The sequence below is a fragment of the Tachysurus fulvidraco genome, chromosome 21 (genome assembly GCF_022655615.1).
Source record: "Tachysurus fulvidraco isolate hzauxx_2018 chromosome 21, HZAU_PFXX_2.0, whole genome shotgun sequence".
NCBI classification, from domain to species: domain Eukaryota; kingdom Metazoa; phylum Chordata; class Actinopteri; order Siluriformes; family Bagridae; genus Tachysurus; species Tachysurus fulvidraco.
Window position 1 is genome coordinate 9,608,336 of NC_062538.1, and position 119,912 is coordinate 9,728,247.

General features: G+C 39.6%; 11 protein-coding genes across 19 annotated transcripts; 3 read left to right on the forward strand and 8 right to left on the reverse strand.

The window, feature by feature from the left end:
* Positions 1–685: 685 nt before the first annotated feature.
* Positions 686–10,201, reverse strand: tgfb1b (transforming growth factor, beta 1b). 4 transcript variants are annotated; one of them, XM_047805521.1, is made up of 8 exons: positions 9,718–10,185; positions 8,489–8,870; positions 5,003–5,266; positions 4,818–4,889; positions 4,597–4,744; positions 4,294–4,444; positions 2,806–2,916; positions 686–2,704 (listed from the first exon to the last, which is right to left on the reverse strand). In XM_047805521.1, the coding sequence occupies exons 1-8, from the start codon at positions 9,721–9,723 to the stop codon at positions 2,657–2,659; spliced, it is 1,182 nt and encodes a 393-aa protein (XP_047661477.1). In that variant the 5' UTR covers positions 9,724–10,185; the 3' UTR covers positions 686–2,656. The 4 variants fall into 4 exon arrangements, 3 of the variants coding, with proteins under 3 accessions (XP_047661477.1, XP_047661476.1, XP_047661478.1); XM_047805520.1 differs by having other exon boundaries at positions 4,818–4,895; positions 9,718–10,180; XM_047805522.1 differs by lacking the exon at positions 9,718–10,185 and adding an exon at positions 9,194–9,704 and having other exon boundaries at positions 4,818–4,895.
* Positions 10,202–10,510: 309 nt separating this feature from the next.
* Positions 10,511–12,832, reverse strand: b9d2 (B9 domain containing 2). Of its 3 annotated transcripts, none has more exons than XM_047805524.1 (4): positions 12,666–12,832; positions 11,720–11,822; positions 11,514–11,639; positions 10,511–11,433 (listed from the first exon to the last, which is right to left on the reverse strand). In XM_047805524.1, the coding sequence occupies exons 2-4, from the start codon at positions 11,805–11,807 to the stop codon at positions 11,120–11,122; spliced, it is 528 nt and encodes a 175-aa protein (XP_047661480.1). In that variant the 5' UTR covers positions 11,808–11,822; positions 12,666–12,832; the 3' UTR covers positions 10,511–11,119. The 3 variants fall into 3 exon arrangements, with proteins under 3 accessions (XP_047661480.1, XP_047661479.1, XP_047661481.1); XM_047805523.1 differs by having other exon boundaries at positions 11,720–11,886; XM_047805525.1 differs by having other exon boundaries at positions 12,767–12,785.
* Positions 12,833–16,353: 3,521 nt separating this feature from the next.
* On the reverse strand, positions 16,354–17,316 carry LOC125139884 (odorant receptor 131-2-like). The gene has a single exon (XM_047805895.1). The coding sequence runs from the start codon at positions 17,314–17,316 to the stop codon at positions 16,354–16,356; it is 963 nt and encodes a 320-aa protein (XP_047661851.1).
* Positions 17,317–22,468: 5,152 nt separating this feature from the next.
* On the reverse strand, positions 22,469–34,284 carry ddx46 (DEAD (Asp-Glu-Ala-Asp) box polypeptide 46). 2 transcript variants are annotated; one of them, XM_047805741.1, is made up of 23 exons: positions 34,142–34,284; positions 33,405–33,578; positions 33,237–33,317; positions 33,063–33,141; positions 32,822–32,987; positions 32,537–32,739; positions 32,280–32,390; positions 31,544–31,709; positions 31,343–31,463; positions 31,060–31,235; positions 30,861–30,982; positions 30,431–30,509; positions 29,699–29,781; positions 29,037–29,201; positions 28,775–28,937; positions 28,499–28,692; positions 25,287–25,424; positions 25,013–25,162; positions 24,484–24,702; positions 24,058–24,276; positions 23,171–23,315; positions 22,963–23,036; positions 22,469–22,673 (listed from the first exon to the last, which is right to left on the reverse strand). In XM_047805741.1, the coding sequence occupies exons 1-23, from the start codon at positions 34,156–34,158 to the stop codon at positions 22,626–22,628; spliced, it is 3,093 nt and encodes a 1,030-aa protein (XP_047661697.1). In that variant the 5' UTR covers positions 34,159–34,284; the 3' UTR covers positions 22,469–22,625. The 2 variants fall into 2 exon arrangements, with proteins under 2 accessions (XP_047661697.1, XP_026995786.1); XM_027139985.2 differs by having other exon boundaries at positions 32,822–32,990.
* Positions 34,285–37,520: 3,236 nt separating this feature from the next.
* camlg (calcium modulating ligand) lies at positions 37,521–41,515 on the reverse strand. The gene is made up of 4 exons (XM_027139845.2): positions 41,210–41,515; positions 38,880–39,295; positions 38,717–38,782; positions 37,521–38,335 (listed from the first exon to the last, which is right to left on the reverse strand). The coding sequence occupies exons 1-4, from the start codon at positions 41,355–41,357 to the stop codon at positions 38,144–38,146; spliced, it is 822 nt and encodes a 273-aa protein (XP_026995646.1). The 5' UTR covers positions 41,358–41,515; the 3' UTR covers positions 37,521–38,143.
* A 7,601-nt stretch (positions 41,516–49,116) lies between these two features.
* cdc23 (CDC23 (cell division cycle 23, yeast, homolog)) lies at positions 49,117–60,717 on the forward strand. 2 transcript variants are annotated; one of them, XM_047805411.1, is made up of 16 exons: positions 49,117–49,272; positions 49,814–49,886; positions 54,185–54,322; positions 54,426–54,468; positions 54,709–54,814; positions 54,943–55,075; positions 55,383–55,560; positions 55,964–56,061; positions 56,262–56,343; positions 56,525–56,678; positions 58,469–58,588; positions 59,023–59,098; positions 59,178–59,239; positions 59,321–59,441; positions 59,936–60,055; positions 60,147–60,717. In XM_047805411.1, the coding sequence occupies exons 1-16, from the start codon at positions 49,163–49,165 to the stop codon at positions 60,330–60,332; spliced, it is 1,800 nt and encodes a 599-aa protein (XP_047661367.1). In that variant the 5' UTR covers positions 49,117–49,162; the 3' UTR covers positions 60,333–60,717. The 2 variants fall into 2 exon arrangements, with proteins under 2 accessions (XP_047661367.1, XP_026995731.1); XM_027139930.2 differs by having other exon boundaries at positions 59,363–59,441.
* A 1,463-nt stretch (positions 60,718–62,180) lies between these two features.
* kif20a (kinesin family member 20A) lies at positions 62,181–71,742 on the reverse strand. The gene is made up of 19 exons (XM_027139927.2): positions 71,585–71,742; positions 70,722–70,884; positions 70,273–70,365; positions 70,005–70,124; positions 69,649–69,787; positions 69,357–69,532; positions 69,107–69,197; positions 68,762–68,971; positions 68,296–68,407; positions 66,318–66,383; positions 65,917–66,060; positions 65,618–65,786; positions 65,391–65,531; positions 65,097–65,236; positions 64,739–64,841; positions 64,301–64,565; positions 64,011–64,090; positions 63,641–63,778; positions 62,181–63,542 (listed from the first exon to the last, which is right to left on the reverse strand). The coding sequence occupies exons 2-19, from the start codon at positions 70,869–70,871 to the stop codon at positions 63,207–63,209; spliced, it is 2,673 nt and encodes an 890-aa protein (XP_026995728.2). The 5' UTR covers positions 70,872–70,884; positions 71,585–71,742; the 3' UTR covers positions 62,181–63,206.
* A 1,120-nt stretch (positions 71,743–72,862) lies between these two features.
* LOC113638612 (arylsulfatase B) lies at positions 72,863–77,711 on the forward strand. The gene is made up of 8 exons (XM_027139932.2): positions 72,863–73,330; positions 73,745–73,931; positions 74,432–74,622; positions 74,770–74,977; positions 75,112–75,355; positions 75,493–75,563; positions 75,736–75,903; positions 76,407–77,711. Exons 1-8 carry the CDS (start codon positions 73,079–73,081, stop codon positions 76,667–76,669), a joined length of 1,584 nt encoding a protein of 527 aa, XP_026995733.2. The 5' UTR covers positions 72,863–73,078; the 3' UTR covers positions 76,670–77,711.
* Positions 77,712–80,010: 2,299 nt separating this feature from the next.
* On the forward strand, positions 80,011–82,627 carry LOC113638682 (vimentin beta). Its single transcript, XM_027140090.2, has 3 exons — positions 80,011–81,075; positions 81,379–82,050; positions 82,467–82,627. The coding sequence occupies exons 1-3, from the start codon at positions 80,601–80,603 to the stop codon at positions 82,508–82,510; spliced, it is 1,191 nt and encodes a 396-aa protein (XP_026995891.1). The 5' UTR covers positions 80,011–80,600; the 3' UTR covers positions 82,511–82,627.
* A 708-nt stretch (positions 82,628–83,335) lies between these two features.
* Positions 83,336–91,270, reverse strand: nop14 (NOP14 nucleolar protein homolog (yeast)). Its single transcript, XM_027140111.2, has 19 exons — positions 91,114–91,270; positions 90,293–90,481; positions 89,753–89,887; positions 89,169–89,310; positions 88,920–89,053; positions 88,673–88,804; positions 87,814–87,936; positions 87,554–87,679; positions 86,621–86,915; positions 86,393–86,523; positions 85,999–86,084; positions 85,771–85,906; positions 85,572–85,673; positions 85,311–85,464; positions 85,004–85,163; positions 84,259–84,406; positions 84,039–84,157; positions 83,798–83,953; positions 83,336–83,602 (listed from the first exon to the last, which is right to left on the reverse strand). Exons 2-19 carry the CDS (start codon positions 90,473–90,475, stop codon positions 83,506–83,508), a joined length of 2,559 nt encoding a protein of 852 aa, XP_026995912.2. The 5' UTR covers positions 90,476–90,481; positions 91,114–91,270; the 3' UTR covers positions 83,336–83,505.
* A 3,213-nt stretch (positions 91,271–94,483) lies between these two features.
* Positions 94,484–105,297, reverse strand: lhfpl2a (LHFPL tetraspan subfamily member 2a). Of its 2 annotated transcripts, none has more exons than XM_027139864.2 (3): positions 105,201–105,297; positions 100,845–101,531; positions 94,484–95,598 (listed from the first exon to the last, which is right to left on the reverse strand). In XM_027139864.2, exons 2-3 carry the CDS (start codon positions 101,236–101,238, stop codon positions 95,342–95,344), a joined length of 651 nt encoding a protein of 216 aa, XP_026995665.1. In that variant the 5' UTR covers positions 101,239–101,531; positions 105,201–105,297; the 3' UTR covers positions 94,484–95,341. The 2 variants fall into 2 exon arrangements, with proteins under 2 accessions (XP_026995665.1, XP_026995666.1); XM_027139865.2 differs by having other exon boundaries at positions 105,231–105,292.
* Between the last annotated feature and the right edge of the window lie 14,615 nt (positions 105,298–119,912).

Genomic DNA, 119,912 nt, shown 5'->3' on the forward strand with positions numbered 1-119,912 from the left:
CAATGTTGCTTTGAAAAACCGGCGTAAAAGTAAGACGGATTACCTGATCCTGAATAGAAAAAAATGGGATTTCCAAATCCGGATCATTTTGATCCAGATTTAATTTTTTTGAATAACTGGCCCCAGAACATTAAATAAACAACATGTAATCTGCACTAGAGGGCAGCAAGACATATACGTGAATACGTTTTTCGTTGTATTGGCAATAATAAAATTAAAAAGAGAATTTCTTCAGACATTAGTATCAAATGATCTTGCAGAGCGGCTCAACTAGTCACTCTTACTAACCCTGCTGTACAACATGCAGAACAAATGTTGTATGGAGGGAGCTTGCTCCTGTATTGCACAGAGATCACAATTCTCAGTTAAAAGCACTTTGAAAACACTAAGTCTTTTTCCATCTATGCTAGAAACAAAACCAACACAAAAACAACATCTAAGCTGTATATTATGGTCCTGCAGAGGACTGATGTGTCAACAAGATCCTGCTGTGCTGTGATGTTTGCTGAGTCTATAATCACAATAAACCTTGTTGACAGGATATCTTGCTTCCTGACACCTGGAACAGATGTAGAGATGGGCTGTGTGGAGTATAATATGTGCACTTGTGCTGCTTTATAAGAGAGACTCACAACAGTACATTTAACAGTGTACATTTAACAATAGTCAGATGATAACAATAGCCTTAAGTATGGGTTCGTTTAATGCTTTTCTAATATTCACAATGCATGTGGTATACTTTTGTCTTTTTACAGAAAACAACAAAAACAATACAATTACAGTTCAAGATATGTCAGACATGAAGTGTAACATATTCCATAAAATCTAAAACTCCTATATGTAAGCATATGTAAGTGTCTTCAGAGATCTCTGTTGGCTCACCTTTCACTTCTCCCAGCTTCCAATGCACCAAATTGTGTCTGATGGTGAGGCTGCAGGTTTACAAGCTTATCAGGTGGTTGAAGACCAAGACAAAATGCTTAGACAACTGAAATGAGGTGTGTACCTGCTTCGATAGAATAAAATTCCACAACCCCAAGCTAAACTAACCGATTGTGTGTAAAACATGAATTCTGGAAAACAGCCAAAAGCTTGAATCAAGTTGATCACATACACTATATACTGTAGTGAAACAGACCTAAGGCTGATCATTTCACTTTGTGACAAACTGTCCACAAGGCGCAAAACTATTCCTACTTAATGGATACTCGGACAAATAAGATCATTTAAGTTCAGGAAAGTCTGACATTTTCATAACTATATATAGTAAATGGCCAAATTTGACCATGAAAAGAATGTTTCTAGTCCGCTGAACAATTAAACACAGAATACAGCTGTGCTGGAGGCTGGGAGAGAATAAAAGTGAACGACTTCTCCATTGACCTAAATGGTAACCTTGCCATAGTTATAGCTAAATAGAAAGCTGTTAAAGCAATAATCTCCTACGCATGTAGGATTAGTTCTTAGTTTTGCACAAATCAAGCATGCATTTACAGCTTTTAAATACAGAAGTATAAGGGATTGCATTATCATGTATAAGTTGCAAAGAGATAGTGTCAGCTCATCCATAAGGGCACAATATACATCAACATTTCAAGAAATACAAATTTTCCTAGTTCACAGTCTATTTTAAATTAGTTTGAATTACAAATTGCCACAATTTTTAAAATGTTTCTATTTGACATATATAAGCATTGGTGTGGGGAGGGTAACAGCTGCCCCATATAGCTCCATAGTGGTATTATGGTACCTAGTGGTGAAAAATGGAAACTGTAACAGGCACTAATAGGGAACATTGTGCCAAGAATTACAATGCCTCATGATCGCTTCATTGAGCAGGACCAGCAAACAAGGAAGTTAATAACCGTGTTTCCAGAGTCATCACTTTTACACTATAAGCTATTTAAATAGGCTCTGCAGCTCATGGATTCCAAAAGATCATGTTTTATTGGTACACAGCTGGATTTAAATAACTAATAATACAGATACTAATAATTTTCACATCCAGTGGTAATGTTTTTTTTTATTATTTTGTCCTGTATTTTCTTCCTGCAAATTTTGAACAAATTATTTCAAAGCAGGTAAAAATGTGAAAAAATGTGAAGTAAGCTCTAGCTAAACTTGTGGAAATGAGAAAATGTGCACATTAATTGAAAACCTATTAAACACAATAATGAATACAATTAATACTTTTTTAATATTATGGTGTGAATGCAAATATTTAATTGTTTTAACCTAAATACGTACCGCTGTTACTTGTAATTCCATCAAGCCCAACACACACCAAAAAAAAGGTTAATGTTAATAAGCGTGGCCATTTGTTTGCTTGTTAAGGTCACATTTAACAATGAAAGTCTGTAATGTACCAAGGAATTTCACCCCTTAAAGTCCCATCTTATTATTGACTTAATGACAGTGAATTATTTTATATATTTTTTTATTATTAATAGGTACAGTATGTAGGTACAAGAATGAGAAATGTATGTCGAGTACCCACTGATTGAGCCAAGGAGTTTAAGGAGTGAAACTTTCACAAAAATAAAAAAATTGTATGAACTGACCCTCCACAGTATTATACAGGCCTTCTTCCACTCAATACATCTCAGTCTTTTTCTCTTTAATCGCTACAAGAGAGTCTGAAGGCTGCACATGTCTTTCAACTACATCTGCAGGTTTTGACGATCATATTTGACAGTTGTTCTACCTGTGGAAGATCCAGATTGTATTAGACAGATTAATTACATTTCATTACAAGTAGGTAAATATTCTCCAACATACTGCAGTGTGTAATGTTATTATACTGGCCTTATGTTGTCTCCCCACATAGTACAGGATGGGTAAAGGATCCAGGACCTGTGGCACACAGCAGGGTTGGGCCGATGCTCCAGGATTGTGATGTTTATACAGCGCCAGAACCTGTTCATATAAATGTATTTTTTTAATAATAATAAAGTGACATGACATACGGCTAAGTATGGTGACCCATACTCAGAATTTGTTCTCTGTGTTTAACCCATCCAAAGTGCACACACACCGTGAACACACACCCGGAGCAGTGGGCAGCCATTTATGCTGCGGCACCCGGTGTCCAGTTGAGGGGCACCTCATTCGTGGTCGGCCTGAGACTTGAACCCACAACCTTAGGGTTACGAGTCAGACACTCTAACCATTAGGCCATGACTTCCCCCCACTGTTTCCCCCACTGTTTTAAAACAGTTCTTACTGTTACTGTTTACTAGTAGAGCTAGAGCAGAGGTTGGTGAAAAACACTGTGTTTCTTACATGCTTGTTTCTAAAACAGTTTTACCCTGGTCTTATCAAACCCGTGAAGACATACTAGATGGAAAACCGCAAAGACCATGTTTTTGTTGCTCTCAGGGTGAGTCGACAAAAATTGCGACACAGCAAGCAGAAATATCTGCTTTGTGTGAAAAAGCTCACAAACCTCTATTAATTGGTTATAATGAGAGGAATTGACTAAGGTGAAATAACATATTCTGAGATTATGGTTTGCTCAATTAAAAAAGTAAAATGGGCAAAAATAAATAATAAAAATAGCTGGGAAATGTAAACTTAAACTTGGACAAATATGTGAAAAGACACAGGACATTGTGATTCTCCACACTGTTATTGTTCCCTGTGTCATTGTGTCCCAGATTACAATAAAACAAATATAAGATTATTAAGCCTATTACTCTGTATATTTTACTATTTTATATAGTATAATACTATTTATATATTCTGCTTTTATTTTGCTAATTTTATGCATTAATTTCTAGAAAGAATCAAAATTAACTGCCAAAAGAATAAAAACATTTAAAGCTTTAAATTATTGAAATATGTCTAGAAATAGGTTTAATAATGTAATAAAATAGATTTGGTTTATTGTCGTCTTCTAATAAGAAATGGTAGGGAAATTGATCTAGTTTCAAGATATTATTCCTTTTTATTTTTCTATTATCATTTCTCTGGGACCCGAAAACCTGAAACATGTATTTGCATTTTATTCCATTTATACTACAGAACAGCCTCCTTACAGAAGACTCAATCAGAACAACACCACTTTTATTTATCTGTTCATTATTAGGCTTAAATGAATGAGTGTTCAACATAATGTACATGTCCCTGAGAAAGCGCAGTTACTAGTAAAATCAACACCTTTTGAACACTCCAGAATTCAACAGCACTTCATTACAGTCTGTTGAACTTTCTTGAGATATGGTATGTGTCTACTTCTTAAGAAAAGGCATAAATAGAAAGTTGAAAATACTTCGCTTCATCTATGCGTGTTACCTGTGAGTACTTATTTTCCGCGTTCCAGACAAAGGAACAGGAGCCGATACAGTAGTTTGCATAATAGCCAGAAGGTTCGTGTATCCATTTCCAGCCCAGGTCTTTACGGAAGTCTATATAAAGTCTTCTCACACAGCAAACATCTGACTGCCTGGATAAAACATAAAGAAGAGACATTGAGGACAATGAAAAGAAGAGAAATGGAGACAGCATATGACAAAAAAAAAACAAGACAAGACAAAGAAAGCATCAAGTATTTAATATTTCTATGAATTTATTAATTGAATAGTATAAATGCTTAACTCAGAACAAACTGCATCTCCTGTAGCTTGCCGTTTTCTCCGCGAGCTGAGATGACGTACACGATCTTCAGGAAGTGACATTACCAGAATGTGTGGCTTTTTCATTTTGGTTTGTAGAACAGCTGTGTCTAATCTATCAGTGGATGTGCCTGTATGTGCATCAATCATTACAGGTTAATAAATAAAAACAGTAAAACTCAATTTGATATTCATATCACAAACCTGAAATATAAGGTATCTTTTCACTCTCCCCACATCCATGAGGTAACTTCAACTGTAATGCCTTTTCTGCCTCTGTAGCTAACACAGCACAATTAATCAGTAATGCATTTTATACTTTAAAAATAACATCATGCACTTTATTAAATTCTTGCTCTCACTGATCCTGTGAAAGATTACATACTCACCAGAATTTTTAAGCCAGTTTTTTACAGTCGGTGTCACGTCAAAGGATATCCATTTGCCGTTCAGGTTGTTGGTGATTAAATGTGAATTCAGGTAGTGAGCCTTATCCCCGGCCCCTTCATAAAGCTCTAACCTCTCTTCATTGCCAGGAGCAAATCGAGGATCCCTGATCAGAAGACGGAGCTCAGCCTGGGAAACCATACGTTCTAAGCCCAAAACGTCTCTCATTTCAGTGACGTTAAACAGCATCACCATATTATTCGTAACTGTAAAAAAAAAAAAAAAAAAGGTTGTGTTTACTTTCTTTTTCTAATCAAGGTTTCTTCTTATAAACACTACATACATACTCCTTCCATAACTCTGAAGTAAATATCTCTACACAGAAAACTTCCCTATCTGTTTTTTCTGTTACATAATAATACATTACATTTTATATTTATTTATTATTAGCCTTAGATTATGTAGATTGTCTGCCATATACCTGTTAGAACATTCACTAATATAAAGAGGTCTGACTCAGCGGTCCAATAATTTTGGTTTGATGGAAGGCCAGACTGACTGATCTTCTAATGCCACTGTCCATAAAAAACAAGAATGTCTTCCCAAAGGACCTGCATGAATAGAGCATATATCCCTCGCTTATTTTAAAAGTTTACTTAACTCAAGCTTATAGCTAATGTTCTCATTTCTCCTTCCCACTTAATCTTAATAACACCTTCATGATAAATCTTTGATTGATTAAACTTTGTCAGCCATACTTTTACCCAAACACTATCACCTGAATACTCTAAATAACCATTAAGAGTGAGCAGGGTGCTATAAACAATTTTAGTCAATTATTAATATATTTTGATCAATATTTGTTACTATTAGTGTGTATATTTGTTAGTATTTGAGACTCAACCACTTTTCACTTATCGTAAAGATAAGATAATCATTAATCGTTATACAGATATACAAAATACCCAGGCTGCTTCTCTGTCTTGTCTGAAAGAAGAAATATTGTATGCATAGTAAAGGCCAAACAGGAAATCAAATTATTTCAGAATTCAGCTATATTTTTTTGTTTTATTTACAAAGAAGCATACAAAGAGAGCAGTGCCGTTAAAAGCCTTTACCCTCAACACCTTTTTATAGTAAATGATAAAAGAACATGTCCCATGACAGAGCAACACAGCATCTTTCCGATTCAAGTAAGAGCTTCTGTGACTTTACAGCTTTTATCTAGAGTTTCAATACAGAGAAATATAATTACAGAAGATGCAAAATACTACATGAAGGAAGGAAGCAGAGGAAAGTGTGCAGTGGTCGATGCGCTCTGTGGTTTTCAAGTTTTGTCAAAAAAAACCCATCCATGCCAAACTTGGACTACTGGTCTAAATAACACATTCTAAAAATAGCATCCTCACTGTGCCCCAGTTCAAGACCCTAAAGGAGTTTAATTAAAAGAATTACTGCCCTATTTCATCATCACACTGTATTTTAAAGCAGTGGAATGGGGTGTGAAATACCGAAGGTGCTCATTTACTGAGAAATAACAAAATTGCTCATTTGAACTGGCTCAGATTTATTTCTGTTTGTTTGCTTGTTTTTGTTTGTTTGTTTGTAAGCAAAAAGCCTTAAGATGCCAAAAATAATAGATAGATAGATAGATAGATAGATAGATAGATAGATAGATAGATAGATAGATAGATAGATAGATAGATAGATAGATAGATAGATAGATAGATAGATAGATAGATAGATAGATAACTTTTGTATTTGACAATTATATAGCTATGTTTCAGCTTTCAATGTGTGCTATGGTTTCCTCTGAAGTGCATTTCATGTGTGTGAAATTTGTGTTCCAATTATTAATATTCCTCTATTTCAGTGTTAAGGAGACATTTGGTCAGAAGTCTTGACAGTTCTGTAAAATATTTTATGCACTTGTCACTTAAGAGTAAATTACAGCTCCTAAATTTGACCTATGTTGTATTTATACACCAGCACTGTTTAATTCTTGAATATATATGGACAGAAACTGTTGATTAGCAGCACATAAACTATATCCACATGAACAGCATATTTAAAAATGTGTATTTGTTTATATATTGAAGTTTTCTGACTTGCAAAGTTTTCAGGAAAGAGGCGTTCATGCTTTGCAGATTCTTGTTAAGACTGCATTTATATCTTATAAACTTCAAGAGAACTGGTGAGGGAATTACTATGTATAACCTAATTGAAAACAGGATCTAACTTGTTTCATGGACATTCCACAATATTAAATGTAACGTGAAAATACAACAAATATATCAGCTTGTAAAAGTCATTGTTTTCTTTAATAAATATCCAAACGTCCTGGCAAATATACGAGGATTAAAACACTTCTGGATATTCTGTTAATGGAAAATAATCAATTGTTGTGTGGTAAAAATAACTTACACAGGCTGCATAACAACGCCCAGTTGTAGTTCTACTTCCCCATTTATGTGCACGATTATAGTTTAGATTTATCTGACTGCTGATAAAGCTTGTAACCAAACATTTTCTTCCAAGCACTTTTTTTAAAAAAATGTCCAACCTTAAGTGTTCTTTGGATGTTGTTCTGGAGGAAACCTTAAATGCCCTAAGTAGAACCCTTCAGTGTTCCCCTGTGAGAAACAGCAGAGCACATGTTCGGGAAGCTAAGTACCCTTAATTATCCAGCATGTGGTACAAGGTCCAAATTATTAGAACTTGCCATACATTTAAAATAAATATAACTGTATTGGTAGTTTGGCTACTTTAAAAAAAAACAAAAAAAAAAACAGTTATTTAAAGGTTCGCTTGGATAACACTAGCTTCTCAGCCACCTAAACTATTTCTACTTGAAACCATTTGGAAATGAAAGGGATTTCTACAGAGGAATAAGTAAAGGACCCTTAAATTTTTTTTAAAAATGATCTACTGATCAAAATTATTTAGGTTATAGATTTCAACCAGAAAACATAATTGTAACTAAAAAGGAAACGAGTGTAATTAAGCATCAACTTTTGCACTCACATAAAAATACAATGTTCTGTTTATAGTAGAAATTCAGTATGGAGTTTGTTTGTTTTTTAGAATTTTCTGTCTATTTTGAGTTTAAATAATGATCCTAGCCTGGATCTAAGTGATAAGTAGTTTGATGGAGATTAAGTGATGGACATGTGTTTCAAGATAGTGAACGCAAGTTGCCCAGAGGTCTCCAAAAACAGGATCTGAGTCACTTCTTTGCGGCAACTAAGCTCCCTTCCTTCCTGTTTGTGGTTGTACTAACCAGAATGAAACCTCAAGAAGAACTGGACAAGCCTTAGGCATCGTCATTACTTTTGGCAAGTTATCATTAGCACTGTTTTATGTATATATGTATATGTTCCTATAGTGCCAGACAGATTAATTAATTAAATAAGTAATTAGTTCATTAATTACTTAATTAATTAATTTGTTCTAATCGTGATATAACCATGCAGCCTGGAAATACTCACAATTATTCATGGTAAACTTATGAACCTCCTTGGCATAGTATGCCTCCTCCTCTGCATCAGGAGAATCAGGGGTGGGTATCAGCTCCTCGTTTAACTCCACAGTGCTGTTGTAGACAGACAGGACCTCAACAGGCACCTCATCGCTCTCTCCTTTGTCATCGTCTTCTGGCTCTTTGGCCAGCCGTAGTTTGCTGAGAATCTGTCCGCGGATGGCCTCGATGCGCTTCCTTTTCACCAGCTCCAGGTTCAGGGGTTTGCAGGTTGATAAAGTACCACAGTAGCCCACACATCCCATCAGGCACAGCAGTGCCAACAGCAAATGTTGTGCCCTCATCGTCCACACTGGTGTTACGGAGGTGTTGTTTTTAAGCTCTGAAGAAATCTCAGGAAGTTCAAGAGAAAAAAATATGTTTAAAGAGCACACAAGTTTAATACTTGTTCCATTTCAGGATTCCAAAAAAAGTTTCCATTGGCTGTTCACTTGAATTCAAAACTCCACAGTCAGAATCAGACTCACTACACCACTGTGAAATTGCAGTGAATATCTGTCTTGCTGGCAGGCAGCATTGCTGAATCGGCTCCCAACATGACAAATGGCTCGCAAAATGAAGTCTCTCAGGAATGCAGCATGCTGCTTCACAATAAACTAAATACGATATACTAAATATAGCTTGAAGCAAAACTGTCTTAAAACATGCTACTTACAGCACATGAGGCCACTTCAACAGCTCTGATGACACCAAAATGCTAATGTGTGTGTGTGTAAAACAGCTTATTGCAGCCCTTGGTGCTGCTTCCTTGTTTCATATGCCTCACTTCAGTCTCAAGTTAAGGGGTGAAAGAGGAAAAGGAAGCAGCACAGCTTAACATAAAGGACACAAAACTTCCTTTACTGCAAAGCAATTTCCCCATTGAATTTAACCCCTTAATCAGTTGGCCACAAATACAACACTAAAAAAACAATTCTTTTTATTTTTAGCTCACTTCAAATCATAACAGGCTTGTTTATAGTAAACTTTCCATAACTCGAACGATTTAAGAAGATAAATTTAGTCTGATGTGTATAGTAAAAAAATCATTCTACACGAAGAACTTATCTGTAAATTTGTCTTCCACACTTATAAGAGGCAGATGCAACCTTGATGCAATGTCAAGCTGAGTAAATTCCAGGTTAAAGCAAAAACAAATAAACTGGTTTACACCTAACCTCACGTCGACTGCACACTTACCAACATCCTCCTCGGGGCTTAGACCAGCTTTGTCCTTCCCTTCCTCCCTCCTCTCCTCTGTCTTTTTTCCTCTCATCAGTCACTGGTTCAAAATAATTGAATAAACAGGACACCATGCCAATATGCCACAAGCGACAACCATTCACTATCTACAAGCAGTTTCATGAGGCTGCCCTTGAGAAAGGTGAGAACGCTGATGCAGCAAAAGCTGCTGCAGTTCTTATTTTAAGCCCACTCGTTCAACGCTTGATTATGTTGCACATCTATCGTCATTCTTACATTGTTCCATTATTCTTTCGTACTAACTGCTCTTGACTGTCAGGGCTCACTGAAGACTAAAATGATTTGTAATAGCATAACGTTCCATTCAAGACAACTTTGGTAAACCACAACTGTTTTTCCGCTTTCTTTTACCCTAAGACAGAAAAAACTTTCCACCCAGGAAATGAGCAAACTAAAACATCTGTAACAGATCAAAACTGTGACTTTTAGCTCAAGCTCTAATTATCTATAAGCAACTGAACATGTTGGGGTACAAAATATCAAAACCCTACATACATTTCTGTAGAACTATTCAGTCATAACTGGTTTCTCCTGCAGTCTTGCGAGTGCCACTACCCTCTCCATCAAGGCTACATGAAGAATGAAATACAACAGGGAGTGCTGTTAGAGGAAAATAATTTAAGAAGTATTAAAGAAGATTTGCCACCAAATAATTTACAATAATTCACTTGAGATTTTAAAACTAAAAATGAAAAAACTAGAAATGTAGCCCCTACATACACAAGAAGAATTAAGCAATAAACATTTTATTCATTGTAAATACAACAGAAAGTACAATAAAGTAAAAAATGAGTACAAAATTGATGAAAACATAGAGGTCATGTAAATTCTCACTGTATCAAAACATATCTCGTAAGCCAGAGATTAGCTGACACTTTGACATCTCTGAATAGAAAAACGTCTCAAATTCACGACTGTAAGTGTAAATAAAATGCAGAGGTGGGCTAAGAGGTAGCCCAGATGCCTAGGACAAGCACTTAGTTTTTTATTTGTAGTTGCCCAGCATACAGAAAAATACTCTTTACTTTTCACAAAACATCTGTACTAACTTGGTGTAGTAATTTATAGACTTTTACAAAAAGACAAATTTTAATTTGATATGTAGCGATATTTAAATGTAATGTGCTCCACAGTAAGCCGGTGCATCTCCATGCTATAGCATACTCTAATCCTTCAAAATCCCACCGCCTGATGCATTGCAGTTTAGTTGAGTGATCTGCTGTCAGAAGATGACCTTTCCAGAAGTACCTCTGACTTGACATAATAAATTTATGATTTGTTCACCTCCATAATATATCTCATTAGATGTTACTATCTGCAAATCTTAACCTCAAGTCTGTCATGTCTCTACGCCATATCGCTCAAAATGCCGCTGAATGACACACAATTCCAGTTCTACTGTGCCCATAGCCTCTGTATGAAGCCTGTATCTATCTGCTCCACTGTAAATGAGGTCTGGAGAGCGAAGCTGAAGGCCTCCACCTACAAACATCTGAGCCAGCTGTTCCTGCCAGGTGCCCACTGGCCTCCATGTCACACACTGCAGCCGGTGCTGCCCGGGGCTGGAGGGCACATGGCAGTAGCCATAACCGTACAGCTGACATCTGCCAAAGGAGTCCTGATGCCAGACCTGTAAATGAAGTTTTGGCCAACCTGAAAAGAAATATAAACCCAGTCAGATGACAGTATAACAACACACCAGCTAATTTTACAAAATCAAGATGTTAACAAACCTTGAAGGCCTTTAGTGGAGTAATGTAAATCAATAGGATGACTCCAGTAAGCCATTTCACCAATCTGCGGTATATCCACTTGTGTCTGTCCCTCCTTTAGGCCAGACAAAAGTCTCCATGCTCCGCCTGATATAATTGACATGAATATCAGGACTATCCACAGAGCAAAAGAGATCAAAATGTTACAAAATGATAACATAAGGTACCTGTGTGAACACCCCACTTGCAGAACAGACTGCTCTGAGGGAAACCGCTGGCCCCAATGATCTGCCCGATAATATGTAGCTCGGCCATACGATGAGCTCCACTCTACAGAATTATCAGGATTGCATCATTAGATGTATTTCAGGAGACACCAAAATAAGGACCTACACTGTTAAAAGAAACAAGCAAGAATCTTAAGGCACTGACTGAACCTGTTAAAATGAAACCGTAACATTCTACTATGAAAAAGAAATAAGGGATAATACATTTTCATGAAATTAAATATGTACTAGAGAGGAGCATTACACTCTCATGCATGTGAAACTATCAGTATTAAATGAAATTGAACAAAGTTGATTATTTCCTATTTTATTATTATTATTATTATTATTATTATTATACCACAGCAATTTGCTAATTTATTAATTTCTTCATTTTATAATTTTTTTATTAGTTATATTATGTGCAGGCTCTGCCATAAAAGTCCCCCTGAAGGAGCTTTTACCACATAAATGATATTAGAACAAAAGCACTGATAAAATGCTGTGATTCTTATTATTATTATTGTTTGTAGTTTAGAAAGTTCTGAAACGTAGCTACACCTCATATATATTGAGCACACAATATATATTTTCTTACGGTTGTTCAGACAATGTTAAGTAAAAGCGAGTAGACAAAACATTACTTCACAAGGTTTACGAGTGTATATACAGTATATATTAAAAGAAACAAGCACAATTTTAGAGGCAACTTTTTGTTTTGCGTCAGTTTTTTCTACTGAACAACTTCAGTGTGAATAAAACCATAATCTCATTCAGCTATATTCACGTATTTTAAACTGCGTTTGATAATCTGGCTAGTTACTTCTGCTAGCTAGTCAGCTAAGTATTCAACAGCTAACGTTAGCTTCTCAGCATGCTGTGAAAAAAACACAATTCACACACATACCCAAGTCCGTTTAACAACCAGTAAATCGATTCGAAATTAGTGAAAAGATATTATTTAAAGGAAATGTTTAATCTTGTGGTTTACAAACGCTCATTGTTTACTATCCTGGTAGTCAGGAGCTTCACTTCCTTAGCAACGACTCTCCCACGATGTGATAGGAGCTAGTGATGATCACGTGAATCAATGGCGCCACCTGGTGGCTAAACAATGATTTGAAGAACAGTTAATTTTGCACGTGGTGTTTAAATTAGCGGTAGTGGTTGCAGCAGTAACAGAATCAGAGTTAAGCCTTTAACCACAGAGCCACCACTGTACAGTTGCTCAAATAACCACTCTTTAAAACCATGATGAGAAAAGTGCACAACATGAGATAAGATTACATCAGGTTTAACTTCCTGTCAGCAAAGAACAGAAAAATGAATTAAAAGTTGTTTTTTTATGCTTAACCAAACAAAAATAAATATATCATATGACCATCTAAGTGTGTAAGGCACCAAACAATTAAAAAACTAAAAACATCATTCATTGATATCTCACGCTTTAAACATTCATTGATGTTAAAATTACTAACATTTAAGTGAATAGCTTGAAAGTGAAGGAAAGATTTGCTACCTAGAAATTGTATCTTGCCAACATGTTGAGCTATAAGATTCTCATGATTTCAATAGTTGGCTACTTCATCTAATTTATATAGCCGTTTAATCTGTCATTTACTGTTTCTGGTCTAAATCTAGTCCTGTACATTTATTAGAGGGCTGTTCTCAATGTCTCACTGGGTAGGCAAGGACATAAAGAGTGTGTGTGCGGTTGTGCACAAGCGTTTATGAACATGAGAATAGCTGCATGCAGTCTAGGCCGCAACAGAAAAGCTAACATTACATTTTTTTATCACTGTTAATTCTATTCAGGAAAGCAAATTAAACCCAGTCACAGCCCAGGAAACATCCTCATACTTTCAAGGCAGGTAATAGATTTGGAGCACTGTTTTTTTACATATAAAGACCATCTTCCCACAGTAATTGATGCTGTTGACTAATTGATGCTGTAATTGAGCTTCCTGCAGTTTTAAGTGATCTAATTGTTTACAAATGAGGAGACCATTGCTGCTCAAAAACCTCATAAACTATGTACAAATAGCTTTTTGAGACTTAACATGCCACATCTGTTGTGTACATACAGGTACACATTTATTGTCATACAGCTCACAGAAACATTGCTCGCGTTGTCTCATCAGTGCTTTGTAAAACCCTTTACAGAAATATATGTGCACATTTCTTCATATATAGATGACAGAAACTGTGACATTGACAAGGACAAGTGACATTGTCCTTGTCAAGTAATTTTTCCTAGTCTTTTTAAATTACTACATTCTGCTTCTTACATTAATCAGCAGCATTAAGGCAAAAAGGTTTTTCTTAGTTATTTTTATTAAAATTTTCCTCAAAGTAAGCTTGTAGTAATTATGTTCCTGTCCATTGAAATGCTTTTTCAATTGTCTTTTGCCAGTGGCACTACCATGTGCCATCGTTATTTGTTGTCCCCCTATTTGTGGCTTTCAGATGAGTTGAGCTCTTAATAAAAATTTACACTGTGCCAGAATGTTTACTAAATTTCCAGTCTGTGAGCAATAGAATAGAAGCCTTTATTATTGTCACATATACATTACAGCACAGTGAAATTCTCTGAGCGCAGGGTCAGCCATGATAGATTGACTGTGAACAGTGAGGGTTAAGGGCCTTGCTTATGGACCCAACAATGACAGCTTGACAGTGCTGAGACTTGAACCCTGATCCTTTATTAAGCCATAACCACTTGATCCACCATTGCTCGAAGACCAACAATCTTAATTTAAGACCAAATAATTGGTGTGTGTGGCATGACATGTGGTGGCATAATTTGTCTGGAAAATGTATAGTTTAATGTGGGATTAAAGACTTCTATTTTAAAACAACTGCATCTACACAACTGTCTTTAAACTTAAAAAGAGAGGCTAATGAGGGAACAGGACAATAATGTAAGTGATCTTGTTTTACAGATGTTCCACAACACTGAATTTTATTATAAATAAATACATGCTGTTCTTTCATTTATTTCAATTGTTGGCAAACTGGTGTGATAAAAGAGCAATAAAACGTTTTGGAATGTCACTGATTATCACATGTTTTATTACTCATGCTTTTACATTTTCAACATGTCCTCCTTAATCCAGTATACAGAAAGCTACATAGAAGATACTCTAAATTAATTATAATGGCATAATGTAGTGGAAATGAGAAACATTAAACACATTCTTTGAGATTTTCAAGGTACTCAGTGTACTTCATTTTGGTGTGCTAAGTGAATTAGTGACTTATTGGCTGATTTTTCTTCATCATTATTCGAATATTTATTCTCAAGTATGTTTTTGGGTAGTGTCAGAGATGCTAGTCACTAGTTGAGGTGCCTACATATTATTCTTCTAAAATTAAATGTGAGAAATTATTTCTAACTGTAAGGCTACAGTTTTAAGTTTAAAATTCTAAGATCGAATCAATTGTTCTCCAAAAAACAAAGATAGAAATGGATGCTGGTTACATGTGTGTGTTCATTTATTCACTTCATCAAAGGTTGCCTCTACCTTATAAAGTCATCCAGTTCTGCTTTTTTAGGTGTTTGTAAATATAAATATAAATGAAAATGAATACATATTCTTACACAATTACATTTTTACTCCCTTAATTTGTTAGACATACCAAGTACTTCAATGACTCAAATAAGTTATCCTTTAAATATTTTTATGCAGCTCTAATATATTATTTTTACTCAAATCTTATATATTAAATTTACTTAAAATGAAAGGGGGAAAGAACTTGTGAAAAGGTAGTATGAACCTGAATGAGCAAGAGTAGGTAGGATTTAATTTGAGTTCATACAAATGAAGTCATGAGAAATAATACGAAGTTTAACACCTTCCCAAGCCTATAAAATGAAACAAATATATCAGTGTGAAATGTTATTTCTAATTCTGGCAAACCAGACGGTTGATCCTTTAGATTTGACATGTCTGATCTTATACATAAAGGGCGGTATGGGAGCAGGTTTTCACTCCAATCATGTAGGAGCCACACCTGATTCCACCTGTTTAATGAGTTGATTATGGCTTTCGAAATACTGTGAGATGTGGCTTCTGCTTTTAATTTGATTTTAAGCAAGAAAACACAGTGTAATTTAAATGCATGTATTCCTTTCTCTTGTGTTCACATACTGCATGTATGTAAGTTGTACAGATGACATCCATTACATTCACAGTTGCTAGATTTAAATTAAATTAAAAAATAAGTTTGAGTGCAAGACAGAAGGCAAAGGAGATGCTAATTCTCTCATTGATATTAACATTTTCAGTGACAGTTCTGACACATCTTTAGCAAATCTCACATTTGAAATGTTGGATGAAGCTCAGACTTTATTAGTGCACAGAGAAAATATTTTCCTTTTATTATAAGATTCATTCTGATGTTAGAAATCAATAGAATTTGTAGTTCTTTAGAGTCACAAATACCCCATAACACATGTAATGAATGTAAATTACATGCATATTTTTGGACACTTAACATGCCACAATTTTGTCTACATATCTGAAGAAATTTGTGCACATCTCTTCATATACCATTCAGATGACAGATACAATCACATTGTCCTTATCTCATTATTATTGTTTTCTAAAAGCCTGTAAAGGCACAACTTTCTTTGTGCAGTACAGGAATTTCTGTTTGAACAGTGGTCTGAAGGTCTCATCCCTCAGGCCATAAATGAGAGAGCTGAGGCAACGGGGCAGAATCAGCACTATGAAGAAGTTAAGAAAGCGCAACTGTGTATATACGGAGAGTGGCAGACTTCCCAGCAGGTAATCAATATACTCATAGAGGAAGGACATGAGTGAGAGACCAAGCTGCAGTGCATGCAGTACCACAGTTTGCAAGGCCTTGTGGGCAGAAGCTGTGTCAGAGGAGGCGATACGGGCCTGCCGTACGATGGCCACATATGTGTAGAGCAACACAATGGCTACTATGATGAAGAGCAGAATTTTGAACGTCAGACTCCTGCCCTGTTGCCAGGGTGCCACCATCAGCTGTTTGATGGTACACACTGTAGCAGACAAGTAGAAGGATGGCTCTGCAAGGAGGAACAGAGCACACACATCAGTTAGCACATCAGTGATGCCCAAAACCCAGACCAGCGCAACAGCTGCACTCGCTCGTGTTGGCGTAGCCAGCTCACTGTGTCGCAGTGGGAAGCAGATGGCTGTGTACCTCTCCAGGGACATGACAGCCAGGTTGAGTGGTGCATTGACAAATGTTGATGTAGATACCAGCACAATGAAGGCACAAGCAGCACGAACCACCATAAAGTATAAGGAACTGAGAATATAGAGCACAAGGGCAATTACCAGGTGAATGGTGTCATTCAGGAGCATGTGGGCAAACAGGATGTAGCGTGGTGTCTCACGGAAAATGGTCTTGGTGCGCAATGTAAAAAGCATTATAATGTTAACATAAATGAATAGGGATTGTGTGAACACAACCAAGAACATTTTAAAGATCCTTTCGCCTGTAAAATCCAGTCTCATGGTTTGCATCTCAACAACAGTCAAAGGGTCAGACAAGTTGGCCATCAGTAGTCCTGCCGAATGAAAGGTAGAATAGCTTACAACACCTTGTAATAGTCCACGACTATTAGCACAAACTTTCCTTATTTATATTTTAGTTTCATAAGTACAACCTAAGTATACAAACAATAAATGTTTTATTTGTGTTTGTGTTTGTGTTTTTTATCCTGAAAATTCCATTTCTAGTGAAATAATGTATAGATACAAAACATTAAGTATAAATAGCAAGTATTATACAATCAAGTATAGATAGCACTTTCTGTTAATCATGCTACATGTAAAATAGTATAAACCCTTGAAAGCCTAAATCATATCATGTAAGCAGTTACTGCAAATGTCATAATTACCTACAGTGTAGTGAGCTTGATATCTGAAGTACTCACGCCCCTGCTCAGTCTCTGGGTGACAACGGCCACTGTTTAAATATACAACATTATCTCTTACATCAGCGAGCCTTGAGATTTTTAAGCTCCAAAAATATTTCTGTCAATAAACACTGTCCTTTAACCCATTAAAGTCAGAAAGCTCATTAAAGGACTTTTCTGAAGTAGGAAGATTTTTTTAGGGATGTTTTGTCTCATCAGATCAATCCACTGTAATATTTATCATATATTAACATAAAATCACTTGCCACTTTATTAGACACATTCATGCAATGATCCATTCTGCCAAACATACAGTATATCAACAGCACAATGCATAAATCCATGCAGAGACAGGTTAAAATATCACATTAATCATCAAAATGGAGAAAAACTGTGATCTGAGTGACACAGATTACGCGCAAGGTAGTTTTTCAATATTAAAAACAGTGATTGCTGCCTAATTGTTATGATAGAGAATAACAAAACACTTTGTCATAAATCCCTTTAAATGGTTGTAATTAAAACCAGATGCAGATGTTATGTATTTATTATTTTTACTGAAGAATCTATAAAGGATTTTATTGGTGACTTGGATTGACATTAGCTAAAATGTTATCCACGATTATTCTGGCTTACCCCAGGTAGTGCTATTAAACTAAACTAACACTAATCCTGTATTAGCCAAACATACAGTAAATACATATATAATATACAATGCAAATGTTTATAATAGAGAGAAGAGCATTATCCCTAGCTGGAAATATGAGCTGAAAGATGCAAATGTACATGAAAGAAACGTCACAAAGTGTAACCAGATAAAATGAACAACTGGATACAAGAAAACACTACCAGGAAGATGTCTGGTGCTCTAAAATGAATTAATTTAAGTATTAATTATAGACAATGTAGGTCAAATTTGTCACACATATCCCATATAAGCCCAACAATGTGGCATTTGGTATTGGATTCCAAGATGAGCCTAGCATTATTGAACCACTGTTGCACTCAAATCAAATAATCTAGCCACTGGGACTACTGATGTCCCAAGCCCAGTTAATAGAGATTGTCACGTCAGTTGGTTGAGGAAGGAGAAAAGGGAGAAAGGTTCATATACAAAAACAGAAGACGAAAGGCAGGTGTGTAGGTCTGAGAATAGGGACTCTTAATGGTAGAGAGCTGGTGGACATGATGGAGAGAAGGAAGGTCCTGCATACTGTGTGTGCAGAAGACCAGGTGGAAGTGGAGCAAAGTACGTAGTTTTGGAGAGGGATACAAACTATTTTATTATGGTGTAGATAAGAAGAGAAATGATCTAGGAGTGATCCTGAGGGATGAGTTTGTGAGGAATGTTTTAGAGGTGAAATGAGAAGTTAGAAGTTAGAAATTGAAGGGGTGATATTGAATGTTGTCGGTGGTAATGCTCCACAAGTAGGCTGTGAGTTAGAAGAGAAGAGATTCTGGAGTGAGAGTATTCCCAGATTGGAGAGAGTAGTGAATGGACAGACTTTAACGGACATGTTGAAAGGAACCTAGAAGGACAGATAGTGGTGGACTTTGCTAATCGGATGGAAATGGCTGTAGTTAACACTTATTTCCAGAAGAGAGAGTAATATAGAGTGCCATATAAGAGTGGAGGTAGGAGTACGGACTACATTCTGTGTAGACAAGGCAGTCTGAGAGAGATAAGTGACTGCAAAGCGGTGTTAGGAGAGAATGTCACCAAACAGCATCGGGTGGTGATGTATAAGATGTCTCTGGTGGACAGGAAGATAGAAAAGAAGGCCAAGTGATATGATAGAAGACCAGCTCCTTCTGACCATACAGAGATGGTCAGAAAGAGCTGCAGAGCATCTTTGTGGATTTTAGTTTGACAGGGTGCTGAGAGAGGAGCTATGACAGCAGTAACGTATGAGGATGTTAGGAGAAGTACGTCAGATAGTTAAGGATATGTATGAGAGGACTATGACAGCAGTGAGATGTGCTGTATGCGAGACAGAGGAGTTCAAGGTGGAGGTGGAGCTACATCAAGGATCAGCTTTGAGTTCCTTCTTGTTTGCTATTGTGATGGACAGGTTGACAGATGAAATCAGACAGGAATCCCTGTAGACAATGATGTTTGAGTATGACATGATCTGCAATAAGGTGCAGGAGTTTTTTTAAGTATTTGGGGTTAACCATACAGAGCGATGGGGAGTGTGGAATATGGGCGAAGAGGCGAGTGCAGGTGGGTTGGAGTGGGTGGAGAAAAGTGTCAGGAGTGTTGTGTGACAATAGTCTCAGAAAGAATCAAAGGAAAAGTGTACAAGACAGTAGTGAGGCTAGCTATGCTGTATGGGTTAGAGACTGTACCAGTGAGGAAAAGACATGAGGCAGGGCAGAGATGGAGGTAGCAGAGATGAGGATGTTGAGGTTCTCTTTAGGCATGACGATGATGGACAGGATTAGGAACGAGCACATCAGTGGGTCAGCTCAGGTTGGCTGTTTTGGGGACAAGGTCAGAGAGGCTAGATAGAGATGGTTTGGACAGAGGAGATGGTTATATTGGTAGAAGGATGTTGGATATGGAGCTGCCATGTAAGAGGTCAAGAGGAAGGCCATAGAGGAGATATATGGATGTGTTGAAAGAGAACATGGAGTGCAAGAGTAGAGGATGCAGAGGAGTAAGGTGGAAACAGATGATTTGCTGTGGCGACCCCTAACAGGAAAAGTCGAACGTAAAAGAAGAAGTTGCACTCAAACAGAATCATCAGTGGTCATAAATGACTGCCCATGTTTGACCAATGAGGAGCCTGTTTGGCTTCAACTTGGGCAACTTAATAAAGTGGGACATCACATGGTATACAAAAGAATGTCCCAAAAGTCTAAAACTAAAAAAAATAAATTGTGTTTAAAAAATAAAAATATTGGAATACTGGCAACAAAAAAAAATTGTGTGTATAAAAGCAGCCACTTCAAACAGGCTTAAATGCAAAACATGCACTGGCTGTTTAGAAAGAATTGCAAGCGTAAAAGCATCAAAACTGTGAATCATAAAATCCGTATATATAGATATAAGGTATAAAGATGTATTCTCTGAATAAATCTAAAAATCTGTGTTGTGACATTGTATGTGCAGAAATTCCAGTGGGTTTCTTTCAGGTTTTCTCCCACATGCAGATATTTAGAATAGATCATCAGGTGTAATGGATCAAAATGAAGCTATAACAAGAATAGTCAATCAATTAAAATGAACATATCAGGAGGACAGGCTGTAATGTCTCTGCAGAGCCGGTTCCATTTATCATGGCATCCTCTTTTAAGTATGTTCATAATTTACAATCTGCTGTATAATGCCTAGTGGTGCGTCACATCTTTGGCCCTTGTTTTTTTTAACATGGCATTGCAATGTACTTCTGTGTGGCAGTCTCTGCCTGAGATACTTTGCTTTAAATACAATTGTGAAACACTTAAATGCAGGTTCCTTGCGTGACGTGCTTGACATCTATGATCACCTGGGTGTAGTGCACATTTGAAAATTTGCACATTTTCACTCTTTTCCATGTGAAACCATTCTTGTTTCACCTCACTTAATTCATAATCAGCTGGCATTTTCAAGTTGCTCAACTAAAAAATGAAATTATACAATTCTTTCTGCAATTATTTACATTTATTTGTCATGTTGCGGTTTCAGATTTCACTGAGCTTTGCATGTTATGGAGTTTTGTGTATACAGATCAGCTGTGTATGCACATGCTTTGCACTTTACAAATCAGGCATATAATAGACATCAATGTGAGGAAAATTTCTAAAAGCCTTTGTATAATCGGGCTACAATTTTTAGTTTAGTTTCGGTTGGCTTTTGTAAATATTTACACAACTGTAATAAATAAGCAATATTGTCCATGGTATTGTTAGGTGTGGATGATTAAGCTTATGCATGCATGAAAATATTTGTAATCTGCCTTAGTCCTGCAGGATCATAACATAAACTTGGGATTTGCTTTATTAAGGTACTGCATGGTGATGAAACACAAAAGGGAATATTTTGTCCTACGTAATTAACAGAAGAGCTGTCTTTCATCAGCCTAAACCTCAAGAGTAAAGCTAAAAAACCTCCCCAGTACCACACAATTATCAATGCAATTAATTATTAACGCTTGCCTGTTTGTCTTTGACATTGTTTTGACAATTCTGCCATGAAAAAGAGATAATTACATCCTCATGCAGAACGGTTTGACAAACCTGAGCTGTTGTACTAAGGTTTTATTTGCTTGCCAATCTGTATCAAGATCTAAAGAGAAACCGTTAAACAGAATATAGGATTTCCCAATTTACAATGTTCTTTATCCCAATGTTATCAGTCAGCCAAGAAATATTTGATGTCTGACCCTTACACTTAATAGAAATTTTAAAAAAATATATTTTTAAAAAACCACCAGCTCCTAACAGTTTTGCTTAGACACTTGTTTATCAAGCTTTGAAGAAGCTAACGTTTAAGGCAGTTGCTTGTAAATTTAGCTGCTTTCTCTTGAAGCTCGTCTCCCTTCGACCGCAGAAAAAAAGCTAATAAAAATATCATTTTAGTGTCTAATGACTAAGATGCTGCAGATTAAGTATACCTACTGCAGGTGTACACTTGTGAGTTAGATAATACACAGTTTAACGTCTTGACACACAAAGCTGACCAGGCAGATTCAGCTTATACATACACAAATACTGCGTCAGTCCTGCAAAATCATAACATAAACCTGGGAAACTTGTTGCTATATAAAAAGGCCTGTTACTTTATAATATACATATATGCACACAGATGATTTATATGCATAAAATGCTTTATTGGTGTAAAAGGGAATCTACACATAATGAATATAAGAGCTAAATCACATCGCCCCTCTATAAACCATAGAAATAAACACGGATCACTTCTTTTACGTCACTAAAATACACCGAAAAAAACTGTAGTGTCTTTGTCTACAGCACTTTGTATCGGCCTTTGGCTGTCGGTTGGTATGAGTTTTGCTGAAAAAGAAGAAAACAAATATTAATATGCAATCAGGGGGAAAAAAACACATTTTGAAAAGTAATAATTTAGCTATTCTCCGACAAATGAAACAGAAATTTCAGATATTAAAACACGATTCACCTCAATAAAAATGTCAAACAGTCTAATATTGTGTACGGACAATAGCGCTATAATGCATATGACATGGATCCAACTATTACATCTGCTCAAACAATATCTAAATACATATTTTACAGTCTTTATTGCAGTAATGATGATGATAATAAATGAGGAGGAAGAGGTTACCAAGCGTATGAGCTCTTCTTTGATGAGCCGTGTGATCTCTGCTTTTGCTTTCTGCACCGCCAACTCATTTGCACCTGAGAAACATTACAGGCTTCATCATTATTATTTATTTTTTTTTTTGTTAGTACTTCACTAATGAGTGATATTGTCAATACCAATCAGGTTTAAACAATCAAAACAGAATAACTGTGTTTGAGTGTGTACTTACTCTCGATGGCAAGATAAATCTTGCGTTCTCCCTCTTTGGGTTCTTTGCCAGGAGGGAAGTATGTACCCCTGATGGTGATCGCAGCCTCTGAATATTCACCAATCCTTTGCAGAGCCTCTTTAGACGTCACCTTCCACCTCGCCGTCTACACATCAAAAACAGGACATTAATTCACTGTGTGTGTCTGTCTGTCACATTCCCATGATGTGCTTAAGTGGTGAGGTGTGTGTACTGGTCCCTCACACTCACACGGTATATGAGGGGTTAGGTGTGTGTGTACTGGTCCCTCACACTCACACGGTATATGAGGGGTTAGGTGTGTGTGTACTGGTCCCTCACACTCACACGGTATATGAGGGGTTAGGTGTGTGTGTACTGGTCCCTCACACTCACACGGTATATGAGGGGTTAGGTGTGTGTACTGGTCCCTCACACTCACACGGTATATGAGGGGTTAGGTGTGTGTGTATTGGTCCCTCACACTCACACGGTATATGAGGGGTTAGGTGTGTGTACTGGTCCCTCACACTCACACGGTATATGAGGGGTTAGGTGTGTGTACTGGTCCCTCACACTCACACGGTATATGAGGGGTTAGGTGTGTGTACTGGTCCCTCACACTCACACGGTATATGAGGGGTTAGGTGTGTGTACTGGTCCCTCACACTCACACGGTATATGAGGGGTTAGGTGTGTGTACTGGTCCCTCACACTCACACGGTATATGAGGGGTTAGGTGTGTGTACTGGTCCCTCACACTCACACACTGTATCAGAGGAGTCACGTACCAGTCAATCTCTAAACTAATTATCAGGTTTTAATTTTGTGTACCACGCTCTCTCTCACACACAAACACACGATGAAGAGTTAGGAGAGAGTGTATCTACCTGGGGAAAGTCGTTGATCTCCAGCTCCTCTTCATACCTCTTGACACTCTCTGACTGTTCTGCACTCTGTCTCTCCTCCTCCAGTTTCTCGATGGGAGTATAGTTCAGCTTGGCATTAATTTTCTCAGCAAGCTGCTCGGCAATGGTCTTAGCAGAGATAGAGGGGGCGATCATTGTGCCACCCCTCATGATGGCATTAGTAGCCTGCTGCATTACATCCTGGAATTTAGAAAAGAAAATTACATAACGTGAGGAGCCTAATCTCAGGTTCTCTTCCAAATATAGAAGTGTTCTCAAACTCAGCATGGTCTGCTTGCAAATGGGCATAATTAATAAGTCAAGACTGGGGTAGAGCCTTAATAAGACCAAAGTCTTAATAAAACTCAAAATAGAAGGAAATCTACTGGTTATGCTATGCTCTCTGACCTGAGCTTCTGCACCAAGGTTTTTCTGTGCATTGATCTTCAGTGCCAATTTCTTGGCAATCTCAAGTTTCTGAATGTTTCCAGCTGAAGGGACAGCAAGACCACCGAGTCCTGTCGCAGTAACGGTGAGACCTGAAGCCGACGGTGCGGCACCCCCTGGAGCCGCCAGATCCTTAACACGCTTCTTAGAGTTAAACATGCTTTCAATCTGCTCATCTATCTGTGAGGGAACAAACATCACCTTTAGCACCACACACCATGCGACACTGCTCATAAATGATTCAAAATATTGTCTGATCTTTAATCACAGCCAGTCTGTGTCACACATTTTGACCACGCCAATGCAGGTGGTGTTAATTGGCCTGCTTGCTAATTAGCTTCCATACAACTATCAGATTATACAGCCACATATACACAAAACATTTAATTCACCCGAAATTCCATGGATACTTTCATAGCTGGCAAGCAGTTAGACACAAATCCCAGCACTTAATCAGAACATGAACTCTACACTGAATTTTTACACTTACATCCAGTGCTGTGTCTTCATCATCGGAGTCGTGAAGTCCAAGCGCCGCTTTCTGTAGTTTCTTCCTCTCGTTTGCCAAAGCATGCTCAGTCTCATCAAATTTAAAGCCTTTCCCTGAAAATCCACTGCTGCTCTTAATACTCTTCCCCTCCTGTACATACACATACAGACACACACAACATGGAGGTGAGTGGGAGGTGTTTTTACAGGTATTGAGTGCGGTATAGGTCAATGAGGTGTGAAATGAGTGTTGAGTGGTGTGATCTGTGTCTTACCGCTTTCTGCTGCTCCTTAAATGTAGCCCAAAGCTGCTCAAGCTCAGAAGGAACTGGAGACCCTGACAACTCCAGAGCTTTAATGATTTCACCTGCATAACGTGCCTGATCCTCTGTGATAAATGTATATGCAAAGCCCTGAAGAAAAAAACAACAGCTAAGAACACAAAGACAAACACAGTACACCAGTACAGTCTAAAATATACAGTCTATACATTCATTAAAAAATTGGAACACCACAAAACTGAGGTTTGCCAAAAAACATGCCAAGAAAGCTTCGATAAGTTATCAGCATAAAAGGTGAACATTTTATAATACAAACAAGTGAAATCCCTCTAGAGTAGGTTTTACTAACTGTTGACATTTCTTTTAATGTAAGAACCCTTCATTAGAGTTTATCCAGTTGAACATATTTTCTTCTTCAACTTTCAGCTTTTCCCCGTAAGGGGTCCCCATAGCAAATCAACCGTCTCCACCGAACTCTATCCTCTGCATCCTCTACTCTCACACCAACGTCCTCATTTAACACATCCATATATCTCCTCTATGTCCTTCTTCTTTACCTCTTACCTGGCAGCTCCTTACCTGTCTAAACCATCTCAATCTAGCCTCTCTGACCTTGTCCCCAAAACAGCCAACCTGAGCTGTCCCTCTGATGTGCTCGTTCCTAATCCTGTCCATCCTCGTCACTCCTAAAGAGAACCTCAACATCTTCAAACTGAGACTCTTCTGTCACACAACACTCCTGACACTTTTCTCCACCCATTCCAACCCACCTGCACTCGCCTCTTCACCCATATTCCACACTCCCCATCGCTCTGGATGGTTAACCCCAAATACTTAAACTTCTGCACCTTATTGACCTCAGCCCCCTGTAACCTCACTGTACTACTTCCCTCCCTCTCGTTCAAACACATGTATTGTCTTACTACAACTGACTTTCATTCTTCTTCTTTCCAGAGCAGACCTCCACCTTTACAGGTGTTCCTCCACCTGCTCCCTTCTCTCACTACAGATCACAAAATCATCTGCAAACATTATTGTCCATGAAGATTCCTGTCTGACTTCATCTGTCAACCTGTCCGTCACCATAGCAAACAAGAAGGAACTCTGCTGTTGCCTGATGTAGTCCCACTTCCACCTTGAACTCCTCTGTCTGATCTCACTACTGTCATACTCCACTCATACATATCCTGAACTATCTGACGTACTTCTGAGACTCCTGACATCCACAAACAGTACAACAGCTCCTCTCTCCTAGCTAGCTTAGCCTATAGCTTTCCGATAGCTTCATTGTGTGGCTCATAAACTTTATACCTCTGTAGTTGCTACAACTCTGTACATCACCCTTGTTCTTAACCTTCCTATTTTCCTCGGGTCTATTTGACCCTGCTGGAAGGTTTAATGAAAGTTTAATGTGCCATAACTTGGGTTTTCTTCCACATATTTACCAGGAGTGTTCCAAATTATGAACTTTGCAAGTAAAATTAATTTTGTCTATTTTCGTTGAACTATGGTTCTAACTGGGTCAGTTAGACCCGGCCACATTTAGTGGGGCAATAGGTCACACTTTTGCCCTTTTCAAAGCAATGAACATACATACAGACAAAAAATGCCCACATAAAATGTCCATTAACACACGCACCCAAAACACACACGCACACACGCGCACACACACACACACACACACACACACACACACACACACACACACACACACACACACACACACACACACACACACACACACAAATTGGGCATTGCATTTCATTAGGCCTCCAGACAAAAAAAAGCCAAACATTTGTAAATATTTCACACTTTTGATATGCCTTTGCCTAGCAGAGGACAGAATATGATCTACCGAAATGACGCTACACACATGCACGTTCATATTTCTATAAAGAAGTTCAAAAATAAAATACGTGTGTTTTGCAAATCATATTTGTTTCCTCTCTTATTTATAAATTTAGTTGCATCAGTCAGCTTTGGCCTGGAGATATGCTGAGTTTGTTTGACAAGCCGTTATCCAAAATAATATTTAATTATTTCTGCTTGCTTTACTCAAAAACATGGCATAATTTCATAAGGTTTATCGTTCATAAATTAAGTATAATAATAATAATAAAAAAAACGTAAGGAGGTAAAAGAAGTTTTATTCACATGAAATTATGCTGTTTTTTTTTTTTGGGGGGGGGGTGGCCTGTTGTTGGTTGATCAGATGACATCAGGTGGGCAAAATAGATATTACAAGTGTAAAATAGATATTCAATGCAAAATGGTAATCATTGACTTTTACTGCTTATAAATCAAAAATTCTACAATTTGGCCTGAAAAAAAAACAGGTTTTATTATTTGCTGACATTAAAAATGGTCAAATGGTTTCAAAACAATCTCCTGCCTTTGAAATATACCAGCCTGTAATTGTGCATCAACCTTTGTGCCTCTATAGTGAAAATTATTCAAAAATTTCTGGGTTTTTTTTTTTTACTAAAAAATGAGGCATTTTTGTATATAAATAAAGTTTATTATACCAAATATAATTTTTTTTTTCAAAATATATGTTAATATGTTGGAAACAAGTTAAACTAAAAACTGAAGAAAAAAAATGGCCATCATGTATACTTCATTTTTTATAAGCAGTCAAAACAGGCAAGGTCAAGTGACTCGGCACTCCTAATTTGCATAGGAGGACAATAGGAGGGTTAAAGATGGGCACTAAAACACTTCTCCATTCCTCAGACATCTTCTTACTCGCTAAAATCCTGTTGAAGGATCTACTAGAAACTCCATTGTTGTCTCCTAGACACTTCCAAACCTCCATTGGACTGTCATCTGGACCTACAGCCTTTCCATTCTTGATTCAACTCAAAGCCTCTCTCACCTCATCCTTTCTAATCTTTGCTATTTCCTGCTCTATAATATTCACCTCTTGCTCCCGTCTTTCCCTCTCATTTTCCTCATAATACTCCTTCCATCTTCTCTGCACACTCTAGTCAACTGTCAACACCTTTCTATCATCCTTATCTGTTGCACATCCTTTAATTATATCATTTAGTGGTATTCAATTCAGGTGCACTTTTGTTAAGTATACAAAAAGAATAATAAAGAAAAAGTATACAAATTATTATACAATATTGGTGTATTATTATACAAAAAGTATAACTTTTGCTATCTGTTGTATATTATTATTATTATTATTTGCATTATCAGACCTTATTTCCAGCTCTTCCGGTCCTCCCAGCACGGTGAACATAGTCCTCATAATGATTAGGACAGTTGTAGTTCACCACCAAAATGAGGTGCTTTACATCAAGGCCTCTTGCTGCTACCGATGTGGCCACCATCAGCCGACACGCACCGCTCTTAAAATCATTTATAATGCTATCGCGATCATACTGGTCAATTCCTGTGACAGAGACACAGAGCGTTAATACAACCACACATGTACTGAAACATTAATACACCGAAGTCTCACAGTGTGTGCTTACCTCCATGCAGAGACATGCAGGGGTACGAGGCCTTCATCAGGTCTTTCAACAAGCTGTCAGCATGTTCCTGTTTATCTACAAAAATAATCACTGTGCCTTTCTCCTGATAATGGCCTAAAATCTCCAACAGCTTCAGGAACTTCTTCGCCTCCTCAATCACAATCTGACACACACACACAAACACACAGCTCAGGCTGTGAATAACCACTCTAACAGCAGTACAAACAGTAACGTGTAAATTGTGTGAGAAAATGAGCCTTACCACATGCTGCTCCACATCTGAACACACCACGCTCCTCCCCCCAACCTGAACCTCAACTGGTTTGTTGAGGATGCGGCGAGCTAAAGCCTCCATCACTCGGGGGAATGTTGCTGAAAACATCACCGTCTGACGATCCGGCCTCACGTTATCCATTATGCGCATTACCTACACAGACACACAAGCAGTTACTACATCACTTAATGAAGTGATCACTACAAAGAGGTAATCATTTAACTGAGTAGATGCATATTTTTGTATGGTAGAAAAGGGTAACTGCATCATGTGAACTGACTATGCAGAGGTTCATACACATACTGTTTAGTGTACCAGCATAACCGAGAGTAATTACTGCTCACAGGTTGTAGATAATGGAGATGGTACTGACATTTCCAAACCCACTGCATACTCGTGTGTTATCACACTTGTGATAAATACCAGATTTCTTGCATGTATGGGGGACTTAAGCAAAAATTTTGTATGTTACTACTTTATTCAGTTTTATACACATGTTGTTAAATCAGACCCCAGGTCTGTGTGAGTGTAGATAGTTAAAGTGGTGTTGAGCTGTTTAGTGCAGCAAGTTGTTTGGACAAGATAGTCAGCTGTTTGTTGAGCACAACAAGGTGTATAATGTTCAAGTGGTGTTTGATTTAGCAACTCACCTGCGGTTCGAAGCCCATGTCAAACATTCGATCGGCTTCGTCTACTACGACATATGTGACTCTGCGCAGGTTCGTGACTCGTCCTGAAATAAGCACAAATGACACATTAGTAAACACAGTGCAACAAAAATACACACACACACATACACCCTGCATTAACACTAACACACTGATGTGGCTCAATGTCAGACAGAAGGTTACTGTTGGTTTCTTGCGTACCATTGTTCGGCAAAGCCAACCTGTTAAACAAACATTAAACACCACGCGCTCACCTGGAAAACACACAGCACAGATTACACGCATGTGTGGAAGCATAACCTAAGGATTAATACACACATGTACTTATTGGGGAAACAAGCTCCTCTGTTAATTGTCATACACCTGTGAAATGTCATACATCTGTAAAATGACATGTATACAGTCAAGAAAATAAATGACTATTTACTGAAACATGTAACATAGAATATAAAGATAAGTGGATCTATAAACAACATACACAAGTTAGACAAACATCTATATAAGTGAAGCTTAATCCTAAACTTTCAGCTTCTCTGCATGATTATTTCGCCATAATTTAAAGACCTACACACAGGTGCATGTGGGTGAGAAAGGGGGAGTTGAGATGTTTAAGCAGGAGTCTTCAACACCTCGAAATCCAGTTAAGCTCAAACACACACAGGAAAGCACACACACGTGCACACACACACACACACGGAATGAAAAAACACTTACCACTGTTGGCTCCCAACATGTCAATCATTCGACCAGGAGTGCACACTATGATTTCAGCTCCACGCTTCAGCTCTGCTATCTACACACACACACACACACACACACCCAGAGTAAAATACAGGCTACCATATCTCAAACACCAGTGTGTGGGGTCATTGTGGAAGCCTTGTGTGTGTGTCTCGAAACAGTTTTGATCCACTACAAATCAGATCATTGGATCTCAAAAATCTGGATTATTATTCTGGGTTATACAAACATTGAGATTTTTTTTTTTTAACATGTATTTTTTGTATTCTCATCTTGTTGTCTCTGTGTACTGGAAGCGTGATGACACTAAAACAAATTCCTTTTATGTGCTAACATACTTGGCAATAAAGCTCCTTCTGACTCTGATTGACAATACGCAACGTAGGAACGCACAAAAACAAACCTGCTCGCTGATGCCTGTTCCCCCGTACACACACACCACTCTGAGCCCCAGTGGCTTGGAGAACTTTTTACACTCTTTAGTGATTTGCAGAGCGAGCTCACGTGTCGGTGTCATGATCACCGCTGAAACACAGAGAAACGTGTTAGAACGAACACTAAATACATAATACATATCAAGGGTTAAAAAGGGGCGTGTGTACCAATCGGCCCCTCCCCCTCCTCTAGGGGTCGCTGGTCTAAAATATGCCGAAACATGGGAAGCAGGAATGCAATGGTCTTCCCACTTCCTGTTTTGGCAATGCCAATGAGGTCTCGTCCTGACATGATGGCTGGAATGGCCTGAGCCTGGATGGGCGTAGGCTTCTCGTAGTTATGCCTAGAAAACACATACATGCACAGGAGTTAAAATGTCTGGGCCATCGGTCATTAAAAAGTGGTAGTGTAAGAACAAAACTAGCCCAGGGCAAGTGGGGAAGTGCTTACTTTTTAAGTGCATTTAAGACCTTCATGGAGGTTCCACACTGCACCCAGGTCTTAATGGGTTTGGGACAGCCTTTCCCCTTGACTATGATTCCTTCAAGCTCCAGACGATATTCAATTACCTCTGAAACACACAACAGTCAGTTCAATAATGTGTTCAAACCTTTTGTGTTCTCATAACCTCAACTGTGGGTGGTACAATACCTTCTGGTGTCATTCTGGCCAGCTCAGGAACTTCCACGTAGAAATTCTTGCGGTATGTCTCATACTGAATTTTCTGATGATCTACAGGCTCCAGAATTTTTCGCTGTTTAGTCTGGAAGCCAGTGAGAGCTGTCTGCAGGTCCACTTCCTCCTCCTCTGAGGAATACTACACACAAACAGGCTCATGGTTTAATCAGGGTTGTTTCAGATAATGGGTTTCACACAACATCTACACAGATAGATACAGGCCCAGGGTTTTTCCTACATTGAAAATTTTTTGGTGAAAGCCAAAACGATTTTTTTGTCCCCCGAAAGCCTTATTTGATGTGTAATTGGGTTTTGTGAGTGAAGCTGACGGAATGACGGAGAGAACAAGCACAGCGCCGTGATACCTTTGACATGATGTTTACATGTAAAATAAGTTGTAATCACTTTCTTTTACTATCTAGCCTGACAGTGATAGTTTTTTTCATGAATAAATAGTATAAGAAAAAAAAATCACAAACGGTTTCTTTGTATTTATTTTAAATTTAACATTTACTGTCAATATTGGGCATGCGGATCATGTGGGTACTGGAGTACTCTTTGCTGTGTTTGGATGTCCATGTCGGTCAGCCACCACCAAAGACCAATTCTGACCCAGGAAAAATCTTGAGGCCCCTCACAGATATACCCAGTTTACTGACACAGTGATGCAGCTTTACACTCATACAGCTGTGCATGTTTAGGCTTTTACCTCCATAGCATCCTGATCGTTCTCCATTAACTCTCCTTTCTTTTTGGTGGTGTGAGGTGTCTTCTTCGTCTTCACCACCGTCACCACTTTTGTCACAGTCATGCCTCCTTTCTGCACACACAATTTAAAGACTTGTGACACGAACAAAATGACAAACTGGCCTGAGTTAGTCACACACAGATTTGTGTGTCTCTCACTGTCACACACACAGTCCAGAACCAATATCAAACAGATCAGAATATCATTGTGAGTCTCACTTTGTCATTTCCGCCTTTCATGGTGCCCATGTTGAACTTTTTCACTTCCTCCTTCACTTCTTCCATGTAGGCATCCAGGGGATCAAGTTCTTCCCCTCCCTCTTCTTCATTTAGTTCCGCTTCCTCAACCTTTCCCTCCTTCTCCTTATCCTCGTCCTCATCCCCCTCTTGATCCATTGATGCTGGACCCTCTTCATCATCATCTACACACACACACAGCTGTTTTTACAATCATTATTTTGTACAATGTTGCACATACACATATTGTGTGTCCCACATACACACCATCATCATCCTCCAAGCTCCACTTCTTCCCCTGTTTCATCTCTTCCAGTTCCTTCTTGATCTCGCCAATGTTCTCCATGGCCTTCTTCCTCTGCTCTTCCCTCCATTTTTCCACCCGCTCCTTCCTCTTCCTCATCTCCTCCTCCAGTGTTGTCTGATCAAAGTCCTGCTGTGGGCCAGTTCATTAATATGGTTAAAACCTGCACACTCACTCACTCAATCCCTCCCTCCCAACACTTACATCCTCCACTCGCTCCTCCTCCTTTTCTTCTTTCTTCTTCTTATCTGCTGACTGCTCGCCGCCATCCAACTTCTCCTTGCTGTATCACACACAAACACTTCAGTCAACACACGTCATAACATACAAACTCACTGATTATGCTTTTTTCCTCATTCGTTTTGTTAGAACTTTGACCTTCGTCCCTTGCTGCGACTCCTCGATCTCCTCGAACGATCACGACTTCTGGAGCGTTTACGCTCTCGACTGCGAGATCGCCTGTTTAGCACAAATATGCACAGATTACAGTACAGTAAACAAGGGGATGAGAAAGTGTCTCTGAGAATATATGAGAGAAGGTATGACCTTGGTCTCTTGCGGTCTCTGGAGCGTGATCTCCTCCTTTCCCTGCTCCGTGATCGCTCTCTACGGCCCCGTTCACGTGTTCGCTCCTCTTTCTTCACACGCTTAGAATCAGGAGAGCGGCTTTTGGAGCGACTGCCTGAACGTCCTCGTGATGATGAGCGCTTCCGGTAATGTCTGTAATCAATACCTTAATATTGTTAACAGCAGTGGCTTAAACACTCAGAACAAACAGAGGCTTAAACACTCAGAACAAACAGAGGCTTAAACACTCAGAACAAACAGATTTATTATTACTGTGCACAATATAAATGGTAATGGTAAGCAAAAAATGTAAATTAAATGTCCCAGGATTTTAGTGGGAATACGTTGTCTGTCGCAGAGAGTGACGACACACACAAACAAACAAACAAACAAACACACACACACACACACACACACACACACACACACACACCTGGCTTGTTAGATAACTCAAAACGTACAGGGCGACGTAAAAGAGTTGTCCATTGCTCACTAAATGGACGAACGTGACTTAAATAGCTTTAACAATAACAGTGGCTGCTGTTAGCTGGATTGTTAGCATCCGGCTAATCATAATACACTGCTATGTTTATCGGCTAGCTAATATTATTAGCTTTTCGGTTAGAACTAATATCTCTTCTCTCCGCGAGTCAGACACTTTATGAGTAAGTAACCGTTTGTATAATTTAGTGAAGTAACACAACTATCTTCCTCACCGAGACTCACGTCCCATACTGCCTGTGATCTGCTCGACTGTTTCCCAACGTTTTTGTTTCTTCTCTGCCAATTTCCGGTTCCGGTCTGTATCTTCTGCGTTTATTTAGTGGATAAAACAACTGACTGAAGAGGTGCTGCCACCCTGTGGAGTAAAACAGTTTGATTTTTAAATTCAATTCAAATCACTTTAGTTCAATAAGAATTGCTAATAAAACCCTACCTAAATGTTTTGAACTAGCAGTTATCAAAGCCCTAATATTAAAAATCCTGACCCAAACCTAGTCAGCTGCCCAACTATAGGCTAATATCAAACCTCTCATTTATAGACAAGATCCTAGAGCAGCATGTAGCACAGCAGTAAGGCTCACCGTTACATAGGAATAAATCTCACCTTTACATAGGAATAAATCTCACCTTTACATAGGAATAAATCTCACCTTTACATAGGAATAAATCTCACCTTTACATAGGAATAAATCTCACCTTTACATAGGAATAAATCTCACCTTTACATAGGAATAAATCTCACCTTTACATAGGAATAAATCTCACCTTTACATAGCAATAAATCTCACCTTTACATAGGAATAAATCTCACCTTTACATAGGAATAAATCTCACCTTTACATAGGAATAAATTTCATTACATCTTTCACTCGGGATGTAAGCCTCATAAAAGCAATGCAGAGGCAAATTACAGGTTAAAGTGCTAAATTACATAGAACTGGTCTTTAACGGGGTTTCCTCTGGGTAAGCGGTAATGAATGAATGAATGAATGGTCTCTAACGGCCAGGGCCATGTCATTGTACTTGTGCTACTTTGACTAAATGCAGTTTTTGATAATATCGATCATATTATTTCTCTTAATAGATTAGAAAATGTTGTTTGAGTTAAGGGACTAGCTCATAAAAAATGTTGCTATAATGTTGCTATTCTTTAAGATTTTATAATGTTGCTATTCTTTAAGATTTTCCAACAGTTTTAGGTTGATGTTATGCTAAGTCTGTGACTAGGTGTTGATGTATTCATTGATAAAGACTTCAAAGTGCTTTTCCATGTTGCTCTGGATAAAAGCATTTGGCATCACAGAATGGCATCAGTCAGAATATGTGCCTAAAATATGCACTAATAGAGGCTTCAAATATCATCTACGATAATGTACACATGTTCTGCATTCTCTGGGGTTAACGTTATTTGGTATGCAATTAAATAATCTTTTAATGAATGAATAGTTATGTTATTAATAGTTAAAATAACTAAATTATACATTGAACATGAAGAATAAGTGACAGTAAGTGTTTGAACAAGGTATTTCTATTTTTGCAGACTTTATACTTGTTTATATCTTGCCTAGATCAACTTGTGGGTATTCATCTGTCCTGTGCACGACCATCACCATCTGGTTTGGTGCAGTGACAAAACAGGACAGGAACAGATTGCAACGCACAGTAAAAACAGCTGAAAAAATAATTGGTGCCCCCCTGCCCACTCCCTAGGACTTGTACAATACAAGAACCAGAAACCGGGCATCAAAAATCACAACTGACCCTTCACACCCTGGACACAGCCTCTTTCAGCTCCTCCCTTTTCTCAGGCGCAACAGAGCTTGTTTACCAAAACTGCCAGACACAGTTTCATCCCGCAGGCGATCACCCTGATTAACTCACCATAATTATATTCCCTGCTTCATATCTATAAGTAGTACATTATCAGAACTGTCAGTCATCACATCATCTGTATAAGTTACACAAATTACTGCTTCTGCATATTGCACAAAAGCATAATATTGCACAATATTGTTGTGTATTGTATATGCACTACCATGCACTTCTCACACTTTATGTACATAACTGATCAGTCATATATTCTGTATTCATATTTTATACTCATAATGTCTATTGTATCACATCTGCATTGTGTTGTATAGTCTGTATTATCTTGTCTTGTATAGTATAGTGTTATTTATGTCTGTACTTTTGAGAGTCACAAACAGCTTGAACCAAATTCGTTGTGCATGTCGACACATTTAGCCAATAAACCTGATTCTGATTCTAATTTATGGCCCTGTTTTAGAGTGGTTTATGTTCTACTTAACAAATAGAACTTTTTCTGTGAGTCTTGCTGGCACAGAATCCTGCAGTGCTCCATTGTCCTTTGGGATTCCACTGGGCTCCTTTCTGCTTTATCTGCGTCCCCTAGGATCCATCCTTACACATCATGGGATTTCCTTCTGTTGTTATGAAGATGACACCCAGATCTATATACCTGTAATGTGAAAATAGGGTTTCTCCATTACACATCTCCTTTCATGTATTGATGACATTAAAGCTTGGATGGTGTTACACTCCCTACAATTTAAAGATAAGACAGAAGTGATGTTGTTTGGCCCAAGTGGCTCCTGCAAGCCTCCCCCTGTTGACATGGGTCCTTTGGCATCGCATGTTAGACCCGTGATAACTAATCTTGAATTAAAAATGGTGTAGTAAAAGTGGTGAATCTTAAATTGGAAATAGCCAAATTGGTGCAGCCCAGTTTCTTTCACCTAAGGCACATGTCAAAAATAAAACCTCTGGGGTCCAAGCAACAATTTGAGACGGTAATCCATGCCTTTATGACATCCCGGCTGGATTACTGTAATGCATTCATATTGGACTTAGCCAGTCTTCTTTGTCACATCTTCAAAAATATGTCTAAAATGCTGCTGCATATCAATATGACCATATTACACAGACTTCGGATTTACTCCACTGGCTGTCTGAGTATTTTAGGGTTTTATTTAAAGTTCTTTTATTTGTTTTTAAATATTTAAATGGCCTCACCCCGTCATACCTTACTGAACTGCTCCACCCTTACACTCCTGCCTGTTTGCTCAGGTCAGCTGATCAAATCCTTCTCGACACCCAAAGAACAAATAGAAAGCTCAGAGGTTGTTATAAACACTCTCCACTGTTTATAACAACTCATAATCACACTCTCGGTGTCACCCAGATGAGGAATGGGTTCTGGTTTGAGTCTAGTTTATCTAAAGGTTTCTTCCTCTTCTATCTAAGGGAGTTTTTCCTTGCCACAGTCACCTCAGACTTGGGGATAAATACAAACACATTTAAATATATGTCTTATATTAATCTTTGTATAATATTTTTGTTCTACATTTCTAATGTTATGTAAAGCTGCTTTGAAGCAATGCCCACTGTTGATGCATAGCAAAAATAAAACTGAATTGTCTTACTAATCACACAGATATAGTCCATCACCGGTTTCTGAATGTGTACTACTTTTTTTTTTATTAAATTAGCATTTTAATTTCTAAGATGACTTGATAGTTTTAATAGTATACTGTAATTTCTAATTAAGCAGAGTCTGTAAAATACACAGCATGACTGTTTACTGAAGTTTATTGTTGACACAATCTTATAATGAACAGTAATTTTGCAGTAACAGGCAGCTTGTTTGTTATATGGAATAATTACATAAAACATAAATAATATTATGTATCACCAAGCTAAAAAATCCCAAAATTTTTACATCACAAATAAGCAACTCACTGTCAAACACCACATTATGACACTATTACCTGCCTTTCAGTTTAAATTTAACTTCTCCCCTGATGAGCCCCAAGCGCACATCAGCAGCATTACTAAGAAGAGTGCACTGTGGGGAGAAGTGTGTAGGGTGCAGTGCAGGAGCACGCACTCTGCAATGAGAACACTGGACTAAAGTCTCAAATACAGTTTCTGTACAATTCCAGTCATGCTAATTAGTTTCATTATGCAGTTTTAAATTAAGAGGATTAAAATCCAAATCACATGACTGTCATGTTTGTTAACAGCTTCTAATTGCTGATAAACGATTGATAGTGTAACTGAGCAGCGCTAAAAAATGACCTGGTGATGTATGTAAATCAAGATTGGAATACTGCTTTAAGCTGAGATAAACACGCTGCTGTATGTTACTCCTGTGAATGACGTGTGTGTGTGGTATGAAGTGTACATGTGGTTTTTTAGGTGGGCTGAGAGGAGAAAGTGGTGATGATCTCATGAAAAGTGATGAAGGTGAAAAAATAAACACAGAGATCAGAGAAAACGTCTCCCATTGTCCTGTAGGTTTCTGCCGAGCGATTGATCACTTCAGCTGGAATCCCAGAGAGGAGCAGTGCTGCAGACAACACCGTCGTCTTCATCTTCCTGTCCACCTGGACACAAAGAGGGACACAGTCAGTAGAGCAGGACATTTACAAAGCAGGATGAAGGTCTTTTACTTAGAGACATAGCCTTTAACCAAGTACTTTAATGTTATAACTGCAGTGCCCGTACTAGCACGTTTTCGACTCTACGTGCATTTCTTTACCAGGAGCTTTTATACTGTGTTAATTTTTAAATGTCCAGTGTTGAACAGTGTTTCTGGCAGTGCTGGCATTTAAGCTCACAACCTTGCAAACTATAGCTCATAACCTTCACCACTAACAGGCCTGAAGCATACAATCAGCAATACACTGTGTCACTGTCAGTGTATTTCGTGGTCTGTAGTTGTCTGTGGGTCTGTCTGTTCGTCTGCCCAACATTTTCTGTCTTACCTTTGGGAAGTATTTGTATAAGCCCATGTAGGCAAGTTCCAGGGTGAGAAAGGGTGCAAATATGGACTATGGAAGAAAAATAAATAAAAAGCACAAATTAGGTAATTGATGAGATAATCAAATTGTCTAATAAAGGGTGTAAATATGTTTGTGAAACTCTCACCAGGTACTGACAAACAAACAAGCGTACACACACGGCTAACACCATGCTGCCAAGAAGCCGGAAAAGCCTAAATGAGTCAAACTCTTCCGCATCTGAGCCGCTGTCGTCAGACGCCTTCTCACTGGCCAACTGACCCCGAAGCTTGATTGCATCATCAAAGCGAGACATATAGGTGTTTAGGCCCCTGCGAGGGGAGCGAGAGCGTTCATCACTTGACGTCTCCCCCCGTGGCCTGAGCCGAATCCCCTGTGGCTCTGTATCCTCCCCCTCCTCCTCCCTCCTCTCGTCTAAAACTGATCCCTCACTCCGAGCCTCCGTTACAAATGGAGACACTCTTTTAATGGACACAGACTGGGAGAAACTCTCATCCCTGTCCAAGTCCAGGTGGAACCGTGGCTCTGTCACGCGCTGAGATTCTGAAATAAACAAACAAATTATCAAAATGACTGTTACTATTACAAAACAGCATTAATTACAAAATAGCTAATTAAATATCAATTCCAAAATGTTTTCTTATTTTATACAATGTACACTCCACAGAGGGAATAAGTCATCTAGACCAAGCAATAAAATGTGTCAGGTTCTTACAAACAAAGTTGCAAATGAAAAAGTTCATGAATGGTCTTTTTTTGAGCTAGTTAAAGAATAATTGATTTCTATTTAGGTGAATATCAAGACCTAGTTTTAAGGCAATTTATAAGAAGAATTAAATTTTAATCCATTTATACAAAAAAATAAAAATACAGATGGCAAACAACACAGACTGTGTATATTACAGTCGATATTATAGATATCGCAAATAAAAAATGTGCACCACAGTTCACTTTTCCCACAAGCAAAATACTGAAAAAGAAAGAATTCCTTTCAGAACGCTGATTTAGTGTAAGGGGATTTAAGCGGTTGTAATGCAGTTTTACTGGACATTTTGTGAGACCCTGACAACCCTGGACATCCAGTCATACAGCAGTCATACAGTCATATTTCGAAACCACTTCTGGGGATGGGTGGTCCGGTGATTTTACACACAAAGACACACACACACACAGACAGACAGACACGCACAGAGACACACAGGCAGAGACACAGACACACACACAGAGACAGACACACACACAGAGACAGACACACACACAGAGACAGACACACACACAGAGACAGACACACACACAGAGACAGACACATACAGAAAAAAAACATACACAGAGACACAGACACACAGGCAGAGACACAGGCCGAGACACACAGGCAGAGACACACAGGCAGAGAGAGACAGACACACACAGACAGACAGACAGACAGACCGACAGAGACACAGACAGACAGACCGACAGAGACACACAAAGACAGACAGACAGAGACACACACAAAGACAGACAGACAGAGACACACACAAAGACAGACACACAGAGACACACACAAAGACAGACACACAGAGACACACACAAAGACAGACACACAGAGACACACACAAAGACAGACACACAGAGACACACACAAAGACAGACACACAAAGACAGACACACAAAGACAGACACACAAAGACAGACACACAGACACACAAAGACAGACACACAGACACACAAAGACAGACACACAGACACACAAAGACAGACACAAAGACAGACACAAAGACAGACACAAAGACAGACACACAGACAGACACACAAAGACAGACACACAGACAGACACACAAAGACAGACACACAGACAGACACACAAAGACAGACACACAGACAGACACACAAAGACAGACACACAGACAGACACACAAAGACAGACACACAGACAGACACACAAAGACAGACACACAGACAGACACACAAAGACAGACACACAGACACACAAAGACAGACACACAGACACACAAAGACAGACACACAGACACACAAAGACAGACACACAGACACACAAAGACAGACACACAGACACACAAAGACAGACACACAGACACACAAAGACAGACACACAGACACACAAAGACAGACACACAAAGACAGACACACAAAGACAGACACACAAAGACAGACACACAAAGACAGACACACAGACACACAAAGACAGACACAAAGACAGACACACAGACACACAAAGACAGACACACAGACACACAAAGACAGACACACAGACACACAAAGACAGACACACAGACACACAAAGACAGTGATCTCACCATCAGTACTATTTAATTATTTATTCCCTTGCAGCCTAACGCACAAACACAGCAGGCCTGATTCTCACCACACAATGACACAGCGTCAGTAACCGAGCAGTGTAAAACAAGTGTAAAACAGTAACACAGTAGACACGACAGTATAATGTTTATTTCTCACCGCTGTTTTCTCCGTCATTTTTATTAAAGCCCACTATCCTGTTCATCCTCTGCTCTGAGTTCATTAGGAGTTTCCTGCGGCGAATTTCTGCACGTTTCTGCGCCGCACTCACTCCTCTCTCCTCCAGCGTCGCGCTCTCAGCCTCCATTCTACTACTCACACTCTTCTCTTTACCGTTGCTTAAACCCTTATCTAACAAAACCGCGTCTTCTACCGCTTAATACAATCCACCATCGCACTAGCGTCGTGTTCCGCTTTGTTCAGGACGCGCAGTGATGATGTCATCACAGCGCGGTCATTGGTGTTAATCAACAAAGAGGGTTTTAAGTATCTTCAGAATCGGAAACAGAAAGAGCTATGCGAGGAATTTGTTATAGTGACAGAAGCTCCACAGTGTAGCAGAATGGCGTATACAATATACACAAATTGTATGTACAAATGTACAATTGTGAAATGAGCAATTGAAATATACATAGTATATGTTTTAAGTAAATTGTGAGAATAGTGTGTGTTCCGTGTAAGTGGGAAGAAACTGTTCCTATGTCTGGTCGTTCTGGTGCTCAGGGCTCTGTAGCGTCGACCAGATGGCAACAGTTCAAAGAGGGAGTGTGCTGGATGTGAGGGGTCCAGAGTATCTTGCGATACTAGCTACAGAAAATGTCTGTATTTACAGGAAATTCTCTTTCTAAAATTTCTAGCATGTTTTTTTTTTCACGAGTATCGTAAACGCATATATAAAATGTTATTGTTTAATTCAGTTTTATTGTCGAAAACAATAAAGGCAAGTGATGCATTAAATCAACGAACCACAAGAGGGCGGTAGTTGCAGTGTTTTTTCATTATTAATAGAGCAATAATAATAATAATAATAATAATAATAATAATAATAATAATGATGATGATGATGATGATGATAATAATCTAAAATCAATTCTCAACTGAGATTCAAATCTGGCTTCTCAATTAATGTATAAGCATTTAGAGACTGTAGGATTGTAACTGAGGCATGATTGATGATAGTAAAATAGCCTTGTTTCAAATTTAAAGACAGAGTTGAAGATTAATTTGAAATTTTACTTAAAATATGATAAAGTGATCTTCCCTTAATATTTAAAAAAATGATTGAATTTTAGTTTGTTTGTTTTTTGTTTGTTTGTTTTTTTACACACAAGGGTATAGCAACCAGATACATCCATGTACACTTGTCTTTACTGGTTGCTATACCCTTGTGTGTAAAAAAAAAAAAAAAAAGTTCAATCATTTTCACCAAAATTCAATCCTTTTTTAAAATCATTGGACAGGTCTGTTACAAAATGTCCCAAGTTAAGTTGTGCCCCACTTTCCCCTAACATTCACCTGCATTTCAATCTAAAATCTTCACATTAACTCGTTTAACTCCATGAATTTTACCTCCAATTTCAGTTGGATTGACATAGTAATCATCACCACAGGAACCTGCCAAATTGTTCACACATCTCTCAAATTTGTATTATGTATAGAAAATGACATGAATTTGAATGATATGTAGGTTAAAAAGGGAAGGTTAAGGAGGAAGACTGTAAAAGGTAAAACGATGTAGAATGTAGAAAGAGGTTAAGCAGGGGAGAAAGGAGGAGGAGAGCAGAAATGTTAATGAGAAACAGAGAGATAAAGAAAAAACAACAAAGAAAAAAATCCGAAATGAGATGATACTGTTATAAGAAAATGCAATACAGCAAAACCTCTAATTTTTCTTGATATCTTCATTCCACAAGAGCATGACAAAAAACATCTGGAAGTCTGTCATTTTTTTTATTCTCAATCTTGTCAAAACCCAGCACATTGTGAATTATTTGCCATCATGGAGTCCTTGGCTCTCACTGAGCCATTATCCACCAGACGAACATCATGCCCACCACAAACTGCGCATGCTCAGGCAGTGGACTGACAGGGGCTATGGGCTAAAATTCCAGTGTGTGTGACCATCCAATGAGCAGTCCTCACCATCCTTTACTATCTGCCGGGATGACCCATCACCCTCTGTACGGATCATGCCTTGCTCCAGTAGGTCCACTGCATGCACCACACCACCATGTGGATCAGTTGGTATGGTATCTGGCACTTCAGCCATTTGGGTGGTTCACAGGCCAGGTAGGGGGTGGTTATTTGAAATTGGGATCATGGTTGAGTGTTGGTTTGTGAATGGAGGGTGGGAAAAATGAGTGCAAAGTATCCCAGGTGTGTGTTTGTGTGTGTGTGTGTGTGTGTGTGTGTGTGTGTGTGTGTGTGTGTGTGTGTGTGTGAGAGAGAGAGAGAGAGAGAGAGAGAGAGAGAGAGAGAGAAACTGCTGAAATAAATTAAAAATAGTAAAAATGAAGAATCCATAAGACAAAGTTGTTCAAGCGTGCCTCCTGTCTCCTCATACCTGACCTAGCCCATGAACATATACATATATTTATATTCCTCCAAATGAACAGATGTGTTTTAAAGAGATACAAATACCTATACAGATAGGTGGTTCAGTTTAACGTTCATTCATTCGTTGACGCTAAACCTATGTATACAAAAATGATTAGAGTCTTGTTTCAATCGTGGCCTAGGTTTAAAGGGTATTAACATGTCCATGATGTTCGCAATCTTATATTTACAATTGAGCAGAAACATTCACCCGACAACATCAGCCACCTACTTGATGACCTCAACAGCAGTGACATCTGCAGTGTGTTTCAGTATGAACTCTCACTCACTCAGTCATTTTCTACCGCTTATCCGAACTACCTCGGGTCACGGGGAGCCTGTGCCTATCTCAGGCGTCATCGGGCATCAAGGCAGGATACACCCTGGACGTAGTGCCAACCCATCCCAGGGCACACACACTCTCTCATTCACTCACACAATCACACACTAGGGACAATTTTCCAGAGATGCCATTCAACCTACCATGCATGTCTTTGGACCGGGGGAGAAAACCGGAGTACTCGGAGGAAACCCCCCGAGACACGGGGAGAACATGCAAACTCCCAGTAAGAACTCATTATATATAACTTACTCTTTCATTGTTTTTTTTTCTTTCTTTTGGCAGCTCCAGTTAGGGGTTGTATTTGGGTTTTATATTAGACAGAAGTGTTTGAGGGTCAGAAAGGCCGGCTTCAGGCATCGAGCTAATGGTACACACCATACAGAACACAGAACATTTATTTGTATTTTATATGTATTTTACACTATTTCTGCAGTTAAATGCCAATTTATAGCCTACTTAAGGCTACATGTGTAGTTTCTCTATTATTTTACTGCTTTTTTACATTAATATGGTTAAGTTACAATATGTGCCTTATATGACACGCATTTATTTGTTCCATGTTGTGTTGTTTTTGATTGCTTTCAAGCGGTAACGGTCACAATTAGAGGATGTTATGCTGATGATACACAACTTATCTTCTCTTTCCCACCCTCAGATGCCACAGCTTCTGACCGGATCTCAGCATGTCTGGCAGAAATTTCATCATGGATGACTGCTCATCAGTTAAAGCTCAATCCTAGCAAAACTGAACTGCTGTTCATCCCAGGTGATTCATCCCCAGGTCACAATCTTGCTATATCCTTGCACAACGATCTGATCTCCCCTTCAGCCACAGCTCGCAACCTTGGGGTAACCATGGACAATCAACTGTCCTTTTCCTCTCATGTTGCAAATGTGACTCGCTCATGTCGGTTTCTTCTCTACAACATTAGAAGGATTCGGCCATTTTTGTCCACACAGACTGCCCAGGTGCTTGTTCAGTCTCTTGTCATTTCTAGACTGGATTACTGCAATGCACTGCTGGCAGGTCTACCTATGAACGCAATCCGTCCTCTGCAAATGATCCAAAATGCAGCTGCCCGGCTTGTTTTCAACCTGCCAAAGTTCTCGCATACCACCCCGCTACTGCGATCCCTCCACTGGCTTCCGGTAGCTGCACGCATCCGGTTCAAAACACTGATGCTGGCCTACAAAGCCAAAAATGGACCAGCTCCCTCTTACCTCAAAGCCCTCATCATTCCTCGCACTGCACCCCGTAACCTCCGATCTACCAGCACTGCTCGACTGGTTCCACCATCTCTCAGGGTAAGAGGCAAGTATACTACAAGACTCTTCTCTGTACTGGCACCAAGGTGGTGGAATGAACTTCCCATAGAGGTCCGGACAGCTGAGTCACTGGCTATTTTCAAGCGGCGGTTAAAGACCTACTTATTCAGGAAGCACTTCAACTAGCACTTCTTTCCTTATCCTTTGCATTTAAAAAAAACAACAAAACAAAACAAAAAAAAAAAACCCTTTGACACTTTTTCATTGTAACTTTGAACAAATGTTTTAAACTCATGGTATCTTAAGTATGTAACCTAGTGAACCAGCATTAATGTATTCAGTGTTAGAGATTTAAGCACTTATGTACGTCGCTCTGGATAAGGGCGTCTGCCAAATGCTGTAAATGTAAATGTAAATGTAGGATGTGGTGTGTCATATTAACCCCTCAGGTTCCCACCATGATGCTGTCCCCCCCTTGATTGTTTAAAGAGGTTTTCCCTTGTATAGGGCAATTGGCTCTCAGTATCATTAATAACAGCTTATCTTCTGGTGTGGTTCCTACTGGTTTTAAAGATGCAGTAGCACAACCATATATTAAGAAACCTGGTTTACATCACTCTGTACTAGCTAACTTTAGACCTATCTCCAGACTGCTCTTTCTTTCTAAGGTCTTAGAAAAAATGGTCTATATACAATTGAAATCATTTCTGGATGAAAATGACATCCTGGAGGTTTTCCAGTCTGGCTTTAAAACACTGCATGCCACAGTCAGCCTTATTAAGGTTTCTCCGCACATGTTGACAAGACCCGCCCCTTTCTGCTCATTGGCTACACGTTTGTTTTGTTTTTTGTTTAGTTTTTGGCCCGACTCAGATTTCTGAAGCATTTCTCAAAAATCGGAGACCCTACCATTAACAAATAGAACTTTTTCTGTTGGTCTAGGTGGTTTAGAATCCTCCACTGCTCCCAGGGTTCGGGCTCTGGGGCCATTACTTGTTGTGCTTTTTTTGCTTTCCCTGGGATACATCCTTAGACACCATGGGATTTCCTTCCATTGTTGTGCAGATGATACCCAAATCTATATACCTGTAAAGCAAAAGGAGGGTTCCTCCATTACACATCTCCTCTCATGTCTTGATGATGTTAAAACTTGGATGGCAATGAATTTTCTCCATTTTAATGATAACAAGACAGAGATGAGGTTGCAAACAAAAAATTACAAGACATTACACAAAATACAATACACAAAAGACAATAAACAGACACAGCGTGTGTGTGTGTGTGTGTGTGTGTGTGTGTGTATAAACAAGCAAATTTATTTCACACACACACTCACACAGTCATGATGTGGAAAATGTGGGTCCCCTGCCCAAACCACTGTCCTAGATGACAGTTTAACATCATGTAAGAAATTGCACCTACCATGATTAAGGCTTCATCCTTGATGGATGCACTGTTGTGGTTCTTCTTACGACCAAACACCCATTCCTCTCGCTTGTCATCAAACCTCTGAAGCCTCTTCTTGAGGCGCTGCTTCAGAGGCTGCTCCTTTTTGCAATGGCAACAGATCTTCTGTGCACAAAATAAAATACCCTGACAAAATGGACAAATCTTTTTTGTAGACCCCCCTGGCATTATATCAACAGACAGACAGACAGACAGACAGACAGACAGACAGAGAAAAATAACAGATAAGTAGACAAAGACAGAAAGATTGAGAAATAGAGAAATTGAGAGAGAACAGATAGATATTGAAGAGATGGATAGAAATATAGATGGACAGAGAGATAGAGAGAGCGATAGATAGATAGATAGATAGATAGATAGATAGATAGATAGATAGATAGATAGATAGATAGAGGTTGGCTCTTAAAAGTGCCTTTGGTTTTAGGAAATGAGGTGATTAAATAGGGTGAAGGTGAAGTGTGACGGGATCTGCAGGGAGAACAGAAAAAGTTCATTATGTAGTGAAGGCTAGATATGTTGAAAAAAATGTTTAAAATGTGACAAATTGTCCCTAAAATACTTAATAAATCAATAAAATTCACGTTTTTTCCCATTTTCTGTATGACTGCACAAAAGGCGCGTCGTTTTTTTTCCCCCTTCTTCTTCTTTTTTTACTGTTAATATGGAAACAGTTGGTCGGCCTTTAATTCGTTGCGCTAACATGTAAACCATGTGAGTCTAATGGCAAAGAAAAGCATCAATTATAACATTTAAACAAATTTGATCATCACATTCAAGTCTCGTGGCTTACCTGGGAAGTGGTTTTGAGCGCAATGAAGGAGAATTCGCGGCCTGCAGAAATCAACCAATCGCAAAGCGGGTTGGCTCCGTCTCCATAGCAGCCGTCTCCGCTGAGGCTCACGGGTAATGCGGGCGTCCACTAATTAATTTAATTGATTTTTTATTTTTATTTTAATTCAGTCAATAACCACAACTAATCCCCCTTCCTCACAATAGAAGGAGAATCAAATAAAACGGATGGTCATGACATCGTACTGTTGAATTATCAAGCACACTTTCGTGTTTATGTGTTGAAAGAAAGATGAGGATGTCATTAAAAGAGAATAGGCGGTGGGTCAACAGGTAGTTTTAGCTGACGTCATCAACATAGTAAAAGTAGAAAAGGCTCATGGGTACTGTAGTATTTAGTTTACTGTCCTAATGCTTCCGAGTGGCAGAAAGAAAACCGTGGAGCGGACTCGAAAGACGCTTCCTATTGAAATACATTAGATTGAAAGAAGGGAAATACGTGTCCACGAACACGAATCAATGGATTACAGTTCGTGACTATGTCACGAACTGCCGTGAGACTGGGATATAATAAAAGGAGAATAAAATAATACGGATGGTCATGACATCGTATTGTTGAATTATCAAGCACACTTTCGTGTTTATGTGTTGAAAGAAAGATGAGGATGTCATTAAAAGAGAATTGGCGGTGGGTCATCATGTAGTTTTAGCTGACGTCTTCAACACAGTAAAAGTAGACCATAGCACAAAGCAACAAAAACAAGGATAAAATCTCCTGGTTGAATGTTGAGTAATGTAGTGCTTAAAGTTTAAAAATGATTAACAAATGAGCAAAAACAATGCTTCCGAGTGGCAGAAAAAAACGTGGTGCAGACACGAAAGATGCTTCCTATTGAAATACATTAGATCGAAAGTCCGTGCTGAGTGACACGAAAAAAAGGAAAATTCGTCTCCACGAACACGAATCAAACAGATTACATTTCGTGACCTCTGTCACGAACTGCCGTGAGACTGGGTTGGCCGACCAGTGTAAATACTGTATGTTCACACAATATTACGTGGGCAGAAACACCGGAATGAACACAGTGTTATAGCAGCAGTTACCTGAGATATTGTAAAGGACTGTGCAAAACAGCAAACGACTGAAATGTGAGACAGCATGTGCAAAGAGCAAAACAACAACAAAAAAAAACAGTTTGTAAAACAGCATGTAAATAGATTAATATGGATATATATTGGAAGTGTGTGTATTTGGTGTAGGTCTGTGTAATCCATACTGAACACTAATTGAAACGCTATGGGGTATTTGGTCATTATTCTAGTTACTGATATTAAAGTAGCATGAATAATATCCCAATGAAAAAGGGGATGTGGTAGTCTAGTGACAACGTGTTGGACTACTGCTAGGAAGGTTGTGAGTTCAAATCCCAGGTCCACTAAAGCTGCCATGGCTGGAGCAAGGCCCTTAACTTAACTTAGCAAAACCCTTAGTGCACTTAGTGCACTTAGTGCACTTGGATTAGGACTTGTAGTGCACTTCAACGAAGATTGTAGAGGAATTCACAACTATAATTGAAACACAGCCCATTGCTATGGTCCAATCAGCTTGGAGCTCTATGGCGGCTCGGTGACGTCACACAAACACACGAAAAATGGCGGCGGCTCTGAGTAGTGAGTTTAGCGATTTAGTCCAGATAAAAAAACAGCTCATTTCTATGATATCGCAATGCAAGGAGCGTGGACTGGTACACAGTGTGAAGTGGTGAGTTAGTTTAGCTCACAGTTTACAAAAAAATACCGCATTGTAAGTGTTGTATTAATGGATTTTATCGTGCTGTTAGCAGCTTGGCTAATGTATGTGTTCATGGCTGTCCTTAAATTGATTAAGAAGACATTTCTCTGAGCTACACACACACAACTGACTTCACCGGTTTAACACTTTAACTAATGAATTGCTGTATAAACACTTACTCCCTCACATAAGTCATGTCTCATAATAACATTCACATATGATTGTATTCACTTGTTATTCACTTGTTTTACAGTCCAGTGAACAGAAATCTCACTATGATCACATCATGGATGTAGTTTATAATTGGTATATAGTAAGCTTTATTAGCTTGTGATTTAGACAGCTCTCTTATAGAAGATAATTATGAGTAATTGTTTGATAATACACTGTCCTTATTCTGACTGCCAAATGTGACAATGACTTTAAAATGTATTGTGTGTGTGTGTGTGTGTGTGTGTGTGTGTGTGTGTGTGTGTGTGTGTGGTTGCACGGTTGCACACGGGCGACTCAGGGCATCTGAGTTGGCTTTTTCTCTTGATCCTCTCCCATTAAGTGAGATTCCTGTACCACCCCAGGTCACTGAGGTCAGTGTGTTTAATTCTGAATAATCACAATGCTCTTCATTATTTAGCCATTATATGAATGGTTTTTAATGATGATGATTTAGTCTTTTGTAAAGCAACACCAAGGTTAAAGTTAAAGTCTTTCCAACATTTGTTCGGTATCTCATTATGGAAGCACCAAATACACCACGTCTGTCCATATGGCAGTCCAATCACAGCTCACCATCTGGGACCTATATATACAGCTGTGATCGCTGCAAAGGCATTCTTGTTCTATTCCCTGTGAAGAGTTTCATCAGCACCTCAGCTGCACTGTTTCAGTTCATAGACGGACCGTTAAGGTGAGCATTGCCAAATGTAATGCAGTTGCTATATTGCTATATCTAGTATCGCAGCTCCTTACTAGGTTGCTCTGCTTCTAGTTGCAGTTTATTACTAACACATCAAGGCAAGCTATACATCAGTGTACCATATCAGGGTTCAAAAGGACACAGAAGAGCAGGAAAGTCACCCCTTCCTGTCCTTGCCCCGCAGCATGTGGGTTTATGATTTCTGGTAGAGATCCCTATCTGATGTGTATATGATGTGCAAGCTGCACTTGCGGATGCAGAGAGCTACGTGCATTGCCGAGTTATGCCGGCAGGGTGGTAACTTTTGACTTTGGCAAAAATCTGTCTCTCTCTGCAGCCCCTTTGGTTAAAGAGGTTCATTCCTCTTCTCCACAGAAATTTTCCTTGTGGGAGGATATTATGGACTCAGCTCGTCGATCACATGTCACTTTTAACAAGCAACTCCTGAAGGAGGGCTAGGTGCTGGAGGTGGATGGAGAGGAAGAAAAGTAGATGCCGGCTCGTCTCCTCAGAGAGGAGCCGGATGATGATGAAGGCGCCATTTTGTCTGCGGCTCAGGCGTCCAGAACAGCAAGTGTGCAAAGTGGTGAACTGCTATCTAATCTGGTGAATGGTAACTTGGAAATGGTTTGTAAGTGCGTGGCAGCATGGCTTAATATCGCTTGGCCGGTGACTTCCGGGGGACAAACGCGATATTTATGACCGATAAAGGCTGCCTTCCTGACTAAACAGCTTCTTCCTGCCTTACCAGCACGTGTGGCAGAAATGAAGGGGTCGTGGGACAAACCCTTCTCTCACATACAGTAGTGCCTGTCAAGGGTTTCTCTTCACTAGATGTGAATGAGATGGAGGAGCTCTGGCTTTCAATCTCCTTCCCAATAGAACAGTCAGGTATAACAGGTAGACTCCTGGAGTTTGTTCGGCCCAGCCATTGAGGCAATGAGACAAAGATGCGACCTTCAAAAGAAAGAAGGTGAGGCATTTGATGTTTGCTTGAAATGAATGAGAACACCGCACACTTCTGCACCTGATGCAGAACAGGAGATTTTTGAATGTGCCTAAGGTTGCAAAACTCCAGGCTGCAGATCAGTCGGCCTGCCCCCAGCTGCTCAAGTGCTAGTAAACTGTGGGGTAAGCAGTCATTCGCGGTGGCTGCCACTAAATCTAGGTCAACTCACCCTTCTAACAAGAAGAAGAGAGATATCTAGAGTACAGTCTCCTCAGGGGTGAATTCTGTGAATTATGCACAACTTTGTTCAAGGTGTTAAATGTGTTGCACCCATGTTCAAGTAAAGAAAACTCAGCCACCAGAATAATGTGGTCTGAGAAAGTCAAGCATGTGTTCACGTGTTTTTGTCACAAAGCACTTCAAACTTTGGGTTGAAAACCAATAATAAAAAAAAATTATCAGTCGCATCCAAGCTGATCACCAAGGGCGCAGAGACACAAAAACAAAAAAATCGCTGATCCAAGAATTAAATCGGTCTCTGGGCCAAATAGATTCTGGCCACTAGATGGCACCAAAAGGCTAGCTATGGAAGTTGTTCAGCAAAAGCCCCCTAGCTCTTTGTCAGGAAGCTTGGGGAAGTATGTTCTGCACATTCCTGGGTCCTGGTGACAGTAACTACAGGTTACAGGCTGCAGTTTGCTTTAAAACCTCTCCTCTCCTTTTTTATAAAAGCAGTTTCGGTGGGGGAAACGCGTTATTTTGTCATTTCAAAGAAAGACAGGGTCTAAGCTTGATATTGCTTTAAACAAGCACTTGAGAAAATACAAATTCAGAATGCTTGTGATTGGAGCCTCAATCTCTCAATTTGGACGGGTGACTGGCTTTCCACAGTCAATCTCAAGTGTGATAACTTTCATATAAACATTTACTCTGCACATAGGAAATATCTCAGATTTTGTCTTCAGAGCAAAGTGTACGAGTTTGTTACTCTTCCATTCGGACTGAGCCTAGCTCTTAGATTCAAGGGTCTCAGGATATCTGCCTATCTAGACGATTATCTGGAATGTCCACAGTCTCAAGAGTGTGCAGAATGAGACCCAGAGATGCTCATGCCTCACTTGATGAATCTTGGATTCAGTATCAACTTTGCTAAGACCCGGTTGACTCGTATCTCATGAGACTAAGTATATGTGTCTACATATAGATTCAGTGACATACCACGCTACGCTCTCGGAGAGCAGAGTTACTCCTTTAATCAGTGTCTGGCTCAGTTTCACAAGGGAAACCTGCTGCCGTTCAAAACACGTTTCCACATGATGGCTTCCTCACTGTCCGTGGTCCTGCTGGGATTACTCGGGATAAGGGACTTCCAGCGGTTGATCATTTCATGTTCCAAGTGAGCTACGGAGGACTGCGTGGTGGTGCTTCATAAATGGAGAGAAAACTTTTGATGATGGCTGTTTTTTCAGAGCAGGTAGCTCTGCAAGCTCCACATAAACTTATTGGAGCTAATGGCAGTGTTTCTGGCACTAAACATTTTCTGCCACGTAAAATCAGACAACATGACGGTACTGGCATATATATATATAAATCTCCAAGGACGGACGCGCTCGGTGCAATTGCACAGTTTAGATCACAAGCTGATTGTCTGAAGTGCGGCACGCTTCGAGTCACTGTGTGCAACTCTTATCCCAGGAGTCCTAAATGTGGGGGCGGATCTCCTTTCAAAAGATAATCCGTTGTACAGAGAATGGTCACTACATCCGCAGGTGATGGAGCATATTTGGGAGAGGTATGCAGCCGTATATCTCTTCGCCTCACAATAAAACACAGTGTCCGCTTTATTTCTCTCTCTGAGACATAAATGCACCTTTGAGTGTGGATGCATTGACTCACATGTGGCCAAGCATACTGCTTTACGCATTCCCAGCACTGAGTGTAGTATCTCCTAGCCTGGAAAGAGTAAGAGAAAACGGGTTATCTCTCCTCCTGATAGCCCCGTGTTGGCAAGGGGTGCTGTGGCTGTCAGAAAAACTGGAACTGGGTGCTTTTTATTCCCCTCCACTTGCTTCGGAGGAGGAACGTGAATCGCACACACCGTGTCCTTTAGGAGCGTTAAGCCAGTATGTTAACAGGAACATCAATCGTTCAGAAAGAGAGATTAACTATTTGTTTCATGGGCTGCTCAATGTAAAGGTAAGCCAATCTCTTTGCAACGGCTTCCCAACTGGATGGTGGAGGTGATTGAGTCAGCCTATATACTGTAGCTATTGTTCTTGATTCCCCGATGGGCTTAAGGGCCCACTCAACACGAGCTATAGCTAAATCATGGGCTTTGTTCAAGAGAGTCTCTGTAAGAGATATTTATGCGGCAACCAGAGTTGCTTCTCACCACACATTCATCAGATTTTACCGTCTGCATGTCACTGCGCCTTCTATTTCTCATTCAGTTCTCCAAGTTGGCCCATAAGCGTAATGAGATGCTATGATTCACATGGTCTGTCCGGTGGCTTCGGAAATAACGCGCTACGGGACTGGGCTATATGATGTCATAGTGAGATACCGAATCAATGTTTGAAAGAGAATGTAAGGTTACTTTGTATTTCCCTGGTTCTCTGAAAACAGAGTGAGGTATCTCACCAAACTTTCTTTCTCTTGTTACACGAGGGTAGAGCAGGCTTAGAATTCCGTTGCATTCACAGCGGTATATCTAGGTCCCTGAGCTGTGATTGCTCTGACCTGTGGACAGACGTGGTGTAATTGCTGCTTCCATAGTCTATCATTCCTGAGGCGATTCCCATAGTGAGATACCTTTTCAGAGAACTAGGATTACACAAATAAACTTACGTTATCTTATAGGTGGTGATGATAATAACATCTTAGGGGAAGAAGAGAGGGTGTTATTGATCTGTACCGAGATAAAAGCTGAAACACAAACTGTACATAGAGACAAAGATGCCACTAAAAGCAGAATCAAGCACTATTCTAACTTCTGATTGTCCTCATGTCACTGCTTTTAGGATGAAGCCCATGACTTGGATGCTTTGTGTTTGGCAAAGTCATATTTTGATCTAAAGGAATATGATCGTGCAGCTTATTTCCTGCGTGACTGCCGCAGTCAGAAAGCATATTTTCTCTACATGTATTCACGCTATTTGGTGAGAGATGTTTACTATCACTGTTTACTTACTCTTGTTTACCTGTGCCAGGTGTTGGTGCATATGCTCTGGTGTTTTTAACATCTGTTTCTGTATGTTTCAGTCGGGAGAGAAGAAGAAGGACGATGAGACGGTGGACAGTCTGGGTGAGCGACAAATTTTTTCAGCTGGTTTGGCATATATTAAGTATTTATATATCATTAATATCTAAATGTTTCGCGTCGCTGTCTGTGTCTCTGTGTCGCGTCCCTGTCTGTGTCTCTGTGTCGCGTCCCTGTCTTTGTGTCACGTCGCTGTTTGTGTGTGTGTCTGTTTGTGTATCACGTTGCTGTTTGTGTGTGTGTGTGTGTGACGCGTCACTGTGTGTATCTGGCGTTTCCACTTAGGTCCTCTCGAGAAGGGTCAGGTACGCAATGAAGCTCTGAGGGAACTCCGAGTGGAACTCAGTAAGAAACACACTGCTGGAGAACTGGATGGATTCACGCTCTACCTGTAAATCTACACATCCACACAATTGAAGTTCAATGGAATTGAATGTGCACTTTTCCCTTGTTTACTTGGCATAATCAGATGATTGTAATCTTTGCTATTGTGGTGTGCGTGTGACTGTGTGTGTATAGCTACGGGGTTGTGTTGAGGAAGTTAGATCTGATGAAGGAAGCAGTGGATGTGTTTGTTGAGGCAACACACTCTCTCCCTCTACACTGGGGTGCCTGGCTCGAGCTCTGCAACCTCATCACCAACATTGACATGGTACACATTCAACACCACACACTGTCTCACACAAAACACTCTTTCACACTTTCTCTCACACTCACAAAACCACAAGCTCAGTCTCAATACCACCTACACTCTGTCATCGACCTGCATGTATACTCTGAGCAGCACTTCTGCACACTGTCTCTGAGCAACACCACCACATTCTCTCAGAGACATTGACGTAGTACACACTTAACCTCCAGACCTGGGTTTCTGCTGTTTAAGAGAGATGGAGATTTTTATAACTCAAGTCTCTATCTTGCTGACTGTTTGTTTGTAACTGAAGTCTCTGTGTTTGTAGCTGAAGTCTTTATCCTTGCCGGACTGTTGGGTGAGGGACTTCTTCCTGGCCCACATGTTTACAGAGCTGCAGATGATCACAGAGGCACTACAGAAATACCAGAGTCTGAAGGAGGCTGGATTCTCCAAGAGTACCTACATCATCTCCCAGATCGCTGTCGCCTACCACAACATTCGAGGTTTGTTTATCATCATCATCATCACACACACACACACACTTATCTGGCCTTCAACTTCAGATGTGTGGATTGGGATGATGCACATGGGCACAAAGAGATGTCTCCACAAAACAAGTGTGCTAATCGTGCACGTTAATGGGTTAATATGTAGGAAATAAAAACACTACTTCACATTAGTCTACCAACTCACAGTGCATAAATTCACTCACCAAATGGACACACGCTGCTCACAATGCACTATGGGAATTATCCACACTCTCACATGCTAATGCTTTTTAATTTTCAATATGAGCACAACATGCTCATATTGAAAATTATGCTCATGCTCAACATACCTATATTGATTGTCTCTGTGTGTGTGTGTGTGTGTGTGTGTGTGTGTGTGTGTGTGTGTGTGAGACAGATATTGACCAGGCATTGGATCTGTTTAATGAGCTTCGTGAACAAGATCCATTCCGCATTGAGAACATGGACACGTTCTCTAACCTGCTGTATGTGCGGGTAAGAAAAATCATATCATGTACAAAGCACACAGGGGATCAGTATCAAGTCAGTATTGGGTATTGTCTAAAACAGAGAGATAATCTATTGGCAGATAAACTATGGCTAAAATAAAACTGATGTTGAATGACTGTATTAATGAACGATATCAAATTCATTGGAAAGAATATATTTGTGTTTGTGTGGGTGTGTGTGTGTAGTCTATGAAGCCGGAGCTCAGCTATCTTGCCCACAGCCTGGTGGAAATTGACAAGTACAGAGTGGAGACCTGCTGTGTCATTGGTCAGTAATCACGTACACACATGCACATTAACATGACAGAAATATTTTAAGATACATGGGGTTTTTTCTATATGCATGCAAAAGATTTCTAATAAACACTTAAAACTGGTCACAGCTAATTAACATGTATTCCACACAAATGGAGGAGCGGTATTCTTAATTCTGAGTGTTCATTTTGTAGGTAATTACTACAGTATGCGGTGTCAACATGAGAAAGCAGCTCTGTATTTCCAGCGAGCGCTGAAACTGAGCCCTCGCTGTCTTGGGGCCTGGACTCTGATGGGCCATGAGTACATGGAGATGAAGAACACGTCTGCTGCTATCCAGGCCTACAGGTACAATTAACACACAATAACGAACTCCGTCTCTGTCTATCACTAACGCTAAAAACCTTCCAAGAATACAAGTGCCAATAAAAGTCTATAATTACGGCTGTGTATGTCTATCAGTACAGTAAACACCATCTAGGCCTTTTAACAAAAACTCAACAGCACTGTCTCATTGTGCTTGTACACTAAACACTCTGTGTATTAAATGCTACCATGCCTTCAGGTGCAATTAACATAACATAGTCTCATTCTGCCGGTACACTAATCACTGTCAAAGTCCAAAGTAGGGATGTACCGATCCCTCTTTTTCTCTTCCGATCCGATTCCGATACCAGAGTTTGCTGGTATCGGCCGACACCGATCCGATATCGGTGTTCTTTTCTACCTTTAAAACTGAAGAATTTATACAACTCGTTTAGTTAAGATTGATTTGTTTCTGCCAAAGCAATACAAAAAGGCCTATTACTGAATGAAAAATGAAAACACAAGAAACATTAAAAAAGTATTAATGCAGTAGCAAACAGTACTTTTAACAGTTAGTGGTATAACAATCTAAACCATAGATACTGCAATTATTAAATAAAATTATTTTCTGAAGAAAATATTTTAAAGTGAATCTCAAATTAGAACTGTTGAAACACAATGCAAAATGTATTAAACAGTAAACCTTGCACCCAAATGACTGACATACCCGCTGAGGTAAATGGAAAGGGCACCTGCTTAACTTGCCTGTCTGTCGCAGGCGGTTGTGCAACATATTTCCCATAATATTTATTATATTTATTTTCATTAATGCAATTTAATATATAAGTGTATTTTCTTCTAAGTTTAAGCAATAGTTTATGATGTTTGCTTTTCATTAATCAACCACCACGGGCATGGGCGTTGGAAGTAAATAAAAAGTGGGCGTGTCCTGTTCCACCCACACATAATGCTTCCTAGGAAGCAGGAGCGTGGTCAATGCTGTAGGTAAAACACGGAATGGAGTTTAATTTATTCGGGCATTCTTCAAACAGAATGGATTCGACTGGCAGCGCTAAATAATCAAAATAATAGTAAAAAAAAAGACATATGCGCTGAATAGAGATGGTAAAAGTGTGTGGGTCCAATATTATTGGTCTTAAAAAGTGGGTGGGTCCTGTCCAACCAACTTATAACGGTTCAGACGCCCATGACCACGGGTATCGGATTTGGATCGGTCACCCACCACCAATACCTGATCCACTCAAAATGCGTGGATCGGCGTCGATACCGATCCAAAATATCAGATCGGTACATCCCTATTCTAAAGGTCAAGTCAGTTCAAGAAGCTTTAATTGTCATTTCAACCATATATAGCTGACCCAGTACGTAGTAAAATGAGACAGCATCAAGTGCATTGTGTGCAGCCTAGTGCAAACAGACAATACAAAAACACAAAATGGCGCTGACCAGTGAGCATTCTGTATATTATAAAGTACACTCTGCAAAAATATAAAAATCTGTGAGTGTCTAGATTCTAGAAGTGTGTTCTAGTCATTACACATTCAACACTTTCTCAGTATATAGCTATGATTAATACACCCCAGTAAATTCTGTCTATATCAACATATACACTCTGTATAGCGTATATTATATTTTGTATGTTCAAAGGATTGGCCACTTTTACCCCATCCATCCATCAGTACTCAGAGCACATTTGACCTGTGTGATCGGTGGCACTGATAAAACGGTTATTAAGTGTATTCTGTTTTGGTGTATACTACTAAATTGTTTTATATCACATGTATTATAATGCGTCTCTTTGTGTTTATAAGACACGCAATCGAGGTGAACAAGAGGGATTACCGGGCCTGGTACGGACTCGGTCAGACTTATGAAATTCTCAAGATGCCATTCTACTCACTGTACTACTACAGAAAAGCTCACCAGCTCAGGTGTGTACTGTGAGTGTATCTGTGCATGTGTGTGTTGTACAGTATATTGATTAGCTGTTCTGGATTGCAGTGTAGATCTGGGAGTTTCTCATTCATAATAATAAAAAACAGATCAGCCAAGTTTGGCCACATGATAGCAAACAATTGCTCATGTGATCAGACAGAAAGATACTTGAATCAGATTGAGACGTGTTTGTGGCCAAATATTCTTTAGATTCAGCTAATTATGTTAGATATGTTGTTCTCAGATATTATTGAAGGTTTCACTGCAAAGAGGAGTGTTTATTAGCTAGTGTTTTACAACATAGTACATAGTACCAATTGAACTAGGAACTAGAATCAGCACAGGTATTTCTGTACAGTGTGACACACACTATGGGACACAGAAAGAGTGTGTTGTGGCAGCATTGTTACTGATTGTTTTTCTGTTTCAGGCCCAATGACTCACGAATGCTTGTAGCTCTTGGTGAATGTTATGAAAAACTCTCCCAGCAAGTTGAAGCTAAGAAGGTGAAGAGTTCTGAACATCATGCTAAGTTATGTTCATGGTGAAGTGGTGGTTATAATTGTGTGTGTTTGTGTGCTGCAGTGTTACTGGCGAGCATATTCAGTGGGAGATGTGGAGAGGATGGCACTGCTCAAACTTGCAAAGTATTATTATTATTATTACTACTACTATTACAGAGATGGAATATGTAATGGGTCTGTATTAGTGATAAACCCAGTTTTCAGTGTTTCTGGGGTGTGTGTGTCCGTGTCTGTGTCCAATTCCAGGCTTCATGAGCAGCTGAACGAGTCGGATGATGCGGCTCAGTGTTACATCATTTACATACAGGATATTTTCTCTTGTGGGGTAAGTGTTTAATGCTCTGAGTGTTTAGTCAGTACAGGGAGCATTTAGTGCAGACCACACTGAGTGTTTATTACTGTGAGGGTGAATGTTTAATGCGTTCATAATAGTATGTGACTAATGTGTCTATTTAGTGCCGTGAGCAATAAAGTGTGTGTTGTATATTGTTTTGAGCGTGAATGTTTTATCCTGTGAGTGTTTATTGTGATGGTGAGTGTTAATGTTCTAAGGGTTTAATTCCATGCTTCAAGCATCTGTTAATGACAGTGTTTAGGTTTTTAATGTTTAAACGGAGGTTTCGAAAAAGTAACGGTGCCTAAATATAAAGTCAGCATTTTATTAGTATTATTAAAGGATACAACTGAACATGTTTTAACAAGCATTTAATAAATTTCATAAGATCTGTGAGTCAGATCATCACCCAGAGAATGAACATAATGCCATTAACCATCCTGGAGAGTGAAAGACCTACAAAATTTGCATTTGTGCTTGTGCAGGAGCAGTTGGAGCATGTGGAGGTGAGCACAGCCTTGCGTTACCTTGGTCAGTATTACTTCAAGAACAAATTGTATGATGAGGCGTCACTGTGTGCACAACGCTGCTGTGACTACAACGAAGTGAGTAAAGGACACTCACTGTTAATTCTAAAACATATTCAGTGCTCCTAAAGTTTTTATACGGAGTTCTTTGGGATGTGTGTGTATGTAGGCACGTGAGGAGGGAAAAGCTTTGCTGCGTCAGATCTCAGCTGTGCGGGAACAGGGAGAATCATCGTCTGAACAGAGTGTGTTTAACCCACTGAACACAGCCACACACACACTACAGAGTGTGTACAACACCACCACACCCATTAGGAGAGTGTCGCCTCTGGACCTGTCCTCCATCACACCATGACACACACTCACACACACACATAGTTCTCACTTTATCATGTTATCCTGTACAGATTGATATTTTTATTTTGCTCAGAAATAACCTGTATGCGTAATGTGATCAAATAAAGTTTTTTCATTTTTGAAGCATGCTACAGGAACATGACCACAGACCAAGAGAAATTCAGGGGTGTTTCAGCAGTGTGACAAACAATACAGGAGCCACTGAAAGGGGAAAATACAGGAAAAGAATTTCAGTGAAAAAGACAGTAAACAGAGCACATCCTGCTGGTGTTTAGTCAGAACAGATGTCTATCAGGTGTAGGTCAGATCACATAATTAAAAATTTACTGGTGTCTGATTTTTTGAGTTTTGGTACAACTTTTAAATAAAACTGCAAACAGTGATTGATCAGCATTTTCTCTGTTCTTGGGTTCAACGGAGAACACTCGTGTATTTCCTCACTATTACCTTGTAGTAAACTTAGTAACAGCCGTAATTTTTCAGAGATGTTTCTCATCATGTGATGTTTCACACACGGTTCACAGCTCCTCGAAGTTAAAGTTTAAATTTGAATAAAAGAAACTCAAATTCACATGAGCCGATATTTTATTCACAATAGAACATAGATAACAAATGTTTAAACACTTTTATCTGCTCAATTAGCTCATTTCAAATTTGATGCCTGCTATAGGTCTCAAAAAAGTTCGCACAGCGAACACCATAAATGGCTGAAAAAGCAAGAACATTTGAAAAGATTCAACTGAGAGAACATCTAGCAACTAATTAAGTTAATTGATATCAGGTATATCACATGATTAGCTATAAAAGGGATGTCCTAGAGGAACTGCCTCACAGGTATTCGGATCACGTCACATGCACATGTCCGCTCTAAAGGCTAAAATGTGTGCACAAAGATTGGAATATTTTAAAAACTATGTTCCTCAACGTCAAATTGCAAGGGCTTTGCAAATCTCATCATCTGCAGTGTATAGCATCAAAAGATTTAGAGAAACTGCTGAGGATCTTTATTGGATGCCTGTGGTCTGCGGGCCCTCAGATGGCACTGCATTTGATTGTGTCAATGACATTACTAAATGGGCCCAGGAATACTTCCAGAAACCACTGTTGTAAACGCAATCTAAAATAAAGCTCTATCATGCAAAAAGGAAGCCTTATGTGAACATGGTCCAGAAGTGCCTTCGTGTCCTGTAGGCCAAGGCTCATTTAAAATGAACTGTTTCAAAGTGGAAGTGCGTTCTATGGTCAGGCGAGTCCAAATTTAACAATTAGAAATCGGCAGATGCCGTGTCATCTGGGCTAAAGAGGAGGGAGACCTTCCAGGGTTTTATCAGCGTTCAATGCAAAAGCCAGCATCTCTGATGGTATGGGGTGCAAAATAGCATATGGTATGGGCAGCTTGCATGTTTTGAAAGACACTATAAATGCTGAAAGGTATATAAAGTTTTTAGAGCAACACATGCTCCCCTCAAGACATCTATTTCAGGGAAGGCCTTGTGTATTTCAGCAGGACAATGCAAAACCACTTACTGAAAAAAATATGAAAAACACATCAAAGACGACCACAAACACTTCAACAGCTGGAAACCTAGATCAGGCAAGAATGGAACCAAATTCCAAAACCATAACCACGTTGCCCAGACATCCTCAAAATCCTGCTACAGTCATCAAATTTGAAATGAGCTCGTTTAGTGGATAAAAGTAAAATTTCTCAGTTAACACATCTGTTTATTTATTGTGAATAAAATATTGGCTCGTGTGATTTGAAAGTCTTGTTTTTATTTGATCCAAATTCAGGTTGTTCAAAACTGACGTGTGTGTGTGGATTAAAAACAATCCATACATGTCGTTATCTGTGAATGTGTTTTATTCAATCCACAGCAATCTTTTTATACAGAACTCAAACATGTGCATAAAAATTTGAATACAGGTTTATCGTATGACTGTGTAATTGCTATATAACCAATATATAAATCACACCATACACATGACTGGCAGCATACAAAAATGGTTCATTGCAATATTACAAAATAAAAAGGTATAAAATGCCTCGAGGATGCCCTGTGTAAAAGTGTACATACATAATGCTAGGCTAATTGTGCTAATCTCTTAAAGATATTCTACAGAACAATACAAACTGTGCTGTGTCGATAAAACTTTAAATGTTATTGAACACATTTTTACTCCAGAGACAAAATCAATTTGGCCATATATGTGGAATAAAAGTTTAGTTCAAACTTTACATTAAAAGTCACATTAGTCACTGATTAGCCACAGCTGATTTATTAATGTCTTAACTGGGTGGGTTTTTTTTGGTAGAGAATTTAAAATCCTTTAAATAATAAACCAATAATCTGTCAATGAAGCAGATGAATGATTAAATAAAAATTGTTGTTAAATTGTTAAATAAAAAGTGATGATGGATACAAAATCTTACAAAATATTGTAATATTTACCTTTAGTAGCATGGCACTAATGAGCAGTGAATGAGTAGTAAATTAAGGAAATCCTTGAACAGATTGTTACTGTAAGTAAGGCTTAACAGCAAACTGAATAATAGTTAACAGTATAATGAATTCTCGATATGTGACAGCAATGTACAGTTTAGAACACGTATGTACAGGAAAAACGTGCAGCTCTGTAATCTGCAAAGTTTGGCTAATTAAACATTCTGCTTTACAGGCACAGGTTCCCAACCCTGGTCCTGGAGAACCCTCTGTACACCTACTTCAACCCAGACAGAGTGAGGTGTTAATTAGCCCTATAATTGTTGTGCAAGATTAAAACAGTAGAATGGGATTAGGGTTGTGAAGTAACAACTGACATGCAACTCTTTAATAAAATGTCAGAACAATCAGGAGTGGGGTCGGTGTCTTTAGAACCTGCCCCTGCGTGTGAGGGTGGGGGTAGGTGGGGGAGAGGGTTGGCGTGAGCGCAGTATGCGGGCGTACGGTGTTGAGGTATCTGCTTTTTGTTGAGGCATTTTTCTGTTACGTGATGGTGTGAAGAGACGCAGGAATGCTCGCTTGCCCGGTGGTTGGTTCTCCACCATTGCCACAGCAACACCACAGCCCCGCCTACTGCAGGAGCTAGGGGTTACAGGGCTAGAAGGGGTGAAAGGTCGTTTAAGATCTGCTCGAGTCTCATCTTTAGGATGTAACTGAGCTTTAAGGAGCTGCAGAGTCGAATGAAGCTCCATCAGCATCTGATCCTGAAACACACAGCATGAGTACAGTTCCTGTTTGATGAATGTTGAGTTAGTGGAGTTAAGAGCGGTGTCACAAGCGCATGTGAATATACTGTATGTACCTGTTTGATGAGTGTTGAGTCAGCGGTGTTAAGGGCTGTGCGGAGCTTTTCTCCATCAGTATAATGACAGCACGCTCGCTCTCCAGACTGCAGCCTCAACACCAGAGTTTGCAGATCAGCACGTAACTGCCTCAGAGTCTACACACAGAATGTGTACAACGGGATGAAACTAACGACAGAGTGCATCACCTGCTGTGACCTAAACCTCTCCCTATTCCCTACACTGACAGTACTCTGTAGCACCCAAGTATAAGAAGAAGAAGAGTTAGTGTTCACACTGAGGCTTTAAGCAGTGCAGTATACAGTATTATTGTTAGTCTGCAAGTGTTTGAACATTATTAGAAAACAGGAGCGCCATTTAATTACACACCTTCTGTCCCTCAAGGAGTTTGCGCTCTGCAGTTGCAGTGAGGCTTGAGGTTCCTGGATGATCCTGAAAACGCTTCAGCTCTGAATAAGATAGAAAGGTGAGATATAGGTGTAAAAAACAGACGTTATGGTGACTGTCATTGTTGAAACAATTTTGGATTTAAAGTTCTAAAAAAGACGATTTTCGACTAAACCATTTATTTATAATGTTGATATGTTAAACAGAAAGCAGACGAGTGTGCAGTGAATACGGACTGATTTTCCCTTAGTCTGACGTGTGTGGCAATTTACCAAGTGTTTTGAGTGTAAGCTCTGTTTGTTTGAGATCAAGGTCAGCTCTGCACTGCTCCAGGTCAGCTTTAACTTGTGCTAATTCAGCTTTGGTGCTTTCCAACTCTGCATATTCATGCTGGCTGCTGCGATTGTGTGATGAAGCTATGCGCCGAGATCGCCGAGGTCCGTCACAGTCCACCAGCGACGGAAAAATAGAAGCTGTACTTCGTCCCTCATTTTCTCTCAGGGCTGCACTGAGCTCTTGGATCTGATCATCTTTCTCCTGAAAACACATGGTTGTTTTTTTAAGGACATTTTGAAGAACCCAAATAAAACTAAACTGAGTAATCCTAAATATCACTGTACTAACAGTTCACATTGAGACTACAGCTCCATTGAGTACACATTTAGTCTATAGGAAATAATGATCATCTGGTCATAGAAACAGTGTCTTACCTCCAGCTGCTGACTGTAGTAGTTCTTTAAGCTGCTCTTCAGGTTGTTGATTTTGTTCTCACACCGAGTCTCCATCAGCTCTCGCTCGTTCTCCATCGTCTCACTGAAATCAGAGAGAGACACAGGACTGTTTAGTGCAGCATGCGTCATTCCACATTTACCGTGTTCATGATGTGAGACATACATTTCTATTCTACACTATATATTACTGTTTAATGACTGATCTCACCCCACAAACAGCTGCACACTTCCTGCATCATCAATACACCACCTCTATTCATCTGGATGTTTGTCTGTCTGTCCATCTACTTCTCTCATTTTAATGGGTATTAAGATTTACAGTGTGTGTGTTTGTTACCTGAAATCAAGTTGCATACGGTTGATGACCTCCATCATCTCTGTAAACACCTGCTCCCTGATTTTCAGCTCCAGCTCGTCTTTCTCTTGCTGCTGACGGAGGACCTCTCGTTTTAAAATATTAATCGCCTTTAACAGAGCCTGCGCACAAAAAGTAAATGTAATTTGCGAGATTAAAAAGGAATTCCTGCATGCTAATTTGTTACAATCATTAACACTGGGAATTCTCAACCGATCAGTAATTCAGTAGTCTATTGCAAAGATATCCACATGTGCATCAGTTGCATTCATTTACCTCAGGCTCGAATATGCCATCATCCTCTTCATCACTCTCTTCATCCTCCTCCATCAGGGTGTTGTCCGCATGGGCCAAGTCATCACGCAGCATGGAGAGGATGTAGGCCACTCGACTCTTAGAGGCAGGACCATGGACCAACTAGAACATAAATATTATCACAAAATGAGTGTGTGTGTGGAACTTGTGTGGTGATGACAGAACGAGAAGTCTTGCAAAGTGAGTACTTGTGTTGCGATGGCAGAGAACTTAAGGGCATGCAGTGTCTCATCGTAGTTGGAACTGCAGGAATTAATGTTGACCATCATGCAGGCATGTCCGTGTCCCGAGAAGAAACTCTGCAGTACTCGGGTTAGTTTACTGTCTCGGAAAGGGACGACCTGCGCCGGGCGCTGCCTACAACACAGTCGACAGACTTATTACTCATGATGAACATTGCAATAATGAACTACTCAGGGGTCAGTGCTAACACACGAACCACTCATGACGAGTAGCACACTAATTATTGTGTAGTTTGTACACTCACCTATAAGTCTGGTTGTGTCTCATTGCGCTGATGCAACGTCCCAGTGTGAGCAAAGAAGTGTTAATGTTGTTCGCCTCCTTCATCCGCTCTCCATTCTGCTGATCTTTACAGCGCTCAGAACCAGCCAGGTCGCACACACACAACCTGTAACACCACACACACACAGACATTAGTATCTTTGTATACTAATAAGTAAAGGTGATTCAGTCGACGTCTGTGCCAACGAACCTACATAATTATACACTTAAACTCAGCATTCAAAATTAAATCTGTTTATTTATTTCAAATATTTTGGCAGGGAAAAAAAAAATCTATGGATAAGTTCTAGATATAGTGCAGTTTATTCTGAAATTCTCTCACAAACATTGACAGATTTGCTAACGTATGGTGGTGTAACTCACTCGCTGATGTGTGTGCCACCCGCTTCTGGCTGGATATGCAGCAATCTCACAGTAAACACACTGTGACTGAAACACAAACACAGATCACAAGTATGTAAAAAAGCAAGGTATCAATTTATTCTATGTGATTCTGCAACTGATAAAAAAAATTGCATCTTTAATAAATCAGTTTGTCCAGACTCTTTATCTGCATCACACTTTAAGGTTCTGATTGGCTTTGCATGTGTGTGTGTTTGTGTGTGTGGGTTCGCGCATGCACACCTGCGGCTAGAGTTGTGTTTGAGGTGTGTGTGTGTACCTGCGGCTGGAGTTGTGGTTGTGGTGTATGTGTATGTGTGTACCTGCGGCTGGAGTTGTGGTTGTGGTGTGTGTGTACCTGTGGCTGGAGTTGTGGTTGTGGTGTGTGTGTGTGTGTGTGTGTACCTGTGGCTGGAGTTGTGGTTGTGGTGTGTGTGTACCTGTGGCTGGAGTTGTGGTTGTGGTGTGTGTGTGTGTGTGTGTGCCTGTGGCTGGAGTTGTGGTGTGTGTTTGTGTACCTGTGGCTGGAGTTGTGGTGTGTGTGTGTGTGTGTGTGTGTGTGTGTGTGTGTGCGTGTGTACCTGCGGCTGGAGTTGTGGTTGTGGTGTGTGTGTGTACCTGTGGCTGGAGTTGTGGTGTGTGTGTACCTGTGGCTGGAGTTGTGGTGTGTGTGTGTGTGTGTACCTGTGGCTGGAGTTGTGGTGTGTGTGTGTGTGTGTGTGTGTGTGTGTGTGTGTGTGTGTGTGTGTGTGTGTGTGTGTGTGTATGTACCTGTGGCTGGAGTTGTGGTGTGTGTGTGTGTACCTGTGGCTGGAGTTGTGGTGTGTGTGTGTGTACCTGTGGCTGGAGTTGTGGTGTGTGTGTGTGTACCTGCGGCTGGAGTTGTGGTGTGTGTGTGTGTGTGTGTACCTGTGGCTGGAGTTGTGGTTTGTGTGTGTGTGTGTGTACCTGCGGCTGGAGTTGTGGTTGTGGTGTGTGTGTGTGTGTGTGTACCTGCGGCTGGAGTTGTGGTTGTGGTTGTGGTGTGTGTGTGTGTGTGTACCTGCGGCTGGAGTTGTGGTTGTGGTGTGTGTGTGTGTATACCTGCGGCTGGAGTTGTGGTTGTGGTGTGTGTACCTGCGGCTGGAGTTGTGGTTGTGGTGTGTGTGTATGTGTGTGTGTACCTGCGGCTGGAGTTGTGGTTGTGGTGTGTGTGTGTACCTGCGGCTGGAGTTGTGGTTGTAGTGTGTGTGTGTGTGTGTGTGTACCTGCGGCTGGAGTTGTGGTGTGTGTGTGTGTACCTGCGGCTGGAGTTGTGGTTGTGGTGTGTGTGTACCTGCGGCTGGAGTTGTGGTTGTAGTGTGTGTGTGTACCTGCGGCTGGAGTTGTGGTTGTGGTGTGTGTGTATGCGTGTGTGTGTATACCTGCGGCTGGAGTTGTGGTTGTGGTGTGTGTGTGTGTACCTGCGGCTGGAGTTGTGGTTGTGGTGTGTGTGTATGTGTGTGTGTATACCTGCGGCTGGAGTTGTGGTTGTGGTGTGTGTACCTGCGGCTGGAGTTGTGGTTGTGGTGTGTGTGTATGTGTGTGTGTACCTGCGGCTGGAGTTGTGGTTGTGGTGTGTGTGTGTGTACCTGCGGCTGGAGTTGTGGTTGTGGTGTGTGTGTGTGTGTACCTGCGGCTGGAGTTGTGGTTGTGGTGTGTGTGTGTGTGTACCTGCGGCTGGAGTTGTGGTTGTGGTGTGTGTGTATGCGTGTGTGTGTATACCTGCGGCTGGAGTTGTGGTTGTGGTGTGTGTGTGTGTGTACCTGCGGCTGGAGTTGTGGTTGTGGTGTGTGTGTATGTGTGTGTGTACCTGCGGCTGGAGTTGTGGTTGTGGTGTGTGTGTATGTGTGTGTGTACCTGCGGCTGGAGTTGTGGTTGTGGTGTGTGTGTGTACCTGCGGCTGGAGTTGTGGTTGTGGTGTGTGTGTGTGTGTGTGTACCTGCGGCTGGAATTGTGGTTGTGGTGTGTGCTGGCAAAGCTCTGGTTGTTCCGCCCGACAATGAGCACTCGCCATGCCTCATCAGCACTGCGTACATTCACCCAGGTCAGATCTACACACCACACAACAAATCATTAACACGTTCAACAAAACACACTTTCAGAAACACAAGTAAGCAGAAGACCCCGAACTCCATGTATACTTTGTGAAACTGACTAGACTGGAGAAGTTCAGTTGTTTCTTAAAAAGAGGCTGCAGTGACAAATTAGATTACAAATTAGACAAACAGTCCGGCTGTGCAAATAAAATCCCACCAAAAAAGTGATGATAAATAATATTCACAAGAATGTGAACACACTGTCCTGTAGGTGATGAATTCTCTCATGTGGTAAAGTCCTGTGCAGGACACTTTAATTTAATCATGTTCAAAAGGTTATATGCAGATACTCTGTGTGTGCATGTGCACCTTTGACATAGACGTTGCCATGCTTGTCATCACTCAACCTCAGTGTATTCCTCTTCTGTTTGTGATGAGACATAGGTGGTTCCAGCAGATCATAAACAAACTCGTTATAAATCTCGTAAAATGAAACCCAGACGCTGTACTGCAGCGTTTTATCCACAGTGACATCACCAACAGCCACTCCGTCTATGTCCACACACACACCGTCTGAGTCTGCAACACAGCAGTGTGAGGTTAGGATACACAAACACACAAGGACAAACTAGAGTTCAGATAAATAAACCTGATTACAGTGTTCAACTTTAGCACGTTTAAGATGCGTCTCTATTCCAAATGTGTGTGTCTCACCTTCCAGTCGTGTGATGGCTGAAAGCCCACTGATCCCACTGTCCCAACTAATACTTGCACTAGCACCCCCACGTTGCCTACACACCTCCTCCTGAAACAAACACCACAAATCACATTAATTCACTTTACACATAAACACAACAGTCAAACAGGCTTAATACTGGATGTGTGAACCGAGGAGATTAAAGAGACATGTTACACCAGCTGGAGCACTGTGGTGTTGTTAGCCCTGCCCCATAAGGGCACGTACCTCTCGCAGCAGAGCGTTGCGTTTGTCCTCCTCGGTGCGGACCTCTGTATCACTGAGTCGGCGGACCTCCTGCTTGAGAATGGGTTTCAGGTCAGAATGGGGGTAAAGCTGTCCTGCCAGTGCAGTGAACACAGAGACTATAGCTCGAGGGAGTAGACCAGCTTCACCTGCTGAGCCTGCACAGGTACACATAGGACACAGTCATTCAATAACATACTGCTGTCCACACCAATCATCACATCTACTCTAGTGATAACATTGAATTCAGTGTATCTGTATGTGTGTGTTTTACCCTGAATAGTGTAGGTCTTGCCCGAGTTTGTCACTCCGTACGTGTAGAGAAGCCGATTCTCTCCATGAAGGACATCCCGAACCATCTCCTTCATCACCTGATCATACACTTCCTGTTGAGATGCTGCTTCCCTGAAAATCTACACACACACACACACACACTACTGAACACAGTGCAGTATTACAAGAAATGAACAGCAATGTAGGTTTGTGTATTAAAAGATGTATACTGTGTATACTCTGTGATGTATACAATCAATTTTGTGAGCTGATCAGGATGAAGAATAAATGCAGTAAACACATCATTGATCCTAAGACACAGTGACAACAGATTTTGATGTGTGCATGTGTGTATACCCTTGAGAAGGTGAACTTGTGTACACTATGTGACACTCCTCTCTCTGCACTCTTCATGCTGTGGGAGTCTTTAGGGGCCTTCAGGATTAGTGTGTCTTCACTCTGCACACACACAGAGCCCTGCATGTGCACACACTATGTTAAAAACTTCAAAAAGCACAATATAGATCACACATGTCCATATATACACATTACAGTGATGTTTCACACACACATCTCATTAGATTAACTTGTATAATAATATTGTTTGTGTGGGTAAAAAAGTGACCTGATCTTCTCCACGCTGTCTCTCTGCATCTGTAAGAGGACGAACACGCAGAAACACCTGCAGCTTCTCCTCCATGCGCTCACCTCTGCTCAACTACATTCACACACACGTGCACACACACACACTCACTGTATTATACTTGTGTAATTGGGCAGGGGAATTCAGCCTTTTCTGCAAAGACCCAGAATAGCAATATTTTCAAACCACCAAACAGATGTCACATCTTATACCCATTGTTTAATCAATTTAGTCTTCATTTAGTTAACAGGTGCGAATACAAGTTTGAAATAAAAACCTGCAGCCACACTAGGCCTTTTGGGTCAGTTTGATCATCCATGCTGTATGGAGTGTACGGAACACAGTTGCAAAACTAAACCATCATAGCCTGACTCATACAGACCTACTATTGTGCGTAAGCAATAGGCACATATAGTATGTGCATGTCTAACCTGCTGGGTGTGTGTTTCTGCAGATCCAATGACTGACAGCTCTGTAATTGGAGCTTGGAGTCGTCTGGCATGTGTGTGACTGCCCAGATCAGCCGCCGTCGACTCCAACACACACTCCTCCTCATCAGACACATACCCTGGTGCACTCATCTCAAACACACACCTGCAAACACACAATAATATCTATATGGGTTACTCTTATTCTATATAAACTAACACTAAACACTTACACTATCGATTACATTAACTTTACTAGCATGACCGGAGGCATTTACATTGCGTAAAAAATGAGAACTGTTTTTGTTTGTTTGTTTTTGTTTTAATGAAATAGGGTCATATCAGCAAGTGTTCGTATAGAATGCTCAAGATAATAAGCAATACATTAATAATAATGACATTTAATTAATAGTTATACCTATTAGTTCATTTCAACGGTATCCACCCTACAAGTCTCTGCGAATGACTTGTTACTACTGAAACAAGAAGGTTGTTCATTTAAACCTGTGGTTTGTAGGTGCACTGAATAAAAGATGTATTAAATTAAAAATGTACAGAGCTGTGCCCACAGAAAATGACTCAACATCTGACCAATGCAGAAAGCACAAGCAGTGTGTATAAATATGTATGTAAAAATAAATATGTTCATAGATTTAAAGGTAATTTGGTTGTCTTTAAAACCGACCCACAATTACCTGGTCAGCACAGATGAGCTTTATAAACTCACGTAACAGTTTTAAAAGCAAATAAAGTCCTCTTTTCAACGAAAAATGTAATAAAGCATAAACAGAGATAAGCTAATCATGCTAACCGCTAGCGACTCTTTTAGATTATTTGATAACAGCTGTTTGATTAACCAGTCTTACCTTTCTCTGTAACTCCTTTGCAAAAAAAAACAACAGAGAATTCGATGTATTTATGAATGTTTTTCTTGACACGTTAAGTGAATCTATCCTACACTACACTACTGAACCGAACACGAAACGACACCACATTCAAACCTCGCGCTCCAGTCACTCCACCAATCACAGAAGCCGAAGTTCAGCCAATCAGATGTGACATCGCGAACAACGCGGCTCATGATTGGTGCAAATCGGGTACGTTGATAAACACGGAGTAAATATAAACGTGTGGCGATGTTCCCTTTATAAATAGCTATAAACGCATCATGTGTCTGATACAGGTTATAGACCAGGAACGCGTTTTGCAGCGTTACAAGTGTAACAAAATGTTCTCTTGATCGTTACACAAATGTAATTTATTACACAAATCAAGCTATGTAAATAGTGTTTGTATGTCTCTGTTTATTTGTTAGTGCAGTGATCAAACCCACGGGATCCCAGAAATACAAAATATCACAGCAGTGATTCAGTGTGTGGATGTGTTGAGACTAATTAATCACACATTGCATAACAAGACAAACCGGTTTAAAAACGTTTCGACTGCTTACTTTTACTGATGGTGAGACAAAACAATGATAAGTTAAAAGACGGTTAAAAGAAGCTATAGGACATTAATTAAGATCTGTTTCATATAATAAACAAATACTAAATAATTTTGTTCTAATATATGCATTAGTCCTGCTTTCCTTTCGAGTGCATATCTCATTATTAAGACCAACTACTACTAATAATAAAAACAATAATTACAATTATTATTAATATTATTATTATTATATACTGATTATTTTATTCTTCTTCTTCTTCTTCTTCTTCTTCTTCTTCTTCTTCTTGTTCTTATTATTATTATCATTGTTGTTGTTGTTGTTGTTGTTGTTGTTGTTGTTGTTGTCATTATTCATTCATTCATTCATTTTCTACCGCTTATTCGAACTTCTCGGGTCACGGGGAGCCTGTGGTCTCAGGCGTCATCGGGCATCGAGGCAGGATACACCCTGGACGGAGTGCCAACCCATCACAGGGCACACACACTCTGTGTTGTCATTATTATTATTATTATTATTATTATTATTATTATTATTATTATTGTTGTTGTTGTTGTTGTTGTTGTTATTGTGATTATTATTATTATTCTCCTGCTTCTTATTGCTCTTATTATTATTATTATTATTATTATTATTATTATAATTTTGAGTGTATATTTTTTACTCAAACATAAATACTTCCGTAAATGAGACCGTGTGACAAAATCACGTGACAGCTCCTTTGGCGTTTGATTTTTTTTCGGAAGTTGTAGTGCTGGTGCTGCAACTGCGGGTTAAACGGAACAGAGTGAAGTATTAGATTTACCGTAATCCCATGCAACGCTAATTAGAGATTAGTGCTGTGGACAGAAGCGGACGTGTGTGTGTGTGTGTGTGTGCGCAGCTGAAGAGTTGTCGTCTTTATTTTGGTGAAGCGATGATGAATGCGTTAATAATTCCGCTGTATCTGTGGTGTGTGTGTGGACTGTATGTGCATTGTCGATCTCCTCCTAACGTGGTATTTATACTGGCTGATGATATGGGCTTTCATGATGTGGGTTATCACGGATCTGAGATTAAAACCCCTGTACTGGACCGTCTCAGCGCTGCAGGCGTCCGACTGGAGAACTACTATGTCCAACCACTGTGTACTCCATCCAGGAACCAGCTACTGACAGGAAGATACCAAGTATACTCTCTCTCTCTCTCTCTCTCTCTCACTCTCTCTCTCTCTCTCTCTCTCTCTCTCTCACTCTCCCCTCGTCCGTCTGTGTGTCTCTCTCTTAAACTTCTGATCTCCTGGGATTCTTAATCACAGGTTTACACAAAATGGTCCCCAACAACAAAAATACTGAGTGAGTGATAGTTCTGTGGGTAAAGCTAAAAAGTTAAAGTTAAAAAAAATTGAACCTTGAAGTGGGTGGTCTATAACAGGAGAACACCACACTGGGTTCCACACCTGCCAGCCAAAGACAGTAATCTGAGACTATCATGGGTGCAGATGTTTGATGTGAACATTAACTGAAGCTCTGTGTGTGTGTGTGTGTGTGTGTGTGTGTGTGTGTGTGTGTGTGTGTGTGTGTGTGTGTGTGTGTGTGTGTAGATCCACACTGGTATGCAACATCAAATTATATGGCCGTGTCAGCCATACTGTGTTCCCCTAGATGAGAAGCTGCTGCCAGAACTGATGGTGGAGGCTGGTTACTCCACCCACATGGTGGGCAAGTGGCACCTGGGCATGTACCGGAGGGAGTGTCTGCCCACCCGCAGAGGCTTCCAGTCCTACTTTGGTGGGTCGGCATTGATTTAGCTCTTCACTTCATTACACGTCATGCCCACAGAGGCTTGTAGATTTGGTGTGAAATCGGTGTGGTAGGGGCCCAGTCTCATTTTTTCCATAGGGCCCAAAATTGCTAGTGGCGCCCCTGCCCTTTAATATTACGCTGAGATTCTGAAACAATTTAAACACATATGGCATTTTACTTTTGTCCCTCTGTACCTGATCCTTGTTGACTTCCTGTTTCTGTGTCTGATTCTGTCCATTTCCTGATATCACCAGTTCACAGTGAAAACTTATGTATGTCGCTCTGCATAAGGGCATCTGCCAAATGCTGTAAATGTAAATGTAAAACTTAGTGTTAATTATCTTAGATTCACCTCACAGATTTATATTGATTTTAAGTATCAAAATATATGTTTAAAAGATGAAAATTGTTTCATTTCTTAATCGTATTTTATGTTGTGTAATTGTTTTTATTGTGTATATTTTTGTGTGTAACCTGTTTTGCAGGTTATTTGACAGGATCAGAGGATTATTACACTCATGAGCGCTGTAGCTTCATCACACCACTGAATGTCACACGCTGTGCTCTGGACCTTCGGGACGGCGAGGAAACAGCACAGACGTACAACAAACTGTATTCTACTGAACTCTTCACACACCGAGCAGTCAACATCATACTCAAGCACAACACACAGAAGGTAATCCTTCACACACACTTATTTTTCTCTCAATGGTGGTTTGCTTTTCAGTTTTTGTTCCTATATGTGATTCTGCACAGTGTACTCTGTAGTATGTAGTTTTTAGTGAGAAGAGTGTAGTGAATATTCTGTTGTGTTTTTTTTCAGCCTCTGTTCCTGTACATAGCTCTGCAGGCGGTTCACGCGCCATTACAGGTTCCTGAGCGCTACACCAAACCTTATAGCTTTATTAAAGACACTTCACGCAGGAATTATTCAGGAATGGTGTCTGCTATGGATGAATCCGTAGGGAATATCACTAGGGCACTACAGGATGCAGGCATTTGGAACAACACCATCCTCATCTTCTCTACAGGTACACAAGCATTAATACACTAATATACTTATTTGACCAAAATATACAGCAGACTACTAATACACACAACATAGTGCAGACAACTAATAAATAATAGACACAATAATAAAAATAACAATAATAACAATTTGTAGACAACGGGGGTCAGACGATGTTTGGGGGGAGTAATTGGCCCTTGCGTGGCAGAAAGTGGTCTCTCTGGGAGGGAGGAGTCAAGGGTGTGGCCTTCGTCACTGGACCACTGGTGGAGCAGCCGGGTACTGTGAGCCGAGAACTTATACATGTCTCTGACTGGCTGCCCACAATAGTGGGTGTTGCTGGAGGATCAACCAACGGGACAAAGCCGTTAGATGGTTTTAATGTGTGGGACACTATCAGGTAAATAAAACCTTTTCTTCTTTTTTTCTGTGTTTTCAAAACCAGTGTTTTATTACAGATTCTAAGGTTGTAGCAAATAATATTCTATTCACAGACTTAAACAAGTAATATGACGAATGTGTGTGTGTGTGTGTTAGCAAAGGAAAAGCCTCTCCAAGACAGGAATTGTTACACAACATCGATCCGCTTTACGTTGATGTCGCTCCATGTAAGTGACATAAAAACACAGAAACTTGAAACACTAACAATATTCACCACAATGCATCATATATCAAGCAGTGAAAAACTGAGGAGTGAGACAGGTCAACAGTAAGACAAGTTATCAGTCGATTAGCTCATTTATTATATTTAGGATTTTTCTATCTCGTGTCTGCCTGAAGGTCCAGGAAATGCTTTAGGATCTGAAAAGGAAATGCTCGACTCCCTAATGAAGGACTCGTTAAGGAGAAACTCGTTAAGAACAGGGTCTGTCTCTGTGCCACACTTTAATATCTCCATGCATGCTGCTATTCGCTTCAAGAATTGGAAGCTTCTGACCGGATATCCTGGTAAGTGAGGTGTTAATTATACACACAATTTTCACACAATTTGTCTGTTAGTGTGGTAATGATGTGATATGTTAGTGTAGCAGTGTGTTAATTAGGAATGCAATGAGTAGATGATTTGGCTTCGTTCATCAAAAGGTATTGATCATAATCAATTATTATCGATTAGATATGATTATAAATGGATTAGTATTGAAAAGAGGCAGACATCTGGCATGTAAACAGTTTATATTTTTATACTCCCATATAAATAGGTAGCTTTGTGAATGTCCCATAACTCTGATACTTAAAATAGTCCTTCTGTACATCATCTCTTGTGATTATTGTGAAACAATAGATTTACTCCAGGTTTTGAGCAATTGTGTGTTGGTATGTAAGTTTTAACCCTTGTGATACAAGAAAAAACACACATCAATGCTGTAACAAACATTGCTGTAGCACACCACGTCCATGGTATACTGGTGGGTGTGTTAATGAGTTGACATGGTGTATCAATGTTTGTGTAGGTTGTCCTGTGTGGTTCCCTCGTCCAGGTGAGAAGGAAGGTGGAGTCACAGATGAAACGCCTCCCCTTAAGCAGGTGATGCTGTTTGACATCGACGCTGATCCTCAAGAGAGAAATGAAATTTCCCATCAGCGCCCAGAAATTGTGAACTTCCTGCTAAGGCGGTTAGAACAACTGCAGAAGGGGGCAAAGCCTATCAACTTTCCCCCTGATGACCCCCGCTGTGACCCCCAACAGACTGGCGCCTGGGGGCCATGGCAGTGATCTTTGACTGCAATTAATTTTTCATAAAATAATAATAGTAATAACAACAACAATAATAATAATAATAATAATAATAATAATAATAATAATTTATTATTACTATTATTATTATTATTTTATGAAAACATAATTCAAATAAAATAAATATGTATTAAGGCAACACCAAATAAAAGTCATTAAATCTGTGATGATTCATATAGATAAAGAATTGTGACCAATTTAAAGGTAGGGAGGGCCTGCGTTGTTTGAATGTCCATATTGACAAGACACGCCCCTTTCTGCTCATTGGCTACATGTTATTTTTGTTTTTGTTTTGTTTGGGGGCCCAACGCAGTTTTCTGAAACATTTCTCAAACAACGGAGACCCCACCTTTAATGATGATAATTTATGAAGATAAGTGGGGTTATGGAAGCGATAAGTGAGGATAGCGAGAAAGAAAACTAAATGATAAGTCGTATCTCTAAATTATTCTTGTCATGTTTCATCAGAATGATTATAATGATTCATTTAGAGGAAATCTGAGTCAATAAGGAGTCATCTATCCATATTGGATGAGGTGAGAAGGATTTCTTTAGTTGATCTGTAGGAAAACAGACTTTACTGTACTGAGGTAAATGTATCATGCTTTTGCTCTGCTATAATTACAAAGAGTGCAATTACACTTGAAGATTTGTATTACTCTGATACATTTACATGGTTTATTAATTTGGTTCAATACATTTTAAGATTAACATTTTAGACATATGACATTATAAACGTTAACTAGAATTTACACTGCAGTAACAATCATTATATTATTATGTTAATATTATTAATGTGCTTCACTTCGAGTCCACAGCTATATAGTGCACAAAAAGAGAACTTTTTTAAAGCATATATTAAAGGTATTTATTTTTTTTTAAATATAAAAATTCATAGTATGGCACTCAGACACAATTTTAACCTTTTAACATTTTCTATGGCTTTATTATGATATAATAATAATGTAATGAATAGCATTTATTCAAATTTAACTGATTAAAGAAATATAGGCTTGTCTAATTGTGTTGAGTTACAGAGGTTCATTGTCATTGTGTGTGAGTGATGCTGGTGTTCATTATAACTGCAGTACTGAATTCCACACTGGGCCTTAATCCTCTCTCTCTCTCTCTCTCTCTCTCTCTCTCTCTCTCTCTCTCTCTCTCTCTCTCTCTCTCTCTCTCTCTCTCACACACACACACACACACACACACACACACGCGCGCGCACACATGCACACTGAACAGGATGTGGTTATTTCTGAATAAGAGGTGGAAATGAGGATTACAAAATTAGTGACAAAATACTAAATTGGACTTTAGGCTCACAAACATCTATAAAATTAGTGACAGTCTTAGCTGCATCACATGTTTAAAGTGCACACATCACTAACAGTAATGTTCACATCCAAATCAAACATGAGCTTTAAGATCTCAGTCCAAAATTAAAGTCAACAATTTCAATCAAATCTGTGTTTAGTGAAGGACAACCCAAGCACAGTTGTCTGTAAAATAAACAAAGCATAGACACAGCGTTGGTGAAATAAACACAATACGAGCACAGCGTCGGTGGAAAAAACACATGAGCAGTGTCGGTGAAATAAACACATGAACACAGTGTCGGTGAAATAAGCACAACATGAGCACAGTGTCGGTGAAATAAGCACATGAGCACAGTGTCGGTGAAATAAACAACAAGAGCACAGTGTCGGTGAAATAAGCACAACATGAGCACAGTGTTGGTGAAATAAACACATGAGCACAGTGTCGATGAAATAAGCACAACATGAGCACAGTGTCGGTGAAATAAACACATGAGCACAGTGTCGATGAAATAAACACAACACAAGCACAGTGTCGGTGAAATAAACACATGAACACAGTGTCGGTGAAATAAGCACAACATGAGCACAGTGTCGGTGAAATAAGCACATGAGCACAGTGTCGGTGAAATAAGCACAACATGAGCACAGTGTCGGTGAAATAAACACATGAACACAGTGTCGGTGAAATAAGCACAACATGAGCACAGTGTCAGTGAAATAAACACATGAACACAGTGTCGGTGAAATAAACACAACACGAGCACAGTGTCGGTGAAATAAACACAACATGAGCACAGTGTCTGTGAAATAAACAACACGAGCAGTGTCAGTGAAATAAACACATGAGCACAGTGTCGGTGAAATAAACATGAGCACAGTTTCGGTGAAATAAACAACACAAGCAGTGTCAGTGAAATAAACACATGAGCAGTGTCGGTGAAATAAACACGTGAACACATTTATTTTACAAAATGATTGGGAGTAATTTTGGTTTATTTCACAACCCAAATGCCATAATCGTAAATTTTACCACCCTGAAAGGAAGTGGTGCTTATTTCCCAAACAGGTGGGAGCAGTTCAGGGAGTAGTTAATTCACAGCCCTGATTGAGTGTAGTGTTTTATTTCATTCCCCTTAATCTGTGTAGTGTTATTTCACAACACTGGCCATGGGTCATGTTTAACTCTTGGTGGCAGGAAAGGGATTAGCTGTACATTTTGAATGAATAATCTACTATGTGCCAGTATGGAGAAAATGAACAAGTACATTAGTATACTAGAAAGTGTAGATGATTCTTCAGTGTAAGGAGTAGGGTGATGTTTGGAACACAGCCGGTGATGTGTGTGTGGAATGACAGCACTTCAGTGTGACATTGGTGTATAATGACAGTGCGAGTGGTTTTTAATCTGCCACTGCATCGTGACTCTTGTATTCATTGCTCTCCCATCAGCCTTAATTATGTCGGAGTGGAAACTGGTAGAGAGTCAGACGAACAACACACACTCTTTAACTATATCCAAGTAGGAAAGTCTGAGTCACTGAGGCTCATGTCTGAAATGTCTCAGCATAATCAGTCCCCTGTGGGAGTGACAACACATCTTATTCACTGTGAAGATCATCTTCAAACTCCTCAGTGAATTATAAGTATTTCATTTCTGTAGGTTTTATCACATGGACACAAGCCTGTTGAAGTGCATTGTGAGATTTTATCAGTGCATTACAAGTGCTCTGCATTGTTCTCAGACATGAGTTATGTATGGAATTATTCTTTAGTCAATTGTTAGTCAATGAGATTAATACATTAAATAAGAGTGAAATATTGTGCTCTGATTGGTTCAGGTGTTTAGGTGGTGCTATAACCTTATAATCTATAAGCTAAGATGCATGATTATATTTTGTAGTTACAAGTAAGCAAAGACTCAAAGATGTATTATGAAGACCTTTCTTCCCCAACAATATTACTTTGTTAACGGATTTTAACATAATTTTGCGCCTTCGGTTTTATGTTGTATTAAAGGAAATAACATTTTCAGTGACTTTTCTCAATTTCCAATTTTATTTCTGATGTCTTTTTTGTTTAGGGATATGAATGATTCAAAGATTAAGTCTTTTGAACATCTCTATCTAGTAACTGATGATGTTCCAACATAGTTCACTATGTAGTGAACAGGGTGTGTGTTCCAGTCTCACCATTTCTCTGTTTCTGTCAGAGAGATGCTAGCTAACGTCACTTAAAACAGTCACCTACATAAATGCTATAGTTTATAAGTGTTGCTAGCTCTGTCTCTGTTGTGTAAAAATAGCAGCTGCACAAGCTAAAGTTGCTATGTAGCATGTGGGTGCAATGGCCTTCGCTGTTCTGTTCACTAATGAGACCTCATGGCCATGGAGCTTTCTGAGGAGCGTCATCATCTGCATTTACAGCATGTCAGCGGAGGATGAGACTTTCAGAAGGCTCTGCTACATTCCTGTTTGCTGTATAAAAGACCTAATAGTCCCTCCAGTGGCACACAATCAACCTGCTCAAGCTCAGAAGGACGCTAACCAAGACAGAAAAGCTAGCAGTGCTAAAAACTTCAAAATTCAACCATGAGAGGAAGCTGCTATTCTCAGAAGACTCTAACAGTGAGCGGATCGAGCAGGATGCGGGTCCAGAGCCCTTCTCCAACTCGCTGCAGAGCTTCATCGTCCTCCTCAGTGACACGTGGACGCACTGGTTTCCAAGGAGGTGCCGTGGAGATTGGCACAGAGCTTCATCAGCATCATGCTAATGAGAAAGAGGAGATGCAGATACTTAATGCGCGCTTTGCCGGCTATATTGAGAAAGTCCAGGCTCTGGAGCAGAGGAACGCGGCACTCAGGGAGGAGCTGCAGGTCCTACAAAGTCGATACAAGGTGGGACCAGGGGGACTGGGTGATGAGTATGAGGCCAAATTTAAGGAAATGAAGGACCTGATCGCAGCACTAACGGCTGCGAAAGGAGCGGCTGATATCGAGAGGGGATATGTGGAGGAAGAAGTGGAGCTCTGGACCATGAAGCTGGAGGAAGAGCTTGCACTTAAAGGTGACTCCAAACACTGAGTAGCAATATTTAGCAGGGTGTAATATAATCAGTTACAGCTTGAAATCATTACATTACAGAATTTTGGCATACTGTGCTGTAGACAGAAACTCAAGCTTAATAAACCTAGTGGTGATTTTAATTCTTTTTAAAATAATTATGTAAGAAGCATGACAAATCAGTCAGCTCTCATTTACTGTAGTGTACAAACAAGCATAAGCCAATATTGGGATTTAGAAAATATAAGACAAATTGAACAAAATAAAAAAAAACTAGCTGAAGATAAATGTGGTATTTGGTTCACAGAGGAGGCAGAGATGATTCTGCGTGAATTCCGTGAGGACGTGGACAATGCCACTCTGCAGAAGGCTGACCTGGAGAGACGTGTGGAGCAGTTGGTGGCTGAGATCGAGTTCCTGAAGAAGCTACACAGTGAAGAAGTGGCCGAGCTAATGAAGCAGATCGAAGAATCAAAGGTGACAGTGGAGCTCGACTCAGATCGGCCCGATTTGGCCGCTCACCTGCGCAAGACACGTGCTGACATTGAAGCTGTCGCTGCACGCAACGTCCAGGAGGCTGAAAAGTGGTACAAAGGAAAATTTGACACACTAAAGGAGAGTGCTGTCAAACGTGAAACCCAGATGAGCAGCATGAAAGAAGAGATCAGCACCCTGAGCAGTGAAGTGTCTGAACTGCAGAACCAAATTGATGCCCTTAGGGCCAAAAATGCCGCCCTGGAGCAGCAGCTGGATGACATGGAGATGTCTCACTTGGACAAGGTGTCTGACTTGGAGGCTATCATCGCTCAGCTCGAGAACCAGCTGTGTGAAACCAAGATGGAGATGGCCAAATATCTTGCAGATTACCAGGAGCTGCTTAATATCAAACTCAAGTTAGACGCAGAGATCGCCACCTACAGGAATCTTCTGGAAGGAGAAGAGAAACGACTTGGGATCTCAGTCAGCGAGAGCACGGCAGGTGGGGTCACATGAGATACATTATCCATTCTAATCAATCAATACAAATTCTACTAGACCATACTAATCTAAGTCACTGTTCAAAATGCCTCCTCAGTTTTTATTTGGATGGTTAATGGTTCTAGTGTTGTAAATAGGCTCCACTTGGAAACTTTTGTTTCTTTTCTGAAAAGGTAATATATTATGGTAAGAAATATCTAATTTTCCTTTAGTGTAGAACACAGTCTGTGTGTGTGATGGAGTGGGTCTTTATTGACTCAGTAATTCTAGAAAAAAGAGGGAAACCAGAAATGTGTTTCACAACTAAATATAATGCAGTGTTTTTGTGCATTATTAATAAATTCTGTTCTGCTTTTGTTTTTTCTATTCGTTAATGTTTTACTAAAACAAGTTTGTTTGTTCCTCTTTCTTCTTTAGGAACTTCTGCAGCTCCGTCAGCCGCAGTTGAAGAATCTGCCTAAAACACTTAATCATGCAACATACCCTCATGCACACACACTGACTGCACCATCATTAACTATGCCTCCTGAGATGTCCTTCACCCAAAACCTGCTGTAACTGTGCTGAATACATCTTAATAAAGCTTGACTTGACTGCATTACCGAGTTACTGTGTGGGGTGATTTGGATCAAAACAGTCCAAATGTCTGAGTAATATTTCTATGCTAATTATCTACCTTTATACCTGCACATTTATGCAGTTATCTAATCAGCCAATCACATGGCGTGGGCAGAATGCAAAAAAAAAATCTCGATAAGCTTTAGATAATGTACACATCAAAACCACAAAATGAATCTCTAGGAGTTTGAACTTTGAGTTTAACTGTGACCTGGTTGTTGGTACCAGACAAGCTGCTTTGAGTATTTTAGAAACTGATCTTCTGAGAATTTCTCTACAGAACACAGGTGTAAAAAACAAAAAACATTTACTGAGCAATGACCGTGTGAGTGAAGACACACTGCTGAAAAGAGGTCAGAGGAAAATGGTCAGATTGGTCTGAGCAGTCAGGAAGGATATAGTAACTCATACAATCACCCTTTACAACTGGTGAGCAGAAAAGCATCCAAGTATGCACAAAATATCAATATGATATGCATGTGGTATATCAGCAGAAGATCACACTGGACTCCACTCCTGTTAACCAAGAATAGGAATCTGAGGCTATCATGGACACACAGTCACTCATAAGAGCATGTTTGATAACTATGAACGATCAATGTCTCAATCTTTAGTTCATTTATAACTGCTATGTAAATTAGAAAAAAAAAAAAAAACACACACACAAATGCCTGAGTAACTGTGTAGGTTTAATACATGCTCCTTTCACAAAATATTACAAAACAGGTTCTGCAGAATAAAAAGTATGAATTGCTCCATCACGCCGTCCTCACTTTCTAAAACACTAAACTGTACAGATTCAGCTTTTCACATAGGAAGTATGGTTTGTGTCGTCACATCACTTCTTCTTCCTCCTCTTCAATGCTTTCCACTCACCCTCCTGAGTGGCCAAACTACTGTACAGCTCCTTCACCTTCCTCTTCCTCTCTGTGTCCCTGTTACAAACATGAACACTTCTTCAGGACATTGCACATGAACAGAACTGCCACAATCATGATTGAAAAGCCATTTCTGAACGTAAACATTTCAATTGCACTCTATTTTGTTAATCGATTATTGTTATCAGTTTTGACTGAATTGTGTGTTTGTGTGTAATGTGTAGTCTTTAGGGTCATCTGTAGTGCACTAACCTGTGCATTATGTCAGACAGTTTGGTGTGAGCCAGAAAGCGTGTGTCCTTCCTAATCTCCCTCAGAGCACCTTTAAACTCTTTCTTATATTTGTGTTTCAGTCTCTCTCTCTCTTTCTCCTCTTTTGTGTTCCCTCGTTTCCTCCCGTAATCCAGCCTGAATCACAGAAACACCAAAATGTCACAACCTGCATACAATTATAAAACGTAATACATAAATCACACACTGTATGTGCACTCACACTTCCACCACTTTGGGCTGCAGCAGTTTTAGAGGGATGGGCTTCTTCTTATCAAACACCAGTGGTGCATGCTGGGACGGTGTCTCTGGAACGGCATCTAGGATTTCTTTGTGCAGCTCCTACAAACATGGCAAGCACGCAATCGGTTTAATGAATATTAGCTAGCTGGCTAGTACGATGTTACTGTGTTTTGAATTGAGAAACTGTCTGGTGCGCTCACCTGCAGGGCTGATGGGAAATCTGTAACAGGAAGATGTTTAGCAAGAAGAATTCTGATTGGCTGGAAGATGTGTTGGTACGCAGGAAGTTGTTGATAAAGCACTGTGCATCTCTTTACCAAATCCAAACATACGTAAAGCGCAGACAACCTGAAACATATGAAATTAAATTCAGAATAAAACGCTAAGCTTTCAGAAATGTAACTTTTTAGAACAAAGATGAGGGCATATATATAAGATCAAGAGCACTGATGTTGGGTGAGGAGGACTGGCTCACAATGAACATTATGTTTTTTCTTCTTCTTCTTTTGAACTGCTCTTTCTTTGGGGTCACCACAGCAGACCATGTGGGTCTCATATTAGATTTGGCACAGGATTTTCTTTCATGAAGATGAAAATTTTAACTGCTAAAACGTTTGTATGACAATCTGACAATTTACTAAATAGATTTTAAATATATTATTCCGTTTTATTTCAGTTTTACATTTTATATGAACAGTAGAAAGAGGAATAGAGAAGATTCCAGATTACAGTGTGAAATGTTTCCTTTAAAAAATATAAATGGAAGTTAACAACTGCCAGGTGCTCATGTCATGAGGGGAGTTGGAGCAATCCAAAAGCAGTCCTTTAAACCAAGCTCACACTTCACTGTGCACTAAAACTGTGTGTATATTATGTGTACTGGTATGTTACATGTAGTAGTAATACATGTTCCATATGTGTAAATGGTGTGTGCACGTATGTTACTTGTAGTGGTCTCTCTCCCTCTCTGTAGTCGCTGTAATTCTGTGTGCTGATGACAGTGAGATGCTTTTCTTGGTCCAGCTGTGAGCAGACTGTGGATCACACACATGCAGCAGCTCACTGCTCTTTCCCTGTTGCCTGAATGGAGGAACCACCTGGTAATCTAAAGAAACACACAAGCAAACTAAAAATGAAAACCTGGAGAAGATGAATGCAGTCTCCACCTCGTTAGTGTGTACTGTGTCATATGTGCAAGTGTGTGTGTTATTTGCATAAATGTGTGTGCTATTTCTACAGATGTGTGTATTACCTGTACAGGTGTGTGTGGGGACTGCAAGGTGTAGGAGTCCCAGCAGGTAGTTAACAAGCTCAGGAATAAAGCGCTTGGAGAGGGAAACACTCTCTACTGCTATACAACACAAAAGCAGACCTGCACACACATTCTCCAGTGACACGACTGCACACTGTGTGAAAGAAAGACACAAGTGCACAAACACAATTTAATGGGGATGAGTTTTGGGCCCACAGACACACAGTACCATCTCTACACAACATACCAGCAACACAATACCTTAGTGAGAGTCTGGCTGATGTAGAGGAAGGCTGGCGTCGTCACCGGATGACGGAAATCAGATGCAGGAAACAGAAGATGGACGATCTTTAGGTAGATGAGCTAAACACACACACACACACACACACACGTTACTCCTCACATCATACATATAGTAATTCTGAATATATAGATGCATAAATATACTGTATATATATACCATATCCAAGCCTGGGATTGCAGCACGACCTTTGACCTCTATGCTCTGCTCCATGCTGTGAGCAGCGTCTCCAATCAGAGACTGCATCACCCGACACGCCGCTTCAGGAAAGAGCTGAGACAGGGAGTAGATCTGCCTATGAGAGAGAAAGAGAGAGAGAGATTTTGTTTTTTTTCATGTAAACTGACTTGGTTAGTAATTGTATGGAAAACACACACACAAACTTACGGGATGAGAGTGTTAATAGTGGTGAGATCTGGGGGATTCTGGGTTGCCAGTTCACCAACATACTCCAACAGGAAGCCAAATAACTTCTGTAAAATTATAGAAAAGATACATTATACCTGGTATACAGGTGTGAAAGGCGTAAAACTAATAGAACAAACCAGTGCAAATGAGTCTCTTAAAATATATATAAGCATTTTTATACTGAATATTACAAACTGCACTTAAGTTATGGAGGCAATAAATAGGAGTCCATTTTTTACAGGCATTTACTTTTAAATAAATATGATAGTGAAGGCTGTGGAAGAATAGCACAAGGAATACAATAACCAGCGAAAACAAAGGATGGTGTAGTAACTTCAAACTGGATGATGCCAGATCGGAAGTTGAAGGTTACCTCTAATTTAGCTTTGTTTCCTACAGCCAGACTGGGATGATTGCACTTCTTTGTTCTCTCAATTATGATTTGCTGTACATCAGCTGAGTGATCCTGCAGCATCGCCTTCAGGTCTGCATAACACTCGGGAGCTAAAACACAAACACCAATTAAACCTAATACACCAATGATCTCAGTCTCTTTCCCATCCCAAACCCTATCTAGCTCTCCCTCTCTTTCACTCTGTACCTTTGAAGGTGTAGGGCAGCTCTGCACGGGCTGTGTCCTGAATTGCCCTCCTTTCTTCTTCATTTACAGTGTCTTTTACTTTATAAGAAGTCTCTTTCTCCTTTTCTTCATCTTCATCATCCTCATCATCGTGGCTGTCTTCCAAATCAGAGTGATCATCATCCTCTTCTTCATTGTCGTCATCATCTTCGTCACCACTACCGCCATCACCGTCCTCATCACCCCCTTCATCAGTATTTTCCTCCTCTTCATCTGCTCCTTCACCTTCCTCTTCCCCAATATTCCACTTTCCATCCTATATTTGAGATAAATGTGTGTGGGGTTATTAGTATTCATAAGCAAGTCAATTAAATCATCTACATCAGAGGTAAAGTATAGAAAATCAAACAGATTTATTTCAATTATAATTCATGGTAGCATGATTCCAGGGCCTGAAATCTACATAAACCACTAGCAAGATCGGACTTTCTCTTTAAACAGTCTGGACGATTCCAGAAATCGATGTAATGACTTTTAGAAACTGGTCAGTTGTTTAAAGTAAGGATTAACTAGGAGTGCACATGTGGCTGTACTTTAGAGCCAGTCTAATGTTAGCTAAGAAATAAAAGAAAAAGTCATCAAGCTCATCAAGGACCAATGTTCCAGCTGTGTGCTTTTCAGTCATCACATCAAAAGTAAAAGGTATTATTTAAATCTTGTCTATTTTTTCTTAGACATGTTTAACCGTGAAGTGATAGATGTTAGTATGCAGGACATTACATGGTCTTTCATCACACCTGAAAAGATCATCTGTGATAGCTAATGAAGCCACCTGGAGAAAATAAAATTGTTGACAAAAAAAAAAAAACACCCTTCTATTTGGCAGATCACATCTCAGGTAAAAAACTTCCTAAAAACTAGTTGTCTAGTCTATGTGTGTGCATGTGTGTGTACCTGGTAGGACAGTGTTTTGCGATCGTCCTTGTCGAGGATGAATCCATCATTGAGGTCGTCAGCTGACATGTGTGTGTGCTTGGGGTTTTCCTCCAGCTCACCCTCCATTCTCCGACGTCTGTCTGCCTGCATGACGCAACGCAGACACGCGACATCAAAGTTCCACTCATTTATTCATTATGTTCTTGAAGTTGATCCCTAAGCAGGCAGCATGTTTGTGACTGTTTAGTGTGAGGGACATAACGGTCAGAACCAAATACCTCTAGTTTCTGCAGTCTCTCCCGCTCCTCTCTGGCAATCTCCTCTGCAGTTTTGAGTTTCTCAGATGGTTGTGCTTTCATCTCAAATCCCAACTCCCGCACCATCATGTCATATTCATCCAGCTACAAACACACACACACGATCATGTAAGTCAGAACAGGGAATCTACCTTTAGACTAAATTACACTTAACACATTGGCTTGAATATGGCACTGTAGGTTTAACAAAGTAAGTTTTCACACTTCTTTAAGATAATTTGCAGGATTAAGGTCATCTGTGCCCTCTAATGTGCACTTTACTGTATCTGATCTATCAGAAAGCAGTAGCTCAGAGACTAGACAGAATAAGTGGGTTTTTCTTGATCAGTTCACTAATTCAGTAGCCAGGGCATTTAAGGGCTCTCTCTCACTCTCAATTCAAAATCCTTCCAGTCCAACACAGAATGTTCACTGCCTATAAAGTACCACAATAACCAGGAAACATTGATACTGACTATGTTCCCCTACAGAAAACATCATATTTACTGAAGTGTTTAATCCTTAAAAAAAGAAAAGAAAAGTAAAGTAGAATCCTGCTTGAGTGATCAAACTAACAAATGTAGGACATATAAAAATTGTATGTTTTTATAATTTTGGGGTTTTTACAGTGACTGATGGAGTTAGATTTGTTGGCAGTGTCGTCAGTCATCAGTGTCCCAATGTGTACACAATATACAGATTCATCACCATGGGAGTTGAGTATTATAGTGTAGAATAATGTGAATATAAAAACAGAAAAGACTATAACTGTAATCCCTATATGCTCTTCAATCAAGATGTTTCTGTGTTACAGTGTTATTCCTGTCCCTCTCATCCTCACCTTCGGTTTTTCCTTCTCCTCCTCCCGTTCTCTGGCAGTTTTACGTGCCAGAAGGTTCTGGATGGACTTCCACTCCTGATCCAGTTTCTCAGTCAGTTCATGTGTCTCCTCTTTCTGTGTCTGACGTTCTCGCTGCAAATGACACACATCATTACAATGATCACTAACACGTATAACTGTACACATGAACAGCTGACTGTAATGTTGCCATCAGTAGTAACAGATTTTGCTGCTGTGTGTTCTTCACCTTCTCCTGTTTGGATTTAAGGATAAGCTCCTCGATCAGCTCCTGACGGCTCTTGTTTTTTGCCTCCTCTTCTTCACTAGTTTTCTTCCTCAGCAGCCCTCCCCCTCCTCCGAAGTGTGATGCCGTGATTTCAGCTTCATACAAGCACACACGCACACAGACAAACGTTATTATACAGTTACATTTTGTGGTGTTTATACATCTCCAGATTGTGTGCGTGTGTGTGTGAGTGTGTGCACATGCTCTAACCGGACAGCAGGCCTTTCTCCTCCGAGTCACTCTCACTGTCCACTCTATCTGTAAACTTCTCCATCTCAGCCAGTGACTGTCCATAATGTGTTAATTCTTCCTCATCATTCAGATTAAACATGTCCTTCTTCAGCTGAGAACGCTGTGTACACATACAATCAGAAAATATCGAATCACAACATTGTTGCATTACTGCTGTACATCTCTATCGTGAATCACTGTCAAATACTGGATTGTGCCTGTTCAGCGATGTTGTGTAACAGCAGCTCTGACAGTAGTGCAGCTGTCAATCACAGGTTCATATTAATGCATTTGTTTTAATATGGTATTGATTCTAAAGTAAACATTTATTCACATAGATCCACACAGTTGAGGTGACGTTTTCTCTAAGAGGTTTATTCAACATTTATGGAAGGATTCTGCAGATTCCCTCAACTCTGCTTTGCTGTCTCTCATCACCCCAGGGTGGATTATTTTGTTCATATATCCCTTTAATTCAAGCTCCTTTAACCCATCATCTACAAGCATAATATTAGTATTCCTACTGATACCCAGCGCTGGGATAAGTGCACTTGCACTGTTACCTGTCTCTCCATGGCGAATCTCTTCAGAATTTTGTCCTCAGGTGCCATCTTCTTGTCGTACTCTCCAAAACGCCGGTCAACGAATGAGTTTGCTTTGTTTTTCATTCTGAACTCCTTCAGCAGGGTTTGTTTTCGCTGCACACACACAAGCCCATTCAGTTTAATTTGAAAAAATGAGACTGTCACAAAGCAGATTTAAATAAATCCACCTAGAGATTTAAATGGTTTAGACACACCGTAATGACTGTGGTTAAAACATCTGAGAGTAAGATTATAAACCAGTCTAAACAAATAAAAACTCAAAATGGGACATACGGTACTTTAGCTTTAGCGAGAGAGAGAGAGAGAGAGAGAGAGAGAGAGAGAGAGAGAGAGAGAGAGGCGCAGGTGTTAGATTGTTATGAGCTTTAGAGTTTAAAAATTAAAGTTAGAAAGTGAGTGTGAGAGAGTGAGAAAGTAAGACAGGTGTTAACTTGTTACAGGCTTTAAAATGATTATTAGCATCAGAGGGTGCGAGGCAGGGCAGGAGGCAGGTCCTACCTTGTTATGAGCTTTAGAGCGAGACACTCCTGGCAGTCCCACATCATGTTTGCTTTTTCGACCCAAAACATCAAACTTCTTCTTGTTAATCTTCACCTCAAATGGGTTTGTCTTAATCTGTGCAGGTGCACTACTCTTGTGCACTTTATCACACACACTCCTTTTCTTCACCGGCTTCCCCATTTCACACTGAAACAGACACAAACATTAAACAGAACAGCTTTTGAGACATTAAAGAAAAGTCAAAACCTGCATCTCAGATCAGATCAGCTAAAAGGACCTGAGGTCACATGCAGGACAATGAAAATGAGGAGAGCTGCAAGAGTGAAGTGTTGAAAAGTGATAGAAAACCCTGAACAACCTCCTTAGAGGAAAAGGCTGAATGCTCATGCTGTAAAGAAGAACCTACACTGAACTGATCTCAAATATATATAAATCCAAAAAACAAAATACCAGGCAATGCTATCAGTGAATTGTGGCGCCCGCTGGGGTGCAGTGGGATCTTTGTCACTCTGTGTATTTGTCTTTATATCTCTGGTGTCAGACTCAATTGTTTAGCAAACCACAAACACCTTCACACAGCCTCTGAAACCCAGTCAAGCTTTTACATTATTAATTAAAGCACTCATGTTCTCACCAAATACATTAAACCTTATTATACCATGTTTTTGTTACCTATACTATTCTGTTAAATACGTGCTCTGTGATTATGATGAATCCCACAACTGTAAACAGTTAGCATGATTAGCTTCGGGAAAAAGAAACAGTCGTGCAATGCTATTTAAACTCTGAAGCTAGAATATTTTCTAACAAATACTTACCTAGAATCAAATTTAAGCCACAAATGAGTAAATAATCACAAAGTGACAGCAGAAATTCAGATTTAATTCATCACTGAGTTTTCACGTGGTCCACATACAAACACACTCCAGCCCAAAAGGTCAAAATTCCGAATAGGACTAACAATGTAATCTCTCCACCTACTGGGCGGGAGTGGAATTACACCACTACGCCACAGACTGTACTGTAGCTAATAATTAAATGTAGATGTCTGTCTAAATCTAATCAAAATGAAATGTAAATGTCTGGGGTTTTTTTTGTTGATAAATATAAGATTAGAAGTATAAATAAAGACAAATTTTCTTTTATATTGCTTATATTATTCTATGAAAACATTGATCCTGAATTATGAGGTGATAAATCTCCATCGGTTGTAATATAAACAGATGTGAAAACTGTGCCTTACATATTACTTTAATACAAACACAGTCCAAACACACCAATAACAAGTCATAAAAATGTGTGTTCACTTGTTATGTAGCCTTTGCATGTGTTCTCTATGTTCTGTATTAAAATGTCTTGCAAAGGTTTTTAGTTAAAAATTCTGTTCCCTTTTAAGCAGTTTTAATTTTTCCACTTTTGTACGTGTGTTGCAAATTGAATGACTGCAGCTGCAGGATGGAGGAAATATGGTATTTTGGCGGAAGAGAAGTCAAAAGCTGCATTTTAGATCATCTAAAAGGAAATTGTGTCACTCATCCTGCACTGCACTGAGGCTCCTCACACATGAATATTTCTGAAAACATTTCTTCCCTCTATTGTTATTGAAGGTTATCTGATATTAAAACTCTGGTTCATCTGATTTCAAATACCCCTAAATGCAGAACCAACATACCAGGCATTGGTGTCAGACGTCAGCTCCTGGACACTACGGTCACACTAGTGAGCAGCAAAGTGAAATGTTACTATTCAATTCCACAGCAGCTGCAAGAGTGAAAGCCACAGCTTAACAAGATTTTCTCAACTCTATTTGAATTAAATATATTGTAATGTCCCGTGACCTGAGAAGTTCGGATAAGCGTTAGAAAATGAATGAATGAATGAAAATATGTTGTAATGTGACAAATCTAAATAATTAGCTCAAATTATTCCTTGGAGCAATCATATGACTATGAATTTCCACTCACTACTTTTGTATCCTGAATGTAATTCTCACAATGACATGCAAAAATGGAAGATAAGCTTATATCCATGGTCTCTTCATTCATTCGTCTGGTCAAATGCTGTTCAGAGTCATGGTGAACCCAGATCCAAGCCAGATAAGACTTGGCCCATGGCAGACGAATTTACCCAAGATAAATCACCAGGCTTCTGCAGGGTATTGTTCAGTCACAAACTCATTCACAATTTAGAGTTGCTAGTCCGATTGCATTTTTCTGGACGACTTGGTTTTATCTTATCGTGTTATATACAATTAATTTATATATGACAGGATAACTCAATTGTTACTTAAAGAAAAGTAATTGCACCTCTGGTGAGTGTTTGTAGCTAGTACAGATAGCTTGCACTGCTAATCAAGCTGTTCTCATCAGAACTGAAAACAAATGCTGGACGGACAGTACATACCCAAAGCCAACAACCAAAAAAAGTTACACACCCAAAAGACACAAACTACAATCGACACAAGCTTCATAGTGGGAACACAAGGGGAGTCGAAACCAAAACTCTTAAATGTGTTTCAGGCTGGAGAAGTGTGATTTAGAGACCTGAGCAGCCATTTTCTCCTACAGTAAGCTTTGGATCTGGGAACATGGGGAGTGAGGTGTAATTATACACTGGACGTGATTCCAATCCATCAAAGGGCACCATGGGGTGATACATTGGGATAATTTAGCATAGCTGATCCACCTACCTGCATGTTTTTGGAAATGCACACAGACACAGGGACAATGTGTGACTGACAGAAACCTGAGCTTGGGATAGAGCAGGGGACCCTAGGGCTGTGAGGAGACCATGCTATCCACTTACCAATTACAAATGCTCCACAAATAAATACAACCCAACTGGCTGGAAAACCAACAAATCTGGCAGCATGCTTTTTTCTTTTCTTTTCTTTTCTTTTCTTTTCTTTTCTTTTCTTTTCTTTTCTTCCTGCATGTTTCATGTTTAAAACACACAGGCAAACCCACAGAGTCCTACCACACAAGCAGTGTTTACCTTGTGTGTGTATGTGTGTGTCCTACACTGTCCTCCCTTTAATCAAAACCAGATTCATTTATTTACTCCACCACACTGTGCATGAACATCCTGCAGTGAGCCTGTGTGTGTGTGTGTGTGTGTGTGTGTGTGTGTGTGTGTGTGTGTGTCTGTCTGTCTGTCTGTCTGTCTGTACCAGCATGGTGCTATGAAAACCTGCTGCTTGTGGCTAAAAGACACACACTCAGCGTTCCCACAGTAAACTGCACCAGCAGCCATGTTGAACCCTTTGATCTGTTTTTTTATATTTACACAAACTTGGTACACAAATGGAAAATTTTCTCTCTCTCTCTCGCACACACACACACACACACACACACACACACACACACACACACACACACACACTCATATTTACTCTCATTTTGTACTTACCCATGATTGATTACTCAGGTGTTGTACTGACCTGTGATTGGTTACTGAGGTGTTATACTGACATGTGATTGATTACTAAGGTGTTGTACTGACCTGTGATTGATCACTAAGGTGTTATACTGACCTGTGATTGATTACTCAGGTGTTGTACTGACCTGTGATTGATTACTCAGGTGTTGTACTGACCTGTGATTGATTACTCGGGTGTTGTACTGACATGTGATTGATTATTCAGGTGTTCCTAGCTGTGATGTATTGAGCTGTGATACTGAGCCTATTGCCTAGCTGGGATTTATAGTGCTAATGGTAATTCTCCCTCTCATTAAAAAATCTCATAAAATCTGGAAACAATATTTCTGTTTCTTTCTACTGCCACTTTTTCCTTGTATCCCCCCCTCTCTGTATCTGTCAGTCTCTCAGCAGGATCTGTTTTTCTCCTTTATGTCGTGTATTTCTGTCATTGTTCTGCTATAAGCCTGTATTCACACTGATTGACACAGGAAGGATATGTCACACACACACACACACACACACACACACACACACACACACACACACACACACACACACACACACACACACACACACACACACACACACACACACACACACACACACACACACACACACACACACACACACACACACACGGATTAGATGAGGTGATGTCATGCAGAGTGGTGATCAGCATTTGGCTCAAGGTCTATGAGGACACACACACACATCTTTGGGTTTTACTGGAAGTCTGAAGGGAAAAACAGGCGGAGAGAACCAGCAAAGTTCAGTCAGGTTTATTTATTTGGCAGACAGCAGTGATTATGTGGCTGGTGATTTCTCTCCCTCTCTCTCTATTTCAAAACACGCACAAACATACACTGTATGGATGTATAAGAACAAATGACTTGGAAAATGGGCTTTTCTTTTTTCCTGTTCCTGTTAATCTCTCATCCTCTTGCATCCTGTCCTGAGACTGGGAGGAAGTAAACAAGGACACGGAAATAATGCGGGAAAATATGAACATAATGGAGTGAGTGGAAAGAAAATATAAGAATAATAAGAGTAAAGAGAAAAGTTTTGAGCAGAGAAAGTATGAAAATGTGAAAGAGTCCTGTAAAATACCACAGAAGAGTCTTAACAAAGGTCTTGTCTCCTTTGGTCCATTGATCCAGAGTCAGTGTCACCTGTGCAGGTCTACTTGTGTTTTAAAACCAGGAACTGATCCAGGAACAGTGGGAGTAAACTTCCTGCGTCCTGGTTAAACATGTGCAGAACTTCGACCCATAACAGTAAGTGACAGTGGATTAGTGGTTTCAGCACCTTCATCTCTGAGATGTTTCCTAATCTTCATCATCATCATCATCATTATGTACATTATATACACACTTATTTACAATTTCATTCTTCATTTCAGTGAGTGGAAAACAAATCTAAGCAACCTACCAAAAAAAACCCCAAATGAATAAGTAAAGGGCAAAGGACAAAAATGAAGAAGGAGGGATTTTCTCCCACATCAGAAGACAAAGAGCAGAGTTAGTGGTGAGATGAAATTAAAGTGGTTATGTTCTCTTGTCATTAGATTTCAGTCACACTGGCATTAACATGACTGACATCAGGGCCTCTGTTTTTCCTGTGGTTCTCTCAGAGGAGGCAGATGAGGTTTTTGCCCTGTTGGATCTCCTCCTGGACTTTGTCGCTGGACGTGGCGATCTCGGCTTGTGCGCTGAAAACGGCACTGATGAAGCTGAGCACAGTGCCGAGCAGTGCCGTGTAAAAAGCCCAGCCCACTGAGCACAATGCTGGGTTATATGCTGATGAGTTTACTCCGCAGTACTGCTTCACCTTCTCACTGCCCCACCCTGCTGCATACAACAACTGACCCAGGATCAGGAACAGACCTACACACACACACACACACACACACAGAATTAACACCACTGTACACAGCAAATGAACAAGGATCAGGAGGAGAGAGAGAGAGAGAGAGAGAGAGAGAGAGAGAGAGAGAGAGAGAGAGAGAGAGAGAAGAACCAGATGCAAATAGGGAATTGTGTTTTGTTTCTCAACGCCACTCTTTGTCACTCCAAGTTAAATTTTAGCAGAAGAAAAACAGACTTTCTCTTTCTCTCTCCCTGCCTCTGTGTCTCACTCACTTCATGACTTTCTGCCTCACTCTCTTCTTGCCTCTCTGTCTAACCTCTTCTTGCCTCTCTGTCCCTTTCCTCTCCCTGTCTCTATCTCTGTATTAGATGAGGAAATGAAAACTAGGTCATAAATTCTTTCCACATGTTGCCTAACCAATGCTGACTGATAGAAGGCATGGTTTCAATTCACACACACACACACACACACACACACACACACACACACACACACACACACACACACACACACACACACACACACACACACACACACACACACACACACAGCTGCTCCATATTACTGCTGAGAGTACAGAGACAGGATGATTTATAATTCTTTATAAATAGTGAAATTATAATGACGACACTCACTGATCATCAACATCATCATCCATCATCATCAGCATGCTCTGCAAAACACATAGCTGTATTAAACAATCACAGTTTTGAGCACCACCCTAAATGGCCAATTGCAGATCGGCTTACAGCCCAAAAGGTCAGTTGGGGCTCAGAACACAGGCAGATTATGGTGCAGTGTGTGTGTGTGTGTGTGTGTGTGTGTGTGCTCGCACAATGATATCACCACTGGGCTAGTGAAAAGCATGATGGGACTTTCGCATGATGTGACACAAGCGTGCAGTGAAAAAGTTAACGTTTTTCTGTTTCTATTAATTTAATGAAGAGCAGCACGATGACATCATAAAGAGAGCACTAGCCAACCACATCACAGAAGTGTCCCAGACTGTAAGAAATAAATCGCTGACATGCACACAGTACAAGGCCACCGAGTACAACACCCACAACATACAGCAGACACACTTATCCATAGCAACTTCATTTCTAATCTCATTTCATACAACTGAGCAATTGGGGGGGTTAATGGTCTTTCTCAAGGGCCCAACAGTGGAAGCCTATTGGATCTTAGATTCAAACTAATGACCCTCTATAAAAGTAGCCCAACACCTTGACCACTAGCCTACCACAATCCCACAACTCAGAGTAGCATAGAATTCATATCCACAACATAACATCCATCACAAACACTCATTTACGTTCACCATCATTCTAATTGCGTGCACCTGGACTCCATTACACTAATCACAGCTTCTATATATGGAGTCACTTCACCCATACAATTTGTGTGGTGTATGCACAATGTAACTGTGATATGAAACATTGTTATGCTTTAGCGCTCGTGGTTATGATTATACTGTAAAACATGATAGCCCGATTAAGTTACGTGAACTTGTCTTTCTCTTTTCAGTTCACAAAACTGAAACTTAATGTTTTGATTGTTTTGATTATTGTGAGTTGAAACAAAGCTAATATTTAAGTTGAGTTTACGCATGTTTTTAAGGCAGCATGGGAACTTTTGCTTCTAAGTTCAACCATCTTAAAATGTTTCACAGTGTACAGTGTCTGATTATTAGTTTTTTTAATTTGATAACTCTTCTTTTTGCACATCACCTGACTATGAGTCTCATGTTCTGTATTTGTTGCTTGTTTTAAAATATGTAACCTGCAACTGTCACTGTCTCTGCTTTCTGACAACTATACTAATATTAATATCACTAATAATTATCCATAGTACAAACCTAATAAAGTTAGATGGTAATCATTTACTACTTGACATAATAGAAAATAAATCAACTCAAATATAGATATGTTAATGTTGTACCACATGACAATGTGAAAATGCTCCACTGTATAAATATAAACACATAACCCTGAGTACCTGGAATATACCTAGACTAGGAAATAAAACAACGATTGACCCAGATATTGAACTACAAATTGTATACTGAATAAAAAGCATGCATGATTATTAAATGCATAAACATAACATGAGATTTAACTGCAGCTAAACAAGAACAGAACTAAAATCAACGCCTGGGGAATTCATTAGGAAACCGTAAGTTGCGATTTCATAATGTTAAGATAAGATATTTGTTGATTCGACTAGTTGGACTGTGTTCGCCAAGGAGCTCTCTGGTCATGTCGACTGCAGAGGTAAAAAAAAAAACATCCTCTGCAGTCACATGGGCCTTTTTGTATTTTGCAAGGCAATGAGCAAAGTTTCTATTTGCTTCTGAACAGTGCACACGTTTTTGATCATTTTTTTATGTGTCCAGATCATGTTTTTTTGCTGAAAAACATAACAGGCTTGTCTTTATGGCTTGAGTGTTTTGTCTCACAATGCCTTTTGAATTTCAATGGTTTCATGCTTTCTGTTGCCAATAACTCACCACACAGAACACATGGTCTGCAAAAAGCATGCTTGTCTACAGTGCACATACATCCATATTTTATGTAATCCAGGTCACATTTTTGTTTACTTTTATCTATTATTTACTCAATCTATTATGAACAACACCTTTCACCCCCTTGTATGGGACTGTGGAGACCCTGTGTAGCTCTGCTTCACCTCAGACCACTTCACTCCCTGTGCTGGTTGTAATGTACATAGCCATGTGGTCACATGACCAAAACATTTCATTAAACATCATAATTTCTTTTTCTGACATCTGACAAGGAAAAACTAAAAGATAAACACCCCCTAAGGTCAGAAATCCAACTCATTAACTCAGAGCGTTCTCCTCAACCCTGAGCTCAGCAAGTAATTTCTAATCAACATCGCTGCTCAAATTATAAACAGTATCTTTAAATAAATGATGGTGTATATACAAGTATTTGCTTCAGGCTAATCCACATACAGGTATATTCACTGTTTTATGAAGGATAATATACATCACTTAGCGATGTCTGTGTTTCCCCACTTTATAGATCAATCGCATGGATAACAACATACAGTAATGCTTTGTTCTAACTGTCCACACCCAAGGAAAATGTAAATGGTCTCTGCTACTATCAGTATTTAACTGTTCTGTATTTTAACTCTGACTAAGTTTTTGATTATGAGAAGATAAAAAAGCTTCCTGGAGTAACTAAGGAAAACCTTTAAACTGACGAAAAAGAGCAAAACACCTTTTCTTACAGATTATAGTGAAATCTTTATCAACATCTTCATCAATGCAAATGAGGTATACTTCTATACATGGGATTATTTCTACTTCTAATTTTTTAGAAGGTAAAATAGGGTATGATATTTTCCAATGCATGTATATGGGATTACTTGACATGACGGATTTAGACAGTACTAAAATCTCAGACATACTCCAGTAACAATTACGTTATAACCCACTATTTTCCTCTCAATTTGTATCTGCTTAATATCTGATTCAAATAATTACATGAAATCTTCTTCTAATTATTATTTATTTTTAGTTAACCTTTAACATTATTTGTTTTGTATGTGTACCTATGGATTAATATATAAAAAAAATTCTTCCATGATTCCATTAATAATATAAAATTGTATTATTATTACCTTGTTTTATGGAAACTGTGTGATTTAGAGGGTAGATGAAATCATGACTGAATCGCACCAAAACACTGTCTATTTAAACTGTTCAAGCAAGACTCGTGGACACATCACCACTTTATTGCGGTGGAAACTTGGAGAAAGGTTAGTGCTCTCTGTTGGAAAGGGCTACACAGCTTAATGTGAGAGTTGATGATACCCAGAATGCAACACACACCTCAGTAGAATTGACTACATTTCAAAAGGTCAGTTTATTCTCCCTGTCAGAATCTTCTGGAACAAACACCAAAATAAGCTCAGCCTCTCAAGTGACTAACACACACACACACACACACACACACACACACACACACACACACACACACACACACACACACACACACAGAATGAGACAGAGAAATAATCCCTAATGGAGATGACACAAGAGTGAAAATATTATGAATCACTTTAAATTGCTATGGAGTTAAAAAGAGCTGTGGGTTTGACCTTTGACCTCTATGAGGTCATTGTTAGTGAATCACACACACACCCACACACACCCACACCCACACCCACACACACACACACACACACACACACACACACACACACACACACACACACACACACACACACACAGAGTTTAACAGCTGGTGCTTTATTGCAGTGGTAAATGTTTAAACAGGAGGAAGGTCTGGTGTGACATCACCCTACTTACAGTATAATTAACCTGTCTGTCTGACTGAATGTCTGTCTGTCTCTAGGTCATATGCATTTCAGTGGATATGAATGACCTGAAAGTGAGCTGTACGTGTAGCAGATCATGGATCATTCAGCTTTCCTTCGAATTGAGATGCACCAAATGAACAGAAACACCGGGCTTATTTTATTAACAGGGCAGTGAATGAAATGTGTCATAAAATAACATACATAATTTTAAGACACGTTTAATTTAGTCCAGGATTTAGTATAGTGTGGTTTTACTAAGTTGTGCACACAATTAACAAGCAGAGTGTGATAACAATATGAAAGAGAATCTAGGGTTTCTAGGAAATGTATAGGATTATCTATGTGGTAATAGATAGATATTATAGACTTCTATAAGATTCATTACAATCCTTGCCGTATTTTTAATCACACAGTATATCACATCACATTCCTTTATTTTTCATTTGTAAGTTGTCTTGCTTTTATGAGACGTCATATTACATTTGAGAGCAAAGACAAAAAAAAGGTTGTCGTTTTTGTTCAGCTGTTTTTACTCAGGAAAAAAATCTGGCCATCTTTCTTGTGATCTACATGCAGTTGATTTTAATATTCTGAACAGTGACTTCAGCAGTTACATAACTCAACTCTGAATACTCCACGAAAGAATACATGCATAAATACTGACTAAAACTTTAGCCAACTGTGATTATAAACCACAGCGTTCATGTTACCATTACCATGAATATCACTGAACAAATTTACAGGTTGATATGGAAACCAGTGGACTATGCTGTCCAGCCCTCTAGTTGCCAAAGCTTTTAATCCTCAAGGTGTACAAAATGTACACAGTGTCTGCTCAATGTGAGTGTGGCTGCTCTTGTAGCTGCATGTGTGCATGAGTATATGTGTGAGCTTGTGTTTGTTTGTGTACCTGCAATGCCCTGCAGTAGTCCACACACATTGAAGATGCTCTTCCTCATGATGCTCTGGAAGCAGATGGTGAAAATGGAGGTGAAGGCCACAGCGCTGAGAAGCAGGATTCCAGTCGCCAGAAAAATGGCTGCCGCCTTCCAGAATCCACTCGCAATCTCATTGAATGTCAGTGCGTAAGGGCCACACATGACTCTGCCCACAAAAACACACCGCCCAAAAAGCCCCAGTGTAGGGCGGTAGGCCTCACTGGATGCCTCCAGGGCAGAATCAGGTACGCGTGGGAACCCCACCAGCCAATCAGTGCTAAGGAAAGCAATGAGCTCACTGAAGGCCGCGGCGATACTGAGGAGCGTCCAGAGCATCGAGCGGCACGTCACAATCACATGACACATGATGTCAGAAGGGGTGTGTATGGCTAACCCTGAGTAAAAGAGTGTGCAGGGTCTGGATGGGGAGACAGACAAAAAAGTAGGAAGGGCGGTGGAAAAAGTGGAGTGAACCAGCCACTCCAGGTTGTGTCCCAAATCACAACACTCAATGAATTATGTCTCCCTTTTTGTCTTCTATTCTATAGATATAATAATCCTGTTGTTCTTCTTGTTGTCTCTCTTTCTTTCCTTCTTCTTTCTCTTCTTCTACTTTTCTCCTACATCCTACTGCGGGAGTGAGATCATGGCCGTCTCTCCTACAGAAGTACACACAGAGAAAGTAAGATTAGTTTCGGAGTAAACTCATTTTTGGGAAAGTTGAGTCCATGAGTCATTTTAGAGTGTAAAAGTGAAAATGAAATACTGATGAAATACTTGACTTTAAGACCAGTGATGTCATTGAATAATAATTGTAGCCTACAGATGGCAGAGGGAGGAATGCTTTAGATTCATTCCAAAGGGAAGTGTTAGAAACGGTCACTTTAAAAGGACCCATGAATCACTAACAATTGAAGACATCGACTGATAGACTCATCACTCCTTTAACAGAGCACATTCATTTACATATATCCATGACATCACCACTATGCTACTTCACTACTTAGAAGCTTGATAATTCAAGCTGTCAGGAAGCAACCACTGTAACTTTTGTCTCATTCTAAATGCACACTACATGCCAGTGTAGGGTGAAGGTTACAACCTTGATCACTTTAAACACTGCACAAAATGTGACATTTGTGTAACGTGAGTGTGTGTGTGTGTTTTTGTGTGTGTAATTTAATTCCCTCCTACAGGGAGCACTGATTTGTCTGCAGCTGATAACAGTGTTTATGTTTGCCTCAAACACACACACACACACACACACACACACACACACAAAGAGATTAAAAGTCTCAGGTTTCTTCTAAACCTCTGTAATCTCTTTAAAATCAGAACCACAATAACATGTCATCCATCATTTATCATTCATTATCCCTCCTTTGCTTCTTTTATTCTCTCATTTAAAGTGTAAAGTGGTGGTAGAGTATGTTAGTGTAGAGTTGCTGTGTGAGTGCAATTTTAGTGTGTGTTAGTGTGTGCCGTGTAGAGTTGGTGTCTGTTAGTGCAGTGTTGGTTTTCTCTTGCTGTGTGTTAGATTAGTATTGATGTGTTTTAGTGTATTAGTGTAGTGTTAGTTAACGTGTTGATGTATAGTATTGAATATAAGCCTTTATTTTGTCACAGTGACATTCTCTCTTCACATATCCTTCGTATAACTTTGGAATTTGGGGTCAGAGCACAGGGTCAGCCATGATACAGAGACCCTGGAGCAGCGAGGGTTAAGGGCCTTACTTAAGGGCACAACAGTAGTGTTTGTGTGTGTTAGTTTATTGTCTTTCTTTGTGATCATCTCTTTCTTGGTTGTCCCCCTGTCTATCTCTTCTTCTTCCTTTCCTCTGTCCTACCTTCTTTTCGTTTTGCTATGACCTTGCTTTTTTCTGCACCTCTTTTACTGTGTGCAGGTCAGTGTGTGTCAGATCTGCACAGGGATGGAAGAAAAGCAGAACCGAAGAACGATATAATTAAACACACACAGAGGAAGAGAGCGAGAGAGGGAGAGCTCTGTAGATTACAGGGTTCTTATACAGAAAGGGTGGAAATCAGATCTGTGGTGTGTGTGTGTGTGTGTGTGTGTGAGTGTGTGTGTATGTGTGTGTGTTCAGGATGACAGAGGAGAGTGTTCTGGTGTTTTCTCAGCTGGGACAGAGAGATTTTACAGAATTTTTAACTTTATCAGAAGTGTCTACAGCACCTGCTGTGTGTGTGTGTGTGTGTGTGTGTGTGTGTGTGTGTGTGTGTGCCTCATGGAGCAAATGATGGACAGACACTAACATATACATCCATACTTATATACAGTTTTCCATCCATCCATTCAATTGTCCTTCTTTTTCCCCAAATATATCTTCCTCCATCCATCTATCCATCCATCCATCTTTTTCCCATATATATCCATCCATCCATCCATCTTTTTCCCATATGTATTTCCATCTATCCATCGAGTTAGCCAGCCATCATTTTCCACCCGGACTTTTTCCTGCATCTCGCAATCTAGCGATCATCTATCCATTCATCAGTAAGTGAATAGGTTGTGCTGATTCTCACAGCTGTAGCTATGTGTGTGTATGTTTACTGTATGTGTGTGAGACAGAGACAGAATATGTGTGTGTTTGTGTGCTTGTGCTTGTGTGTGTGCTTGTGTGTGTGTGTGTGTGTGTGTGTGTGAGAGAGAGAGAGAGAGAGAGAGAGAGAGAGAGACGGTCTTTACTCAGAATCAGCTCCTGTATTAAGTCAAATGGTGTCTACAGGTGTGCCAAATCTTTAGGCATCTTTAAATCAAGACTGATCCCTGGTGTCAGATTAAATCTGTTAATAAATTATAGACCAAACTAGTATATAGTGTGTTGAAACATTTATAGATTTTTATTCTGAAGCTTTTCTGTTCATGATGCGAAGGATAAAACACACACACACACACACACACACACACACACACACACACACACACACACACACACACACACACACACACAGAGACACACAGAGGAAGTCACACATTGCAGACAGTTTGGATACACTAAAAATATACGCACACACACACACACACACACACACACATTCACACACCAGGAGAGCTGAGTGGACCAATAGACAGCTTTTGGGAGTCAATGCATAGCTCAGAGAGAAACATGTGTGTGTGTGTGTGTGTGTGTGTGTGTGTGTGTGTGTGTGTGTGTGTGTGTGTGTGCTTGTGTGTATAAGACTATATATTATACTACACCATACAATACTACACTACAGATAAATCATGACATTACTCCCTAATATTTTTCACTACACCCTATAATACTACACACTTAAACATTATCTTAATACTACAATACTCCAACACTACACTGTAGCACACGGCAGGCTACAATGTCCCAAAGGTCTCCACACAAAGCAGAAATTAATATTTTAGCTAAATAGTGGATGTTTTGTAAATAAAGTTACATAAAGTTACATAGCAGTACAGTACACTACAGACTACTATAACACACTACACAATCATACTGTGCAATAACACTGAACACCATTACGGTGCACTACACAATAACACTGGACACTAGTACAACACAATACACAGTCACACTACACACTATTATAGTGCACTAAACAATCACACTAAATCCCTACACAATCACACTACACACCATTATAATGCACTACACAATAACACTGGGCACTTCTACAACACAATACACAGTCACACTATGCAATCACACTACACACTATTATAGTGTACTACACAATCACACTAAATCCAAACACAATCACACTATACACAAGTATAGGTCACTACACAAATCACACTAAATCCCCACACAATCAAACTACACACTATTATAGTGCACTACACAATCACAATGCACACCATCATAGTGCACTTCACTATACAATCACACTAGACACAACTACAACACAGTCACACTATGCAATCACACCTATTATAGTGCACTACACTAACACCTTATAAACCACAATAGCACACTACAGAATCACACTACACTCTATTATATTGCACTATACAAATAGACTACATACTACAATAACTCACTACACAATCACACTACACACTATTATAGTGCATTATACAGTCACATAATTATAATGCACTACACAATCACACTACATATGTACTACGACTGCTCATGCAAGCCTACACTCTTGTAACACTACACACAGCTTAGATTGTTTAAGGGGCTTCAGGCACTTCCAAAACACAACTCAAACACTAGAAAGTCAAATCAATCATCAAAGAAATTAGAAGTCAAGTCAAGTCAAATATCCTGTCAAACATCTACGAATTTTAAAGTGAAAGCAGTTCCCTCTATAATCAGAAGTCTGACCTGTTCAGTGTGTATGTTCTGTGTCCATACCCAAGTCCTGAGCACACGGCTCCCTCACACACTGACTGAGAAAATCCCCCACTGCATCTGTCCACTCCCTCGACTCCACCCCTCCACGTCACCAAGGCAACCCCCACACCAGACCCCGCCCACACATCCATCAAAATCCTACACTGTTAGCAGGAAAGTCCATTCTTAAGCTCTGAATACAGGCTACACACAGACCAGAAGCCTCCCTCTTCCTGTCTCCCTGTCCCTGTCTCCCTGTCCCTGTCTCACGCTCTTTCTCTTTCTGTTCTTTCTGTCTTAATCCTGGGAACTAATTCTGTTGGGTTTGTTTCAAAACCTTTCAGACTCAACTGGGAAATGACAGCAGGATTTGGAGCCTCTGTGTTTGTGTGTGTGTGTGTGTGTGTGTGTGTGTGTGTGTGTGTGTGTGTGTGTGTGTGTGTGTGTGATTTGTTTCAGCTCTACCTGCAGATACACTCATGCACAAATTACAAATGCAGCCACTCAAGAAGTTTCCATTCTGTCATGACTGGCAGCTTAACAGGGAAAATACAAAGAGGAAAGACACACTCTCTCTCTCTCTCTCTCTCTCTCTCTCTCTCTCTCTCTCTCTCTCTCTCTCTCTCTCTCTCACACACACACACACACACACACACACACACACACACACACACAGCCGACTGCATGCTGTGTGTGTATGAGCATTACAACTTGCTAGCAGAGTCTTAAACACTTCAATTCTTTAATAGTCTTTTAACAGATCCACACCAAAACCCATTTCATGTTTACACTGAAACCCAATAACAGTCTCGGTTTAATGTTAAAACATTTATTGCTGTATTAAATAAAGTATTCAGTTAAACATTTAATAAAGTATAGCATGAAAGCATTAAATAAGCTAATTAAATATCTACAGGTGCAAAAGAAAAACAGAACTGAGATCCACACTGAAGCCTGTAAATCTTTTGAGTGGAGTTCTAATTATGATGGATATAACTGTGACTCTTCTGACCCTCCACCCCAATTAACCCCCTGTTACTCCTATTCTCTCATACCCACCCGGGGGCAGGTGAGTTGGCAGGGATAAAAGCATGAAAGTGTTAATTCTGCCCAATAATAGCAGCTCTGTGTGATAGAGCCGGCATCCTCTTACAGCAATGTGAACTGAAACAATGTGGGGGAGGGAAGTGCACACACACACACACACACACACACACACACACACACACACACACACACACACACACACACACTCTCTCTCTCTCTCTCTCTCTCTCTCTCTCTCTCTCTCTCTCTCTCTCTCTCTCTCTCTCTCTATTAGACTGCAGACTAAAATACTAATCTACAACCTAAAGTACTGCACTACACTACACCGTGTTTACTGTACCACACTCGAAAAGACTACAATACAGCATAAAATATTATATAACATCCAAAAAGACTGCACTACAGCCTAAAATACTACACTACATGCTAATGCTGCATTCAACTCAAAGTCACAACTTCAAATTCCTACAAATTCCTTCCCAGTTTACAGATGGATGGCAAATCAACGTGGCAACACAGAACACCACAATTAAACAGATGCACTCAAATTGCACTTGAGTATTTTAAGCAGCTTTTCATGTTTAATACTGTGTCCCTCTGATACCATAGTGGTTTGTCAATAATTACATGTTTGAATTGATTCATTTTACATAATGAATTATCTCTTCTAGGAAAGAGAATATATGAACAAGCACAATAATCAAGGTAAAGTCATGCATACCCAGTGTTTCTGTAAAAAAATGAAACAACATCACTTCATAGCTTATATGCTGCTTAAAATTACAGCACCTCCATTATAAAATGCCTTTCCTGACCACCATCATATACGCTACATGTGTTTGTGTTGGGAATAGTTTTGTGTCTGATAGTGAAGCACAAAGATGTGTTCGTACATTGTGGGAATGAAATAATTGCTTCCCCTGGTATAAGGTGACATTCCCATATTCTGGAGGCTTGTAAAATTTAGCAAACTTTAAAATACATAATAAGAATCATTCATTAATTAAGTAATTGATAAGATTATCAGAGTAACAGATATCAGCATAAAATAATGTTATTTGTACCATTTTAGATTCAATTCACATCTTACCAAGCATCAAACAAACAAGATCTGACATCACAACATGAACTGAGACCGAACTCACTGTTCATAACTGTCATAATTTACTCTTCATGGTCTGGCCTCTTTAAAAAACACATACAGATTAGCACAATAATTACACTTCCATAGGAAGCCGAGTGAAGCAACTTCCTTTTCCTGAGCTGGTGTTTTTCTTTGGACTATTGAATTTGTTGGGGCTCCCTACGGCTATTACTGTCATACAAGAAGTCCTTGATTAGTGAAACAGAAGTTACACAGGATGGCTGACCCTGTTACTGCAGTATACAGGACTGTACCACCATCCTCACACCCCCGTGTCTAGCATGGTACACTCTGGTGTTCAGTGATAAACTTTAAATGACCTCAATGATATCACTTTGTTTTTCTTCATACCTATGCAGCTGTTGCTGATACTGTTACCTCTGTGTGTGCGCGGGGGGAGCAGGGTAATCTCGTGTGTGCGTGTGCGAGTGTGTGTGTGTAGTTTCTATAGGAAGTGCTGTTCGGCCACCCACCTTGAGAAGAAGTGATGTACTTGTGTGTGAGAAAGAGAGAGAGAGAGAGAGAGAGAGAGAGAGAGAGAGAGAGAGAGAGAGAGAGAGAGACTCTGCTGTCCTTTTTTCCTGGAAACTCAGGATTACATCACACACACACGCCTTAATTATATTAAAAGACAAATATATTTGTGGAGGATGTATTACACACACACACACACACACACACACACACACACACACACACACACACACACACACACACACACACACACAGACAGACAGATTAAATGAGAAACAGCAGAGGTATTTCAGTGTGCAGGAGGGACACACACATGTTTCTAGTGGATAAAAGTAGTTTAAAACTAGTTTCAGAAGGACCTGACTGGTTGTTTCCAAGCAGTAGGAGGAGCTAAGCTCGTTATCAAACAAGAGCTAAACAAAACATAGTAATAAGTAAAAGTGCAAATTTTGTTGTCTATTTAATTTAGACAAATACGTTTCAGTTCCTAATGTGGCCTCTGAGGAAATAAGACAGAAACACCACTGATAAGAAATTTAGGAAAACATTCTATGGCTGTTGAGTGGAGCAGTTGAAAAGTATTGACCTCTGTATTATCAGATTGTGAATTTAAAACCTAATGATGCCACATAAATCCACAGACTGGGGTATAGATCACATTATTGTGCTCTCTTTGTGGATGGAATGGTGTATTGTCAATCACAGCGACTTTAGCCAATCAAACTTCCAACAGGTAAATAAACAAAGCTTTTATCTCTATATATCTGAAGAAAGGATTACACTGACCTCTCTGCCCAGAGAATCTTGAATCTATCACACGGGACTTGGAGCACAAGGTTTGGGACATCCTGACCGTGTGTCAAACATTACAAATAGACAGATTAGAGATGCCAATTAGCCTACAATGCATGCCTTTGGCCTGGGGAGGAAACCCAAACGCAAAGCACAGTGTCAGAACATGACAGCTCCAAATGCTAACATAGAGCTGGCACATTGGTGGAAATTTGGCAAGAGCAAATTGAGTGGAAAATAAATTAACAAAATTATTTAATACAATTTTTATATTACCAGTGTTTTAGCATTTTAATGAGAGCTGGTTTAAAGCAGAACTTATGATGCAGTGCAAAAAAGATCTACAGGGTATTACATTTAAAAAATTATAATTTACACTTAAATAAGCAGATGGACAATCAGAATCATGTTATAGAGAGACAGGCAGAAAATAAGGCATGTGTGTGTGTGTGTGCGTGTGTGTGTGTGTGTGTGTGAGAGAGAGAGAGAGAGAGAGAGAGAGAGAGAGAGAGAGAGAGAGAGAGAGAGAGAGTGTGTGTGTGTGTGTGTGTGTGTGTGTGTGTATTTTTGTGCCCCCCGCTTGTGTGATGAAAGGTGGAGGTAAAAAGCACATAATCTCCTCACTTTATGAAAGAAGTTGTGCTGTAATAGTACACAGTAGTCTGTGATGTTAGTCTGTGATGTAGTGAACCAATATCAATGTATTCAGTGATAGAGATTTCAAAAGCACTTCTGTAGGTCACTCTGGATGTAAATATAAATCTGTAACAAGGTTCTGAGGAGCGAAATACACACCGCTCATCACAGTCAGCTGGCTAACATTTTGCTAACAAAAGAAGAAGCAGCATTTATTTTTCACATATACATTACAGCACAGTGAAATTCTTTCTTCACATATCCTAACTTTTTGGGGAAGTTGGGGTCAGGGCACACAGTCAGCCCTGTTACAGTGACCCTGGAGTACAGAGTGTTAAGGGCCCAACAATGGGGCTTAAACCCCGATCTTTTGATCCCAGAGCCATAACCGCTTGAGCGCTCTCTCTCTCTCTCTCTCTCTCTCTCTCTCTCTCTCTCTCTCTCTCTCTCTCTCTCTCTCTCTCTCTCTTTCTCTCTCTCCTGTAAATCTAACACTAATCATAACCTCAGTAAAGCAAACCTTCTGTGTTCCTTTTAAAATTTCTTTAATCCTATTTATTAATCTTATTTTTATAGTTAACATAGAAACTGTGGGGATGCAGGATGTGTGGCTTACATTTAACCAAACATCTAATTATGTTACCTTTCATGAAATGCCAAGTCAGCACCCCTCCCTCTCTCATTCCCTCCCTCATTCCTTCCCTCATTCCCTCCATCTGTCCATGTCTACTCTGAACAGAACCAGTAAAGACATTTAAAGTCATAAAACACTTTAATGAGCTGACAGTGAATGGCGTAGTGTAATGTCAGCGAATGTGCCATGATGTTCCCCATCATCTTATTACATTGATAAACGTTCCTTCGGTTCGGTGGCCTGTAAGTGTAAAACACAACTAAAATGCAACAATAGAACCCAGAAGACAAACAGAAAAATGTCTTATTCGACATCACATGCTTGTTACTGATTGGCTACAGTGTGTGGAAAATGGAGAACTGGAGAATGTTTAGAGGAAAAATAAACCTAAACTAATCAAGTGATCAAATTATTTCATTAATGCTCATATTTTGCTAGGCTAATTACACTGAAGAAGGACAATTTTCTTTACACCGTTACCCACCCGTATCAATCAATGATTATTTGTCGGTTATAAGGACCTCTTGTTTCCAATTTGAATTTGTGTTGACGTGTTTCTGAAATTTCTGTTGAGTTTTTTGGTTCCTGTTGTCGCTTCACTGTCTGATTACCTTTTACATTTTTTATTTATTTATGTGTTCATTTAGATTACACCATTTCATATAGCTGGTTATCTAACAGTGTTATATTGCTGATTTATTGATTTAAATAATGTTTGTATTTCTAAATAAATGTGAACTTATTTATAGTATTTATAGAATAACATACACTAGTTAGAGGTTTTGACAATTTCTTACACATATCTCTGGTGTGTCCATGTGCTTGAAGATGTTTGCCGGAACCATACACACATTTAAAGTATCCTCATTTATTCATTTATCATCAGACAGAAAGTGAAAAGCTCAGTGAAATGTGTTTAAACTGTGTGAAAACTGTAACAATAATTGCAATGCAAGGAAATCTTTGGCATTAATCCCAAAGTGTAGTGTGTGTTGCATGTCAGTAAATGTCTCCATGCAGCAGGTTCACATGTAATTATTACGGTGTACTGTTTTTAGCGATGTAGCGTTACAGCCCTGGTTTTATGATTCACCAGCTGCTGACCACAAACTGCTTTATTCTCTTATTTATAACATCTTACACAAACTAAGTGATGACCTCAGTTTGGAAAATATACTGACCACAAGCAGCTGGGAGAGAGAGTCAGAGAGAGAGAGTGATGGAGAGTGAGTGATGCAGAGTGAGAGTGATGGGGAGAAAGAGAGATGGAGAGAGAGAGAGAGAGAGAGAGAGAGAGAGAGAGAGAGATGGAGAGTGATGGGGAGAAAGAGAGATGGAGGGAGAGAGTGATGGGAGAGAGAGAGAGAGAGAGAGAGAGAGAGAGAGAGAGAGATGGAGAGACATAGAGATATAGGGAGAGAGAGTGAGTGATGGGAGAGAGAGAGAGAGACAAAGAGGGGAGGGGAGAGAGATTTTGTCAATCCTATATGAAATTTTCATGTTCATTTCATTTTGTTGCAATAAAGCAACAAAAATCCAGAAGATTCTTTTGTCCAGGTTAACTGCACGACATGCTCCGACATTTCATCAGTTCCTCACTCACAGCTTTACCTTCATGTAATTAGAGTTCAGTTAGTTCTTTCACTTGATGTGTAAAATGGAAGAAAAACTTATGAGCATGGTTTTATCTGATCTTGTATATAAGACAAGATGGATTTATCTTTATACAGAGACGTTATGTAGAAAACTAAAACTACTAAAAAGTGAGTAGCTGAGATTGTTGATGCCTCTGGTGAGTGTATCTATGTAGCTAGTTCACTTAGCTTCATTTACTAATCTGAGAATGAAACTAGTACAAAGCCTAACATATAACATGTTAATCAAACAACACTAATAAATTACAGTCAGCCTACAACACATGCCTTTGTACTATGGGAGGTTACTGGGTGTACAGAAAGGATCCCTGAAACACAGGGAGAAGATGTAAACTCCATAGACACAAAGCAGGGACGGGAATCAAACCACCGACCCCAGAGGTGTGGGGCAAATGTACTACCCAGAGTCAATGTGACCCACTCATGAATTAATTAATAAAAATCAAATAAGTAACTAGGTACTGCTAGTAGGGTTCTATGTACAAGAACGAATAAACATTTCAACTACTTATTCACCTTGAAGCTTAGAAATCTTTCTGAGAGAATGTAAAAGCCCACTTTCAGAACAAAAGAAGAAGAAAAGTAAGAGACCATCATTTCACATCACCCTCCCCCATACTACCTCTCCACTCCATTCCCCCAAACTGCCCCTCACCCACCGGCACCCCTCCCCTGCCACAAGTTTCCTCTTTGCTGGGACACGCGACTGAATCGATGCACATACCCGCTCGCTCTCTCTCTCTCTCTCTCTCTCTCTCTCTCTCTCTCTCTCTCTCTCTCTCTCTCTCTCTCTCTCTCTCACACACACACACACACACACACACACACACACACACACACACACACACACACACATACACACACAGCTGCTGTGGAACAACTGTCTCTCCATCTGTCCACCTCCATCTGTGTGTCACTCTGTCCTGGTGTCATTTCACTGAGGTTTCACTCTCCCTTTGTCTGTCTGTCTGTTTCTCACTTTCTGTATCTCTTTAAATAGTACTAAAGTTAGGAAATGGGTACAGATTCTTTAGTATATACAATACACACACACACATCACAAAGTAACAAGCAGCAGATCAGTCAAAAATAAAATTGTCCCTTTTACCTCAGTGTTTATGAAAGATTAGTTCTGAGGTTTTTCACTGAAGCTATGAGACAAACCTAATAGTAATGTATCTGTATGTGTATGTGTAAATCATCCCACAGTCACCTTTAATACATGCCATTTGGGTAATAGTTGGAGTAAAGGAACATTGTGGATGTTTATAATTTGTGGCTAAAGTGTTCCTTTAAACCATATGGCAGCTGATGTCAAGTTTGGAGACATGTTGGTTTTGAGAAATGTTCTGTGTGGAGTGTGACAGCAGGACACCACCTCGCCTCTGACACACAGGGATTAATTAGGGTTGGTCTAAAGCTTATGATTTCCAAAAAAAAAAAAGAATTTCCAACTAGGAAAAGAAATAAAAGTTAGGAAGGTCTTCTCAGTCAGTGTTTAGCGGGTGACTTCTTTGCTGTTAAATGACTTTTTCTGTAGCTGCTTTGAGGAGGTTAATAAAGCACACATCACAGTTAGCTGCCTAGATTTGTGCTGAAAGAATCTGTATTTTCCCCCCACTTTGTAGCTCAAAATCACGGAGCTCAACAATGTCATTATTCTATGTTTTAACTTCCCACTTCTAAGTCTGCTTTTTCTAGTTTGATCTTCAGGAATGTGGATCAGCTGACTGAGAAACCACACACACACACACACACACACACACACACACACACTCTCTCTCTCTCTCTCTCTCTCTCTCTCTCTCTCTCTCTCTCTCTCTCTCTCTCTCTATCATGCATTATATTCTTATAATAATCCTTTCAGAAAACCCCTCATTTATACATTCCACTTTGCAGGAGTGTCCCTACATAGGGAGCATATCTGTTGTTCTGGAAAATTCTGTCCCCTACAGAAATGAGAATGAGGACTGTACTCTTTGAAGTCAGATTGCTTTTAAGAATACTTGTCGCATTGTATCAAGTTCCCAATAAAATCTTGTTTTATAACAGATTGTATGATAACGAATTCACGATGTCATCTAAATTATTGCATAAACACAAAAATTCACAAAGTTTGCAGTCATTCACTTGGCAGCTTTTAGCGTTCTGTTTTAGCAGCACTCAAATGCTTGGGTTTAAATTAAAACTCTTTGTACTCCTTGATTTTTTTTTCTTACTTTGGTCACAGTACAAATAAATTGGTTGCCAGTGAGAATTTACATATTGTAAGTCTCCCAATTTGGGGGCAGGGTGACTTAGCATGTTTGTAGCATGTTTGCAGTTTGTCCCTGTGTTTCTGGGGTTTTGTGAATGTGTGTGAATGTGCCATGCAGTTGGTTGGCACCCTGTGTAGGAAAAGCACTATAGAAAATGGATGGATGGATGGAAGATTGTTGATCTTAATTCACAACCAAAGATCAGCCCAAACATCAAAGATCCTACAGTGTAAAGCTGAGAGCTTGTTATGCTTCATCAGAATGTTTAAACAAAACTTCTGTAATGTTTCAGTGTTTCAGAAGAGTAGAAGTTGTCCATCAAACAAGGTACAGGGCATTGAACAGGAAAGTGGTGTGTGTGTGTGTGTGTGTGTGTGTGTGTGTGTGTGTGTGTGTGTGTGTGTGTGTGTGAGTGTGTGTGTGTGCTTTCTAGTGTTGTCATAAAATGACAAATATTAACAGTGATGGTGAATATATGCTGCAGAGTTTATGTCTCTCCTAGACTAAAATATAAAATCCTGTGTGCGTTTGTGTGAGTATGTGTATGTGTGTGAGACAGTTCACCACTATGCACTCAGAATTCCCAAACCCAGACAATGGCCTTATTTACTCCTGTAAAAGGTCAAAGATCATCTTCTCCCAGAGTTTTGATGTCAGATCCAAATGAGGCATCAGTAAACTGTTAGGTCTTGGTGTTTGAAGATGTTTATGTGTGTGTGTGTGTGTGTGTGTGTGTGTGTGTGTGTGTGTGTGTGTGTGTGTGTGTGTGTGTGTGTGTGTGTGTGTGTGTGTGTGTGTGTGTGTGTGTGTGTGTGCGTGTGTGAGTGAGACAGATAAGTAGAGTTGTGTGAAAAAGTCGCCCCCTAGAGGAGAAATTGAGCTGTACAGCAGTAGTAAAATACTGTACACCTGTTTATTAGTTTGCTTTACTTTTAGTGGCATGTTCTATGTTTCTATTATTTTAACTATTATACTTGTACTACTATATATTTACACATATTTTCATTATTATATATTTCTATGTTTGATACTTTTCTTTTTCCTTTTTTGTTTCTATTTTTAATAAATATTTGCACCACACAAAAGCATGGAATATTATCTGTATTTCTTTATTCTGTTCTTCCAAAACCTAACTATCTTTATGTGTGTGTGTGTTCGTGCGTGCGTTGCTTACTTTTGTGTGTATTTATTTACTCATATCCTTGAGTGTATTTATTATTCTAGCCTCATTGAAAGTCTTTAATCGGGACCGCTGAAAATCACCACCAGGGGGCGACATCACACTGAGAAACTCCTGTTAACACACACGATCATGGAGCTTGAGGTCAAAAGTGTTGAGTATGTCTTTGTCTATCAGGAATGGATAGGATAGAGTAGCCCAATATTTGGTTTTATGCACTAACAGGTTACATACATTCATTAAACATTATATTGGTAGCAGGTGGTTAAAAGTAATGGCTAAAATGACTAAATAACTCTAAACTAATAACTAATAATTAGCACAAATTCCACTCTAATCACTATTTTTATCTTTTGCTGAATATAGTTAAAAAGTTCAAAGATGGAGAACATTATTTGTTTTGGGCTAAAAAGGGAAGAAGAAGAAACTACTATTTGAGGAGGAAGCCAGATGAAGAAGTCCATCCAAACTACACCGAAGGTGCTGTAAAGCATGGAGGTGACTGGGGCTGATTTTTCCAGTGTTTTCCAACATTTTTTATTGGTTGAAACTTGGAGGAAACTTCCATCTGTTATCGACACTGAAAGATTCAATTTCTTGTTTAGTGAAGCCACTAGTGAGTGTTCAATTACTTTATTTTTTAAAATAAATGTTGTTCCTGAAAAGCCTGTTTGTGCTTTCTTCTTTTAAAATAATTGCCACTTGGTTTGACATGTTTTCTAACGCAGTGAAATTCATACATTTGTAAGTGTGGCTATTAGTCAAACATTTATAAATGTCTGAACAGTTTTGAATAAGAAAGATGAAATGTGTATGAAATCAGAATATGTGTAATTTACTTAAAAGAAAATCACAATAAGAACAAAAACTGAAGTGTTTATAGTGATCATATTGCCTTGTGTTTCTCTCACTACTCCATGGTGACATGACTGCTAGATATCCTTTAGAGGGCGCTGTGATCTGAGGGATGTCCTTTATCTAGCACCACACACACACACACACACACACACACACACACACACACACACACACACACACACACACACACACACACACACACACACACACACACACACACACACACACACACACCTTTCATTTCTTTCATTAGGCTGGAGCTGACAGACGGATTCCCCAAATCAACAAAGAGGCGCACCTGGTCGTCATGGCAACACCAACGTCATCAACAACACAGCAAGGGAGACCCTGGGTGTGTCCTCAGGAATGCACTCTCTCTCTCTCTCTCTCTCTCTCTCTCTCTCTCTCTCTCTCTCTCTCTCTCTCACACACACACACCTATGGAGTTGCTGTGACTACGATACAAAGGTAACTCAGGTCAAAGGAACACCACCCACTTTCACTTCACCTACAACTGCTTGGTGGCATGCAATGTTGCCAGGGCAACTCTGTGTTTGGGCCGGAAGTGTGTCGTAAAGAGCAAGTGTTGTGGGAAAATAAAAACACACACAGATTATGTTGATAGTTTATCATAGTCACAGGTGTTTTTACTGTGTGTATGGGTTTTGTAATTTTATCTGTGTAAGGTGTTTGTTTGGTTTGTAAATTCAGTGACAACTAAAATGTGATTAAACAAAATTTAAACACACTTAAAACTACATCTGTTTGGTGAGATAGTGATGATTGGTTTTCTATAAATGCAGCTCTGCATGTTTTCAAATATGGGAAATTCTTCAGGTTTATTTATCTTATTATAAATAATAGATTTATATCTTATATAACATAACAGGAAGTATTATGTAAAACAGTTGCACACATCTGCACTTTCTTGATAATAATCATACTGTTGCTCCATCAATCTATATTATATATAATTAAATAAATATATATTAAATTCTACCTTTATTGTAATTCTGTTCTTTGTCTATTATACACCACACACACTCACATCTACCTGCCTCATATTTATTTATTCCGAACCACAAACATTTGACATCTTTTATTCTTGTATTTATCTATCTATTTATCTATCTGGTTTTTCTCCATCTTGGGTGATATAATTGCGCTGTGTAAAACTGTCCCTTTAAGAGATAGCACTTTAAAATAGCATACCGTTGTCTTCATTCTCAGAGACCCAGGGGCAAACTGAGATAATACATTTTCCCTCAAATGGTTAAACGTAGAGCAGTTTCGGCTTTAAACCAAATGTTAATTCATTCAAGCTGTAAAATATTCATCTGCCATAATTATCCATCCTCTTAGGGTAATTAATTAAATATCAATAAATCTCAGCAGTAGTGATGATAGATTAATGATTTATTAGCATTTACTCTCAGATGTGTAGTCATGATTATCACACAGAAGGTTATTAATGTAGATTTCTTACTTCATTAATGCTTAACATGAATAATTCAGCAGCTCGCTGGTGGGTTTTTTTGGGAAAATGTTAATGGTGCAGATTCTCTGATCTAATTAATTTCAGTGTAATTTCATTTTTGTTACTCTTACAGGCAGTGAGATGGGTAATCTCTATCCATGTAAATGTTTAAGATAATCATTTAACCCATCATCCATGTGGGCATGTGAATTATTTGTGACATGACACGATCAAACACTCAATACAGAACGTTATCCTGCTAGCAGATAAAACACTGCAGGAGGTATGAGTGCATGGCCTGTGTGAATATAACATATGCTTTCATCTTTGCGATGAAGCTGTGATTATAAATTCCTTCTCACTGACTTATTCCCTCTTGACACACCAACAGCCTTCCGATGGACATTTGCTCAACTGAATATTTCATTAGATACAATGAAAATATACCTCAGTCTCAGTTTGGCTGCTTGATAGAATAATAATGTATTTGTGGTCTGTTTGCTGAACCTCTTACAGCTTTGTTTATGTTGTTTTTATTAAATGTTAAAATGTTCAGTTAGTATTTTGATGACAGACAGAAACACACAGACAGGGTTGAACCAGTTAGCAATATCAGCTTAGTCATTATGTGTGCTAGCCAAGCTGATAGCTACCAAAATGCTTGTCTATTGGCTAACAGCTAGCTCATATTAAATATCACCTTTGTTTGGTACTGTGCAGTAGATAACGTCAAAATGCAGGACGGAGGAGAAATATATTTTGAATTCTCCCATATCACTGTAATTGAACTACAAACAAATCGAATCAGTTAGTTGTCCTTCACAGGTGGAGACAATCAGTCCATTTGTTTACCGAATATAAATAAAGTAACATAACAGTAATAAAACACATATTATTTACAGCTTTCTAGCTAAATCATATTGAGGATACGGATGATCTATGGATGTAAGAGAAAGTAAGAGATATAATGCTAATCATGCTAGCATGTCAGTGCTAGCTAGTATGAGTACCGAGAAAAGTAAAGATCAGATTATTTTAAAAATATGAAACTTACATCCATGGATCATCCGTATCCCCAACATTATTTAGCTAGCAAGCTGTAAATAATGTGTGTGTTTTATTACTGTTATGTTACTTTATTTATATTTGGAAAACAAATGGACTCCACCTGTGAAGGACAACTAACTGATTCAGATTGTTTGTAGTTCAATTACAGCTTTATACAGAAATTATATTTGATCATGGCATTACTAACCTCTCTCGCTTAGTCAGTATTTCTTGCTTTCTTACCTCCTCTCTCTCTCTCTCTCTCTCTCTCTCTCTCTCTCTCTCTCTCTCTCTCTCTCTCTCTCTCTCTCTCTCTCTCTCTCTCTCTCTCAGTTTCCCCTAGACTCAGCACTCTGTGGTAAACAGTTTATGCTGAGTGTCTTTTCAGACATAAACAGTGTTTCATTTTACAAACGTCTAGACAATATTTTTATTAGCACTAATGCTAGTGGGCTAATTAGTGTTTTATTGTTTAACAAGACTGGGACTTTTCCTCTTTGTTTTTCCAGGGTTTTGTTACACTCTGTGTGTGTGTGTGTGTGTGTGTGTGTGTGTGTGTGTGTGTGTGTGTGTGTGTGTGTGTGTGTGTGTGTGTGTGTGTGGCAAGTTGGTAAGTCAGTTTGGAGCTGTTATTATGAGGGGGCGAGTAGAAAGTGTTAGTGTGATTTGTGACACCACCACAGTGCACAGTCAGGTCTAAAGTCCCAGACAGAGAATTAAAACAAACAAACAAATAAATAAATACACATTTAAAATACACATCTAAAGCATACACAGCTCGTTAGCTTACATGCTAATAGCTGCTATGTAGCCCAGTTAAGTAATTTAAAATAATAATAATAATGTTATATGAACAGTCTCTGCTGTTTACATTAAATCAAACCATTGTTTATTTCCTTAAATCAGGGGGTTCCAACACGTCGCTCCTGAGCTACCAGTATTAGTAACATGCTCTTGCACAGGCATCACACTGTTTACACTGTTTACGTAATTTCACGGTACCTGTGACCAGTGACAATAAAGGCTACTACTACTAATACAGGCTACACTGGACAAGTGTGCTGTAGACATTTCTTATTAGTTCAGGTGGTGTTTTATAGTAAAGAACTGTTTAATTTTTCCAATTGCACTTGCATATGAATGCCATAAAAATACTATTATTTATTCACATAATAATTGCAATACAATTTCAGGTCTTTGTTTTCAAAATTAATATTACCTTCAATATTCCTTTTTTACAAAATGAGTCTTTTTCAGTCTTGCTGAGGCCATCAGGGTGTGTGCTATGGGACTTGCAAGTATGCGCTGATAAATAACAGAATCCATGTGAATAAGTCTGACATCAATAACTGATAAATCTAGTCAGCAAACCTGTTGTATTAAATCAGTTTACGTGACTCAACAATTAACATGCTGCATATGTGAATTGAAATGAAATCTTTCATCTTTGATCTTTTGAAACAGTTCCCATAAAAAAGCTTATTCTGCTGGTTTGCTTTAA

Excerpts from the sequence above, each read along its gene's own strand:
- camlg (XM_027139845.2), bottom strand. The coding sequence starts at position 41,357 with ATGGAGGCTGAGAGCGCGACGCTGGAGGAGAGAGGAGTGAGTGCGGCG. Across the intron at positions 39,296-41,209 it reads AAATGACGGAGAAAACAGCG|AATCTCAGCGCGTGACAGAG; the intron begins GTGAGAAATAAA and ends TGTTTATTTCAG. Across the intron at positions 38,783-38,879 it reads TGTTTGTTTGTCAGTACCTG|TCCATATTTGCACCCTTTCT; the intron begins GTGAGAGTTTCA and ends TTTCTTCCATAG.
- lhfpl2a (XM_027139864.2), bottom strand. The coding sequence starts at position 101,238 with ATGTGTCATGTGATTGTGACGTGCCGCTCGATGCTCTGGACGCTCCTC. Across the intron at positions 95,599-100,844 it reads ACTACTGCAGGGCATTGCAG|GTCTGTTCCTGATCCTGGGT; the intron begins GTACACAAACAA and ends GTGTGTGTGTAG.
- LOC113638682 (XM_027140090.2), top strand. The coding sequence starts at position 80,601 with ATGAGAGGAAGCTGCTATTCTCAGAAGACTCTAACAGTGAGCGGATCG. Across the intron at positions 81,076-81,378 it reads GGAAGAGCTTGCACTTAAAG|AGGAGGCAGAGATGATTCTG; the intron begins GTGACTCCAAAC and ends TTTGGTTCACAG. Across the intron at positions 82,051-82,466 it reads AGTCAGCGAGAGCACGGCAG|GAACTTCTGCAGCTCCGTCA; the intron begins GTGGGGTCACAT and ends TTTCTTCTTTAG.
- kif20a (XM_027139927.2), bottom strand. The coding sequence starts at position 70,871 with ATGAGTGCACCAGGGTATGTGTCTGATGAGGAGGAGTGTGTGTTGGAG. Across the intron at positions 69,533-69,648 it reads CAAGACCTACACTATTCAGG|GCTCAGCAGGTGAAGCTGGT; the intron begins GTAAAACACACA and ends GTACCTGTGCAG. Across the intron at positions 68,972-69,106 it reads AGCCATCACACGACTGGAAG|ACTCAGACGGTGTGTGTGTG; the intron begins GTGAGACACACA and ends GCTGTGTTGCAG.
- LOC113638612 (XM_027139932.2), top strand. The coding sequence starts at position 73,079 with ATGATGAATGCGTTAATAATTCCGCTGTATCTGTGGTGTGTGTGTGGA. Across the intron at positions 74,623-74,769 it reads TCAAGCACAACACACAGAAG|CCTCTGTTCCTGTACATAGC; the intron begins GTAATCCTTCAC and ends GTTTTTTTTCAG. Across the intron at positions 74,978-75,111 it reads CATCCTCATCTTCTCTACAG|ACAACGGGGGTCAGACGATG; the intron begins GTACACAAGCAT and ends AACAATTTGTAG.
- cdc23 (XM_047805411.1), top strand. The coding sequence starts at position 49,163 with ATGGCGGCGGCTCTGAGTAGTGAGTTTAGCGATTTAGTCCAGATAAAA. Across the intron at positions 59,099-59,177 it reads AGCAAGTTGAAGCTAAGAAG|TGTTACTGGCGAGCATATTC; the intron begins GTGAAGAGTTCT and ends TGTGTGCTGCAG. Across the intron at positions 59,442-59,935 it reads AGGATATTTTCTCTTGTGGG|GAGCAGTTGGAGCATGTGGA; the intron begins GTAAGTGTTTAA and ends GTGCTTGTGCAG.
- LOC125139884 (XM_047805895.1), bottom strand. The coding sequence starts at position 17,316 with ATGGCCAACTTGTCTGACCCTTTGACTGTTGTTGAGATGCAAACCATG.
- b9d2 (XM_047805524.1), bottom strand. The coding sequence starts at position 11,807 with ATGGCCGAGCTACATATTATCGGGCAGATCATTGGGGCCAGCGGTTTC. Across the intron at positions 11,640-11,719 it reads CAAGTGGGGTGTTCACACAG|GCGGAGCATGGAGACTTTTG; the intron begins GTACCTTATGTT and ends CAATTATATCAG. Across the intron at positions 11,434-11,513 it reads CTCCACTAAAGGCCTTCAAG|GTTGGCCAAAACTTCATTTA; the intron begins GTTTGTTAACAT and ends ATTTCTTTTCAG.
- ddx46 (XM_027139985.2), bottom strand. Across the intron at positions 32,391-32,536 it reads TGAAAGGCGGAAATGACAAA|AAAGGAGGCATGACTGTGAC; the intron begins GTGAGACTCACA and ends TTGTGTGTGCAG. Across the intron at positions 28,938-29,036 it reads CAGATGTGGAGCAGCATGTG|ATTGTGATTGAGGAGGCGAA; the intron begins GTAAGGCTCATT and ends TGTGTGTGTCAG.
- tgfb1b (XM_047805520.1), bottom strand. Across the intron at positions 5,267-8,488 it reads TAAGTTTACCATGAATAATT|TTACGAATAATATGGTGATG; the intron begins GTGAGTATTTCC and ends TTTTTTTTACAG. Across the intron at positions 4,745-4,817 it reads AAAGATACCTTATATTTCAG|GCACATCCACTGATAGATTA; the intron begins GTTTGTGATATG and ends ATGCACATACAG.
- nop14 (XM_027140111.2), bottom strand. The coding sequence starts at position 90,475 with ATGGGGAAGCCGGTGAAGAAAAGGAGTGTGTGTGATAAAGTGCACAAG. Across the intron at positions 89,311-89,752 it reads GATTCGCCATGGAGAGACAG|CGTTCTCAGCTGAAGAAGGA; the intron begins GTAACAGTGCAA and ends ATGTGTACACAG. Across the intron at positions 87,937-88,672 it reads AGGAGAAGGAAAAACCGAAG|CTGGATGAATATGACATGAT; the intron begins GTGAGGATGAGA and ends GTGTGTTTGTAG.